General features: G+C 39.3%; 1 pseudogene; it reads left to right on the forward strand.

The window, feature by feature from the left end:
• The first annotated feature begins 29,388 nt into the window (after window positions 1–29,388).
• On the forward strand, window positions 29,389–98,513 carry LOC118570321 (annotated as a pseudogene).
• Window positions 98,514–120,498: the final 21,985 nt, after the last annotated feature.

Genomic DNA, 120,498 nt, shown 5'->3' on the forward strand with positions numbered 1-120,498 from the left:
GCAGCAGGAAATATTAGAGAGAAGGATTTATATTGTGAAGATAAACATATAGAAAATAAAGGATAGCCTTGAGAGTGCCTGGATCCTTTTCCAACAGGCCTGGACAGTCTCTGCCCCAGGGTATTTATAGAGATGCCAAGGGGTGGAGTAAAAATACCACCTCCCCCAGCACAGCCAAGTGCAGACCATTTCAGACACCTACACTCAGGCCCGTGGCCCTAATCATCCTCTGCTGTGGATATCGCTCTGTGTAAATAAAGTTCTGATTGGCCAGTGGCCAGGCAGGAAGTATAGGCGGGACAAGAGAGAAGAGAATGCTGGGAAGTAGAAGGCTGGGGAGAGACACCACCAGCTGCCACCATGAAAAGCAACATGTAAAGACACTGGTAAGCCACAAGCCATGTGGCAAAGTATAGACTAACAGAAATGGGTTAATTTAAGATAGGAGAAGCAGATAGCAAGAAGCCTGCCACGGCCATACAGTTTCTAAGCTATGTAAATTTCTGTGTGCTTTCTTGGTTGGGTCTGAGAGACTGTGGGACTGGTGGGTGAAAGAGATTTGTCCTGACTAGGCCAGGCAGGAAACTCTAACTACAAATGGCGCCCAACGTGTTGGCAAGAGTTTCCACCTAAAACCTGAGAAAAAAGATTCTAAGATGGAGCTAAAAACAGCTTCCTAGTTGTCTCTCTCAAGTTAGCGGCAGCCTGCCGATTTGAGCTACTATGGCGGGTTCCTGGCGTGTGCGTCTGACCTACAATGCGGCGGGAATGAGGAGTCTACAAGCAGCACTTTACTCTGCTGCGTGGTGGATTTAGTCTTTGCTAGTTAAAAAAAAAAAAAGTTTCTGGGCTATGAGCTGCTTTGATAGAACTGCTTCTGATAGTTGATGGTACACATGGCTCCAGACCCAGAGCTGGCAGTAAACTGTACCACCGCCATGTTGGAAAGCTGAGGTGGGCGGAGCCAGCAGCCACAGGGGTGTTTCAGTCTTACAAAGATGGATGTTACACAGAGAATCTGGTTTGTCTTGTCTTTGGGATTTTTAACTGCAAAAAAAGATTTGATTGTAAAAGCTGTTGAGTTAAATAAATATGTAAATTTTAAAGGTACCTTGACTTCAAAATTTGGATGTAAGGATATGTTGCTTTGGAAAAGAGTCTCTGCTTTTGTTTCCACAGAAAGCCAGAGGCTATGGATTTGTTCCAGATTAAGATACATCAGGTTTGATCAGCCAAGACCACCTGAAAGGTCTCCAATGACACCATGGCCCAGATGATCCAACATCCAGAATGGTTTCAAGGCAACTGGCTCAGAGGTTCACCCTAATGGACTACTCCATAATCCTAAAATTTTCTTTGTGTCCCCATAAGATACAGCGCCCCCCTCCAGCAGGAAGTAGTAAGAAAAACTACGCCCACATTCCCAAAATTATCAAGCTGGCTTTGGAGATGGAATTGGCTCACTCCTTCTCTAAACCCAGACATATTGCTAAAAGAAAAGGTTAAGAGCTTCTTGTGTCCCAAATCAGAAGAGCCCTCTGGTGTGGGACAGAGAAAAACCACTATTTTATTTTAATTGGGTTGATTATAAATGAGATCTCTTTCTAAGGAAGAAAAGGGGATATGATATACATATAATAGGATGAAAGGGTAGATTAAGGAACTTACTTCTAAAGAGCAACTTGTTTAAAATGTTTTACATTGGTGTAGATTTTAGTCTATTGATACAAACTTAAAGTTAATTTTGTTATACTGTGTGTATATTTCTAATCGTGTTTAAGGTATTATGTTTGTATAGCTCATTTTAAATTGAAATGGATAATTAAAAATAGATTAATAGTCATCTATGATATCATACTCATAGTCATGTTAGTTAAGTCTTCTAGATATACATAGACATATTTCAGATAGATAGGTAATCTTCAAATACTTCAAAGACCTTCAGAATATGGCATTTAAAATACTTTTAAAATTTAGACTTTCTGGACAGTGAGACATGTCTGCTCCTGGCAGCACCGATTTACTTCAGAGAGGAGGATGGGCATTGAAGACACTTCATATCTTATCTTCTTCTTGGCAAAAATAGCCATTTTGGCAAGAAACTGTTCTTGCCTGGACTGCTTGATCGACTGTATGTGCAGGACCCATAGAAAGGTGACCACTGAACTTTGCTTGACAAAATGGTCCTTCAGGTTCCTGCTTCGCAGAGGAAACTGCCAGACATTCTACAGGACACTGAGAGAAGTGACCAAGAGACTCTAACCCTTGTGGGCTGAAGACAGATGCCCCAACTTTACAAAGGAACATTAGGTGACTATCCAAGCTGCCAGCTGTCTCTGTCTACCCTGTATGACTCCCGAAAGTTGCTTGCATCCTTCTCCCGGTTCTCAGGTAATATTATATCCTTCTGAGGTCTTTGATGTGGTTGAAGGCTAGATAGTTATAATTTCCTCAGTTATGATAAAAGATACATTAGATATAAAACCTTAGACTCATAAATATAAGATAGATAGGATATCTTCTTTGATATTGTAACTGTAATTCTTGCTTGATAATTGTTTTGTTATATGTAATTTTACTATGTAAAAGTTAAAACCTTCCTTTAAAAAAAAGGGGGGGGGGGAAGTGCTGTGGATATCGCTCTGTGTAAATAAAGTTCTGATTGGCCAGTGGCCAGGCAGGAAGTATAGGCGGGACAAGAGAGAAGAGAATTTTGGGAAGTAGAAGGCTGGGGGGAAACACCGCCAGCCGCCGCCATGAAAAGCAACATGTAAAGACACTGGTAAGCCACAAGCCATGTGGCAAAGTATAGACTAACAGAAATGGGTTAATTTAAGATAGAAGAAGCAGATAGCAAGAAGCCTGCCACGGCCATACAGTTTCTAAACTATGTAAGTTTCTGTGTGCTTTCTTGGTTGGGTCTGAGAGACTGTGGGACTGGTGGGTGAGAGAGATTTGTCCTGACTGGGCCAGGCAGGAAACTCTAACTACAATCCTCTATGCGTACCTGCTGGGTAAAGCCATAAGGAACCTGAAAACTGGCTTCCACAACCCAGCAAAGGAGAAGTGGATGAGATCTACATGAGTGGACTGGGTGTGGGGAGTGGCAGAGGGTGAGGAGTGAGGGATGAAAACATAGGGAAATGGGAGGGTCAAGCTGGAACAGGGACAGAGTGGGAGGGAAGGGAGGGAGATACTATGATAGATGAGGACATCATGGGAATAGGAAGAGGTAGGGTGTTGGGGAGGCTCTCAGCAATCCACAAGGATGACCCCACCTTGGACTGCTGGCAGTGGTCCAGAGGGTGCCTGGACTGGTCTACTCTGATGACCGGTCTAGCAAATAACCTAGCTGTCATCATAGAGCCTTTGTCCAGTTACTGATGGAGGCAGATGCAGAGAGGCCAGGCACCAGTCTGAGCTCTGGGAATCCCGTTGATGAAAGAGAGGAAGGATTCTGCAGGCGGGGACATCAAGATCATAAGGGAAGGACATGCAGAGATGACTGGCCACACTAGTGGAAGCCCATGAACTGTTGACTAGTGGCTGTGGAGCCCCCTTGGGACTGGACTAGACCCTCTGGATATGGAAGATGGTTATTTGGCTTGAACTGTTTGGGGGGCACCCAGGCAGAGGGATCAGGATCTGTCCCTGGTCTATGGGCAGGCTTCTGGAATCCGGTGCCTGTGGTATGACACCTTGCACAGCCTTGGTGCAATGGGAAGAGGCTCAGACCTGCCTAGGCTCAGTGTGCCAGGCTCTGCTGACTCCCCATGGGTGACCTTAATTTGGGGGATGTGGGGATATGAGGTGGCTTGGGAAACAGGGCTGGGGATGGGAGGCGGGAGAAGGGGGGATCTGTGGGTGGTATGTGGAGTGAGTAGAAAATTTCTTAATAAAGAAAAATTTTTAAAAAGAAGCAGAACTTCCTTTCATAAAGAACAAAAGTATTTCAGAAGGGAATTTTAGCATTGCATTACAAATATTATGAGAGTTACCTCCTAAATGAGGGGCTAAACTCCCTCAAAGTGAGTCTAAGATGAACTTACTAATGTTAGTTTCTGAAAAGATATACATTTCAAATACACTTTAAAGAAACTGCTTCTTTTGACCTGTTGCTCACACACACTATGGTTGAACAATAACATCAAAATAACGTATTTAAATTAATTTTATCTTGGTTCATTTAAAAATTGTTAGTGAAAAGCCTCCTGAGATAATTTTCTTCCCAATAATTTCCAAAGCATTTATTTCTATACTCCAAACAGTGTTTTAGGATTCCAAGTGAGCAACTGTGTGTGTGTGTGTGTGTGTGTGTGTGTGTGTGTGTGTGTGTGTGTAGACTGTATATACATATATTTTTAAATCAATTTCATTGTGTTTACTTGTTAATACTCCAGTTCAGTTCTGGACTCTGTGTTTTCCTGAAGCCATGCAGGGGTTTATTGAATAACAGGATTTTTCTTCCCAATGGGCCATCTTTTTTTCAATGCCCTGTCATTACTTCCTAAGGCCTCCAGAAAGGTATTCTGCAATGACTCCTTAAGGAAGAAGGGCATTTTCAATCAAGTCTCAGAGCTGTGATTGATCCCATAAGCATCAGAACACAGCTGTGACATGTGTCAAACAAGACAGGTCATTTTGTCTTGTTACACATGAATATTACTTGGTATTATATTAAAGGAGAACAAAGGTTCTTTCACTTGTTTGAGGATTTTTTTATTACTTATGTTATTTCTTACTAGAAATGTACTATGTGGTTATGTAGCACCTTATGTGGTTTCCACCACTTATTTTATGGATTATTGCTGATATTTATAATCAAGCTATAATAAAAATAGTTCCATTTATTATTTTGCCAAGTTTTGTACAAACAATATTTTTACCCTTTTAAAGTCACAAAATAATCCATCTTCTACCCCAATTTCTAAAATCTTTTAATATAGTCTTAGAAAGCTTAACATAGTATCTTAGGGTTTTACTGCTGTGAAGAGACATTATGACCACAACAACTCTTATAAGGGAATATTTAACTGGACTTGATTTATAGGTTCAGAGGTTTAGTTCATTATCATCATGGCGGGAAACATGGTAGCACACAGGCAGACATGGTGCTGGAGAAAGAGTCACAAGTTATACATGCTGATCGGCAAGTAGCAAGCAGAGACACTGGGCTTGAGCATTTGAAACCTCAAAGCCCGCCCCCAGTGACACACTGCCTCCACCAAGGTTACACCTAATAGTACCACTCCCTGTTGACCAAGCATTCAAACACATTAGTCTATGCGGGCCATTTCTATTCAAACGACCACATAAAGTATGAATGAAGTACACATACAATGAGAAAGCACTGAATAGGAAGAGTAACCAAGTTCAGTAAAGAAAGAGTAATGAATGCAAAAAGTTAAGAGTCTGACAGCTTTACTATGTCAGAGAGAATTGTTGCTTTGCTTGTTATTACATAAAGCTGTGAGTCTAGTGAAAAACATGGGACATAAGAATTTATGTCTGCTGTTTCCTGTGTATCTAAAAGATGCAGACTTGATAATAGCAGAAAAGTTATTTAGGCTTTAGTATTTGGCACCAAGAAAATAATTTCTTCAAAATTTTTCTAAGTTTGAGTCATACTTTTGAAACCATTGCCAACTCTTTGGATATATTTCACAGTGTATATTTCTAGATATTAATTCTGCTTTATAGTTTCCTCCACACAGTCCAGCTAGAGGACATGTTTATCCCCATACAAATATCTCAGTCTTATAGCTTGCAAAACCTCCTCTGCTGACTTCAGGTAATATATATTGGATGATTCAACAATGCCCATGGAAAAACAAACACCACAACTTCCTGAACTAAATATCATATATCATAAGAGGCTTCCAAAAGAACCCACCTCCATCCTAGGAGCAATGAATATGCATCATCTCAAAAAGCCACTCTGGATCCAGAGCTATCAACTCCCAGAGGTCAACTCCCAGGCTGGTCAAAGCCTGGTGGAAAAATTAAAGGGGTGTAATTCATTGTACTGTGAGGGAATGGTTATACTATCACACATATTTAAGATTACATTTTACTGATGGGATATAAAATCTTAGCAAAAGAAATTGGTCAAAAACTATTTTTTCAGGTATTGACATTGAGCCAAGATTTTATCAGGACAGAAGAAAAATGCCTTATAAAATAAAAAGAATGTCATGAATAAAATATTGTATGCACATAAGTAATTCAGAGATGGTACTTTGAGTGGTGATATGCCAAGTAACGAAGAGGTATGAGCCAGTTACTTTGCACTTGAGTGCATATGTTGTTTTCTTACTGTATCAATATAAGTAGCTATAATTTTATTTTATGAACACCTAGAACAAAAAATGTTTTTTAATGTGTTAGGTCTTGTCTGGACTTCTAGAAAAGCATTCTGGTAGTCTAAAAGAAAGACAGATTTGGTATTCAAGAGGCAAGAAGTAGGTGAGATTCATTCTGATGGTTAAAGATGAAAGTGTATTAATGACAATAAGAACATAGATCATTAGTAGGTTTAGAAAAATAACTCAGTTGTGTTATTGATGAAGTCATAAACTAAAACCTTAAAAATGAATTACAACCTTCTTTTACAAATATCAGAAGCTAGTATTAATCAAACTGATTTGATGATGTGGATGTCGACTATGTACTGTATATTTCAGTAACTAAATAAAAACTTGGAGTTTGAGGCCAGGCTGGTCTCCAAAGTGAGTCCCAGGAAAGGCACAAAGCTACACAGAGAAACCCTGTCTCAAAAAACCAAAAACCAAAACAAAACAAAACTTGTTGTCATTATGTGTGTGATTGTGTAAGAGAATACCAACCTTCCTTGTATGTAAAGATGTAGTTTAAATCAAAATAACTTGATTTTTTTTCTCTCAATTGAGAAAGTTGGTGACAATATGTCTAGTCAGAAATAAGGCCTATGAAAAGCTAAGTGTGATAATACACAGGTGGTGTTGCAGCCACACTGTTTCTCCTGTAGCCTTGCATGGCAGTGAAGGAAACTTTACCAAGAGGGTGAAGCACAAAGCATGCACAGAACTTCCTTTGGAGTATCTGTTAATTCTCAGTCACTCACTTATTTGGCTATCATTTATTGAGACCACTTTGTACCAGACAGCATGTGAAGTTCTGGTGACAAAGGGGAAAAGTACTGTTCACCTCAAAGAGCTCATCATGTTGCTGAAAAGAGGGCTCAAAGGTGAAAAGCATGTATCATTCTTTCAGAGGATCCAAGTTAGCTTCCTAGCATCCACATCTGTAATTCCAGATCAAGGAATGTTCAAGGTCTCTGTCCTGTGTGAGCACCACACTCACTTCACAAACCCACATTTGCACATACACAAACAGACACACACACTCACACACACACACACACACACACACATTCACACAAAATGCAAACATGAATCCACATTTAATCGATAATATACACATACACATAAAAAATAGAATCAAAGAGCTCATCATCTAATAAGGATAAGAGTCAAGCAACCAAGGCTATTGACTGCTCTGTTACAACAGAATAAGAGGCATATTGAGTCAGAGGATATAGATATCACAAATATCAAGGAGGGATTGAGCATTGGGAAATATATTTGCAAAAATGGGGCTACCCAAGTAATGATTAAGGAGAAGCAACTCTCAGAGATAGAGAAGGATATTCAGGAAGGGGAGCTATGCCATATGGAAACACAGACAAGCAAGATGGAGACTGGTCCCTCCAGGAAGCTGCAACATTTCAGAAAGGTTGGAGTTAAAGGACAATATTAAAGAAAAGAGAAATAAAGCTATTAAGGGAAGAAGGTAGTTAATATAAGAAATCTGACATATGGCATTAAACAGCATTGTAAATGCTTCAGCACATGCAGTGGAAATGCAAGTCAACAAGGCTCTGCACTAAAGCATTAATATGATCTTAACAGCTTTGCATTTAAAAAGGGACCAACTTTTACACTCCCAAATTTGACTCAACTTCAATAATATATGAATACTGCCACAGTTTACAAAGGAATTCCTTGTATTCCAAAACCTTCATGTTTCTTAAAGAGAAATGAAACCCCTTCCTGAGTGTAGATAAATTCAAACTCTTTGTGCTTATAGTTGGAGCTAACTTCTCTAAGAATGTAATACAGCTATTGTAGCTAAAGATATATACTTTTTTTTCCCAGTGGCATACTGAAATTTTTGTCTTGTTATTATACTAAAATATTTTCTAACTAAACTTGAGTAAAAAATACTCATTATTAAAACATTGCAGGCCACAGTGGTGCACGCCTTTAATCCCAGCACTTAGGAGGCAGAGCCAGGCAGATCTCTGTGAGTTCAAGACCAGCCTGTTCTACAGAGCAAGATGCAAGACAGGAACCAAAACTACATGGTGAAACCCTGTCTTGAAGCATACCTTCAGACAAAGGTGAAGCCACTAATTTTTCTATAGTGTGTTGTGGGTAAAACAAACAAACAAACAAACTTTGCTTTAGCCCAATGCAAGGAAAGGTTGCCATACAGAGGACCACACAGTCTCTTCCCCACTCCCGATCTTTTTAATTTTATCATAGATTATGGTTTTCTGGGGGATTATTCAGGAACAAATATTTATTTAATTAAGAATGTTTCTCTATTCAAAATTGTACTGTTGAAATATTTCCATAATCTATATAGAACAACTTGGCATGTTTAACAGCTAAAGCTAAATTGAAGCTCTAAGTAATTAAATGATCTATATATTCACACATTCAGCCCTTTTAAGAACAAGGAATAAAATCCAATATCCTCAAAGAACAGTCTTTACTGTTTAATTTGCTTTTGTTACTACTACCTTATGATACTATATAATTGCTTGACAAAATCTTGGCACAACTTAATTTTGACAGCATCTTGAGCAAATCTACTATCTATGTTGCCAACATTTTTTTTTAGATTTTGGGTCTGAGTAGTTATGGGTTATAGTATTTCCTCTTACAAATAAGTCCCAGATCTGTTACCTTATTACTACTCTACCCAACTGTGACCTAGATTTAACAGCCTATTTTACCCTGATACCATTTCCCTGGCTCCTTGTCTCTTCCTTTCCTCCTTGAATCTATCTTGCCTACTTCCATTAGAATGAGCCGTTAAAACTTAAGTTCTGGCCAGTGAGATTGTTCAGCAGGTAAAGAAAGGTGCTTGCTGCACAAGCTGGACTCCCTGAGTTGTATCCCACATAGTAGAAGAAGAGATCAGACTCCTGTAATTAGTCCTCTGGTTCTAATAGTACACACATACACATAAATAATTACAATGTTTTAGCCTACTATTCTGATCATTATAGGCCTACAGTAGCAAATCACTGCCTTACAATAAGAATCCAATACTCATGACACTACAGAATCATGTTCTGATCATGTCTCCCATCCCCATGGTCTTGGCACTCAGGGTTCCAGAACTGGACATGCTGTTTCTTGTCTCTTTTTTTAGTTCTCCTTAGAATATCTTTCTCTCCCTTATCACCTAACTAACTGACTCTCACCTCTCCATATGCCCTTGGGTAAGTTTTCTCTGGCACTCCTCCAACACCTGAAGGAATGAGGTGCCTCACTTCTAAGTTTCCAAACCGCCTTGGAAACAAATCACATGGCAGTTTTCCAACTGCAATACAAATGTAAATTTACACTCCTATCTCTGCCACGAATCTTGAACTTTCTAGAAGTAGAAGCCGACTTTCATCTCTGCATCAACAGAGCTGCCAAGCACAGCCACTGAGACTTACAGCTGAATGGGTGAAGAAATGATTTTTAAATGAGTAAATGAAAGGATGAGTACATTAGACAGACTTACTAAATTTGTTCTTTGAGAACTTCATACATGAATATAATGTGTTCTGATTACTGTATCCCTTACATTCTCTGATCTACTTACTACCCCAATTATTTACTCCCTCATCACATGTCCCCTTCCCACATTTGTGTCTATTTTTTCAATAGAGTAGACTTTCTATAAAACTAATACATAAAATTATAATTAGTATATGGCAAGCAACAGAGAAAAGGTTCTGTTACAGATAAAAGGCTTAACAGATAAAAGGAATACATACAACCTTGTGTCTATGCAATTGCTAAAGAAAAGTATGAATGAGCATTGTTTTGTTTTTCACATGTGTGTTGTATGTTGCAGTGAACTTCACCTGCATTTTGACTACTTTGCTCCTTTTGATGGTATTGTAATCCTCAATACAAAAATGTTCAGTTTGTTTTTTTTTAACATGTGGCCATGAGATCTGACTTCCATCCTTGTGATCAAATAGTGAGATTCCTGTTCAAGCCAAACATTATATGAATAGACAATGCAGGAGGTTGTCTTCCAAACGTCTGTTGCTGTGTGCAAGAACTATGACATTCTTGTGTAGAAAATATGAACTAATTCTAAAGATACTATGAGAATATGAATACAGTAGAGAAAAGATTCAACCAAAAGAAAAGGAAATGTCCCTTACCACTTCAATCTGTGGCTAAATGCCACAGAAAGCCTTCCTCTGATCTTTTCAGTGACCTTTTCAAATACTAATTAGTTTTTTTAATGCTCTATGAATACAAATACATTTGTCATTGCCCTTCCTATGATGCATTATAAGGCATTAGCAAAGCAAAATAAATTTGATAGTGAAGGTTTAATTGCACAGCTTGCGCACACACTTCAACAGGCGATGCAAACCCTTCTCAGCAGGTGCACTATGAAATGAAGTGATTTTTCATGAATAATTCATTTTTATTACAAAAAAGCACTTCTGGTAAGATACAATTTGCAATTATGTTTTCCAAGATAGATCAGTGGAAATCTGAAGCTGTCATTGTCAATTTGTTTTAGTTCAGATTCGAAAGGTCACCTACTTGGCACAATGCAAATGAAAAATGCCCTTTTCTGTTTTTCCATGTCAGCATTCCTTATTTTTCCTTTTGAAATTTCTTAAAACCATAACAGTAAAGAATTGTGCATTACCTAGTTAAAAAAATATATGTTACCTCAAATAAAATAGAAATTTATAAAACTTCCCCAATAAGTTATGTTCAATACAGTTTTCTCAGAAAGTAGAAATCCTCCCAGGACCTCCTGTCATAAAGTAACCAGGAGAATGTATATAAAAATGCATCTGAATCTCCCCTGGGGCAGGTAGCTATGATTCAAATCATGGTCCATAGAATGCTGTCTTTAAGAATGCTATGACTTTATGCATACTTGAAATCCCAGCACTCAGAAGGGTGGGGCAGGAGGTTTACAATTTCAATGCCAGCTTAAAACTATACAATAATACCTAGCCTCAAAGGAAAAACAAAAAGCATCGTATGGGGGATTATTTTTTTATTCTGAGAGAAACATAATAAACTTCCATACAAATTTTGCACACAACAGACTTAAGCACCGTGACTACTATTTAGAGAACTCAGAGCAAATAATGTAATTGTGAAGATGAGGACACTGGCAGCATAAAGATTCTGGACAATGCACTTAGAGCTTTACACTGAGAAAGGGCTGAAACCAAGAACTGTGTGTGCAATGCCTCCACCTACTACTGGTGGCTGACTCAGACGTCAGGGTGACTATCCTGTCATGTTTCCTTTCTTACAAAATTTATTTGGATTGCAGGTAATAGATTCCATGCAATGTGCCTAATGCAATAAGATATATGCTCTTTTCAAATTTTGCTTTTAGGGAAAAAATGATATACATATATTTTGAATTTTTTACTCCTAGATAGGAAGCACTGTGCTTCTTATCTCTATTCCTTATTAATACAAAAGCATTGTCTCAGAAAACTTTAAGTACTTCTAATCTCAGCTATGACTTAATAACAACATAAAAGAGTAGATCCTTGATAGTTCTAAGCACAGTAGTATGTATTTAAACTTGAAAAAGGTGAAGAATCCTTTTCAGAATATCAAAACAGGAAAGGAAGTGACCTTTGTTTTCTGCCAATCGATGAGTTAAGAGAGTATCAGATTACAGTATTCGTTTCAGCTTTGCTTAATTGGCCTGACGACAGCAACAGCACATGAAATTCTGATGAATTGGAAACATGAAGTTCTACTTTCCTAAAAGCCAGGAGGCTGTGCTGGTTGCTGATGTTGACTGCTCTAATTAACTTTAACAGAAATACTCAGTTGAGGAATTGCCTGGGTCAGGTTGGCCTGTGGGGAAGTCTATTGGACATTGTTTTGATTGATGATTTATGTGGGAGGGGCAACCTACTGTGGGAAGCACCATTCCTAGGCAGGAAGACCTGTGCTGTTTGAGAATAGCAGCTAAGCTTGGGCCTGGAACCAAGTCAGAGAGCAAATCAGTAAGCAGCCTTTCTCCATAGTTTCTGCTTCAGTTACTGATTAAGGTCCTGATTAAAATGACAGGTTGTAAACTGGATTTGTAAGCTGAAATAAACCTTTTCCTTCCCAAGTTGCCTTAGGTCATTGTATTTATCACAGCAACAGACTGAAATAGGACAATGACTCAGGTGGAAGCAGCTAAGACTGTATTGTTCGTTTGCATACCATACTCTGAATTAGTTTCTTATCAGCTCTATCTCATGGTCAGTAACCATCCATCTCTCCAGAAAGAATTTCATCTTTCCTTTCGAATTCTAGGTCCTTTACATGATTGCCTTGGTTCATGCTCACATTTCTGATGGCTTGTCTAACAGTGGTCACCAGTTTCCCTTTTCCATTTCAAGGGCATCATCTCAAGAACCATAAAAAACTAGTGTTTTGAAGCAGGATCTAGAAATGTGTCCCTTCTTGTTGTTGTTGTTGTTGTTGTTGTTTTTAACTTCTGCTTCTTTGATACATTCTACCATATCCAGTTCATAAGAAACATAGGAGTAAAGAAAACTAACAGATCAATAAAGTATTTTGTATGTCTTCAGTTTTTTCTACAGTCACTTCCCTTTTTACCCTTTATGTGTTCTGGCTTGGAAAATACATTTTTAAATCCTTTTTATTGAAAATGATTTTTTCATACAATATATTATGATCTTTTTTTTCCTCCTACAACATCTCCCAGGTATTCCCCCACCTCTCTCCCCGCCCAACTCCATGCCCTGTCTCTCAAATAAACAAACATGCAAAACAGCAAGCATATAAGAATAAAAATAATAATAACAAAGAGAGAGCACAAGAAATTCACACAGATCACAAAAAAATCAATAAAAATATAAAATCATAAACCACAATATACAAGCAAAAGACTGGTGAGACCAAAAAATCCCCCATAGACTATATGAGACAAAAAGTCTGCAAAAATACAATTGAGCTCATTTTGTGTTGGCCATCTATTGCTAGGCATGGTGCCTGCCCTTAAGCGTAGTTAATATACCCATTGAGGATCCACTGTAGAAAACTTAATTTTTTTCCTTTTTGAGCAGATATCAATTGGAGGTAGTTTCTTGGTGAGAAGTGGTAGCTCCTTCCCTCTCTCTGCCCTGGGACCCAATCTGATTTGAACATGTACAGGTGCTGTGGATGCTGCTACAATCTCTGTGAGTTCATATGTGTGTCACGCCTGTTGTGTCTGAGAGGCCTTGATGTTATTCATCACCTCTGGCTCTTAGAATCTTTCTGCCTTCTCTTCCACATAGGTCCCTGATCCCTGAAGGAAGGAATTTGATAATGGCATCCCGTTTAGTAATGAGCATTCCAAAGTGTCTCTAACTCTGTATATTGTTCAGTTGTAGGTCTCTGTATTAGTTCCCATCTTCAAGAGAAAGCTTCTCTGTGATGCCTGAGACAGATACTGATCTATGTTGCTGTGCTCCTTTGACAAAACAATAGTATTTGGTTTTCCCTTAGGCCCATAACCTATCTAGTTTCATGATTTTGGCCATCTGAGTAGCAACAGTCATGTGTTCTATCTCAGAAAGTGGGCCTCAAATTCAATCAGGTAGTGGTTAGTTATTCCCACAAGCTTTGTGCCACTATTGTACCAGCATATCATGCAGGCAAGATAGTATTGTAGATCACAGGATTTGTAGTTGGTTTGGTGTTTACCACCCACTGGTAGTGTGTAGAGTACCTTCAAATACCATGAACACTAGTCAGTAGGGGCAAAGGCCCTAGTTAGGCACCAGCTCAACTTCTCTGTCTTCAATGAGATATATAAGTGTTGTCTTCAGCAATAGAGCCCTACTATCAGTTTGTGGAAAGCAATCAATAGACTTGACAGAATCCTGAGATGTTTAGGGGCTTCCCTGGGGACCCTTTTGCCAGCATCTCAAATAGACGTAACTCATTCCTGACACTATAGGTTTACTTGGAAGTGAAAAATGTCTATTGAGGCATCATCTCCCCTGTTTTTTGGTGAATCACTTATATTTACTATATATGTTTATAATAAATATATATATATATATATATATATATAAGCTTCTACAGTAGTGTGTTACCATATGATCCCCTCATTACCCTCTTGGCCGCCTCCTCCTCCTCCTCATTTGATCCTCCTGTTCCAATCTCTCCCTTCTCTCCAAAATCATATATTCTATTTCTCCTTCCTTGGTAAGTCCCCTCCTCTCCCTCCTAGTCTCTCACTCATTATATAACCTCTGTGGTTATACAGATTATAGTATGCATATCAAGGGCTTAAAAAATAATATCACATATAAGAAACACATATAATATTTGTGTTTTGAGGTCTAGGTTACCTCATACAGGATAATTTTTCTAGCTTCTGCATTTCACTGCAACTTCATGGTTTCCATTTTTGACAGCTAAATTATATGCTGTTGTGTAAATTCATGACATTTTCATTATCCATTAATCCATGGATGAATAGCTAGGTTCTTTCCAGTGTGTGCTACAATAAACCAAGCAGCAGTGAACATAGTTGATCAAGTATCTCTGTTGTAGGAGGAAGCATTCTTTGGGTATATGCCCAGGAGTGATGTGGTGGTTTGAATAAGAATGGCCCCCATAGCCTCATAGATTTGAATGCTTGGTCACCAGGGAGTAGCACTATTTGAAAGTATTAGAAGGAAGTGTTGGAAGAAGTGTGTCACTGAGGGTGGACCTTGAAGTTTCAAAAGCCCAAGCCAGTCCCCATGTCTCTCTCTTCCTGCTGATCCAGATGTAGAACTCTCAATTACCTCTGCAGAACCATGTCTATATGTATTCTGCCATATATAATATAACAATAATGGACTAACCCTCTGAAATTGTAAGCAAGCCCTCAATTAAATGCTTTCTTTTATAAGAGTTGCTATGGTCATGGTGTCTCTTCATTGCAACAGAACACTAAGACAAGTGGTACAACTGGATATTGAGGTAAGTCTATTCCCAGCTTCCTGAGTAACTTCCACACTGATTTCCACAGTGGCTGTACAAGTTTGCATTCGCACCAACAATATTTGATTGTTCCCAATACTCTATAGCCTTATGATCATGAGCTATCATTTGTTTTATTGAACTTAGACATTCTGATTGGTGTAAGAAGAGATATTTTATTAAATTTTTCAATTATTTTACATACCAACCACAGTTTCCCCTCCTTCCTCTCCTCCCATTCCCTTCCCCCACCTTCCATCTACCCCCATCTACTCCTCCTCCATTCTGAAAGGGGCAGGCCTCCCATGGGAGTCAACAAAGCTTGGCATATCAAATTGAGGCAGGATCAAGCTCCTTCCCCTGCATCATGTGGCATCCCAGCATGGGGAAGGGGTTCCCAAAAGCCAATTCAGATGCCAAGGACAGGTCCTAGTAAGATGAGATCTTAAAATAGCTTTATTTAGCATTTCCATGGTAACTAAGGATATTGAACATTTCTTTAACTGTTTCTCAGTCATTTGTCTTTTATCTTTTGAGAACTCTGCTTATTTCTGTGCCCTGTTTTTAGAGGGTTATTTGTTTTCTTGTTGTTCACTTTTTAAGTACTCTATATATTTTAAATATTAACCCTCTACTGGATGTGTAATTGGTAAAGGTCATTTCCCATTCCATAGCTTGCTTCTTTGAATGATGATATCCTTTGATGTAAAGAAGCTTTGTTAATTATTGTTCTTAGTGCCTGTGTTATCAGCTCGGAAAGACATTTCCTGTGTTGGTGAGTTTAAGACTATTCCATACAATCTCTTCTATCAGAGTCAGGGTATCTGGCCTTATGTTGAGGTCTTTGATCCATTTGGAGTTGAGTGTTTTGAAGGATGATAGGTATGACGCTATTTGCAATCTTCTACGTGCACACATCCAGTTTGGCCAGCACCATTGTTGAAAATTCTGCCTTTTCTCCAGTGTGTATTTCTGGGTTCTTTATCAAAAATCAAGTGTCCATAGGTGTGTGGACTTATGTCTGGGTCTGAAATTTTATTTTATTGATCAATGTGTCTGTTTTTATGCTCTACAATGTTGCTTTTTGGTGTTGTTTTACTATAGTTCTGTAGTACAATTTGAAATCAGGGTTGGTGATACTTTTAGAAGTTCTTTTATTATTTAGAATTGCTTTTTAACTATCCTAAGTTTTCTGAAGCTGAAAATTAGTCTTTCAATTTCTGTGAATAATTGTGTTGTAGTTTTGATGGAGATTGGATCAAATCTGTAGATTGCTTTTGTTAAAATGGCCATTTTCATTATTTTAATCATACTGGCAGATCTATGAGCAAAGGAGATCTTTACACCTTCTGATGTCTTCTGCAGTGTCTTAAACGTTTATTACACATGTCTTTTACTTGTTTAGTGATGGTTATCCCAAGATATTTGGGGGTTTTGTTTTTGTTTTTAGGATATTGTGAAAAATACTGATTCCCTGGTTTCTTTTGCAATCTGTCATGTTTATACAAGAAGCCTACTGATTTTCATGTATTAGTTTTGTATCCTGCTATTCTGATGAAATTGCTTAACAACTATAGAAGTTTCCTGGTGGATTTTTCAGAGTATTTTGTATATAAAATCATACCATCTGCTAATAAAGATACTTTGGCTTTTTCCTTTCCTTTTATATCCCTGATCTCTTTCTTATTGCCCAAGCCAAGACTTCAAGTACTATATTGAATAAGTATGTAGACAGTGAATATCCTTGTCTTGTTTTTGACTTAAGGGGAAATGCTTTGAGTTTCTCTCCTTTTAAGTTGATTATTGCTGTGGTCTTGCTGTAAATTTTCTTTATTAAGTTGAGGTATGCTCCTTGTATCCCTAGTCTCTCAAGGATTTTATCATGAAAAAAGTGTTGATTTTTGTCAAAGACCTTCTCTGCATCTAATGAGGTGATCATGCCTTTTTTGTTTATTTGCTTCTTTTGTTTTGTTTTTCGAGACAGGGTTTCTCTGTATAGTTTTGGTGCCTGTCATGGATCTTGCTCTGTAGACCAGGCTTGCCTCAAATTCTCAGAGATCCACCAGCTCTACCTCCCAAATGCTAGGATTAAAGGCATGCTCTACCACCACCCGCTTGATCATGTCATTTTTATCTTTCAGTCTGCTTATGGGGGTACATTATGTTTATCAATTTATGTATGTTGAAACATCTCTACATCTCTGGGATGAAGCATACTTGATCATGATCATCTTTTTTATGTGTCTTTGGCCTTGGTTTGTGATCCTGCCAGGAGCCACAACAAACATTTCAATAACCTAAAAGTACTTTCTCGTGACCACTTTGGGCTTCTGATACTCTGGTGGTATTGTGTTCCCCAAAATATTGTGCACCCTAATAAACTTATCTGGGGTTAGAGAACAGAAAGACACAATATTAAACATAGAGGTTAGGCAGTGGCACTGACACCTTTAATCCTAGTATTCCAGAGACAAATACCTCTGGATCTCTGTGAGTTCAAGGCCACATTGGAAACAGCCAGGCCTGGTGACACATGCCTTTAATCCCAAGAAGTGAGCCTTTAATCCCAGGGAGTGATGGCAGAAAGAAGAAAGATATATAAGGCGTGAAGACCAGAATCTAGAAGCATTTGGCTAATTAAGCTTTGAGGCTTTGGAGCAGCAATTCAGCTGAGATTCATTCCAGATGAGGATACAGAGGTTTCCAGTTTGAGGAAATAGGATCAGCTGGGGAACTGGCAAGGTGAGGTAGCTGTGGCTTGTTCTATTTCTCTGATCTTTCAGCATAATAACTGGCCTCAGGTTTGATTTTATTGACCAGACTCTTTAAGATTCCTTTAAGATTTATGATACCAACAGGCTAAGAAAGGAATAATGCTCAGGAATGAGGTGATTGATCCAAATTACCAAGGGGAAATTGGATTGCTTCTCCATGATGGAGGAAAGAAAGATTATGTCTGGAGTGGAGGAGATCCTTTAGGATCTCTCTTATTGCTACCATTTCCTTTTATTAAAATCAATGGTAAATTGCAAAAATCTAATCCAAGGAGGATGACAATGAGCACAGATCCTTCAGGAATGAAGTTATGGGTCACTCCTCCAGGAAAGGAGCCAAAACCTGCTGGGGTACTTAGGAAGGGTGAAAGATATGGAGAATGGGTAGTAGAGGAAAGTAGTAACAAATGTCAGCTGAGCCCAAGTGACCAGTTCCAGAAATTAGGATTATAATTAACATGAGTGTTTCATCATATTTTGTTAAGAATGTGTTTGTACACATATTTGTGTTTTCTTTCCTCGATTTCTTTATCATAAAATATAAAATCAATTAAGAGAATATCAATGGTTATCATATTTAAATTTGATATACTAAAAGAATGTTTCTCAATGGACATTACCATATATTCTAAATTTATAATACATTTGCAAATGTAGTTGTTTGTTTGTGGTTTAGTTACACGATGTTATGCATAATTGTTACCTCATGAGGGTTGGGGATTTAGCTCAGTGGTAGAGTGCTTGCCTAGCAAGTGCAAGGCCCTGGGTTTGGTCCTCAGCTCCGGAAAAAAAAAAAAAAGGTTACCTCATTACTGTTTTTATTTGGAAGTTAAGTATGACATAAGAAGACACAATTGTGTGCAAAGTTGAGAAGTGGTGGACTTGTGATGGCTGTTGATAACTTGAATACATCTGTAAATAACTAAAACACAAATGGCTACACACACATGTGAGGGATTTTTTTCTTAATTAAATCATTTGAAGTGGAAAGACCCATTTCTAATCTTGATCTTTGAGATGGGAAGGTCCACCTTTAATCTGAGCCACTCCTTCTGCTAGCAGCCTATGTAAAGGACATGGAAGAAGGAGGCTTGCTCTTTGCCTGTTTGCTCTCGCCCTTGTTAGCAAGTCCACTACTTCACTAGCATTAGAGCCTATTCTTTGGGATTTTGGAATATACTGAAGAGCAGCTGAGACATCCAGCCTTATGGACAGAACAATTATTGAACACTTGGACCTTCCGTTGGCAGACAGCCATTGTTGGACTAGCTGAACCATAGTCTGTAAGCCATTCTAATAAATTTCCTTTCTCTATTAATATATAGTCATTCTATAAGTTCAGTTACTCTAGAAAACCCTGACTAATACAATTGGTAATTATTTTATTAAGAATATATGTTCATAAGAGATACTTATTTGTAGTTTTCTTTTATTGTTGGGTCTTTATATGGCTGAGGTATCAGAGTAACTGTGACCTCACAAAGTTAGGCAACGTTCCTTCAGTTTCTATGTTGAAGAATAATTTGAGGAGTATTGGCTAAAATTCTTCGTTAAAGTCTGGTAGAATTCTGAGCTGAATCTGTCTGGCCCTGAACCTTTTTTGCTTGGGAGACTTTTAATTACTGTTTCTATTTTATTGAGATTATGGATATCTTTAAGTTGCTTATCTGATCTTGATTTAACTTTGATAGAACATCTATATCAAGAAATTTATCAGTTTTTTAGGTTTTCCAGTTTTGTGGAGTACAAATTTCTACAATATTTCCTTATGATTCTCTGTCCCACTTTTCATCTTGAATTTTATTCATATGGAAATTCTTGCTCCATCTTTTTGTTAATTTGGCTAAGGTTTTATCAATCTCGATTTTCTTAAGGAACAAACTCTTCCTTTCATAGATATTTTGTATTATTTATTTGTTTGTATTATATTGAATTTAGCTCTGAGTTTGGTTATTTCTTGCCATCTACTCCTTTTGGATGTCAGATTGAAGTTTTCCTTCTAGAGCCTTCTCAAGAGCTGAATTTGTACATAGATACTACTTAAATTGGATTTTATTATGTAATGTTTTTCTTTCTTTTTCTATTGTGATTGATAGTTTTTCTGAACATAAGTAGTCTGGACTTGTATCTGTGGTCTCAGAGTTTGTAGAACTTCTATCTAGGCCCTTCCAGATTTTAGAGTCTCCACTGAAATACTTGTTCTTTTCTACTTGCAACTTTTTATATTGTTTCTTTGTTCTGTACAGTTAGTGTTTTGATTATCAAGTGCCATGGGAAATTTCTTTTCTGTTCCAGTCTATTTAGTATTCTGTATGCTTCTTGTACCTTGTAGACACCTCCTTGTTTACATTAGGAATATTTACTTCTATTATTTTGTTGAAAATATTTTCTGTGCATTTGTCTTGAGTTTCTTCTCCTTCATCTATTCCTCTTATTTGTAGATTTTTGTCTTTCATAGTGTCCCAGATTTCCTGGATATTTTTATATTGAACATTTTCTTTGTATCCATTTTTTCTCCATTTGTATTTTCTTTCTATTTTAGGTATCCATTTCTTCTCCCTTGTCTTCAATGTCTGAGATTCTCTCTTCCATATCTGGTACTCTTTTGGAGAAGCTTACCTTTGAGATGTTTGTTTGTTTGTTTTCCTTTCTAAATTTTTTCATTTCCAGTTTTACCTGTGTGAGTTTTCCTTAGTAATTCTGTTATACTTTCATGTCTGAACTGCTTTTATCTCTTCATTATACTGTTCGTCTTTTCACAGACCTCATTGAAGGATTTATTCATATCTTCTTTAAGGTCCTTGAACATATTCATTATTGCTATTTTGAAACCCCTGTCTTGTGTATCAGTTATGTGGCATTTTTCAGGGCCTACAATCGTATTATTACTGGGTTCTGGTGGAGACATGTTGTCTTGACTTTTAATATTTGTTTTATTTGGGGAGGCTGGTGTCTAGTCACATGGAGTTAGGATGATTGAAGTGATTCTAGGTATTGATAACTGGTCTTGTCTTTCTTGGGTGGGTGTTCCATTACTTGGTTTCTGTTGATGGTCTCTGGAAGTTAAGAAAATGTAGTTGCTGTGGGTTGCCTGATAGAGAGTGCTTCTGCATGTCAGTGGGTGTCAGAGAGTGTAGATGTATCCAGCTTGTTAAATAAGAAACACAGAACCGATTGCAGAGTTAAAAACCAAGAGGTCAGAGCAAAAGCGGAAAACCTTACCCTTCACTGCTTCTGCCGTTCTTCCTCTCCGCAAGAGACCTACTTCTGTGCGTCCTGTCTATTTAAAGACTTTCTGTTCTGTTTTCTCATTGGTTGTAAACCCAGCCACATGACCTCCTTGTCACTGCCTGTTTGTACAGACCTCCAGGTCTTCTATGGTTGGTATTGAGATTAAAGGCGTGTCTGCCATGCTGGCTGTGTCCTTGAACACACAGAGATCCGCCTAGCTCTGCCTCCCAAGTGCTGGGATTAAAGGCGTGCCCCACTACTGCTCAGCTTCTGCTCTGGCTTGCTCTGACCTCAAGGCAACTTTATTAACATACAAATAAAATCACATTTCAATACAAATAAAATATCACTATAAGAGAGGAATAGAGATGGGCTAATAGGGGTTCTGGAAAGAGCTAGGGAGATCCTGTCCATAACAAGAAGCCATGTCCCCAGGGAGTTGGAGGTATAATGTGAGGAAGACCTCTGCAAGTAGGTTGTAGTAAGACAAAGAATAATCTGGAGAGACAGTTTCGAAAGGGCTAGGATGACTAGGGGCCAATACCAAGTGTTGGGGTCTCCAGTGAATGGAGTTTAGGTGAAAAAAGGAGTACCTATGATCAGGTTGTTACAGGGCTGGTGGTGAGACTGAGGTGATGGTAATGGAGGTCAGGAAGGAGAGTGAAAATCACCTACCTGAGTCCAGATCTGGTGTGGCCACTGGGAGTCACAGGTAGGAAGTGTGTCTAGGTATGGGCAGCTAACACAAAGGTGGTTTGAATGAGATGCCCCCAATAAGTGTTGGGCATTTGAATAATTAGTCCCCAGTTGGTGGCTGTTTGGGAAGAGTTAAGAGGCATGGACTTGCAGAAGGAGGTATGTCACTGTAGGTGGGCTGTGGTTTTTAAAGACTTGTATCTTTCCTGGTATGCTCTCTGCCTCCTGCTTCCAGTTCAAGATGTGAGCTCTCCAGGATCCATATAAACACCCTTGCATAGTGGCATGCGCTTACAATCCTAGTACTGGGAGGCAGAAACATACAGATCTATGGGGATCAATGGCCAATCAGCCTAGCCTAATAGGTAAATGCCAAGTATCAGTAAGAGATTTTGTCTCAAAGAAATAAGGTAGAAAATGTCTAAAGAATGACACCAAAGTTCACCTCTGGCTTCTACATATGTGAATACACATGTTTACATGTAGCTGTGTACATACTCAAACCCGCACACACACAAGCTTGCATACACAGTCACACAATTAATTTGTCCTCTAGCATATATCCATAGAACCTGAGTAAAAAAACAATAGCCTACAGAGGAAAGGACAGTCATGTGGCAGACACTCTGCTGTTGCAGCAGTTCTTCCTAACTTATTATAGCATGTTTTCTTGAGAACCTATGTACAGATTCCAAGTCTTCATCAACTAAGAGCTCCAGGAGATGCTAGTCATGGAAAAGTCATAAATACTACATGGCATTAAGTACATTGATCCTCTCTATACTAAAGTAAATAGACAGGATAACCTTTTATTTAACAAGAAATAAACCCAGAAAATACCCATGGGTAAGCAACAACAGTAAACATCAACAAAATTTCTACACTGATCTTGGCATGGTGGTGCATGCATGTAATCCCAGAACTTGGAAGGCAGAAGAGGAAGTCATGAGTTCAAGGCCAGTCTGAGACACATAACAAGTTGAAAGTCTACATGGGTTAAATAGCAAGGCCATGACTCAAAAAATACAAAAACAAAATCAAATACAAATTTAAGCACAGATTAATGCTGTGTTTTAGGCTTGAATATTCATGTTTCTTGAACTAGCATGAGAGTCAAATGATTTCAATCTCTTATTTCTCAGTCTAATCTAATTTATATAGAATATTTGTGTTATTAGTGACTTTCATATAAGGTTTTATTTTTATTAGCAAGCATTAATTAAACAAAAAATATATTTAATTGTGACTTTATTATATATATATATCTATAATATGCTTTATTTTTATATTATATGTATTAGTTTTTGCCTGAGTATGTCTGCATATCACAGAGAGACCAGAAGAAAGTGTCAGATCTCCTGAATTGGAGTCACAGCTATTGTGACCTGCCATATGCATGCTGAGAATTAAAGATAGCTCCTATTGAAGAGGAGCCAGTGCTCTCAACCACTGAGCCATCTCCCCTATATCTATAATATACTTTGAACATATTCATCCTCCATTACTTTCCCTTGTTACCTCCCCACTGTGGAAGCCCACAGAGGTTTCCTAGTGAGATCTGAGCTTGCTTTACCCAGCAGGGCTGCATAAGTGGATGGACTGACCATATGCATGGTTACCAGATATTTGGAAAGGTCTGCCCTTGGCTGTGCTAGGAGGAGGTCTTTTGCTCCACCCCTTGACATTCCTTTAAAACGCCCTTTAGAAGAGACAGAAAGGGGCTGGTGGATTAGGATCCAAGTCCTCCCGTGTTTCTCTGTGTTTCTCTCTGTCTCTCTCTCCCCTCTATATTTCTATCTAAATCTCATATCCCTCACTCCTCAAGAGTACCCTGGGGGGGAGTAGGTATGGGTTCCCCACATCCCACTCCTGTTATCTCCCTTCTTTTCAAATAGTATTCCTACCTTCAGTATCTTTTTTTTTTTTTTGAGCCTAGACTCTTCATAGATGATACAATACTTCAACAGTGCTGTGATAAATAGGGATATATAAGTATCCCTATCATGATATGCTGACCTTGATATTACATGAAAAGCTTTGACACATTCACACATGTATGTAATATATTCCTATTGTTCTCTCCACTCTCACTGTCTCATATATATCTCTCATCCCTATAAGCTCCACCCTACATCCCAACTAGTCCCTTTCCCAAATGCATGACTTTTAGGGTTTTTTTCTGAGCCATTTAGTTTAACCAGAACCATTTGTATGAGCATTAGATTGAACTATCCTTCAGATCCTGGTGGGAACTAGTTGGTACACAACTAAAAGGAATGACTCCATCCTCCCTAAATCTACAAATAGCAAATATTTGTTCAGTTGGTCCCCTGAGCCCTCACGTGGTCTGTGCCTGACTGTTTACAGACCCATTCTCATTTGTCATCTCATGTGCAGACCTCCACAGCTACAGTGAGTTCAATGGCTTTGTCTTGCCCAGAATACGGCATTTTACAACCCTCCTCCCTACCTTCTGGCTCTTATATTCTTTTCTTGCCTTCTTCTACAATGTACCTTGAGTCTTACAAAGTATAGTATAAATGTCTTGTTTAGGGATAAACACTCATCTGTCACTTATCCTCAGCACCTTATGCAACCATGAGTCTATATTTACTGCTATTCACTTAAAAGAAGCTTCTCTGATAAGGATGAGAGTGGGCACTGCAATACATATTTTTGAAGGAGGCAAGCGTAATACAGACTATGATATATCAATGTTTAATGAATTTAAATATATTTTTATTAACTATTGAGCTTCTACTTTGGTGTACCTTTTAGATACTGTGGTACTAATTATAAGAAGAACTAATGAATCCAAGAACTAGGTGGTAAAATCCTGGTCTCCACCATTTGTTAGCTTTTTAGCCTTGGAGAAAGTAAATTCCCCAAGGCTGATATTTATCCATTTATAAAATGAGTAATAGCTATGTCATTGTGAAATGTATTTACTAATGATATATGATGATGTACTAATATTATGCCATTTATATTTAGGAATTATTCGATGAGTCTTAGAAGTAATTGTTTTTATTACTATTGCCATTGTATCACAAAAATAAGTATTACTCATTATTCATTTAAATTCTGCTTTAAGATGTTAGAAGTGCAGGGTGACAAAGATATAAAGAGGGAAGATGAGAACAGAAAGTAAATATAAAGAATGAAATTACACTTCTTCATGACATAGAATTCTATTAGTCCATTGATTCTGAAGCTTAACAGCTTCAACTATTGCTAGATTCAAGATCAGGTGAAAAGATGGACAGGAAATCTGAGGAGACTTGAGATACTGTACATGATTACAGAAACAAAAAGGTCAACATGAGCAAGTTGCAAAGAAAACAGAGGGCATACTTGGAGACTAAAGAGTCAGGAGCAGTAGCAATAAGTAAGGAAAAATAGGACTTAAAAGATAAATTGAGGGGTTGGGGGTTCAGCTCACTGGTAGAGCACTTGCCTAGCAAGCACAAGGCCCTGGGTTTGGTCCTCAGCTCCAAAAAAAAAAAAAAAAAAAGATAGATTGAACCATATTTTGAGTGATTGAGAAGGTAATGTTTAGATTTTTGTTAGGGTTTATTCTAGTTAAGTAAGCTAGTGGTTGTGGATTCTCCTCTGGGTTTTTTTTGTTTTTTGTTTTTTGTTTTTTTCTTTTTCTTTTTGGAGACCAGGCTGGCCTCAAACTCATGGAGATCCACCTGGCTCTACCACCGCCCGGCTGGATTCTCCTCTGATATCCATGACTTCACTAACACTGAATAGCTAGGATTCTAGTTCCAGGCATGGTCTCCCTCTTGTTGAGCAGGTCTTACGTCCAATTAGAAAGTTGTTGGTTACCCACAGATAAGTGTAGTCTTCACTATTCATCAAAGAAAGTTCTCTTTGCAACGGAAGAGAGAAGCTACTGCAGAAAACCACAATCAATCAGAATGCAGAGTTGTAGAACCCAGTCCTAATGGATATATCTACAAAACACTCCCACACCTAAGACTCAGGAAATATTGCACAAAAGTGGGCAGGAAGATATTAAGAGCCAGAAGATCAGAGAGTCTGGTGTAAGATTGTGTTTCCTAGTAATGTCAGAAGCTGTTCTATAAAGGTTCACTAACATGACTGCTTACACATGAGTGGAACAAGGACAACAATGATTGATATGACAAACTGGACAAGGGAAGATACTTCAACCCTATACAAGGAATGACAAGCAACTAAGGAATACCAAAAATGGAAGAAGTATTCTTCCCCAGTGAAGACCACATCAGTTGGTTATCCAACACCAAATGGCCAGCCTTGAAAACATACATAAAGTAACATTGTACAGACTAAGCAGGTAATATTTTAGAATAAGAATGTATATACATATATTCACATAATTGCAATAAATGAAGAAAGGGCCATGAATTTGAAAGAGACCAAAAACAGCAGAGTGTAAAAAAGACACCAACATCCTGCAATGGCCTCTAAATGTATATATGCACTCATTATGCATCATAAATATACAGCACATACATACACATAAATAGTAAAATAAAATTTTTATATCCTGGGGGATATGCAGCCATTGAGGACAAATTTTATATGCCTACCATAAATGTAGTGACTTACTAGGTCTATGTCTAGAGAGCAAGCCTACCTGCATGAAGCTTAGGAAGTCTCAGAAATGTCTCATTTGGTATTATAAAGATTAATTCTAAGTTGCACAGCCTAGGCACCATATGTTTACAGAATCAAACTACAAACATATTGTTACACATACCTTTTAAAAATTCCACTTTCAGTGGCATCATCCTGGGAAGTAGAATCAGGCTCTGTTGAGACTCACCTCTAACTCAAAATTAAATAACATAATATATTAGAAGTAATAATAACATAAAGTAGGTTCTATATCAGAATGCGTTTCACAACATCTTTGTGTCCTTCAAGGCTGCTGCTTGTGCCATTTCACAACCTTATTTAATGATATTCCCAAACTTCTAAATGTTCAGACAAAACCCTGCAATTATGGTTCTCCACCTTGTTCATATTATCTCATTGATCAAAATAACTAGTCAACTTTTCATTAAAAATATTTTCAGAATTCATCTGCTTCCCACACTTTTTGACACTGATTCCATGAAACAAGTTGCCACAACCCCTTCTCTTCTCATGACTGCTACTTCCCCCACCCTTATCTAGTCTCAAAGACAACCATACTCCCACTGTTAGGAGTCCCACAAAAACATCAAGCTAACACCCATAGCATTTTTGCAGTGATCTATCACAGACTCATGGAGGCTCCCTGATTGTTGCTTCAGTCTCTGTAAGCTTTCATGAGCCCTGCTTTGCTGGGGATGCTGTAAATGTGTTGCTCTGATTGATTGATAAATAAAACGCTGTTTGGCCAGTAGCCAGACAGGAAGTATAGTGTAGGCAGGATAAGGAGAGAGGAGAATTCTGGGAGGTAGAAGGCTGATGCAGAGAGATGCTGTCAGCTACCATGAGGAGAAGCATGATGTAAAATACTGGTAAGGGATGAGCCACATGGCAAAGTATAGATTTATAGAAATGGGTTAATTTAAGATATAAGAACAAATAGCAAGAAGCCTGCCATGGCCATACAGTTTATAAGTCTCTGTGTATTTACTTGGGGGATGTGAGTGGGAGAGATTTGTCCCGCCTGCCAGCAGGTTGGACACAGAAAAACTTCAGCTACACTACTTAGTTAATAATGTGGGCTATATTCTCCCAGTCTCCTTGACATCTCTGGCTCCTATAATTCTTCCCTCCCCCTTCTGAGGGGTCCAACCCAATAGAGATCTCGAACTTAGGCTCTCCCTCTGCCTAATGTTTGGCTGTGGGTCTCTGCACTAGCTCAGCATCAGCTGCTGTAGGAAGACTCTTTGATGGTGATTGGGCTAGTCACAGATCTGTGAGTATAGCAAAATATTATTAGGACTTATTTTACTGATTTTTTTTCTATCCTAGGTCTCTGGCCTATGCAGCCTCCAGTTCCTGGTCATCTATGCAGTGTCAGTTATGGACTTCCTTTTGTGGGTTGAACATCAAATTAGACCAGTCTTTGGTTGGCCACTCCTACAAGTTCTGTGCCTCCATTGCCCCAGAACATCTTGCAGGCAGGATATTTTATAAGTTTAAGGTTCATGACTGGGTTGGTGTCCCAGACCCACCACTGGGAGTTGCCTGGATACAGAAGATAACAGGTTGAGGCTCTGTATCCTCCATTACTAAGAGTCATCATTAGGGTCACCTTCATAGAATCCTGGAAGTTTCTACTGAAATCATCAGTTTCTAACATTTAAAAATGTTGAGAAAGTGAGTTTGGAAGGCAAAAGAAAAATTAGTGTTTGTTCTTGTCGATATCCATGTGACACCAAGTTGTGAAAATAACACCAATACTTGACCATGTTTGGCCTCTTGATAACTCCTCTGAGGTCTTTTGAGTCTTTCAGATACTTGGAATTATTATGATGACTTTTCTCAAGAAACTAGTTAGAATAATCAAACTAGTTTTAAAAAAAAAAACAAATATGAATGTACTGAGTTCTCACTGGCCAGGAGCTAGCCTGTGAATTCCCTTATTGGTTCACATATGTGACCCAAGATGTAGTATTCAGAGACATAAAAACAACTGGGTAGGATGGTTCACTAGATTATAGCTCAACTCTACAGTAGGCCAGCTTGAAAACTACTTACATATGTGTCATCATGTTTACGTGACACAGAATTTTGCCTTCAGCATAATAGTAATAAAAGAATCAACCTAAATTATTTGGCAATAAAGAATAGGTTATATACCAAGATTAATAGTTAAACAGCCAGTCAGAATCCAATAAGAGAGATCTGTGCTTCTCAATGTGAATCTTAAATAGAATGCCCTGTAAATGTAGTTTTCAGTTGTAAATTACAAAATTATTGAAATGTCCTATAAATCCATAATATGACCATTTGTGGGGCTTCCATTTATTTAAAAAATATGAATTAAACTAGTGCAATCTAGACAGACAAATATCATTTCTCTCGCCTCAATGGTTATGCCCTGGAAGTACCATATAAATGACATGTGAATTGGATCCCATAACTTCCCTCTATACTCAAGGATTTGCTTCTCTGAAGATGGCTCTTTTTATGATGCAACCATTGAACTAATTTATTCCTTACTCATACTTACCTTTCAGACTTCCTCATCCAGTCTTTAGATTCCAAAATTTATATCTGAGGCATAGACTGCATTCATAATCCTAAGCCATATGCCTATACCTTCTTAGCTACCATACTTGGATGTCTAGTAGAGATCTAAACATGTCAAATATAAAACAAAGACTCTGATCTCCCCTTCTTAAACCTAAAACACCATATAATAAAAGAACCCATTGTAAAGCAAGATGGCTGGGGGTGAGGTTGGAGTGACTCTCAGGCAGTCACATATTTCCTGACAGAATCTTGACACACTGAATGTCACCAAGTTGACACATTTTAACATAAAATTATCAGCAGACAAGCTACAATGTAGCATGAATCTTAAAGGTACTTGTTAATAAAATCAAACCTGAGGCCAGTTATTGGAGTGAAAGCTGAATGATCAGAGAGACAGAACAAGCCACAGCTTCCTCACCTCTACAGTTCCTCAGCTGATTCTGTTTCCTCAGACTGGAAGCCTCTGAGTCTTTATCCAGATGAATCTCAGTTGAACTGCTGCTCAAAAGCCTAAAAGCTTAACCAGTCAAATGCTTCTAGTTTCTGGTCTTTATGTCTTATATATCTTTCTCTTTCTACCATCACTCCCTGGGATTAAAAAGGCTCGCTTTCTAGGATTAAAGGTGTGTGTCTCCATGCTGGCTGCATCCTTGAACACACAGAGATGTACCAATCTCTGCCTCCCAAGTGCTGGGATTGAAGGCATGCACCACACTGCCCAGCTTCTGCTATGGCTTGCTCTGACCCATTTTCTAGCTGCCACCATTTTTGGCTCTGTATCTAGTGGCTGTCTGTTCTCTGACCCCAGATAAATTTATTAGAGTGTACAATATTTTGGGGAACACAATATCACCACACTACAATTAATATTAGTACAAATGGTCACGTAGCTCATGGAAAGTCCACTGTGGTAAAGTCTATTCTGGAGTTCACACTGTCAGATTAAAAAACAAACTAGAAAGTAATATCATCATCAAGTTTGAGTATGCTAATGCTAACATTTATAAACTTGATCACCCAAGTTGCCCTAGATCAGAATGTTACAGTTCGTGTGGAAGTAGTACACCAGATGAGTTTCCTACAGACATTCCAGGGACCAAAGGGAACTTAGAATTAGTCAGACATGTTTCCTTTGTTGACTGTCCTGGCCATGGTATTTTGATGGCTATGATGCTGAATTGCACAGCAGTAATGGATGCAGCTCTTCTGTTGATAGCTGATAATGAATCATGTCCTCAGCCTCAGACTTCTGAATACCTGACTGCCATAGAAATCATGAAACTCATTCAAAAATAAAATTGACCTGGTAAAAGAAAGTCAGGCTAAGGAACAATATGAGTAGATTCTTGCATTTGTACAAGGAACAGTAGCAGAAGGATCACCAATTATTCCAATTCATGCTCAGCTAAAATACAATATTGGAGTTGTCTGTGAATACATAGTGAAGAAAATACAAGTGCCCCCAAGAGACTTTACTTCAGAACCCTGTCTTGTTGTTATCAGGTCATTTGATGTCAATAAACATAGCTATGAAGTTGATGACCTTAAGGGAGGTATAGTTGGTGGTAGTATTCTAAAAGGAGTGTTAAAGTTAGGCCAGGAGATAGAAGTGAGACCTGGTATTGTATCCAAAGATAGTGAAGAAAACACATGTGTAAACCAATCTTTTCCAAAATTGTATCACTTTTTGCAGAACATAATGATCTTCAGTATGCTGTTCCAGGTGGTCTCATTGGAGTTGGAACAAAGATTGACCCCACTTTGTGCAGAGCTGACAGAATGGTGGGACAAGTGCTTGGTGCAGTTAGAGCTTCACCTAAAATATTCACAGAACTAGAAATTTCCTATTTCCTGCTTAGATGTCTTCCAGGTGTACAAACTAAAGGAGACAAGAAAGAGCAAAGGTCCAAAAGCTGTCTAAGAATGAATTTCTATGGTCAACATAGGATCCCTGTCAACAGGCAGAAGAGTTAGTGCTTTCAAGGCTGATTTGGGCAAGATTGTTTTGACTAACCCTGTGTGCACAGAAGTAATAGAAAAAATTACCCTTAGCCAAAGAGTTAAGAAACATTGGTATGTAATTGGCTAGGGTCAGATAAGAAGAGGGGTAACCATTAAGAATATTCTCATATTTGGTGATGAAAATTTAACCTCAACTTCTAATATAGGGCCTACAAGTAAATGTCAAAAGTGGTATACTATATACTATATTGGATTAAATCTACATTTGAGCAGAAGTTAAACACTCCAAAATAATGTCTGATTTATCAGTCAGTGAACGTTTGAAGTGAAACTTCGCTACACCCAGCCTTTGCTATAGCACACATATCACGAACCTATCTAAAATGAAAATGGTCTCTTTTTTTCTTGATTCATCTGTGAGTGGCTCCATGGTGAAGGACAATTGTTCCTGTCAAAACCAAGGACCCACACTTTCCTCGACCCATTCCCTTTATTTGGTCTTCTATTATCTGAAATTCAAAGGGGAAGAAAGACCAATGGCTCAAATGAGCAAGGCTCTTAGAAAATGAGTGCTCATTCCATTGCCACAGGTAACCCTTTGCTCTTAGTTTTTTCCTGGATGAGACCAGAGGAATCCAGCACCAGAATGTCTCACCCTCTTCCAGTGCCCTGAGACTATGTCTCTCTTAATTATGGCTAAATTCTCAGTCTTCTTTCACTGGCAAATAGTATTATAATGATGGATGACTAATGAGGGTTGACAAAGTTCTGTCCAGGTTGTGTTTTCTAGGGTCTTTGTTTTAGTAACAGAGTCTCTTGCATGATGAACAAGCACTCGACTGCTGACTACTGCCTCTCGCTATAGTAGTTGGTAGGATTATGGTGTAAATTGTGCTATTAGTAATCTTTGAGCCTTGGAAGAGATACAGACTATTCAAAAGCAGAGTGTGTTGGTTCTAAGTCTATTCATCACATGCCTGCTATTTTCCTGGGCCTTGCTTTCGAATTAATCATAGTTTTGCTTCATCAGATACTCTGTTAGAGAAGTGATTTCCAACTCTAGCTGACCTGAGAATTGCTGGGGAATTTTTTTAAAAGGCCAGGCAATGGTAGTGCATGCCTTTAATCCCAGCACTATGGAGACAGAGGCAGGAGGATCTCTGAGTCCCAGTCCAGCCTTGTCTGCAGAATGAGTTCCAGGATGGACAGGACTATTTTGAGAAATCTGTCTCAAAAAACTGGGGGGGAAAAAGCAACTCCTCAGTGTTCAGAAAGAAGTTTAGGGAGTTGAGAAATACACATACTAAATAATGATGTTGTTGGCTTTTGGTAGTTTGATACTCTTGTTTGCTTTTCTTTTTATTTGAATAAAAATGGGGTTTAATTCCACAATTACTATGTAGTGATCTTTTGGATACTGAACCTGTCTTATAAAGGTTTAGAACTGTGCCTGTGAGTCTTTAAGAGTTTTGAGGAAACTATTGACATTACGTATTTGATTGACTCTGAAGGGTTGTATTGTAGCATGAAGAACACATTTAAATAAAACAAGGTTCTGAATAATAAAAAAAGAACCCTTTGCATCTTTAACTCCTTCCCATCTACCTCTATCCAAATTGTCTAGAATATTCTGTTTTATTTGGATTTAAGATAGATCCAAAATTAAATAATTTCTCACTGCCTCCACTGCTACATCATCCTTATGCACGTCCACATCCCTTTAATTTTATTTATCAGCTTTTAAATTACCATTTTAAATGATTGTGTTTATAGGCTGCTTTGGACTATTGGAAAGTGAGGTCCATGTAGAAGTGATTTTTTTTTTATGATCTTTGTTCATTCATACACCCTGAACAGCGGCCAGCACATAATGGCACTCAATAATTACTCTTTACATGAATGCATTATGTTGTGTCTCCCCTCTCTTAGAATATCTTTACTGGATCATTCCCATATACAAACTCAAGGTCAAAAGGGTTGAATTTTTATTCTAAATGGGATTGTGAATGATTAAAACAAGCAAGGTTGTGACATGGGTAGATCTATTTTTTAAATACATTGTTTAAAAACGTGTTTACAAAGAAGAGATTGGAAAGGAACTGGTCTTGAAATGGGAAGATGAAGCCAGAAGTCCTCATTAAATAAGCCAAAGAGCTCTGAATTTAGAGCCAAAATCATTTGGGGAATATGTTAACAAATGATACAGTACAAAAAAAATGGGATTTTATTGATATTTAATATTCTGTAAACTTTAGCCATTTTAACAAGAATATTAGTACTATATATATTCTTGTATTTGAATACTCCCCAGTTACATATGAGCATATGACCTTGTATATACTCTGTAAACTTTTCACACAAAAGCTAGTGAATCCCAAATATGTGCAACTAAAAATGTACATGTGTTACTTTCAATTACTGATGACAATTTATTTCAAGTATCATCTATTGCATGCTCATGTGCCACTGTCAATCTATGAAAAAATAACTCATCACTTTATAAAATGAACATTTAAATTTTTCTGGCTTCTCAAATGATAAAAATGTTTGGGAAAGGATAAAGCATTGTGTATTTTCTTTCAAAATAATAAATCTCTCTGCTTCCTGAGCAGGGATGAACTGTCATATTATACAGCTAACTATGACTGCCTGAGAAGCAAAGTGGTCAAAACTTAAATTCCTACACAGAGACTGTGTTAAAAACAAAATTCTCTAACATTATCCAAAAGGTTTTCTCTGAAAGAAAAAGCATTTAAAGCTTTTTAAATTAAAACTTAAAGGGCAGAAATAAAAGAGCAAGAAATAACTAATGTATTTTTAGTTTTTTCATTTAATCTTTTGTTCAAATTGCAGGCTAGAACAGGTATTTTAACTTTTTAATTATTCAAGCATAAAATGATCAATATCACTTTTATAATTGCTATTATAAAATTATGATAAGGAATATAATTTATAAAATGAACTTGGATTATTTCCTAATCTAAAGATTTCTGTGAGATGGAAAAGAATCAGAAGGGTCTCACAGGCTTTTGTGTATTTTTCCTCACTCCATTGAGCTGTAAACAAAACCAATGAAAAAGGGAAATAAATATGGAAATGACCCTTGGGATATAAAGAAAACCCCTGTATGATCTTTAGATTGGCAAGTAACTTCCAATCTTCAAGCACAAGAAGAAGAATAAAACACACCCTTGTGCAACTGTATCATTTAGTTGTCAGACACACATGTGCCTAATTCACCGGAACAAAGCAGGCAAAGCACATGAAAGGAATGGTTGATATGAGCTGTATTAGTCAGGGTTCTCTAAAGAAACACAACTAGGGGTGTGTGTGTGTGTGTGTGTGTGTGTGTGTGTGTGTGTGTGTGTGCGTGTGTGTGTGTGTGTTCATCTTATATATAAAGGAAATATATTATAATGGCTTACAGTCTGAGGCCCAACTAGTCCAGCAATACCTGTTTATTAAGAGAAGATCCAAGAATACAGTAATTGTCCAGGCCACAAGGCTGAATGTACAAGAATGCAAATAAATCCATGTCTATCACCCTACACAAAACTCAAGTGGATCAAAGACCTCAACATAAATTCAGATACACTACACCTGATAGAAGAGAAAATGGGAAATAATCTTGAATACATTGGCACAGGAGACCACTTCCAGAACAGAACACCAATTGCACAGGCACTAAGACTGAAAATTAATAAATGGGATCGCTTGAAATTGAAAAGTTTCTGTAAGACAAAGGAAACCATCAATAGGACAAAATGGCAGTCTACAGAATAGGAACGATCTTGACCAACCCCACATCTGACAGAGGACTGATCTCCAAGATATATACTCAATAAACTAGACATCAAGAAATCAAATAATCTAATTTATAACATGGGGTGCAGACCTAAACAGAGAATTCTTGACCTGGACCAGAGGTGAGTGCCTAGGGTCACACCCAGAGATGCTCACACCTAGGTCCTAGCCCTAGGCACCAGCCATTCCGGGGAAGACCTGGCCAACTGAGACCCAGGTTCTAGCCATAGGGCAGGACCCCCCCACCCCCACCATGAAGGTTCCCTCTCTCCAAGACCCTCTGGTGAACCCTACAACCTCCGCGCCCTGCCCCCACACCCATCTGCCAGAGACCCCAGCCACTACCTGAAAATCAGAGACCAGCCCCCAGCTCCCATCTGCCCCAGAACTCCCATCTAGACCAGAGGTGAGTGCTTGGGGTTATAGTCAGAGAGGCACCTGCATCTAGGTGCCACCCCTAGGCACCAACCATCCCAAAAAGCCCTACCCAACTAGGCCCCAGTTTGTGGACATTCGTCACGCCCTGCATGAAGGCTCCCCTTTTGTAAGACTACAGGCAGACCATGCAATCTCCACACCGTGCCCCCACACCCATCTGCCAGAGACCCCAGCCACTTCCTGAGACTCAGACACCAGGCCCCAGCTACCATCCACCCCAGAAATCCCATGGGGACCAAAAAGACCCCAGTCACTTCCAGAGACTTAGGAACCAGCCCCCAGCTACCACCTGCCCGAGAACTCCCATCTGGACAAGAGGAGCTCCCATCTGGACAAGATAAGGAGACCCCAGGGACTTCCTGAGACTCAGAGTCCACCCCCCAGCTCCCATCCGGCCAGCACTCTCATCTGGAACAGAGTTTTGATCCGGCCCAGAACTTCCATCTGGACCAGAGAGAGGCTCCCTAAATCTGTCAGCTCTGTCTGGACCAAGTGCACTGATAAGAACAAGAATGAATACATGAAGAGATGGGCAGACGTCAAGGCAGAAGTACATACAACAAAATAAAGAGCAATACAGCATCACCAGAACCTAGCCCTTCTCCAACAGCTAGACCTGAACATCACAGAATGGAAGAAGAAGAAGAAAACAACCTTATAAGTAACATCATGAAGAGTAAAGAGCCTTATATAGAAGAAATGAAAAATAAAGTGGAGGAACAGACAAACAAAAACTGGGAAGAACGATATAAAAAAACTAGAGGAAAGGACAATTTAAGCAGAAGAAAACAAAAACCCCTAAAAGAAAATCATGAAAAAGCAACAAAACAGATTAGGGAAACAGTCCAAGACCTGAAGAGGGAAATAGAAAAAATGAAGAAGACACTAGCAGAAGGAGTACTGGAAATAGAAAATCTGAGTAAACAAACAGGAACTTCAGATGCAAGTATAAGCAACAAAATGCAAGAGATGGAAGACAGGATCTCTGGTATTGAAGAAATGGTAGAAGAAATAGATTCATCAGTCAAAGAAAACACTAAAACCAACAAAGTCATGACCCAAAATGTCCAAGAAATTTGGGACACCATGAAAAGACCAAACCTACAAATAATAGGGATAGAGGAAGGAGAAGAATACCAACTCAAAGGCACAGAAAATATATTTAACAAGATCATAGAAGAAAACTTTCCCACCTTAAAGGACGAAATGCCTATGAAGATACAAGAAGCCTACAGAACACCAAACAGAATAGACCCCACCAAAAAAGCCCCTTGCTACATAATAATTAAATAACTAAATGTACAGAATAAAGAAAGAATATTAAGGGCAGCAAAGGAAAAAGGCCAAGTGACTTATAAAGGCAAACCCATCAGAATAACACCCGATTTCTCAATAGAGACTTTGAAAGCCAGAAGGACCTGGACAGATATAATGCAGACACTAAGAGACCATGGATGCCAGCCTAGACTAATATACCCAGCAAAACTCTCAATCATCATAGATGGAGTGAACAAGACCTTCCAAGACAAAACCAGATTGAAACAATACTTATCCACAAACCCAGCCCTACAGAAAGCACTAGAAAGAAAATTCCAACCTAAGGAAGGCAGACACACCCTGGAAAGCACAGGGAATAGATAACACCACAGCAGTAAACCCCAAAAAAGAGAAATACACACACACTACCACCAAAAAATAAAAATAATAACAGGAACAAACAATCACTGGTCATTAATATCCCTTATTATCAATTGTAGTTAGAGTTTTCTTGCCTGGCCCACAGTCAGGACAAATCTCTCTAACCCACCAGGCCCATAGATGCTTAGAACCAACCAAGTAAACACACAGAAACTTACATTGTTTACAAACTGTATGGCCGTGGCAGGCTTCTTGTTATCTACTTCTTCTATCTTAAATTAACCCATTTCTATTAATCTATACTTTGCCATGTGGCTCGTGGCTTACCAGTACCTTATGTCTTTTCTGTCATGGAGGTGGCTGGCAATGTCTCCCTCCAGTCTTCCACCTCCCACAATTCTCCTCCTCCTTGTCCCACCTACCCTATCCTTACTGCCTGGCTACTGGCCAATCAGCAGCACTTTATTTATTTTAACCAATCTGAGCAACACATTTGACATACAGAACATAGTTACAACTTAGTATATATACACATATAATATCTTAGATAGAATATATTAAGTATTAGACTCAGGTTCTTTAGGATAGGATACCTTTTGGAATGATCATTGTAACACGCCACCTACCCATGCTCTAGACTTCCCTGGATTTTAGTATGTGTTTTCTACATGATATTGTTTGCATTTATTGTAATTCCAACTTATCTAGGTCATTATCCCTCATTACTCCTGGACAATATTTAATAACCATTTCTTTGTATATAGTCTTGTATTAGGTTAGAAACTTCTTATTTAGACAAAAGGGGGAGATGTAGTGGGTAGCCATCTAAGCATTGCCCTAGAAGTTCCAACCCCATAGAGGCTTTGGTAATGGTCACGACCACAAGGTGGGGCAGAGGGAGGAAGCTGAAGACCCAGGATGGAGAGGAGAGGTCTCTCTTGGTTCTGGGACCCTGGACGCTGGACGTAGACTGAGCAGAGTTCTCCAGAGAACACCGCCAGACTGCACTACACCTTTGCCAGACCCTACAACCTATCCCTTCATTTGTAAGTTACCCCACAAAATAAACCTCCCTTTTAACTACCTGGAGTGGCCTTAATAATTTCACCAATAATCAATAGAATTATTCACCTATAAAAAGACACAGACTAACAGAATGGATGCTAAAACAGGACCAAACTATTTGCTGCATACAAGAAACACACCTCAAATTCAAAGATAGACACCTCCTAAGAATAAAAGGCTGGGAGAAGACTTTCCAATCAAATGGTCTTAAGAAGCAAGCTGGTGTAGCCATCCTAATATCCAGCAAAATAGACTTCAAACTAAAATCAATCAAAAGAGATGATAAAGGGCATTACATACTCATCCCAGGAAAAATCCACCAAGATGAAGTCTCAATTCTGAACATTTATGCCCCAAACACAAGGGCACCCACATATGTAAAAGAAACATTACTAAAGCTTAAATCACATATAAAACCCCACACATTCATAGTGGGAGACTTCAACACCCCACTTTCACCTCTGGACAGATCGGCCAAATTGAAACTTAACAGAGACATAATGGTCTTAACTGATGTTATGACTCAAATGGACTTAATCAATGTCCACAGAACATTCCACCCGAACAAAAAAGAATATACCTTCTTCTCAGCACCCCATGGAACCTTCTCTAAAAGCGACCACATACTTGGCCACAAAGCAAATCTCAACAGATAAAAAACAATTGGAATAACCTCCTGTGTTCTATCAGACCACCATGGTTTAAAGTTAGATTTCAACAACAACAACAACAACAACAACAACAAAAAACTATAGAAATCCTACAATCTCATGGAAACTGAATGATGCTCAACTGAATCACCAATGGGTTAAGGAAGAAAAAAAGAAAGAAATTAAAGACTTCCTAAAGATCAATGAAAATGAATACAACACATACCCAAACTTATGGGACACTATGAAAGCAGTGCTAAGAGGGAAATTCATAGCACTAAATGCCCACATAAAGAAGCTGGAGAAGTCTCATGCTAGTGACTTGACAGCACACCTGAATGCCCTGGAAGAGGAAGAAGCAAAGTCTCCCAGGAGGAACAGATGCAAGGAAATTATCAGATTGAGAGCTGAAATCAATAAAATAGAAATAAAGAGAACAATACAAAGGATTAATGAAACAAAGAGTTGGTTCTTTGAGAAGAACAACAAGATAGACAAGCCCTTATCCAAACTCACCAAAAGACAAAGAGAGAGCATCCAAATTATCAAAATCAGAAATGAAAAGGGGGACATAACAACAGACAATGAGGAAATCCAGAGAATCATCAGGTCATACTTCAAAAACCTCTGCTCCACAAAACTGGAAAATCTAAAAGAAATGGATAATTTTCTGGATAGGTACCACATACCTAAGTTAAATCAAGACCAGATAAACCATTTAAATAGTCCAATAACCCCTAAGGAAATAGAATCAGTCATAAAAAGTCTCCCAACCAAAAAAAGCCCAGGACCAGATGGTTTCACTGCAGAATTCTACCAAATCTTCAAAGAAGACTTAATACCAATACTCTTTAAACTGTTCCACACAAGAGAAGCAGAAGGAATATGACCAAACTCCTCCTATGAGGCTACAATTACCCTCATTCCTAAACCAAACAAAGAAAAAGAACTACAGACCGAGTTCCCTCATGAACATTGATGCAAAAATACTCAGTAGAATACTGGCGAACAGACTCCAAAACACATCAAAACAATTATCCACCATGATCAAGTAGGAATCATCCCAGGGATGCAAGGGAGTTCAACATGCAAAAGTCCATCAATGTAATACACCATATAAACAAACTCAAAGAAAAAAACCACATAATCATCTCACTAGACACAGAAAAGGCATTTGACAAAATCCAACACCCCTTCATGATAAAGGTCTTGGAGCGATCAGGAATACAGGGAACATACCTAAACATAATAAAGGCAATCTACAGCAAGCCAACAGCCAACATCAAATTAAATGGAGAGAAACTCAAAGCAATACCACTAAAATCAAGAACAAGGCAAGGCTGTCCCTTCTCCCCATACTTATTCAATATAGTACTTGAAGTTCTAGCCAGAGCTATAAGACAACATAAGGAGATTAAGGGGATACAAATTGGAAAGGAAGAAGTCAAGCTCTCCCTATTTGCAGATGACTTGTTAGTATACATGAGTGACCCCAAAAATTCAACCAAGGAACTGATACAGCTAATAAAAACCTTCAGCAACATTGCAAGATACAAGATCAACTCAAAAAATTCGGTAGCCCTCCTATATACAATAGACAAACAGGCTGAGAAGGAAATCAGAGATACATCACCCTTTACAATAGACACAAATGATATAAAATACCTTGGGGTTACTCTAACTAAGCATGTAAAGGACCTATATGACAAGAACTTTAAGTCCCAGAAAAAAGAAATTGAAGAAGATGTCAGAAAATGGAAAGATCTCCCATGCTCTTGGATAGGCAGGATTAACATAGTAAAAATGGCAATCTTACCAAAAGCAATCTACAGATTCAATGCAATCCCCATCAAATTACCAACACAATTCTTCACAGATCTAGAAAGAATAATACACAATTTCATATGGAAAAACAAAAAACCCAGGATAGCCAAAAGGATTCTGTAAAATAAAACAACCTCTGGAGGCATCACCATCCCCAACCTCAAGCTCTACTATAGAGCTACTGTAATAAAAACAGCTTGGTACTGGCATAAAAACTGACATGTGGACCAATGAAATCGAATTGAAGACCTGACATCAACCTGCACACCTATGAACATATAATTTTTGACAAAGAAGCCAAAAATATACAATGGAAAAAAGAAAGCATCTTCAACAAATGGTGATGGCATAACTGGAAGTCAATGTGTAGAAGGCTGCAAATAGATCCATATATGTCACCGTGCACAAAACTTAAGTCCAAGTGGATCAAAGACCTCAACATAAATCCAGTTACTCTGAACCTGATAGAAGAAAAAGTAGGAAGTAGTCTTGAATGCATTGGCACTGGAGATCACTTTCTAAATATAACACCAGTAGCACAGACACTGAGACAAACAATCAATCAATGGGACCTGTTGAAACTGAGAAGCTTTTGTAGAGCAAAGGACATGGTCAACAAGACAAAGCGACAGTCTACAGAAAGGGATAAAGTCTTCACCAGCTGCACATCTGACAGAGGGCTGACTCCAGAAATTAGACATCAAAATGCCCACCAGTCCAATTAAGAAATGGGCTATAGAACTAAACAGAATTCTCAACAGAGGAAGTTCAAATGGCTGAAAGACATTTTAGGAATTGCTCAACATCCCTAATTACCCCAGAAATGCAAATCAAAACGACTCTGAGATACCACTTTACACCTGTCAGAATTGCTAAGATCGAAAACATAAAAGACAGCTTATGCTGGAGAGGATGTGGAGCAAGGGGAACTCTCCTCCACTGCTGGTGGGAATGCAAGCTTGTACATCCACTTTGGAAATCAATATGGCACTTCTTTAGAAAATTGGGAAACCATCTCCCCCAGGACACAGCTGTAGCACTCTTGGGCATATACCCAAGGAATGCTCAATCATACCACAGGGACATTTGCTCAGCTATGTTCATATCAACATTGTTTGTAATAGCCAGAACCTGGAAACAACCTAGTTGCCCTTCAACTGAAGAATGGATAAAGAAAATATGGTACATATACACAATGGAGTATAGATGCCCTTCAACTGAAGAATGGATAAAGAAAATATGGTACATATACACAATGGAGTACTACTCAGCAGAGAAAAAGAATGACATCACGAGATTTGCAGGCAAATGGATGGATCTAGAAAAAATCATCCTGAGTGAGGTAACCCAGACTCAGAAGGATCAACACGGTATATACTCACTCATAGTAGGATACTAGATTTAAAACAAAGATGTCTAGACTGCTACACAACTCCAGGGAGGCTACCTAAAAAACAGGACCCTAGGAAAGACACAGGGATCACCCAGTGACAGAGAAGTGCATGAACAACCTGGACGACAGTGGGAGTAATGAAGGGCAAGGTTTGAGGGAAAGAAAGCTTAGGGGAGCAGCAGATCACAGCTGAACCAAGAACAGAAAGGGAGAACAAGGAATAACAGACCATGAAAAATGATGACCACATGAGAACAGGAATAGGCAGAGTGCTGGAGAGGTCCCCAGAAATCCACAATGATATATCCTCTGTAGACAGCTGGCAATGATCAAGAGAAATCCTGATCTGACCTAGTCTGGTGATCAGATGGCCAAACATCCTAACATTCTTTCTGGAACTCTCATCTAATAACTGATGGAAGCGGATGCAGAGATTCTCGGCCAGGCCCCAGGTGGAGCACCAGGAATCCAATTGTCGAGAAAGATGGGGACTGTAAGAGTGTGAATTGTTGAGACCAAGATTGGAAAAGCACGGGGACAAATAGCCAAATGAATGGAAGCACATGAATTATGAACCAAAGGCTGTGGAGCCCCCAGCTGGATCATGCCCTCTGGATAAGTGAGACAATTGAATAGCTTGAACTGTTTGGGAGGCACCCAGTCTGTGGGACCAGGACCGGTCCTTAGTGCATGAGCTGGCTGTTTGGAACCTGGGGCTTACACAGGGACACTTTGCTCATCCTCGAAGGAGGGGACTGGACCTGCCTGTACTGAATCCACCAGGTTTAAATGTATCCCCAGGGGCGTCTTGGCTCTTGAGGAGATGGGATTGAAGGGGAGGGTCTGGGGGGAAGGTGGGGACAGAGGTGGGAGGGGGAGGACAGGGGAACCTATGACTGATGTGTAAAGTTTAAACACAAATATAATAAATTAAAAAAGGAAAAAAAACTGTAAAAATAAGAAAAAAAGAGACTGAGCCATGGACCAACAAGATATTTAACAAGCAAAAACACTAGCTTCCAAGTTTGATTATCTGAATTCAATCCCTAGCCCCCATATGGTAGAAAGGGAGGTCCAGCTCCCCAGGCATTCCTCTACCTCCTTTATGCACTGTAATACATGCTCCTCTTACATACATGCATCCAGGCATGAATAAGTAAAAGCATGCATGCATACATCCATGTGTGCATACTAAAAAGGCCATAAAAGAAGGTGCAATGAATGAGGAATTTTAAATGAAGTAAACAGGAAAACCAATAAGAGATGGAAACATACCCCAAGAGAGTCAAGATTATAAAGTTACTGCTGTCCCTAGGCTGGAAAAACAAAAATAGTTCTTGGTTCCTGATAGAATTCTGGCTCCTGGAGGAGACTGTGTGAGACTACCTGTATCCCTTTATATAGTTTATGGATTTGTATATAGATAGATAAAGTCATACAAATATATGACATGACATAAAATAGAAGTAAAACTGGAGATTGGAAAGTACAGTTGGGAATGGGTGGAGCAAGAAAAGGGAAAGTGGGAAGATAATTGGATATATATCTTAAAGTACAAAAACTTCAGGAGTTCACATTCATGTCTCTGATTTACTAGACATAGATCTCTATAAATAACTTTATTACACATTTACATCATTGGTAAATTTTCTACCAAGTTACCCCAGATGCAAAAATGTATTCCTTTAGAGATTCAATTAACTCAGTTAACATATAAACTGAAATAAAATGGATACAATCATATCAATTAATAAAAATATGCAACTTATAGTTAAATATTACTTGGAAATATTAACAAATAATGAGCAAAAGCCATTTTTTCTGCTTGCAAAATTGTATCAATCCAAACTTTTAGCTCATAACATATCTAATAGTGAGACTTACAGTGCCTTAGGTCCTTTAGACATGTTAATATGCGGGTAAGGAGTTCCTAGTCAGTGAAATACCTATTTTAAGAATTATATGTTGATTAAAATAATTTGAAAGCTGAGCTAAAACTATCTTTTTTATGAGGTTTTCACTTTTTACATGTAAAATCCAACAAAATCAATACACAAAACATTATTGCTATAAGGCAAATTTACCCAGGTCAGTAAGATAATTGTCAGATTACTATAAAGCAGAACTAGTGCATTACAAAATGTAATATCAGCTTATGAATATGGGGAAGGATCCTAGATGCAGCAGCTGTAGTCTTCATACTATGGGCACAGTGGTAAGAGACAAAAGCCTTGCTTTCTTGAAGCGTGCATTCCAATGGGAGGGGCGACAGGGTAAATTATAATGAAAAGAAAATATTTCATCCATTTGAGTAGCAAAAATTGGGGTATCTAGACAGACCTAACAGAATATTTGTGTAATTTTGTTGATGAAAATTATGGAATCAGACCTAACAGAATATTTGTGTAATTTTGTTGATGAAAATTATGGAATGTTATTAAAAACTACAGCATCTAATAAGGAACTGTGCTGATTGATGCTTTATAGCGAAGTCAGTTCATCTTAAATGAAATACAATTCCAACCAATATATGGTAAAAAGGCAACAGTAAAATCAACATGTACAGTTCAAAGGGGCCAATAATAAAAGATTTGAAGAAAGAGTGCACTTTAAGAAATCAAGACTTTATTGATAAAGTAAATCAGATACTGTTGCTTTAGTCAAGGATTAAAAAACATCAATGGAGTATACCACAAAGTCCACACTATATTTGAGCACATTTAACATAAGACTGAGGCCATATAAGAATCCAAGACTGAGACAGAGAGATGTCTCAGCACATACAAAGTGCTGGCCACCAAGCCTGACAACCTGAGTTCAGTCCCCAGAATCAAAACAGAAAGAGAGGACAGCCTCACACAGTTGCCCTCTAACCCCCTAATGTGCCAAGGTATATACAGGCCCAAACATGCACACATGATAATGATAGTAATCAATTTTAAAAATTAAGGGCACAAGATTTCCCATTATACAAATAGATTCCAGTGAAATACTTATTTACATGGCGGGTAAATGACTGGAAGCATCAAATGTTTGTACTCTAAGGATACATTTTATCTATTTGCTTTTTTGTTGCTATGACCAAATACTTAACAAAAAGCAAATTAAGAACAGTTTCTTTTTCCTACAGTTCAAGGGGATGCAGCCTATCATTGTGGAGAAGGCATGGCAGCAAGATTGTGAGGTAGCAGGTAACATAGTAATAGAAGGGAGCAGAGAGACCCAGCCCTATGGTTTAATGGTTTAACCCTCACATTCAAGGTGAATCTTTCCACTTAAGTGGAAAACTTTCTGGAGGCATTCTTATAGACATACTCACAGATGTGTTTCCATGGTGGGTCTGAAACTACTCAAATTGATAATAAAGATTAACCTCATCAGGTTAAGAAAAGACTTCTTACACAAAATATTAAATAAACACAGACAACAAAGGAAATGCTTGATACATTTGACTTCATTAAAATTACAAGCCTATGCATGAAAACAGACATTATAAAAAGGTAAAATGACAAGACCACCTGCCAAGAGAATATTTACAAGATAAAGAAACTTCAGATCATCCCCACACAGGATATATAACCATGCACACAAATCAACATAATAAACAATCCTATGGGGGAAAAGTAAATGAGGTAAACTGGCAATTTTCAAATGAAGAAAAGATATTCATATTCACCATAGTCAGAGGAACTCAAAATAAAACAATCACCCAATAACATAATTTAAATATATCCCAATACAAGTGTAAGTAAAAACAAATCATTAAAAGTACTTGGAGAAAAATTTACTATTGCCCATTAAGCTTAAAAATATTCTGTTTGGGTGGGAGCTCCACCTCAACCCCCGGCACCCTGGCACCCCTATACCCAAAAAGTCTGGAATGTTTGGAAGGAGTCTGGTGGAAGATCCACCTCAGCTCCCTTCCCCATCTCTTTCCCTAAACCTGCCCCTTCAAAGCCTGCCAAACACAGCTCCTCCCCCAGATAGGCTCAGGATGACTCCCACAGGGAATTTATAAGTGGTATCCCTGAAAACAGACTTATGGTTCTTCTGGTCTTGTCCCCTTCTCCTTTCTGCAGGGCTGGGAAATCGCCCAGGAGTGCTTTATCCATTAAATCTGGGCTTTTCCTGATTTGGTTTGTTGTGGCGGTGGAGAGGCCTTCAGGAGGCCTAAGACTTATCATATCCATCACTCATGACACATGGATTTACATTTTATTGTTAGAAAAAACTCAGAGCACATAATTGAAAATACTTTCGTGGAGCACTACAGTTTTTAATATTAATATTTTATAAAAGGTAAAATCAGAAGATTTCCCATGAAATAATAAAATGGGATCTTAAAAACCTTTGAAAATAATAGAGATCAATGAAAGCAACCAATTTAGAGCAAAGCATGAGACTTGCTCCTGTAGTCCCAACATTGGGAGAGTGGGACTGGAGGATGGCTGAGTTCAAGGCCAACATGGGACACATGTTAGGTTAGTTTAGTCTGGTCTACAGAGTCAGATCATATCTCAAAAAATAAATCAAAAGCTATTTGGGCAGTAATAATATAACAACATAAATTCCCTACAAACCTTCCCTGTGTCTTACTTTCTCTCTTACAAGTTTAACCCAGATAATAGATAGATAGACAGATAGATAGATAGATGATAGATAGATACATAGATACATAGATAGGTGATAGGTAGATAGACAGATAGATGATGGATAATAGATGATAGATGATATCTATATTAGATGATATATAGATGATTTATAGAAGATAGATGATAGATTGTTTGATGGTAGATGGTAATAGATGATAGATAGGTGATAGATACATATGTGTGTGTGTGTGTGTGTGTGTGTGTGTGTGTGTGTGTGTGTAGGTGTGTGTGTATAACATGTTCAGTCTATGTAATATTACTTGTACGTATATGTTTTCAGGGCTGATCATCTGGTATGTGTAGTTAGAGTTTTCCTGCCTGGCCCAGAGTCAGGACAAATCTCTCTCACCTGCCAGGCCCATAGACGCTCAGACCCAACCAAGAAGCACACAGAAACTTACATTGTTTAGAAACTGTATGGCTGTGGCAGGCTGCTTGTTATCTACCTTTTCTATCTTAAATTAACCCATTTCTGTTAGTCTATACTTTGCCACATGGCTTGTGGCTTACCAGTGTCTTTACATGTTGCTTTTCATGGTGGCAGCTGGTGGTGTCTCTCCCCAGCCTTCTACTTCCCAGCATTCTCTTCTCTCTTGTCCCGCCTATACTTCCTGCTTGGCCACTGGCCAATCAGAACTTTATTTACACAGAGCGATATCCACAGCAGGTATGGGATAACCAATTGCTGTGAAATAATCCTTCTGTACACCATAAATTATACTGTGATTGGTTTAATAAAGAATCTGAATAACCAATAGCTGGACAGGATAAGGTTAGATAGGAAAATCAGACTAAGGATACTGGGAAGAAGAAGGCCTGAGTCAGAGGAGTCACCAGAAGATGCAGAGGAAACAAGACATGGTGGAGCTCAGGTAAAGACATGAGCCACATGGCAATATGTAGATTAACAGAAATTAGTTAATTTAAATTGTAAGAGCTAGTTAGTAACAAGCCTAAGCTACATCTGTGCATTTATAATTAAATTAAGTCTCCATGTTGGTTATTTGGAAACTGGCAGGCAGGAAAATAAAGTCTGCCTATAACCAATTGGTTCATTCTTCCCTGGGGAAAACTATTTCTCCTGCTCACAGCATTCCTTAGTGACTTTTAGTTCTTTGTGTAGAGTTGAGGCCTTCTGGGCTTTCCCTTTCCACATTAGTGTGTCTATTGGTACTGTCTTTGTTCAGGTTATGTTTAGGTTGAGATGTTAATGAGACCTCATGTATGTAGATTCTCTGACATTTCTAGGAGATACAATCTCACAACAAACTTCCAGTTCCTGTGCTTTCTACAGTCTTCCCATGCCCTCTTCCACAATGTTCTCTGAGCTTTAGTTATAGGAGCTGTAGATGTTTCAGTTGGAACTGTGCTTCACAATTCTGCAATTTTATCTGTTGTGGTTTTCTATAATGGCCTCCATCTGTTGCAAAGAAGGGTTTTCTTGATGAGGAGTAAGTACTAAATTTATCTGTAGGTATAAGATAAATATTTATAGTATAGTTGGGACTTATTCTGATTCTGTAAAGTGGTAGCTGTAGGTTCTCCTTCAATATATATGACTTCACTAGCCCTGAGTAGATGGCTAGGCTTCCAATAGTAGGTGTGATTTCTCTTTTGTTGAGTGAGCCTCAAGTCCAACCATATAAACTGTACCTATAGGTTTATTGTGCTGTGGTGGTTGTTGTGGTCATAGGCATCATAGATTGGTAAGACTATTGGTTGTTACCCTCCTTTGGAAGCTTGCATGGTGCCTTCTAGACTATGAAAGCTAGTTCTCAGATTATACATAATTTTCTTCTTGTTTGTGTACACCCAGCTTTCCTAGCACTATTTCTCTTCAGTGTATGCTTTTGGCATCTTTTTTAAATACCAGATGGCTGAAACTGTGTACTCATGTTTTGTCTCAGCCAGCACAGCCGTGGGCATCACAGGAACCTGGAAAGGAGGACAGTACTAGACAGAGACATAAGACTCTGGATTTAATTGAAGAATGAACATTTTTTTTTTATTTTCCCACTACTCTTTATATATTGTTTTTCTGGCTCCTAGAGATTGCATTTCAAGCAAAACTCCAGCAAACAGTTATCTTTAACCCCTTTATTAAGAGTTCCTACTTCTGCACTTCTCTGCCTTTGTGTCCTTGTTTTGTCCCTAGAAATATTTCTCTGAGTCTGTATTTTGTGCCTGGGTCCATGTTTGTCCCTGAAAAAGAACCACAGATCATCCGGATCCACAACAATGTTTGATATTAAATTTTGTTTCAATGTTTCATTGGTCTACATGTCCTACATGTCTGTTTTTGTGTCAGTTCCATATTGTTTTCCTTACTACAACTCTGTAATATATCTTGAGATCTGGAATGATAATACCTCCAGAATTGTTTTGTTTTGTTTTGTTGTTATTATTGCTGTTGTTTTGTTTGTTTTGCTCAGGATTAGATATCTAAAGTCCCCCAGGTTTCCATAAAAAATTTAGGATAGTTATTTCTATTTCTGTGAGGAATAAGATGGGGATTATCATTGGGATTGCATTGAATCTGTAAAAGGCTTTTGGTAGAATTGCTCAAATTCTGTGCATCTCAGATATATGGATAGTGATATAAAACCAAACTGTCTGAGGCCAGCCATCCATGTGTTTGAATTTTTGTTATGCTCTTGTTCACCTCAAACAAGTTACTGAACTTCCCAGACCTTAGTTTCCCCTTCAGTAAAATGAAGACAATAATAATCATGCTTAAATGCAGCCAGTGGTGTTTTTGCCCATAATATCCAACCAGGAAATATGAACTATCTATCAATCCTCATTCCCAACAGTAAGCACTAGAAGATCTAAGTTACATGCATATTTACATTGTCTCAAATACACAGAACAGAATGAATCATGGCTGCCCTCTGTCTCCTACTGGTGATTAATTACAGAAGTGATTCAGGTTGGTTACTGTCTTATCTTTAGTCTTCAACTACAAAGTAAGTAAATAAGCCAGGATAAACTAGAAACACACTGTAACACTCACCACTTTTACTGTTGTTATGTTTGTCTTCATATTTTAAGTGTATGGTGTGTGTGTGTGTGTGTGTGTGTGTGTGTGTGTGTGTGTGTGTGCAGGTTTGTGCATATGAATGAAGTGGCCAGAAAGGGGCATTGGATCCTTAAAGCTTCAGTTACAAGTGGCTGAGAGCTGTCTGGTGTGGTGCTAGTAGCCAAACCCCAATCCTTTGTAAGAAAAGCAAACACACAACTGCTAAGCCATCTCTCTAGAATTATAATTTGACTCTTAAAAAATCAAAGACTTACTGAAGGTATCTATGAGTAGTATTTTTTTTCTTTGCAGTGCTGGAAATCAAACTCAGGGCCTCATCCATACTAGACAAGTACTTGACCACTGAGCTAAAAACTCAAACCCTTGTTAATTTTTTAGTTCATTTGTGTTTTGTCTTTTGAGGTGGGCTTTTACTCTGCATCCCACATGGACTTGGAATTCACCATCTGTGCACCGGCTTCACTGGAACTCATAGGATCTTTCAACCTCCCTAGTACCTACAACACAGGCCTGACCACTAACGGTATTATACGGAAACAGTTAAAGCACACGTTTGAAACATGAGTGGCAGATGAGACACCTGAAAGAACCAGAGGTCTCAACATGGTGTCTCTATTTACCAATGAGAAACAGAAGGTCAAGTGGGAAAGCCATACCTGTGTCTGTCTCATCCTGGTTGATGGCCTGTCAGGTTTCCACAGGGCATAGGCTTTGTGCCCAACTTGATGCCAGATGGTGAGAAGTGAAACACTGCTCACTTTCAAGGAAACTGTAGTCTGGTTCTTGGGAAACACAGGAGCCCACACAAGCCATGAATTCTAGTTGTGCATTATAAGAGCTAGGTAACTTGCTACAGTGGTTCCTAAGGAAGCATAAGTGATAAGCCTTTGGCATTGTTCATTGAAATGACTCCCCAAATAAGTTTGGATCTAAATGTAGAGATAGAATTCACAAAGGTGAAATAATCTAACTTCTGAAATAGGTATACCAACCTTTGTTCTAAAGCACATGAAATAGCTGAATTATATATAGCTCATGTATGAATTACTGAAATTTTAAATTACAGCTCTCACTCTGTTGAGTCCTTATTAATATATTCTTACCCTTTTTAAATTGGTAGCAAAACTTGGGTAAAATCATTACATTTTCCAGCTCACTTTTAGAAATAAATTTCAACCACATAAAACTTTACTTCCATCTCTTATTCTGAGTTTTCTGGAAAGCCAGATAGATCTCTGATATTATTGTCTTAATTTTTTATTGTTAATAACACATTTCTGATAAAAGTAGAAATGGTTATTGAGTATAAATCCTGTCTTTATATTCTTCAGTTCATTTTTTTCAAAAAGAAAGGCAGCAACATAAAAATAAACTTTAAAAACAGTACGTGGCCCTACCATAGCTGGGGTCTGTGTTGATGTCCTTGGCCTGTGTTACCACCAAGGGGCATTCAGATGCCTTTTGGTCTGGGCTGCCACCTGAAGCCATGTTGATGTCTGAGGGCCATGCTGTTGCCAGGGCATACTAAGCTGAGTGGCCTGCCATGTCTGAGTTCATGGTCCTACTGCAGCTGGGGTCTGTGTTGATGTCCCTGTCCTGTGTTACCACCAGGGGCCATGGAAAAGCTGGCCCAAGTGTCCTGGGCACCTCAGAACTCATTCCTCCCACCCCACTGGTGCCTCTGTGGGAGAGCTGTCACTCCCTATCCAGGGAGAACTAGTCCAATGGCATGGGCAAGGGAGAGCTGGCCCAACCTTTCATGGCCCTGGGAGAACTGCCCCCCACCCCTCACTCCACTCATGCTCCTCTCCCCATTCTTCCTCCCCATTCCACCCCACCCCATCCATGCTCACCAGCTGCCACAAAGGAATAGTGGGGGCCCCACCCCCCATGCATGGAAGAGTTAGTTCCTCTTCCCCCATGGCTTGGGCCCAGGAGAGCTAACCTTGACCCTTGACTGAGGGGGTAGTCCTGGTGGAGGCCTGGACTGACCGATTCTGCTACCACCTAGGTCCACATTCAGGACTATTGAGTTGGCCCACCCCAATACCTACTCCATCTATGGCCTGCTGGAGCCTGAAGGGACTGATCCTGCAGAACCATAGCCACAGGATTTCCATAACTCAGGGCCACAGCAGGATATTGGAGAAAAATTTTGGTGAGAGTCCAGTTTTGACAGTATACCAGAAGCCAGAGGTCTTCAACCAGATGAACATTCATTGCAATTAACATTTGCAAGTAAAGCTGTTTGGACAAAAGAGTATAGTGCATGATACACCCCAGCTCCTAAGACCACTATGACAAATGAATATGTGAGAGGCAGGAAAATGGAGAAGCAAAATGTTTTTCTTTTCTTTCTTTTTTTTGGGGGGGAGGAGGCTATAAGGGTGGAAGGTAGACATGGAAGGACTGGAAAACTAGTGGGATTAGAGTATATGGTGTGAAATTCCTAAGAAATCAATGAAAAGAATAATGTTAATTTTAAAAGAGAGAAATAATCACTACATATAATAAAACCCAGCATAATCCTTCAGAGAATGAGATCTAAAACAGGAGTGCCAGGATAAAATCAATGGCCATCTTTCTGGGTGGAGAGAGATGTTCCTTATTAGCAAGGTCCTGGAATCATGCTGGTGGCATGTTGGTGACATCCTGGAGTTTCCTGAAAGGGCATGAAAACAGCTGGGCTGGACAGTCTCCAAGGGCCACCACTGCTGAAGCCCTGACTCTGGAAGAGGCACGCAAGCTGGCACAAGTGTCTCAGGGTCCTATGGATCCTGCTCAGACAAAGACACAGTGTAGTTTCAGTCTGATACTCTTGAAACATGTGTTCAGCATTTTTTAGGGATGGAGAGAAGTGTGTTTGCTATTAATAAAAGCCAAATACTGTTTTCTTAAAAAAAATATGTGATTATAGAAAATATACCAGAAATCTGGGCACAGTGGCACATGCCTGTCATCCCAACACTGGGGAGGCTGAAGCAGGGATCTAAAGTTCAAGGTCAGCCTGGACTACATGGCAAGACCTTGGCTTGAAAACAAAACAACAAAAACAAAGAAAGGAGAGGAGAGGGATCAAGAGTGAGAGCAAAAGGTGAAGAGAAAATACACCACGAAAACAGAAGAAGTGTCATATACTGATAATGATTTGTAGAACTTGTGTGGTCTTTAATACATTGTTGTCATATGCTCAAAGGTGAATTTAGTCATAGTAAAACTGTATGTAATGAAATGTAGCAGACACTGAGACAAGCGGCACCAACCATAGAGGCGGCTAGGGTGGGCAGCTTTCATAAAGAGTTCCTAAACTTAAGACAAAGAAAATACATCATTATTTAAAATGGAAACGCAACTTTTTTTGTCCTGATTTGAGGCTAGTTGGTTGTTTCTGAGTAAGACAGCTTTTCAGATCCACATTCCTAGAATTTAAGTTCAAATCCTGCTCTGAATTGGTTTCAGCTTCCTTAGGAATGGCTCAGGGTATTAGAACCCCTCAGTCTAATGCCCTCTAATTAATTTTAGTAAGAGCTAGACTGAGAAAACTGTGGGGTTTATATTTGATTAATATGATGCTTTCCCTTCAAAATGTATTTCCATAAAAACTATTTTTGAGTCCCATAACAGACTTACTAAAAGTGGGCAATCAAAATAGACACAAAGTGCTTAGGGTCCTCAATATTTTCATACATTTTCTAAGTTAAACCAGTGGGTGGAGGATTTTTGTATTGCTCAAAATCCTTTGTTTATAATAATTAAAAAATTAAGTTTGATTTAGATATTTTCAGAAATTTAAATCATTCCAACTGTCAAGCTACATATAAAAAAATTGTTACTCTATTTTAAAAGTCAAAATTAATGAAGTCACTAAAATATCTCCCCAAAATATAAAATAATCTACTTTAAGTCACCACTCATAATATGCTTAAAACATCATTGCAAAAAATAGAAAATTTTAATATGCTTCTAATAATAAAATCTTACCTTAAAATGAATTTTCTCAAAATAAAATTGACTAGAATTCTAATCATGGTAGCCACCAAGTGGACAAAGCCTGGTATTGCATCTCAATCTGTTCATACAAGCCTTGTCTACCTTGGATGTCATGAAAAGATGTATCTAAGAGCTTAGTAATTAAATAATACACATTATGAAATTAACACATATACTGTCACTGAAGAATAGAGAAAACAGCTATCAATTTGGAACCCATCAAAGTTCACGTCCTATATGAATTAATTAAATAACATTATAAAATAAGTACTCTTTAAATCAGTTCTCAACCTGTGGGTTGCAGCCCCTTTGGCAAACCTCTCTTCAAAAAATATTTACAATACCTTCTTCTCCCACTTTGTTCCCATTCCAGCTTGAACCTCCCACTCCCCTAAGCTCTCATTCCCCTGTCCCTTGCCCTCCATTACCCACCTCATCCCCAGTTTGCTCATGTAGATCTCATCCATTTCTCCATTGCTGGGCAATCCATGCATCCTTCCTAGGGTCTTCTTTACTGGCTAGCCTCCCTGGAGCTGTGGGTTGCAGTCTGGTTATTCTTTGCTTTACATCTAGTATCCACTTATGAATGTGTGTATACCATGTTTGTCCTTCTGAGTCTGGGTTACCTCACTCAGGATGATATTTTCTAGTTCCATCCATTTGCCTGCAAACCTCATGATGTCATTGTTTTTCTCTGCTGAGTAGTACTCCATTGTGTATATGTACCATATTTTCTTTATCCATTCTTCAGATGAGGGGCATCTAGATTATTTCCAGGTTCTGGCTATTACAAATAATGCTGCTATGAACATAGTTGAGCATGTGTCCTTGTGGTAAGATTGAGCATTCCTTGGGTATATACCCAAGAGTGTTATAGCTGGGTCTTGAGAAAGATTGATTCCCAATTTTCTGAGAAACTTCCATATTGATTTCCAAAGTGGCTGTACAAGCTTGCATTCCCACCAACAGTGTAGAAGTGTTCCCCTTGCTCCACATCCTCTCCAACGTAAGCTGTCTTCAATGTTTTTTATCTTAGCCATTCTGACAGATGTAATGTGGTATCTCAGAGTCATTTTGATTTGTATTTCCCTGATGACTAAGTATGTTGATCAGTTCCTTAAATGTCTTTTGGCCATTTGAGATTCTTCTGTTGAGAATTCTCTGTTTAGCTCTGGAGTCCAATTGATGAGAGGAGGTATTCTATGAGCAAGAGATATTGAGACCATGAATGGCAAAAGTACAGAGACAACTAGCCAAATTAGTGGAAACACATGAACTGTGGACCAATAGCTGAGGAGGCCTCATAGTACTGGACTAGGCCCTCTGGATAAGTGAGACAGTTGTTTAGCTTGAACTGTTTAGGGGGACCCCAGGCAGTGGGATCAGGACTGGTCCCTAGTGCATGAGCTGGCTTTTTCGAACCTAGTGCCTATGGCAAGATACTTTGTTCAGCCTTGGTGCAGGGAGGAGGGGCTTGGACCTGCCTCAACTGAATGTACCAGACTCTGCTGACTCCCCATTGGAGACTTTGCCTTGGAGGAGGTGGGAATGGGGGTGGGTTTGGGAGGGAAGGCAGGGGGAGTGGGAGGAGGAAGGCCAGGGGAATCTGTGGTTGGTATGTAAAATGAATAGAAAGTCTCAATAAATAAAGGGAAAAAACTTTTAAATAAAAAAGAAAGAAGCCTAAAAATTTACATTATAATGCATAATAGTAGCAAAATTTCAGTTATGAAGTAGCATCAAAAATAATTTTATGGTTTGGAATCACCACAGCATGAGAAATTGTATTAAAGGGTTGCAGAATCAGGAAGGTTGAGAATTGCTGCTTTAAATCAATTGAATAAATATTAAATCAATTTAAAGACAAACAGGTAAATGTCAATACTTAATCCTATGATAATTTCCAATATTCATAATTATTAAATTATTTAAAAGAAACAATAAAACACAAGGTCACAAACTCTATAGACATTGAAATATCCTACATTAAAGAGAATGCCTGTGCTTCCTTTGCACACACAGCAATAAACATGGTATAAAATACATACAACACAAAATAGGGTGACAAGTACATCCCAACTGTTTCCATCCAGATAGGCCTCAAGGGAGTAAGTCCTGTCTGGCCCAGGAAGTAGATCTCCATGTCCATAAAAATAATCACACTGACAACAACATCCAATATCTAATAGTGTTTCTAAGCATTTTATACAAATTAATTTATTAGTCTTCATAATAAGCAACTGTGGTGGACTTAATAATGTCCAACAAGTGATATCAAATCCTCAATCCTAGACCTTGTAAATGTTATGTTATGAGGATAAAGAGTCTTTGCAAATATGATTGAGGCACCTGATATGGTGAAGTTATCCCACATGGATCTACATGTAATCAAAGCTGTCTCTACAGGAGAAAGGCAAGAGGAGATTAGATATACAGAGAAGAAAATAACCACAGAAAGGAAGGTGACAGATGGCAAAGGCAGAGGCTTGTCCTTTGCTTCCAGTCATATTCCAACTTATTTTGTTCTGAAAAGTGGAGTTCTAATCAGTACTGGACAGAATAAAATAATAATGTTGTTCATAGAGTGTTCCCTTTTATTGCCAATAACTTCATATTGTTTTATGTAACTTATTTACACAATAGCCAAATTCTTTCTTTGATACTAGACAAATTTTCCATTGGTTTCTTTAATAAAATGTAGTTGTTATGAAATCATCAGATAAAAACTAATTTGCTTCACACTGCTATAATTTCTCCTCATTAAGGATGTATTTATATGCGTGGAAAAAAGTTTGTTCTAAAACATTTATAGTTTTCTCCCACCTTGGATCTTTCCTGGATTTAACTAGGACTATTAAAATGGCAAATTCAAGAGAAGAGTTATACAGTTTATTCTTTATTTCAATTTTTCCTGCTTCTGAAAGTTAACTACAACTCAGCCACTCTGAACTCCTTCTCTCTATGTCAATAGACCACTGAGAGAGTCAGGATGTTGGCTGGGGCAAGTGACCAAACTACCAAGGGAAAACTAGACTACTCCATAACTGGATCCTATCACTCTACAAATCTTACGTTTGCTTGCTTGTTCACTTGCTTGTTGGCCTAGTATAGGGTCAAGATCTTGCCAGAAAACTCAATCTAACGCACTATGTACCCCATCAGACCTCAATCCTGCTGCCTCAGGTTGCCAAGGATTAGAATTTAAATTGTGTACCACCATAACTGATATTCTACTACTTTTCTAAGGAAAGGTACCTCTGAAATGCAGGAGACTACTTATGTTACCATGTGCTGAAATAGGGGCAATGAAAAACTGACCATCCAGGACTGATAAAGCCACATTTTGCCCAAACTCTTCAGTAATAAAGGGTTTCATCATGCCACTAGATAAATAATCAAAATCATCTTGGGTGCTTGTTAAAGACAAAGGGAACAAAGGGTGGGAAATATAAGGTAGTTAGGAATATCAGCTATGACCACATGACCATTCACAGAATAAGAACTATAATTGTCATAATTTTGCTATGAATGTGTGCATACATACATATATTAAGCAAGTGTCTTTGTTTTCCTGTATTTTTATCATATAACAAAGGGTATGGGTGTTATACTTGTACTTAATTTCTACTAACTTTTCATTATAATGCCTAAGTTGCAGACTATTGAGAGAAGAGCCAACATGATTAGAAGATTTCTCTAATCACTTTCTCTACTAGGGAAGTGTAGCTGGAATTTTCTCCAGTCCCGCCCAGGCCCGTAGCCATTCAGACCCAACACTTAGAAGGCTGGGGAAAGAGAATCAAGAGCTCAAGGCCAACCTAGGCTACTTAGTGAGTTCTAGGCTTATATGAAATATATGATACCCTGTATCAAAAACAAACAAAAATACACTTGCATTTGAATTGTTAGACTGAGTAAATAAGATCTGCCCTCATCAGTGTGGGAAACATCATCCTAATCATTGAAAGATGCCAGAGAAAACAAAAAGATAGAGGAAATCCCTCTCTTTTTGACCTGAGACGTCCATGTTCACCTGGCCATATACATTAGTACTCCCACTTCTCTGACTGTCACAGTCTGCCCACAGCTTTTGCCATGAGCTCCCTCAGTTTGGACTGAAATCATGTCATGGATTCTCTGCCTTATTCTCTGTTATGGCAGACATAACATTTCTTAGCCAATATAGTACTGTGAATCAGTCCAGCATAAAACATTTATTTCTGTTTATCATCTTTCTGTTGTATATTTGTCTGTCTACCTTTCCATTTATCTTTTTTGTCTGTATGTCTCTCTACCACCTTCCTTTTTATCTATTTGTTTATCTTTCTTTCTATCCACCCATCTATCTTCTATTGCTTCTGTGTTCCTAGGAAGCCTTGACAACATATTTACAAATATAAAAAATAAAGCAAACTTATTTTTTATTTTTATTGTTGCATATTTTCATTACACCTGAATAATTAAAATAGACTATAGAAATGCTTACAATGTTATCTTCTCATATTGTCCCAGTTAATCTTTTCTTTTTCTTAAAATTTAATATAAATGTTCTTCTAAGCACTATAACATGTTAAAGGGATATAATGCACTAGAATTTCCAATTCAAATTTCTAGGTAAAACTTTCCTTAAATTTCTATGAAATAGGGAAGGAAGGAAGGGAGGGAGGGAGGGAGGGAGGGAGGGAGGGAGGGAGGGAGGGAGGGAGAAAGGAAGGGAGGAAGGAAAAGAAAAGAGCAAAAGAAAATAGGAAGTAAGCAAATTTAGCGGACTAATTTTTAGATAACCAACTATGTAAAAACTGACATTCTGCAATTAAATAAAGAAAAATTTTAATGTAAAGTAATATTTTCAGTGGAGTGATTTTTTAGCTCTATAATACCTAACTTCTCTCTCAGATAATTTAACTTTGAGCTAAGTATAACTCTCAGTCAGCCATATATTTGCAGTAGATTTTGCAACTAAGCCAACAAAAGATAGTCAAAGACAATATCCATAATTGGAGTGGTGAGCACAGAGTGTAGCAAACAGCCTAAGAATATGACCAACTTAGCTAAATAGATTGGTTAAGTGCCAAAGTAGAACAGAACCCAAAGCTGGACTCACAGGTCAGAAGAGCCATATTGGATATGAAGGAAACAAATTGGAAGCTTATGGTAACTTGAGCAGCCCTGGATATCCCTCCTCTCTATTTAAGAAGGAATGGTCTCCCCAATCCACAGATGAATCCAGGTTAGACAGCAGGCATGTGTCATTTAGCAATTATAGCATAGTCAACCTCCTTTAGAAAGAGTGGTATGTTTGTAGTATATTAATTTCAAAACTATCAAAATACTTCAGTAATTCTAAAAAGTCATATAAGAGTGAAAGTTAAACCATTTACTCGTTAGTAATATCCTCACATCTGTCTGCTATGTACTTCCCATCAAAATGATTTATGATTTAAAGATATTCTTTTCCCCTAGTACAATGGCTTAATGATGCCACATAAATCTCACACTAATTTCATCTACATATCTTTGCAGAATGTAAAGGCAAGCTCCAGTTCATGTGGAATAAAAACCAATATTGAATTAAGAGTTTAACTTAAAGAAGTGTCATATATTATTTTCATATCAAAAACTATATTTTCAAACATGACCTCTTGCAGCAATACTGTTTAGTGTTGAGAGATATTTGACCCCACTGTGCAACCTGAGAGTGTGTTAATAAAATCAGGCTTGAATCAGGGTGGAGCCAGCAACTAGTCGATAGGAACTAGCCATAGAGAGTACAGAGAAGCCAGGAAGATGGACAGAGAGATGCACAGGAAGGAGTAGGGAAGGACTTGGAGTCTCACAGTCCTTTTGGTTTGGGACCACTGAAGATGCTCTCTTGTTGGGTATCTGGCCAGAAAGGAATATCAACTGGTTGCTTCTTAGCATCTCTGAGCTAGCAGGTTTTCACCCAAACATGCGACTCCCAAGTCTTTTTTTTTTTTTTTTTTTTTGTAAATGGAAAAATGGAGACTGATCTAAAAACTACTTTTGGCAGCAGCAGCAGAGCTGCTGCCAGCAGGACCAGAAATCCTGCCAGACCATGGCCTGAGCAGCAATGCACGGACTGCAGGGACTCAGGGCCACAGACAGTAGTTAAAATATCAGTAGATTCATGTGTAGTCACTAAGCCAATGGAAAAACAACATCTGGCACCCAACATGGGGCACCAAATGTAGTCAGCCTTTCTTTGGACTGTCAGCTCCCAAATAATGACAGAGAGACTTATTAAGTATGGAAGCATAGCCTTAGCTCAGGCTTGCTCCCAACTAGCTCTTAAAACTTAAATTAACCTGTTTATACTAATCTATGTTCTGCCACGTGGTTTCTCACCTCTCCTCCATACAGCACATCTGACTTCCTCCACATCTCCCTGTTGAACCCCCACTCTCTGATTCTTTCTCTGAGTTTTTCTCACTCTCCTGAAGTCCAGCCTATCCTTTCCTGCCTAGCTATTGGCCATTTACTCTCTAGTAAACCAATCAGAAGGCACCTTAAGCAGGTGAGGTAAAGTAGAGAAATCTTTACACAGTGTGATCAAACATCCTGTTGTTTAAGCTAGCCTGGGATACTTATGTTTCCATATGAAATTGATATTATATTTTTAATTTCTGTGAAGAATTGTTTTTTGATTTAGATGAGGATTGAGTTGAATCTGTAAATTACTTTTGGTTGAATGGCCATTTTCACTACATTAATCCTACCAATCTATGAGCATGAGAGGTTTTTCTATTTTCTGTATCTTCAATGTCTTAAAGTTTTTATTATACAAGTGTTTCACTGGCTTGGTTAGAGCCATCCTAATATATATTTTTGAAGTTATTGTGAAAACTATTTTTCCCTGATCTTTTTCTCAGTCTGTTTGTCATTTTTATATAGGATAGCTACTGATTATATTATGTACATTAATTTTGCATTCTACTACATGGTGAAAGTGTTTATCAGCTGTAGAAGTTTCTGAGTGGAGTTGTAATACCCTAGAACTCTTGAGACTAAGATGAGAAGATTATGAGTCCGAGGCCAGGATGAGCTACAGAGTAAGGCCTTGCAAAATAAATAAATGTTAATTATGTTGCACTTTAAAATCAGGCTTCCATCCTGCCCCAGAACTCCCATCTGGACCCGAGTTGAGTGCCTGGGGTTATAGTCAGAGAGGCAACTGCCCCTGGGTCTCACCCCTGGATACCAGCCATCCCTGTAGGACCTTCCCAACTTGGCCCCAGCTTCTGGCCATTCCACAGGCCCTGCGGGAAGGCTCCCCTTTTCCAAGATGGCAGGCAGACCCTGCAGTCTCCACACCCAGTCCCCAACCACTTCCTAACACTCAGAGACCAGCCCCCAGCTTCTATCCTGTCCTGGAACTCCCACCTGGACCAGAGGTGACTGCCTGGGGTCACACCCAGAGAGGCCCACAGCTGGGCACCATCCACTTCAGGGGAAGTCCTGCCCAACTGGGCCCCAGGTTCTGGCCATAGGGCAGGACCCCTCATCCCCACCAGGAAGGTTCCCCCTCTCCAAGACCCTCCAGTGAACCCTAGAACCTCCATGCCCTGTCCCCACATCCATCTGCCAGAGACCCCAGCCACTTCCTGAGACTTAGAAACCAACCCCCAGCTTCCACCCTGCCCCTGAACGCCCACCTGGACCAGAGGTGAGTGCCTGGGGTTATAGTCAGAGAGCCAACCGCCTCTGGGTCCCACACCTGGGCACAAGCCATCCATGGAGGACCTGCCCAACTTGGCCCCAGTTTCTGGCCATTTGGCAGGCGCTATTGGAAGGCTCCCCTTTCCCAAGACTGCAGGCAGACCCTGCAGTCTATACACCCTGACCCCATACCCAATTGCCCGAGACCCCAGCCACTTCCTGAGACTCAAAGACCAGCCACCAGCTCCCATCCACCCCAGAACTCCCATCTAGACCAGAGAGACACTCAGGTAGACACTACAACCTCAATGCATTGCCCCCACACCCATCTGCCAGAGACCCCAGCCACTTCCAGAGACTTACAAACCAGCCTCCAGCATTCCATCCACCCCAGAAACTCCCATCTGCACCAGAGAGCCCCCAGCTACCATTTACTCGGAATGCCCATCTAGACCAGAGCTTCCATCCTGCTCTGGAACTCCCATTTAGAAAAGATAAAGAGACCCAAGGGACTTCCTGAGACTCAGAGTCCAGCCCCCAGCTCCTATCTGGCCAGCACTCTCATCTGGACCAGAGAGCCCATCTGGCCAGAGCTCCCATCCAGCCCAGAGCTTCCATCTGGACCAGAGAGAGGCTCCTTAATCTGTCAGCTCTGTCTGGAACAAATACACAGATAAGACCAAGAACAAATCCACAAGGAGATGGGCAGACGTCAAGGCAGAAGTATATACAACAAAATAAAGAGCAGTACAGCATCACCAGAACCTAGCCCTTCTCCAACAGCTAGACCGAAACATCACAGAATGGAAGAAGCAGAAGAAAACAACCTTATAAGTAACATCATGAAGAGGCTAGAGCCTTATATAGAAGAAATCAAAAATAAAGTGGAGGAACAGACAAACAAAAACTGGGAAGAACGATATAAAAAACTAGAGGAAACGGCAAATAAAGCAGAAGAAAACAATAAGTCCCTAAAAGAAAATCATGAAAAAGCAACAAAACAGACTAGGGAAACAGTCCGAGAATTGAAGAGGGAAATAGAAAAAATGAAGAAGACACTAGCAGAAGGAATGCTGGAAATAGAAAATCTGAGTAAACAAACAGGAGCTTCAGATGCAAGTATAAGCAACAGAATGCAAGAGATGGAAGAGAGGATCTCTGGTGTTGAAGATACGGTAGAAGAAATAGATTCATCAGTCAAAGAAAACACTAAAACCAACAAAGTCATGACCCAAAATGTCCAAGAAATTTGGGACACCATGCAAAGACCAAACCTACAAATAATAGGGATAGAGGAAGGAGAAGAATACCAACTCAAAGGCACAGAAAATATATTTAACAAGATCATAGAAGAAAACTTTCCCACCTTAAAGAACGAAATGTCTATGAAGATACAAGAAGCCTATAGAACACCAAACAGACTAGACCCCCAAAAAAAGTCCCCTCACCACATAATAATTAAACAACTAAACATACAGAATACAGAAAGAATATTAAGGGCAGCAAAGGAAAAAGGCCAAGTGACTAATAAAGGCAAACCCATCAGAATAACACCCGATTTCTCAATGAAGACTTTGAAAGCCAGAAGGACCTGGACAGAGAAAATGCAGACACTAAGAGACCATGGATGCCAGCCTAGACTAATATACCCAGCAAAACTCTCAATCATCATAGATGGAGTGAACAAGGCCTTCCAAGACAAAACCAGATTGAAACAATACTTATCCACAAACCCAGCCCTACAGAAAGCACTAGAAGGAAAATTCCAACCTAAGGAAGGCAGATACACCCATGAAAACACAGGCAATAGATAACACCACAGCAGAAAACCCCAAAGAAGAGAAGTACATACACACTGCCACCAAATAATAAAAATAATAACAGGAACAAACAATCACTAGTCATTAATATCCCTTAATATCAATGGACTTACTTCACCTATAAAAAGACACAGGCTAACAGAATGGATACGAAAACAGGACCCATCTTTCTGCTGCATACAAGAAGCACACCTCAAATTCAAAGACAGACACTTCCTAAGAATAAAAGCCTGGGAAAAGACATTCCAATCAAATGGTCTTAAGAAGCAAGCTGGTGTAGCCATCCTAATATCCAGCAAAATAGACTTCAAACTAAAATCAATCAAAACAGATGATGAAGGACAGACATTACATACTCATCCCAGGAAAGATCCACCAAGATGAAGTCTCAATTCTGAACATTTATGCGCTAAACACAAGGGCACCCACATATGTAAAAGAAACATTACTAAAGCTTTAATCACATATAAAACCCCACAAATTAATAGTGGGAGACTTCAACACCCCACTTTCAACTCTGGTCAGAATGGAACTTAACAGAGACATAACGGTCTTAAATGATGTTATGACTCAAATGGACTTAATCAATATCCACAGAACATTCCACCCGAACAGAAAAGAATATACCTTCTTCTCAGCACCCCATGGAACCTTCTCTAAAATCCACCACACACTTGGCCACAAAGCAAATCTCAACAGATACAAAACAATTGAAATAACCTCCTGTGTTCTATCAGACCACCATGGTTTAAAGTTAGATTTCAACAACAGAAAAAACTACAGAAATCCTACAATCTCATGGAAAGTGAATAATGCTCAACTGAATCACCAATGGGTTAAGGAAGAAATAAAGAAAGAAATTAAAGACTTCCTAGAGATCAATGAAAATGAATACACCACATACCCAAACTTATGGGACACTATGAAAGCAGTGCTAAGAGGGAAATTCATAGCACTAAATGCCCACACAAAGAAGTTGGAGAAACTCACACTAGTGACTTGACAGCACACCTGAAAGCTCTTAAACAGGAAGAAGCAAAGTCTCCCAGGAGGAACAGACGCCAGGAAATTATCAAATTGAGAGCTGAAATCAATAAAATAGAAATAAAGAGAACAATACAAAGGATTAATGAAACAAAGAGTTGGTTCTTTGAGAAGATCAACAAGATAGACAAGCGCTTATCCAAACTAACCAAAAGACAGAGAGAGAGCATCCAAATTAACAAAATCAGAAATGAAAAGGGGGACATAACAACAGACAATGAGGAAATCCAGAGAATCATCAGGTCATACTTCAAAAACCTCTGCTCCACAAAACTGGAAAATCTAAAAGAAATGGATAATTTTCTGGATAGGTACCACATACCTAAGTTAAATCAAGACCAGATAAACCATTTAAATAGTCCAATAACCCCTAAGGAAATAGAATCAGTCATTAAAAGTCTCCCAACCAAAAAAAGCCCAGGACCAGATGGTTTCACTGCAGAATTCTACCAAATCTTCAAAGAAGACTTAATACCAATACTCTTTAAACTGTTCCACACAAGAGAAGCAGAAGGAATATGACCAAACTCCTCCTATGAGGCTACAATTACCCTCATTCCTAAACCAAACAAAGATGCAACAAAGAAAGAGAACTACAGACCAATCTCCCTCATGAACATTGATGCAAAAATACTCAATAAAATACTGGCGAACAGACTCCAAGAACACATCAAAACAATTATCCACCATGATCAAGTAGGCTTCATCCCAGGGATGCAAGGGAGTTCAACATGCAAAAGTCCATCAATGTAATACACCATATAAACAAACTCAAAGAAAAAAACCACATGATCATCTCACTAGACACAGAAAAGGCATTTGACAAAATCCAACACCCCTTCATGATAAAGGGATTGGAGCAATCAGGAATACAGGGAACATGCCTAAACATAATAAAGGCAATCTACAGCAAGCCAACAGCCAACATCAAATTAAATGGAGAGAAACTCAAAGCAATACTACTAAAATCAGGAACAAGGCAAGGCTGTCCCCTCTCCCCATACTTATTCAATATAGTACCTGAAGTTCTAGCCAGAGCTATAAGACAAGATAAGGAGACTAAGGGGATACAAATTGGAAAGGAAGAAGTCAAGCTTTCCCTATTTACAGATGACATGATAGTATACATGAGTAACCCCAAAAATTCAACCAAGGAACTGATACAGCTAATAAAAACCTTCAGCAAATCTGGACCAGAGGTGAGTGCCTGGATAGTCAGAGAGGCAAACAAGAATGAATAGGCAGAGTGCTGGAGAGGTCCCCAAAAATCCACAATGATACATCCTCTATAGACTGCTGGCAATGGTCGAGAGAAAGCCTGATGTGACCTAGTCCAGTGATCAGATGGCTAAACACCCTAATGGTCGTGCTGGAACTCTCGTCCAATAACTGAAGGAAGTGGATGCAGAGATCCTCACCAGACCCCAGGTGGAACTCCAGGTGTCCAACTGTCGAGAAAGAGGAGGGTCTGCAAGAGCGTGAATTGTTGAGACCAAGATTGCAAAAAGCACAGGGACAAATAGCCAAACGAATGGAAGCACATGAATTATGAACCAAAGGCTGTGGAGCCCCCAGCTGGGTAAGTGAGACAATTGAATAGCTTGATCTGCTTGGGAGGAACCCAGTCTGTGGGACCAGGACCTGTCCTTAGTGCATGAGCTGGCTGTTTGAAACCTTGGGCTTACACAGGCACACTTTGCTCAGTCTGGATGGAGGTGACAGGACCTGCCTGTACTGAATCCACCAGGTTTAAATGAATCCCCAGGGGTGCCTTGATCTTGGAGGACATGGGAATGGAGGGGAGGGGCTGGAGGGAAGGTGGGGGTGGGGCGGGAGTGGGGAGGACAGGGGAACCCATGGCTGATGTATAAAATTTAAAACACATAATAATTAAGAAAAAAAAAAACCTTCAGCAACATAGCAGGATACAAGATCAACTAAAAAAAAATCAGTAGCCCTCCTATATACAATAGACAAACAGGCTGAGAAGGAAATCAGAGATACATCACCCTTTACAATAGCCACAAATGATATAAAATACCTTGGGGTTACTCTAACTAAGCATGTGAAGGACCTATATGACAAGAATTATAAGTCCCTGGAAAAAGAAATTGAAGAAGATGTCAGAAAATGGAAAGATCTCCCATGCTCATGGATAGGCAGGATGGCCAAACACCCTGACAGTCGTGCTGGAACTCTCATCCTATAACTGATGGAAGTGTATGCAGAGATCCTCAGCCAGACCCCAGGTGGAGCTCCAGGAGTCCAATTGTCGAGAAAGAGGAGGGACTGTAAGAGTGTGAATTGTTGAGACCAAGATTGAAAAAGCACAGGGACAAATAGCAGAATGAATGGAAGCACATGAATTATGAACCAAAGGCTGTGGAGCCCCCAGCTGGAGCAGGCACTCTGGATAAGTGAGACAACTGAATAGCTTGAACTGTTTGGGAGGCACCCAGGCTATGGGACTGGGACCTGTCCTTAGTGCATGAGCTGGCTGTTTGGAACCTTGGGCTAACACAGGGACACTTTGCTCATCCTGGAAGGAGGGGACTGGACCTGCCTGTACTGAATCCACCAGGTTTAAATGAATCCGCAGGGGAGTCTTGGCCCTGGAGGAGATGGGAATGGAGGGGAGGGGCTGGGAGAAAGGTGGGGGCAGGGACGGGAGGGGGGAGGTCAGGGGAACCCATGGCTGATGTGTAAATTTCAAACACAAATATAATAAATAACAAAAAATATCAAACACAGTTGTTGGAGAAATGGTTCAGTGTTTAAGAGTACATACCGACATTGTGGAAGACCCAAGTACTATTCCTAATATATACCCCACAGCTCAAAAATACATAACTCCATCTCCAGGGAAATCTGATGCACTCACTTGAACACACACACACACACACACACACACACACACACACACACACAGAGAGAGAGAGAGAGAGAGAGAGAGAGAGAGAGAGATGAAATAAAAATAAATCTTTAAAGTTTGACACACAATTTTTGAATTGTGACTCTAACAATATGAATTTAGGTAAATTTCCTAGTTTCTAAGTCATAAGTCTTTTAACTATCAAATTAGAATAATAAAAAAATTCCTCATGGTTTATTGTGAAGATTAATGACTCATTTAAGGGCTTAATGCAATTTCTAGCACAGAGTTGATTCCTCCTCTAGTTTACAACATGGAGTTCACAAGGGGACCCCAAAAAACCTCTCCAGGTACCTCATTTATTGTGGTGTCTTTGAGATAGAACCTACATCATATGTAAGAGTGTTTCAGGGAAGATAGCATGTATCCTAGACTTTTACATACACATGCACACACAGAAAGATACACACACACACACACACACACACACACACACACACATACACTCATACACATACACACTCAGCTCTAAAAATCTAAGCAGATTTCAAATTGTTTAAATGGCTTTCCTGGCCAAGAGTCACATAAGTTGCCAACTGGCAATGAAATGATTTTCCACTCAAATCTGGCAGCAAAAGGATTTAAAAAGAAAGCTAGGAAAAGGGCAGAGGAAGTAATATGCTTCCTTCCTCAAGGGCAGTTTTTAGACTCTTTGACACCAAGGAGAAAAAAAATGTAAAGAGGTAAATTCTGTATGAACTTCAATATTTATTTTTATCAAAAGTAAGAATTAGTTGCTAGTTATTATCAGCGGGAAAGCATGTCCTTTCTTCCACCTCTTTCACGTGCTGTGAAGTCCCTTTTTGAAGCTATCAGGGCTTCTCCATTTGGGGGCTCTTCTGGCTTGGGGCAGAGGGAAGGGCACTGACTTCAATGAAACCATTAGAAGTTCTCTCTTTAACATACAAAATAGAAATCATTAAAAACCCTCACTTGATACTATTCTCACTTTTGTGAGTCAAAGAACTGATTCTTCTTAATCTCCCTGCAGAATCACAACTGAAAGTATTCTGATAATTTTTAACTAAACCAAGAAACTTGCAGGGATGAAGATAGCATATGTCTCATCAGAAAACAATACTTAAAAGTACTAACAGGAAATGTTTTCTTATTTATGTGAACAAGGCTTAATTCCCAAACCCATTTTTTAAGTCATAAAATACTCTAAAATGGGTCCCTTTGTGTCAGCCAGCAATATGTGGCAAAACTCTCAACCTGGAAAACTGCTGGTCACAGTGGCCTGGGAACCAGGATGGTGATTTATACTCTTTCCTCCACTGAAAATTCCTTATTCTCTTCTCCAGCTCTGTAGCAGACCTCCTGAAGCTGGGTTGTCCTCCTTTGACCTCACAGTTAACAAAGTTGTCCCCCTCCCCATGGACCCTATGCTCATCCCCTTCCAAACCACTTCCACTCTTTTCTGTCAAACACCAACGCCTAGAAACACTCTGTACCTAGGATTTCCAGTGGACACATCACATCTGGACTCAGATAGGTGATTTCCACTCTCCTTCTTGTCCTCCAGTATAATTATTCAGTCTCATCCCAGCTCTTTAGGAGACCACACACAGAGGCTTGTCCTCCCTGCCTACCTCCAATCCCTGGTGACTCTGCAAAACCTTCTGGCTGACCAAGATTTTCTTCATCCTGAGGATATTCTCAGTTGCCCCTTCTGGTCCATCCCCATTCCTTTGTGTTAGTCCCAAATATATAAAAACACATTCTACCCCAGACACCAAGTGGCCACAAATGGGAGGAACTCAGAAGCACTCCCTCCCAGACCACCCAAGTCACTACACATTCTTAAGATTCAGAGATGGCAACAGAAAGCAAGAAATGGAACACCCACCAAACAAAGACAAAGAGAAGACCAGATATTAACACATACAATGACAATCATCCCAAACCCAGATTCCTAGACACCAGAAAAACAAAAACCACTATCTTTAACACCCAAGAAAATATGTCTCCACCCAAACCCAACAACCCTACAGCAAGCCCTGAGAAATGCAATATAGCTGACACACAAGACAAGGATCTCAAAAAGAAAAAAAAAAAAACTATCATGAATATGTTCAGGGACCTTAAAGAGGATAAGATAGTGAAGTCTGTGAAAACACACACACACACACACACACACACACACACACACACACACACACACAAATAGTGGAATGAAATGAGTGCTGGGATTAAAGGCATGCACCACCACTGCCCAGCTTTTGTTGTTGTTGTTGTTGTTGTTGTTGTTGTTTAAACTTGTATTTGTGTGTGCATCTTTTTTCTTTATTTGCTTATTTATTATGATTACAGAAGAGGCTGCCAGATCTCATTACAGATGGTTGAGAGCCACCATGTGGTTGCTGGGAATTGAACTCAGGACCTCTGGAAGAATAATTGGTGCTCTTAACATCTGAGCCATCTCTCCAGCCCCAATTATATGCTTTCTTATAGTCCCTTCCTAGTCTACTTTCTGTTGCTTTGATACAACACTAACTAAAGCCAACTTGGAAAGGAAAGGGTTTCTCTGGCTTACAGGTCATAGTCCCTCACTAGGGAAACCAAGGAGGAGCCTAGAGCCAGGAACTGAAGAGTGACCACTGAGAAACACTGTTTGCTGGCTTTTTCCCAGGCTTGTTCAACTACCTCAGACAACCCAAGACCTCCTGCCCAGAGGTGGCACCACCCAGAGTGCCCAGATCCCTCCATAAATTAACAATCAGGAACACCCACAGACATGCTGACAGGCCAGTCTGAGAGGGCAATTCTTTAACTGAGGTTTCCCTCTTCCCAGGTGTCTCTAGTTGTGTAAAGTTAACAGAAACTAACCAGCACAGCCTCTCAATATAAAAGTTAGCTAGCTACCATCTATCAGTAATCAGACTAAATATGCATCAATTTTATTTTGTTTAAAAGCACACTTAGTTTCACTTAGTATCATCATTTAAAAGCATTTCCATTTGATAGAAAGTTGAACAGAAACACAATAAAAACAGCCCTGGAAACTCAAATAATATACTGCAACCTGAATATTTTAAAATAAAATTACCTATACAAAAGACTTTTTTTTAATAGCTCGAAAGGCAAGTGTATTTGTGAAAAGGAAACTTCAGGAAATTAAATAAAAGGAATGAACTCTATTACAATTGCAAATTATTTTTTCCAAGAGTATTGTGGTCATGGTGCTGAAATAGTGATTAGATGGTTTCAATAAAAATACTGTAATTGTTAATTTAATAGAATTATGTTTCTTATAACCAGCTTTGCTTTAATGTCAGATCTTATATTGCATTAGTTATCTTAGTATACAAAAAGGAAGTGCTGCCACTGATTATGGAAGCTGTTAAAAGATAATATCATGTAATTTAAGCATCATTTTCAGAAGAATCTATTAGCAACCAACACAGTTACTTCTCACTATGTAATTGGCATTGTACTAAAGATGAAAAATGTACTCCTACTCCTGATACCTTGAGTACTGAGGAGCTAAATAATGCTGCTGAATTTGAATTTTTTTAAATGTGTTCACTTGAAGAAAATTATCCATGCTTTAAATTTTAGGCCAACAAAACTATATTAATTCCAAAATTACTCAATGGAAGAAACTGGGCATTAGGCATAATTTCCTCAAAACTAAAGTTTTTGAAGAAAATGAATCATATCTTCAAACCTTTCTGTAAATAAATTAAAACATAAGGATACATTCCATGAACTTTCCTTGGGTAGGTTCCTTCACCTCTCAGCTGTTCTCTTGGAGGGAAGTCTCGGTGCCATCAAACCTTTCTTGAATAATATCCTTTTGGAATGTTTTAAATTGAAAATGTATCATATATGCAAAGAATAACTTTGCTTCATTTCTATTTAGACACTTGCCATGCTGATTCCCCCAACTAATTAGACATTCCCACTTGTCTTAGTTAGGATTTCTATCATTGTGATGTAACACAATGACCAAAAAGCAAGTTGGAGAGGAAGGAATTTATTTGGCTTACACTTCCATATTGCTTGTTGCTCATCACTGAAGGAAGTCAGGACAAGAACTCAAACAGGGCATGATCCTGGAGGGAGGAGCTGATGCCGAGGCCATGGAGGGGAGCTGCTTACTGGCTTGCTTTCCATGGCTTGCTCAGCCTGCTTTCTTATAGAAACCAGGACCAGCAGTCCAGGGATGGCACCACCCGCCATGTCCTTTGCCAACCCCCATTGATCACTAAATGAGAAAATGCCTTACAGCTGGATCTCATGGAGGCATTTCTTCAAGTATGGCTCCTTCCTCTCTGATGACTCTAGCTTGGGTCAAGTTGACACACAAATCTAGCCAGTACACCACTACAAAATATTTAAGGTTTCAGTTCAATTTTTGCACGGCTTTTGTAATCCATCTTCAGGTGTTTTCCAGACACTGAAACAATTAAAACTCATTCTTAAACTAATTACCCTGAAATTACCCATTTTACACTGAAAGATGGAGAAACCCCACCTGCTTACAAAATGAGAATTATCTTCATTAACAAAGCTTTTTAAACAAATTAAACTTAATTGTATTGTTCTAGTAATTCTAAAACTGAGTGCTTACATTTCTGTGCTTTGTAATATAAATATTAGTGTGAGTTCATCAAACTACCCCAGCCTCCTTTTCATGGGGTTAGGTTTCTTCTCTCCTGTACATGAGCTTCTCGTCCCTTCCCAAAGGCCTTGAGATCCTCCAGCTTGGATTACTGTGTCACAATCTGGCACCACCATGCCTACAGAACATCACTGTAATAGCACTGTAATGTCTGCCGGCTTATTTGTGCTTCCCAAATGTCAGTCCCTGAAAGACAGGAACCTTATTTGTCTCTTAATGCGTTTAGTAAGCAGATTTGGGAGAAAAGGGAGAGAAAGTCAGCAGCAGCTCTCTCTTTTGGTTTTCTTCTACCTCCTGCTTTGAACAATTCAGGCCCTTATTTGTGACGTGGTAAGAGAGATAGATATCTAGGTACAACATCAGGAACATGAGGATGTGTCCAGGTAGGAAAGATATTCAGCATGCTTTGTAAGTACTTGAGGGGAGAGAGTAGAGAGTTATGTGAGAACCAACCTGGCGAAGAAAGTCAAATGAGAGTGATTCAGAGGACACACCCCAGAGCCAGAGCAGGGAGAAGGAGAGAGCCAGAGTCAGAATAAAGAGAGCATCCAGACATGGAGGTGACTCTGCTAATGATTCCAGAGCCCTAATTAGCTGTGAAGAGGATCCAAGTGTGGAAAGGGCCTAGAATAGGAAGCTAGAATCCACAATCTGAGGCAATTGTCCATATGGGAAGACACCCTATCATGAGGCATATGAGCCCAATCAGAATGTGATAACATCCCCACAAAGGATCTGAGGGTCTGTGCCTCAGTCTAGGCATCCAAGCAAGATAGATAGCCCCTTATGAGATAAGGATGGTAAGATGGGCCACTAGGAACAGCAAGACTGATGGATATTAGGTACAGGGAGTTTGAGCATAAGCAAAGGGAGAAATGACTTCCACACAGCAGAGAGCCTGATACAAGGTACTGACCGAATTCAGTGAGAAGGGCTTTTGCAGGGAGACAAAGGGGACACTGGCCAATAAGCTCCATCCTCAAATATTGACACATTGCCAGCAAGGCACCCTCATAGACAACTGTAACACTGATTATAGGCAGGGATATAGAACAAACAACTAACTTAAGCAAAGATAGAAAACTCCGAAAGAATCATTCAGAAAGGGGGCAATCTCACCTTCAGAGGTTGGTTCTGCCTCCTTTTAACTCCCTTTCAACTAGCCCACTCCTAATAAAAACAAAATTTATTAAAAGGGCTTACAGGCTGTAGTCTGACTATTCCAAGATTTTAAGGGGTCTCTTCCCACTTCAAAAGATACAGATTTAAAGTGGATCTTCCTACTTCAAATGACCCCATCAAGAAAAGTACCTCACTGGTGTACCCAGCAGCTTGGATTTTGGTTAATGACAGTTGTAGTCGAGTTAACCAAGAACAGACAACACAATCTATCAGGTGCATCCTTAATGTGTCTCCAACTATAGAGCTCCCCTCACCCAGAGGACCACCTCTAATATAGAACACACAGGAGAGAGACAGCATTACCAGTCACCATGTCCACTGCTCACAGGAAGTTCAGGCATTCCTACCTCACCAAACCACTAGAATGTAAACTGACCTCTGAGGTCTCCTGCCTCATTCTCACTTGTATTTAAATTGACATGGAGCAGACGAAAATTCCATTGCATTAAGCAGATTCCAACCTACTCTTGCAGTGATTCCCACTTCCTATGAAGTAATTTATTTTACTCACTACAAATAATTCACCTAGAAACCAATATATACTTTCCTATCCCTGATCTCTCTTTTCTCCCTCCCTCCTTATCTCCTTCCTATATCTTTATGGGAGTCTGTGTGTGTGTGTGTGTGTGTGTGTGTGTGTGTGTGTATCTACATCTCTCTCTCTCTCTCTCTCTTCTCTCTCTCTCTCTCTCTCTCCATGTCTGTGTGTCTCTCTCAGTATCTGTCTGTGTGTCTGTCTCTCTGTGTCTCTCTCTGTGTGTCTGTGTGTCTTTCTCTGTCTCTGTATGTCTCTCTCTGTCTCTCTGTCTTTCTGTCTCTGTCCCTCTCCCTGTCTCTCCCTGAGTGTTTCTTTCTCTGTCTCTGTCTCTGTGTCTATCTCTGTCTCTGTGTCTCTGTCTTTCTGTCTCTCTGTGTGTATTATGTACATATATATGTATCTGTGTATGTTTGTGTGTGAGTCCAGGAACGTATGCCACATCATGTACATAAAAGTCCAAGAACAAGCTCCTGTGTCATCCCTCATCTCCTACTTTGAGGGGCAGGATGTCTCATAATTTGCTGCTGCATACATCAGAGAGGCTGGTCCAAGAGCTTCCACAGATGCTCTTGTTTCTAGCTCCTATCTCCTGTGTAAGTATGAGGATTTCAGACATGGGCTACCCTGTCTGGTTTTTACTTGGGTTCTGGGATTCAAGCTCAGATCTTTACAATGTTAGTCATTGCTGTAGTCCTGTGATGTAACCATCTTGATTGTCAGTTTGACTGGATTGAAAAGTTATTAAAGCACATCTCTAAACATATCAGGCTGTTTCCAGAGAAGATTAACTAATAGGCATCATCATCCATTGTCTAGAATCTCTGAAAGAAATAAGAATGGAAAGAAGCTCTGAGTTCTCACTCTCTCCTTCCCCCCCCCATCCTTCTATGCCCTCTCTACCATGAATTATGCAAAATTCTGAAACTGTAAGGGAAAACCACTTTTCCGTTCAAGTTCAAAATATCCCAGTATTTTGTCACAATGAAGAAATGTTTAACTAGCCCAAACCAACACACACACACACACACACACACACACACACACACACACACACCTCCCTAGAACTCTTTTATGTGTACATTGGAGGAGCCTATAGTTACCTATAGCCAGTGTGTGGTGAAGAATTGCAGATCTTGATTTCTTCCCTCTAGGTATATGAATGCAGAGAAAAAAGTTGAAAGCATACAAAACCTTTGACCATGCTCAGTATCGGGGTGGGGGCTTCCATGGGAATTGGAAAGAAAGGAACATACAATGATGTACTGAATCTTTCTTCTCATTATGTATATTTGTGTGATATAAAGTAAATGAAAATAAAATTTTAAAAGGAACGAAAATTTTTAACCAAATTTCTAATAGCTAAAAAGAACATAATGCTGTATGTAAATCACATAACAAATGAACCACATAGGTAGATAATTATTTATTCAGATTCACATAAATGGACATTTATAAATAACATCTAGGGAAAAATATAAGCAAAAAAAGGGGGGGATGAAGCACTCAGAGCCACACAACTGTCACCCGCATTTAGAGGGCCTAGTTCGGTCCCATGCAGGTTCCCCAGCTGTCAGTCCAGAGTCCATGAGCCCCCACTAGCTTGGGTCAGCTGTCTCAAATCTTAAGGAAAAAGAAAGTCCTTCTCATCACTAGCCTTTCTCCTCCAAGAAAATCATATACATGTTTGTAGACCAAAGTTATGTCTTAATGTTGGTAAAATTTATGGATACAATTATATAAACTCAGGGATATGGAGAGATGACTCAATAGTTAAGAGGAACAACAGCTCAGTTCCCAGCATCCATTTCAAGCAGCTCACAACTGCCTATAATTCCAGTTCTAAGGAATGGGGTACCCTATTCTGGCCTCCGTGGGCATTAACACACATGTAAAGACACAAATCGGACATACATCCATACACATAAATAACTAAAACAACAACAACTTAGGTGTGATAGCCTAGGAATATAGTCCCAGCATTTGAAGGACTAAAGCAAGAAGATCCCAAGTCACCGATAAGCCTGGACCATATAGTTAGATTCTGAAAAAAGAAACAAACAAATGAACGAACGAATGAAGGAAAGAAAGAAAATTAAAAGTAAATATAAAAACTCAGGCCTTATTAAGAAAACAGCTTTAGTAATCTGATAGTTTATCTTTTGTTTCTTTTTCAAAAAAGACCACTTAATAAATAAAATTTTCCAGAAATATCAAAATAAATTTTAAAATGTTTGTGCTAATAAGTATGTAATTACTTTACTTCATGTAATTTAATAGCAATCTCTCTCTCTCTCTCTCTCTCTCTCTCTCTCTCTCTCTCTGTGTGTGTGTGTGTGTGTGTGTGTGTGTGTGTGTGTGTGTGTGCACGTGCGCATGTGGGGTGGGGAATGCATGTGTGCTTTCAGAGGAAGCACACTAAAAATCTTAATGAAAAATAAAATTTCTTTCTTCTGGAATTCATTAATTCTGATATCTAACATAACTCTTTTCTAATTTTGAGACATTATCTACTTTATTTACGTTCAATCAATTTGTATTTCTGAACACAGGCCACTAAAACCAAAGATATCATAAAGTTCACAACTAAAATGTCAATTAACATGATGCTATCTCAGTATATTCATTATGGTCCTGAAATGTAAAATTTCTTATGCAATATACACCCCTCAAGAATATGAGAACTTTACATTTGTTTAAAGCTTATACAACACTTTTAAAGAGAAAAAAATGCAGCTAACTTGTAGAACTAGCCTAAGTCTAAAATTAACCTGTGAATCCCAGTCAAATACATGAATATAGTCTATAGATGATAGCTAGATGATGGATGGATAGATAGACAGATGATAGATTAGAGAGATGATAGATAGATAGATAGATATAGATGGATGAAAAATGGATGGTAGATTATAGATAGATAGATAGATAGATAGATAGATAGATGATAGATAGAGATGATAATGAATATATGGTAGATAGATCGATAGATATAGAGAGATAGATGATAGATAGATAGATAGATAGATAGATAGATAGATACAGATATGTAGATCCATGATAAATCCTCCATTAATGAAACAAGCCCCTTGGGTCATCCCTGCCATTGCCTTGCTCTAAACGAAGAAAACAAGGAGGCGACAATCAAACTGAAAGAAGGGAAGGGCTCTGTGGATATGATGGGTGAATCCTAAATTACTCCCAAAAGATTCCTTTGAAAGTTCAAGAATACAAGATCTGTCAGTTGATTAACCTTTCTATCCTTATAGCCATGTGGAACCTGACAACCAGAAAAGAAACTGCAAATACTATCCCTTAAGCAAAGAAGAAAAACTCACATGATGTGATGTAGTTTAATAGCTTAAGCCAACCTTGGGTTAACCTCATAAAGTAAACCAAAAGAAAATGGAATTATTTTCTTATAATATTTTCTTTCACAAAAGTGAAGTTAAATTAGTTGGCATGTTTTTTATTAAAATTGTTCTTGGACATTTTTAAAGAGTTTGAAATTTTACTAATTTTTTATTATGTTTGTTACATTATGCTAGCATGGGTTAGTAGCAAGTGAAATACTTAAAAAAAACTGCTAAGTGTCTTTCATCCATTCCTACTTAAAGCCTATGAATTATGAACTGTCTGTGAAGCAAGCTAAAAGTTCACCACATAGAAACAGTAGACAGTACCTTACATATATATATATGAGATTTTCTAGTCGTTTTATATATCAGCAATGGATTCCCCTGTCCTCCCTCCTCCCACAACCCAGCCTTCCCCACAATCCACGCCCCCATTCCCACCTCCTCCAAGGCAAGGTCTCCTCTGGGGAGTCAGCCCAGCCTGGTACATTCAGTTGAGGCAGCCTTGCACAGTTAACACTAGTAAGCAGCATGTCTCACATCACAGCAGGAAGGTTCTTGGACATGACACTTTCAGTGACAAAGCAAAGCCTCTAATTAGCAAAGGTTTCTGGTCTGAAAGTAAAGAACTTAACCTTCCTCAGGAAATAGTGAGCCAGACAATGTGTAAACGCTTCATGGATGGTTTCATCTGCAAACTGACAGACAGGTGACTGAACAATGAACTGTAAACTTGGTAAAGAATAAAAAGACATTTGATATACGATAGTATTCTCAAAAGTAACATTCATATTTTGGCCCTGAATTAAGACAAAGCAAATTCATAGAGTTGCTTTAATTAAAAAAAAATCTGTTTTTTTTTTCTTAAAATATTCTTACATATTAGTTTTTGTGTTAAGACAACATCTGGGAACTTAAGTAAACATAGGAGACAAAGCTTACATTAAAGGCTAAAGTTTAGTAGAATTCAATGGTGAGAATTGTCTAAAATTACATATAAAGCAAGAATCTAAAAATGAAATAAATGAGAACCTAGCCTTTTTGTCTTCTGATGTAAAAGGGTTACTAGTGCTCCCAAGTTGTTTGTTTGCATACATAAATTTTCCTTCTTCCTTCTTTTCTTTCAACTTTGTAATATCATGAGTAAGAAGGGAAATGGATTTTTTATTAAATTGAATTGAATTTGGAAAAGTACTTATTTTTGATTGTTTATCAAAATAATACACATTCTTTAACAAATAAAGTAGATAAATAATAAATCAACTGTTCATTTTTCCTACTTCACACATTCAATGTGTTTGTTAAACCACAATAGCTAATTTCCAGGATATTTATAAATAAACTGACATATATACTATTTCTGAAAATACTGACCCTTTTTTTTTTTTTTTTTTTGGTTTTTCAGACAGGGTTTCTCTGTGTAGCTTTGCACCTTTCCTGGAACTCTCTTGGTAGACCAGGCTGGCCTCGAACTCACAGAGATCCACCTGGCTCTGCCTCCCAAGTGCTGGGTTTAAAGGCGTGCACCACCACCTCCCAGCTTGAAAATACTGACCCTTTTAAACATTCTAGTGATGCTGACCTGCGATCCAATATTTGTTTAGGAGCAATAAAGATTTTTGGCTCAGCAATAAAATAGTAGTTGTGTTTATTGAACTATCCACATTGAAAATTATAAACCTCAAGTAAAACAAGTTAGTAGGTCACCAATAACAGTCTTCAAGTGCAAGAGTTGGGGTTCAAATTTCAAATGAAGATTACTGTAAAACAAACATCTGATTTGAGTACATCAAGCATCACCCATACAAATACTAAAAAGTCCTGAATTATGAAATATGTCTGTCCTCCAGGATTTTATCTTAATGGAAATAAGAGACTGTGAAGTTGTATATTCATCTTAACAATCAGGATGCCAAGAATCAGGCTTGTTATTCTTTTTAATATAAATATTTGAAGCATAATGTGCACTGCAAAAATATACTATTTCCTTTCCTTCCCTTGTAACAGGCAACATTCTCCTCTTGTGGTAGAATAAAAGCAAAGTCACTTTATCTGCCACATCCCTTACAAGGTGATGGGTAAATTACACACCAATGCATATTCAGCAGTACCCTGAGACTTCCAGCAGGAAAACATGTTCAACATGGAACAAGGGTTCTGAATAACCAAAGTGTTGGGTAAATAACCTGATAATTTAAAAAAATATATCTAATGGGTGTAAGCTACATTACTCAGGAAGAAATTACTGAATTTGAAAACCAATTGCTTATAGATACTAAATATAAGCATTGCATAGCATCAAGTTTCAGTTGTGATTGCACAAATAGTTGCTATATCTTATTTCATGTCTGTTATTTGCTAACATAGTCCTCTAAAACAAGTTATATATCTGAAAGATGACAAATGTACCCGATTCTGATCAAAGAATGGTGCTAGTCTTTATTACATTATTTCTTACCTTAGTGTGTGCATATGTTACTGTGGTGTGTGCATATGAGGGAGATGCATGTGTGAAGGCCAGGGGCCACTTCAGGTGTCATCCTCAAGAACACTGTCCACCTCCTTTGAGACAGACTCTCTCATTGGCCAGAGACAGACATCCCTGGATCTTCCCTCATCCAACCTCAACCCTCAACCCTCATTCACCAATTATGGGTAGTAATTCCATACTCATCTGATACTTTTCCTTTACATCAACCTCACAATAAAATTTATACTGCCAGATATTCAAAGAAAAACCATGGGCTAACTATCAAAGCTCAGAGAAAGGCATTTGAATAGAAGTGGGTTGAGACCAAGGATTTCTATTATTCTCTCTGCTTACCCAAGCATCGGATTCTGGAGTAAGCACCAAGGAGCACAGATACAGTTCTTGTATAATTGTGATTTGATCTTTAAATATTATTTAAAATATGAGCTAAAGCTTACTGAAATCTAAGGATGTCCAAAATATTTACTAAATCATACATCTGAGTGAGTATTACACTTAAGGTGCTCATTACTTTTCTGATGGATAATACCAGACTTTTTCTTCCTAATTATATCCCTTCATTTAAAAACCCATTGGCTATGACTCCCATCATTCTCTCACACAGCACAAGGAAGTGATAATGTTTTCCTATTGTGTCTTTTTGTTACCACAAAGCTTTTTAAACGTATCTCTCTTATAATCGAAAATACCCATTGTAATGAAACATATTATTGTTCTATCTAGTCATTTCTCTGTTCATAGCAACCTTAGTAAGCTAGGTTTGTAGAAAACTTAAAGAAAATATACATTATGGACTGAGGTGCATCTTTAAAACTTAAATGTTGAAGTCCTAACCCTAATACCTTGGAATCTTGTTAAAAGTAAAGCATGGTCAGTATGATACACCTTAACCAATATGAATTTTAAGAAGAAATTAGAACACAGTAATATACAGATGGAAAAAAACATATTTTTAAGCCAAAGTGGAAAACAACATTGGAAATCCCTTGCTCTCGTTCTTTATTATGGATTTCTAGCTCCTAGAACAAAATTATTTTGCTTTTTAGGCAATATAGTGTGTGGTTTTGTATTATATCAGCCATAAAAAATTACAATTAATGTGGACATCAACACCATTATTTGATCCACTAGGTTAACTAATGATCTTGACCTCTGGGCACAGTAAATATCATTTTCTGTAAGCAGAGGTTTCTCTGTCCCACCCTGTCCCATGGATGCTTCCAAACAATCATTCAGAGGCTTATATTAATTGTAAATGCTCAGCTAGTAGCTCAGGCTTATTACTAGCCAGCTCTTATGTTAGCATTTATGTACCTGTACTGGCCTGCCCTTAGGGTCTTGACAGGACTCAGCTGCAGCCACTAAAAGCACCTCCTGTGAGCATTCACATTCACTGTGTTACCCTATAAAAGGTGGGCTTTGTACACTTCTCTCCCTCTCCCTCTCCCTCTCCCTCTCCCTCTCCCTCTCCCTCTCCCTCTTTTTCTCTCTCCTCACACCTTTCTTTTCAGTAGGCCTACCCACCTCCACTCGTTCCCTTCCCTAATAAAAACTCTTATAGTGGCTTCCATTGTACCTTGTGTTTTCTCACGCCCGGTAAATAATGTCACCAAATAAATAACATAGGTTCCATGAGCAAACAGGCCCTCCTGGCACCCTGCGCAGGGATCCTGAACCAAGGTTGGTTCATCTGCCCACTTTCCATCTGCCCAGCCGCCGTGTTGCTTTGCTCAAATGGGCTACTTTGTGTTTTCTCTTAAACAGTCAGTGCAAACAGTTCCCTGGACCCATGGGAATAACTGTCATCATTCAGCATCCCTCTGGTGTCCTTGGAACTGAGGGTATCCCCACCCATGGTCTTCAGCAGCTACAGTCGGATCCCATCACTATCACCCCTGACCATTCCCCCATGACTGCAGTCTGAGGTTTTGTTTTCATTCATTTCTTGTCTCTCAGACCCTCGTCCTCAGACTACCGCCCTGGCCCTCACTCTTGCTTGACAGAACACTGAGCAACTTGTGCCATTATCTATCCTCGCTTAATCTCTAGGGTGCCCAAGATATTATAGCCATTGGATTTCGTTCATTATTTTATTTTATTTTTATTTTTTCTCTCTGACACAGCTATGGGAAATAAGACCTCCAATCCCATAATCTCCACATCTCTTCTAAGATGCCTTTAAGAAACTCTCAAACCTTTCAGCTTAATGCCCTACTTACAGACTTCTAAGCTTATCTGCCTCTGCACTAAAAAGTGGCCTAAATATTCCTTAGACAACGATAAAAAATGGCCACCTAATGGCTCATTGGACCCTGATATTTTATGGGAGTTATCTAACTTCTGTCAGTGAATGGGCAAATGGAGAGTTACCTATTGGTTAAACTATTAAGGCCACTCCACATAGTTAAAAGGGAGGTTTATTTTGTGGGGTAACTTACAAATGAAGGGACAGGTTGTAGGGTCTGGCAAAGGTATGGCGCAGTCCGGCGGTGTTCTCTGGAGAACTCTGCTTGGTCTACCTCCAGCGTCCAGCGTCCTGGAACCAAGAGAGAGACCTTTCCTCTCCATCCTGGGTCTTCTGCTTCCTCTCTCAGCCCCGCCTTATGGGCGTGACCATTACCAAAGCCTCAATGGGGGTTGGAACTTCCAGGCCAAGGCTGGGATGGCTACCCACTACAGTTACCTCATATCCAAGCTTTTTTCTATCTTAGCTCCAAACTCTTGCTCCTTGATTTCTACTCACCTGCCCATGTGTTCCTAGCAATGCAACCTGAAGCAGAGAAACCTCTCACTACTACACTAGACCCTGCTAATGAACCCCTGCCTTTCCAACTTCCCACTCCTTCCTCTCCTCCAGCAACTGTTCCTTTGGCTCCTCTAGCCCCTTCCTCCTCTCTGCTACTGGGCCACTCTAACCACCCAACTCCCAACTCTGGCTCCCAACTTTACTGCTCCTGTCACAAGTTCTCAAGCAGCTAAGGAACCCCAATTCAGTCAAACCAACCTGGCGGCCATCCTACCTTTGCGAGAGGTAACAGGTGGATGGACTGATTAAAGTACATGTCCCTTTCTCACTGGCAGAACTCTCTCAGATAGAAAAGTAACTGGGTTCTTATACGTCTAACTCTACCTCTTTTATTAAGCAATTCCAATATATCACCCAATCCTATAGTCTCACCTTTCATGATATATACATGATCCTAACTAACAACCTACTTTCTAAGGAGCACAGAAAGGTCTGGGAACAGGCTAGGATACATGCAGATGAGGTCCACCAGACTAATACGTACATCCTCCCAGAGTTGAGATGGTCCCCAACTGGGATCCATGGTAGGATTATAACACCCCAGGTGGCTCCCTAGCTAGGGATCAGTTTACAACCTGCCTCCTAACAACTCTTCATAAGGCTGCTCCCAAACTAGTAAAGTATGAAAAACTTCAAGACATTTCTTTTTGCAGGACTTTCCCGACGTTAGGACCAAACTTTAACATCTGGAGAGATGGCCCCTGACCCCACAGGCAGAAGTTTTAGTGCTGGTTTTTACGGTGTACCATGGGAGAGATAAGAAAGCCCATAAACAGGAATACCAAATGCTGGCCAAGGCCATCCAGCCAGCTGCCTGAGATCCCCCAGGTCCTTGTTTTAAATGTGGCTGAGAAAGTCATTGGGCTTGTACTTGACCTGCCCCACATGGGCCACTGGGGCCATGTCCAAAGTGCCACCAAGAGGGACATTGGTCAGTTGACTGTCCCCATGCACCTCGTGGCATGGGGGACATCAAATGCAGACCACCCTTCAGCCAACCTTCTAGACTTGGCAATGAATGATTGAAGGCTCTTGTCCAAAACTGTCATCTCCCACAGGGAGCCTTGGGTAGCCATTACAGTATCAAGGTGATCCATGTCCTTCCTAGTGGACACTGGGGCCACTTACTCAATCCTGAGGGAGTTTGGGGAATCCATCTCTCCTTCTTGTCTCCCTATTGTTGGGGAGGGGGACAACCTTACCTACCTCATCAGACCCCGCCACTTAATTATATTTTCAGGGGGATCCCTCTAACACATTTTTGGTCATACCAACTTGTCCTATGCCCCTAATGGGAAGAGATATTTTTAGTCAAGGTAGGAGCTTCTATTTCATTTGCTCCCCCCATTGCCTGACCCCAGAATTGCCAGCAGCTCCTCTCCTCCTACTACTAGCCTTTTACCCCACCCCCAACCCAGGGGAATTCCTCCTCATATACGGTGACACAAACAGAGCTCTGCTCTCTTAAATTCCAGAGGACACTGAGATCAATTGCCTTGTTTCCAATTCCAGAAGAATGAAGTTTCATCCCACAACCATACTCAATCCCACTGGATTGGGAACCCCATATGTTTTTCTTCCTGATTTCCCCTCTGTGTTCTCCTGACTATATCAAACACATTCTACTTCATCAGTTTCCCTCTGTATCTCTAATAACATATTCAAATTTCTAATTAACTACTCAGCTCTGTTACAGGAACACCGTCAGCCACAGAGCCAGAGGTGCAAGGACCATCAAATATACTCAGGCAGCAAGAAACACTCCAGAAATATTCACACCCCTAGACTCAAAAGAGTTTGGACTGTGTAAAACAGACTTTAATGTAATAGTTCATTTTTGTTGAATGCCCTCAGCAATCACTCACCTGTGTCTTCTTGATACTGAAGTGATACTCCAATAACAAAAGGAAACAGGTAACTTAATGTTTGTCTCAGGTAAAGATAGGAAGCCTTTATCAATAGAAAAAAATAAAGCATGTTCCAGATTTCTCTCTTTCTCTTCCTTCACTCTTGTCCTAGGGACTGGTCCCTGCCCCTTCTCTCTCTCCCCTTCCCCTCAATAAACCTTCTCCATGGGCCCTGTTGTATGGTGTAACTCCTTCCTTCTGTTTTTCAAATACAACATCTTATACTTAAATTAACCCTTAATTCTTATCTGTTTTTAGCCACATGGCTTGGTACCTTTTCTCAGTATGGCATTCTCATCTTGCTTCCTCTGCCTCTGGCTTATGACTCCCAAGTCTGCCCTTCTCCTTCCCGGCATCCTTAGTTTGGTTGCCATGCCTATACTTCCTGCCTGGCTACTGGCCAATCAGTGTTTTATTAAACCAATTTGAATTACAAATCTTTAGAGTGTACAAGAGGATTATTCCACAACAGTTTTCATTTTGGGATTTGTATTAGTTTTCCTGTTGCTATGACCAAACACCTTATAAGAAGCAACTCAAGGAAAGACAGGTTTGTTCAGGCTTATAGTTTGAAGCAATACAGCCTGTCATGGTAGCATGCGCTTGAGGCAGCTGGTCACATTGCATCTACACTCAGGAATGTTGGACACAATTATGAAATCTTAAGACCTTCCCTTAGTGACCCACTTCTTCCAGTTAGGTTCTAACTCCCAAAGGTTATGCAACTTTCTAAAACACTTTAAGCAACTTCTCAATCATGATTCTGTATGAAATTAGAAACATAACTTCTAAGATACAATGCCATAAAATGAACATTCCTATTTAAAACATGAGCAACAAGATGCAGCAAATAAAGGTTGAGCCATAGAAAGAGTGATAGCTCAGAGCTTGCTACACTTCCAGAGGTTTGGAGTTCAATTCCCAGTGCCCACATTAGGTGATTTTTAAACACCTGCATCTCCAACTCTAAAGAATCCAACACTCTTCTGGGTTCTGCAGGTCCTTCACATGTATGACATTCACTAACAAAGGCATACATGCACACACATAACTAAAATAAAATATTTTTAAAGAAAGATTGGGCTAAAGTAAAATAGAAATCTAGCAGAGCAAGTATCAAACCTACCATGTTGTTTCCAGCATCTGGAGCTTGGGTAGTTTCAGATCTTCATCTCTGCTATCTGTAAAATATGGGACTTCTCAATGATCTTTGGAAGTTCTTTGTCTCAATGTTGTGTTAGGGCTTTTTTTAACCTTACAGGTTCGTTCTCTCTCTCTCTCTCTCTCTCTCTCTGTATTGTGCCTTCCAGTTCTTCCAGTTTTGTGTTTTTATGGTCTCTACATCTATGTGTTTCTTCTGCTTTTTCTTTGACTCTTTTTCTTCTGTTTGTTTTGTCCTATTCTGATTTTTTTGTTTTTGTTTTATCTTATTTTACTTTATTATTTATTAAATGCCTGTATATTTTCTAATTAAAGATAAGAAATGGCTCTCTAAACAAGTTCTCAATGGGGTCCTTGTTCCTCTCTGAAACCTTATAAGCCAGGGCTAATGTCTACATTTCTGTCAGCATTCTAGTCTTATAAAAGTGATGTTAACAACATCAAATTGGTCTTCTTATCCATTCTTTAAATTTTCCACTTAAAAACAAGTTCAAAAGTTTATGGACCACATTGTCAGATTTATAAAAGAAAACACCCCACTCCTGGTACCTATTTTCTGATTAATTAAATTTCTTATTACTATGACCAAATAACTGACAAGAAGCAACTTGATGTAAAAGGAGGTTTTTTTTATTTCTTTTGTTGTTGTTGTTGTTTTGTCCACAACAAATTGAGGAAGGCAGTAGAGGTTGTTCATCACACTGAGCCTGATATCAAAGAGAGGATCTATCTTCTAAGGATTCTCCTTTCAAAATAGTTTCACAAGCTTGAGAACAAGTATTCAAGCACAAAAGCCTATGCAAACTGTTTCATATTCAAACCAAAAGACAATTTTAATCCTTATACACAATTTCCTGAACTGAAAGGCACACATTAGGTGTCATTTCTTCTCTGCCTCTTCCTACCCTTTACATGGCTTTAGTGACACCAATTAGCTCAAGATATTTTGCACATATTCCCCTTCAATCATGCCACTTAAATCAATAGATTTTATCTTTAAGTTAAAACATTCTTGCAATTAAAAAAATTGTTTCCTTTTACTTTGTACCTTAAAAATCCTTTTAAATCAACTTGTATTCTACTTCCTTTTATAGGAACATAAACTTCATTTTGAAAGTTATATACAGAAAACATGTTATTATGCTGAGCATTCTCTCTATAAGCTTTTCTTCAGAAATCTCAACATATATTAGCATGTCATAATGAAGCCCATTATTTTATACAGTTAGTATATGCAAATAAAAAATAAATCTCAAGAAAACTCTAAATCATCCATATTCATCCCCTACCTCTAAATATTTATAGAATGGAAGTATTTTTCTGTGCATTAATTTCATGTAAACTCTAACATTCTAAGATAATAATATTTAAGATAATCTTAGCACAGAGTTATCCCAGGTAGAACAAACATAAGACCAGTTGGGTCTACTATCATGACAACATTTTGGAGGAAAATATGTATATAGGTAATAGAAAAGTTCTTTAAGGTAAAATAAGCAAACAAAAACTTTTAATACAAACACTCACATGTGTACTTCAAACACATTTTAAAGATATTTTAGAATATTTAAAAAGCTTTCTAGAGTTGGAGAAATAGACTCAGTGGTTATCAATTGCTCTTCTAGAAAACCTGAGTTTGGTTCATAGCACCCATGTCAAGCAGCTTACAACCAATGTAACTCCACTTCCCCAGAAATCAGACACTTCTAGCCCCTGCAGGCACCTGCACTCAAGTGCAATTACCCACACACAGGCACACCCACACATACAGACATAATTAAAAATAATAAAAATAAATCTTTTAAAAGGCTTTTATTGTAGACTATTCATCTCTACTGATAAGATTATTATTATAAACAAACACCTGAACAAAAATTTAACAATACAAATTGTTTTCGTCTTTACACAAGACAAATCTTATTTTTTTTACACATTACTAACTCCAGCATGCTTCTATTGACAGAATTATAGACAATTACATTGTCAATTACTGAAAATTGGATAGTTTGCTTTCACTATCTTGAAACAAAACCTTTAAAAAATTGTATACACTCTACTGACAGAATTTCTAGTACATAAATAGTAATTTCAAAGCCATTTCAGCAGACATAGGGACTATTAGAAGGAAGAAGATAAACCAACAAGATAAGGGCAAAAGGCCCAAGAAAAAGCAGTGAGTTAGGGGCAAATAAAAACAAATTATGCCAGTATATACATACAAAACTATAACTAACCCCATAACTTTGCATACAACTTTTAAAAGTTAATTGCAAAACAGAAAAAAAAGTTAAATAAGATCAATAATATATGTCCTTCAAATATATTTCATCATGAAAACCATAATTCATATTTTCATGGATTGTTCCATCATGTTGTAATAATAATAAATATTATAACATTAATTACAATTATTTTACCAATTTCTATATCTAGAGTTAAAAGACTAGGCAAAAACTAAAGGAAATATATAAATAACAAGAGTCACTTGCCGGGAAAATATTTTCTTAAAATGAAGAAAGGTATTATGAAAGTCAAGGAGATCATGGCTTGTCTATAAGTTTATTTATTCTTTAGTTGTAAGAAATAAATTCAGTGCACGAATCAATCAAATGTTTTCAAAGTAAGAGGAAGATATATTGTCAAGAATAATTTAACTGGCCGGGCAGTGGTGCTGCACGCCTTTAATCCCAGCACTCAGGAGGCAGAGGCGGGCCGATCTCTGTGAGTTCAAGGCCAGCCTGGTCTACAGAGAGAGATCCAGGAAAAGCATAAAGCTACACAGAGAAAGTTTCTCTGAGAAACTTCAGAATTGACTTCAAATCTTTAAGACCATGAACCTCAATATTCACATCAACGGACTCAAAAGAAAGGGAAAGTGTATACCCCAACAGTCCAGCCCAAATGACCCAAAGTTTATTCAGTTTAGAAGAGCTTTGGTCACATCTTCTTGGAGCAATATGCTCTAAATGGTGTGAGATCACTGAGTCTTACCTGTGAAGTGAGGCATCAGGTTAACCCAATAGCAAATATTGTAGGAAAAGGAGCTTCACATTGACAAACCACAATTCGTGGGCATTGTTGCCAATTATGTGACAGCTTACGCTTTTCCAGAAACCTCTTACACATGATATTAAAGAACTTTACTTACTTTCTACTGGGTTTCTACCACTGCATAACAACCACCTTAGATTCTTAAAACAGTACCTAGTTATTATAGCTAGTCATTATACCTAGTTATTATCTTACAGTTGTTATAAGTCCAAAGTCTAATGTTTGTTCAGTGTGTCACAGAACTGAAATAAAAGTGCTATCAGAGATTTTATTCTCATCTGGAGCATGGGTCTGTTTCCATGATTACTGGTTTTGGCAGAACTCAGTTTCTTGTGTTTGTGGAACTGGGCACTGGTTTTCTTGTCTACTAGGGACTGCTCTCAGCCACTGGAGGCCACTGTAATGTCATTGCCTCAGTGGCTCCCCTCCAGTACAAAACCATCAATAAAGACCCTCTCTTGAACAGAAAACCTGTCACTTTTTCAATATCTTTACCAAACTTCTGGCTCTGATCACAAGACATAGATTTTAAAAGGTTTTTATGACTAAGTGAGTTCCTCTAGAAAAATAATCTGTAAAGATCCCTTCACAGCAAACATAAAGGCCCAGAATACTTTAGGATGATCATAGATTTCTGCCTGTTGCACTAATTAATTCTATATTTGCTTTTAAAAAGAATGAAGTGGGCAGGCCAGATTAAAGAGACTGCTATTTTTATAAGAAGTGTATTTGTTTTGTGGAAATTTTTACAAGAAGAGGTGAAAGATGAGGAAGGAGGAAGACACCAGGTGGAACAGAAAGAAGGGGAGGGAAGAAGATGACTATGGCACAAGAAGAATCATTTGAAATGTAATAATAATAAATATTGTAACATTTATTACAATTACTTCACCAGTTTCTATATCTAGATTTAAAATACTAATCAAAAACCAAAGGAAACTATAAATAACAAGAGTTGTAGGAAGAAAATAGAAAAATGGAACCAGAAAACACACAGAATTCTCTGGGATTTTATTTTAGTTGGATTTTTAAATTTTTTGTTTCACAAGCATGTCTAGTGACAAATATTGAACCTTAAGAGAAATAGATTTTCGGGGTATTTTAATCAGTTATAAACTAAATGTGGAGTATAGGTTAAGCACCTTCTACACATTCTTAGAAAGGACAGAAGAAAAGCCAAAGAAATTGGCCTTAAAATTCCAAATCAAATATTAGCTTATGGGAACTGTAATCATCTTGAATATTTTCTGTTTGGGGGCGATGAGCCACAGGAACCACATCCAGCCTTTCAGGAAGGCTGCCCTACTTCCAAGGTTTAGGATACAGAGGTAGAGCACTGCCCTCTAGAGGGACAAGCACTTCCTAAAGCAGGTAGCTATGTCATAGCAACCAATGCAGCTTTCTTCACACCACATCCAGATTTCATAAAATATTTTCTCTGGAGAATTGAAAAGAAATATAAAATACATTATATGTAAATAATGGGAATTGTTTTAATACTTTTAGTAGGACTTTAAACAAAGTATGTGCAGTAAAAACCTTTACATTGGAGGGCAATCTATAGGATAAGGAAGATTTCTTCACATGCCATGAAAATTACTTCTTCAACTCATACTCACCAGCTACCTCATGCTGACTTACATAATTAAGCAGGGTCCTCCTTACTTTAGGTACCTCTCAAAGTGCTATGCAAACCTACACACATTTCAAAATACAAGAGTGGCGATATTTAATAATCTATTAAGGGAAATTACCAACAAAACGTTCTGGTTTGCTGTGTTGTTTTTCCACATGCAGAAAAAACTTAAATTAGTCTTTCATGAAAGAGTGATCTGCAAAGCCCCAGCTCTTCCACATCTTGGTAAGTCATTACAGTACAAAATATCAGTCACTTGTTTTAAATAAAAGATAGACTAAGGCAGGATTTTAGGACACAAACTTCTAGGTTTCCTTAGTGGTGGGATCTGAATTGTGAGGCTTACTTCATAACCCTGCCTTGTCCTTCAATGAGAAAATTACCACAGTTAGCTGCCCTCCAACAGACAGAATCAAATTGTTCCTGGCTTAGTTGCAGGAATCTCCATTTTCTCCTGATATGCACATTTGCTTACTGTTCTAAACTTCTGATGGGCAAGTAATTCTGAAGGCCCTCTATTTCCTCAGCCCTCCAGCTAAGCCCAATCCAACCATCACTGCACTTCTTCAGCTTCTAGCCTCCTGACAGGCCAGTATTAATCTCTCCCCCAACCAGACACAATGTCTATGTCTTCTTCAAAATAATTTCTTCCCCTACAATCAGGTATAAAAACAACTCTCCCACCAAATAAAATATATGATATAACCAAGTAGAAGTACACTCAGAATAAGCATAGAATAATATTGTAGTCTGTGAGAATATTGGAGTCTAAACGTTTAAATGGGGATGTGGATTGGGAAATGGAGATGGAGAAGGTAGGAAAGAGGAAGGAGATGAGTTAATCAAACTAAGGTTGTATTAAAAAGCACTATGAAACCCCACTAGTTTGTAACTAAAATTATAACAAAAAAGTAGTGTGAACTGAAGTACCTCACATTAGTGAAGAATGATACTCCCAGAAGACAGAGGTTATTAAATGAAATCTTGGTGCTGGATATGTTACCTCTTTACCAAGTTTACTTGTCAGGAAAGCCTCAGAGAACCCAAAACAATACAAGATACAGTTCTCAGTTGCCTACCCTGAGTAACTGGTAAGCTTCAATTGCCAAAGACATTGCACACTTTGGTTGTAGGACACAGACACACATACACACACACACACACACACACACACACACACACACACACACAATTTTAAAACAAAATTAGTTCCAGGACAGCCAGGGAAGTTAAACAGAGAAACCCTATCTCAAAAAAACAAAAACAAATAAACAAACAAATAAATAAGTCAAAAGCAGAAGCCCAAAACTAGATATGGTCTACCTCTTTTCAAGCTGCTGGTCAGTGGTATCCCATAGAGCCCCTCACCAAACATCACAGACATCCGCATTGCTCTTGGTCAACTCCCAGAACTAAACACTAAGACCCTATTGACAAAGCCACCACATACTTGAATTACAGAACATGGAAAAATCAAACTGGTTACCAACCTGGAAACACCATCCCTACTGGTTAGCTTTTATGTGCTGGAAGACTCTATACAGGATACTGGGGTAGGAAAGTCATCACAATCTTACCCATATATGAATTCTGCAAACTACAATAACAACTAACCTTATCTCTATATACACAGATTAGAGCATTTTTCAACTCTCATCAGAGAAGCTTTTTTCTGAAGTAGATGGCAATTAATGTTTCCTTACAAGTGGTCATGTGCTGAGAATAAGAGGCAGTACTCAGCTCCAAATGGTATATCCATACCACACTCCCTCCAACCAAATCTCATCCTGGAAGAGAAGATAGAAAAATTATAAGACCCAGAAGTAATGGGTATCTGAAGTCATATAGTATTTGCTTGACATGAGAGGACCATGGTACCCATGAACTAACAGCAGCTATGACTATATGCACAAGCTCAAGCAAAACAAAATCCCAGCACATGAAATCCTAGCTGAGGAGCTATTAATGACTGCTTGGGGAGGGACAGTCAGTTCTGATACAGCCTCTTGGGGGCTATTTATGCTCTAGTAAATGGTTCCATACATATCCACACATCCTGGCATATACTAGAATCACTAAATGGAGTCAGTGTTTTTTTCCAGCCCATGAACATCAACATGGCTTCTTATGGCAGCCCAGACATCCATGCAGCCTTCTGTGGGAAGCAGACCACTGACATCCATGTGGACTTCATTGCAGCATGGACATCTGTTGCTCAAATCTTAGAAGGTCTTTTAATTAAGAAAAAAAGAGCCAGATATCAGAGTGAAAGCTGAAAGATCAGAGAAGCAGAACAACCAACCACTAGTTCTGACCTCTATGAAATCCTCAGCCTAAAGAGAGTGAGTTCCTGTTTCCTTTGAACCTTATATACATTTCTCTGCCCAGACATCACTTCCTGAGATTAAAGGCATGTGTGTTTCCCAATACTGGGATTAAAGGTGTGTGCCACCACTGCCTGGCTCTGTGTCTAATCTAGTGGCTGGCTCTGTCCTCTGATCCTCAAGCAAGTTTATTAGGGTACACAATATATCACCACAGACCATGGACCTCAACCTGGTCTCTGACTGCAGCTCAGACCACAGACATCAATACGGCCCTTGGCTACAGCACAGACCACAGTCACCTTCATGGCACTGAGTGGCAGCACAGGCCACAGAACTCCATCTGGCCTTCAGTGGTAACATGGTCCATGGACATCAACACAGCACCTGCTTCCAAGAAGTCTAGCAAGGAATACTATTCCAGAGATTCTTAAAATACAGCAGAGAAGACCGTCCATCAAGCTGAATTTCTTTGAATAAAGTAAATTTTCTTCAGAATAAAGTAAATATTGTCTTCAAATAAGTCAGGAGAGGTTACAGATAAAGTACTATGCTTAGAAATTTTTTTGACTAACAAAACATGAAGAGGAATATTTGAGCCAACCACAATGGCACACTCTGGCAATCTTAGCACTCAAGTGGCTGAAACAGAGAGAATGCTGAGTTCAAGGCCAGTCTGGAATACACAGAAGACTTTTCTCAAAACTTAGGCCAAACAAAAAGTATCATTTGAAACCATTCAAAGACCAAGTATTATCAATGAATAGTCTCCACTTAATTATTAATTCTTAGCATCCTCCATTCCAAATAGAAAATGAAGTCCTATACTTAGAACTCCATAAAGAACTGTGCCTTTCAGTTTTGTCCGTTCCTTGTTTGTTAGAGCTGGTGACTGAATGTAGGGAGTCACATATGTCAATATATGTTCTGCTGCTGATCCACCACCTTGTCCTCAGAATTCTGTGTTTGTGAAGTGTCTAGTTCCTCCACATTTTGTGAAATCTTCTATGTTCCTAAGTTGCTTCATTCTAAAAATTTCTTTAAGGGATTACTCTGCAGTTAAGAGTCCTTTCCGTTTTCACAGAGGACCTGGGCTTGATTCCTAACACCCATAACAGCTAACAACTGCTTTCAACTCCAGTTCAAGGGACTCTAATGCCCAATTCAAGCTTCTGAGGATATCTGCAAATAGATATGTACATACACATAAGCAGGTACATACCCATACACATATATAAAATATTCTTAATTTAAATAAATAAAATAAAATAAAATAAAATAAAATAAAATATAAACATCTGAAAAACTAAAAATCACAGGAAGGTAAAGAAGCTTGGGGTAAAAACATAGCAAATATATTTAATAAAAGGAAAAAAAAAGAATAAAAGGCAGGGCATGGTGGCACATGCCTTTAATCCCAGCACTCAGGAGGTAGAAGCAGTCATATATCTGTGAGTTCGAGGCCAACCTGGTCTTCATAGTGAGTTCCACGACAACCATGGCTAGATAGAGAAGCACTGTCTCAATAAAATAAGCATCTGTGTGTTTTGAAACTGGAGAGTTTTCTTTCCGAGTTCCGCCAAACCCCGGCAGTCCAACAGCCCACTTATAAACTAAACACACAGACGCTTATATTATTTAAACTGTTTGACCTAATGCCTCTGGCTTCTTGTTAACTGTTTTTATATCTTAAATTAATCCATTTCTATTAATCTATAAGTAGCCATGTGGCTCATGGCTTACCAGTATCTTAACATCTTCTCATGGTGGTGATTGGCAATGTCTCCCTCAGCCTTCCACTTTCCAGTATTCTCCTCTCTCCTTGTCCCACCTATACTTCCTGTCTGGCTTCTGGCCAATCAGTGTTTTATTTATTATCCAATCAGAGTAACACATTTAACATACAGAACATCCCACAGCAGTGTTTATTTGAGTCTGAGTGGCTGCTGGCCAGGGAGTGACTGGCGGGTGAGAGAGATTTGTCCTGACCCTGGGCCAGGCAGGACCAGGAAAACTTCAGCTACACTACTGGTCAAAAAATTACCAAGAAAATGATTCCTAATGACATTCTACTATACCCATAGATCAGCCCTTTATTCAGTCATCATCAGAGAAACTTCCTTCTACAGCAGACAGGAACAGATGCTGAGACTCACAGCCAGACATTACATAAAGAGAATCCTTGAAAGATGCAGCTCTAAATGGGATGTTCCCATTAAATCCCTTCACTCAGAGCTCAGGGAACCCTGCAGAAGAGGAAGAAGAGAGAATGTAAGAGCCAGAGGGGATGGAGGACACCACGAGAAGAAGGCCCTCTGAATCAACTGAGCAAGGCTCCCATGAACTCACAGAGACTGAAGCAGAAAGGTCAGGGCTGACAGGAGTCTGTAATAGTTCATCTACATACACATAGCTTTCAGCTTAATACTTTATGGGACTCCTGAGTGGGTCTCTGGTTCTAGTGCTTACTCTTGGGGCTCTTTTCCTTCTGTTGGGTTGCCTTGTGCAGCCTTAATGTGATGGGTTTTGTTTGATATTATATTTTATTTTGTCATGTTTGGTTGTTATCTCTTAAAAACTGGAAAATACCACAAACATCACAAAAATCTAAATAAATATATTGTATATCTCTGACACTGTGATGTATTTTTCTTTTTCTTTTTTCAAATTCATCTTCTGACCACTTTTTTAAGTGTCAATTATTTGAATTCATTTTCTGTAATAACAAGAAAGCTAACTTACTATTTTTTCAAATAAGGGACTCTAAAACTTGTTTTTATCCAAAATAATTTTGTTCATACAATATATTCCGATCCCAGGTTCCCCTCCCTCACCTCCTTTCAGATCCTCCCCAACTCCACACCCATACAACTTGACACTACTTTCTCTCTCTCTCTCTCTCTCTCTCTTTAGAAAACAGGCAAATAAAAAAAATTAAGAGAAGTACTAGAAACACACACATACACACAAAGCCCATATAAAACAAAATCAAAAGCAATATAAAAACAAAAGACCGCTAGGTGGCAGTGGTGCATGCCTTTAATCCCAGCACTCGGGAGGCAGAGCCAGGCAGATCTCTGTGAGTTCGAGGCCAGCCAGGTCTACAGAGTGAACGCCAGGACAGGCACCAAAACTACACAGAGAAACCCTGTCTCAAAAACAAACAAACAAGGTTCCCCTTTTCCAAGACTGCAAGCAGACACTGCAGTCTCCACACTCTGCCCCCACACCCATTTGCCCGAGACCCCAGCCACTTCCTAAGAATCAGAGACCAGCCCTCAGCTTCCATCCTGCCCTGGAACTCCCACCTGGAGCAGAGGTGAGTGCCTGGGGTCACACCCAGAGAGGCCCACACCTGGGTCCCAGCCCAAGGCACAAGCCACTCCAGGCAAGACCTGCCCGACTGGGCCCCAGGTTCTGGCCATAGGGCAGGACCCCCCATCCCCACCAGGAAGGTTCCCCCTCTCCAAGACCCTCTGGTGAACCCTACAACCTCCACACCCTGCCCCCACACCCATCTGCCAGAATCCCCAGCCACTTCCTGAGACTGAGAAACCACCCCCAGCTTCTATCCTGCCCCGGAACTCCCATCTTGACCAGAGGTGAGTGCCTGGGGTTGTAATCAGAGAGGCAACCACCTCTGGGTCCCACCCCTGGACACCAGCCACGCCAGGAAGACCTGCCCAACTTGGCCCCAGTTTCCAGCCATTCTTCAGGCCCTGCAGGAAGGCTCCCCTTTTCCAAGACTGCAGGCAGACCCTGCAGTCTCTACACCCTGCCCCCACACCCATTTGCCCCAGACCCCAGCCACTTCCTGAGACTCAGAGACTAGCCACCAGCTCCCATCTGCCCCAGAACTCCCACCTGGACCAGAGAGCCCCCAGCTACCATCTGCCCTAGAATTCCCATCTGGACCAGAACTTCCATCCTGTCCCAGAACTCCCATCTGGACAAGAGCTTCCATCCTGTCCCAGAACTCCCATCTGGACAAGAGGAGCTCCCATCTGGACAAGATAAGGAGACTCCAGGGACTTCCCGAGACTCAGAGTCCAGCCCCCCAGCTCCTATCCGGCCAGCACTCTCATCTGGACCAGAGCTCCCAGCCAGCCCAGAGCTTCCACCTGGACCAGAGAGAGGCTCCCTAAATCTGTCAGCTCTGTCTGTACCAAGTACACTGATAAGACCAAGAACGAACCCAGGAGGAGATGGGCAGACGTCAAAGCAGAAGTACATACAACAAAATAAAGAGAAATACAGCATCACCAGAACCTAGCCCTTCTCTAACAGCTAGACCTGAACATCATGGAATGGAAGTAGAAGAAAACAATCTTATAAGTAACATCATGAAGAGGCTAGAGCCTTATATAGAAGAAATCAAAAATAGCAGAGGAACAGACAAACAAAAAATGGGAAGAATGCTATAGAAAACTAGAGGAAAGGACAATTAAAGCAGAAGAAAACAATAAGTCCCTGAAAGAAAATCATGAAAAAGCAAGGGAAACAGTCCAGGACCTGAAGAGGGAAATAAAAAAAATGAAGAAGACACTAGCAGAAGAAATGCTGGAAACAGAAAATCTGAGTAAACAAACAGGAACTTCAGATGCAAGTATAAGCAACAGAATGCAAGAGGTGGAAGAGAGGATCTCTGATGTTGAAGAAATGTTAGAAGAAATAGATTCATCAAAGAAAACACTAAAACCAACAAAGCCATGACCCAAAATGTCCAAGAAATTTGGAACACCATGAAAAGACCAAATCTACATGAATTATGAACCAAAGGCTGTGGAGCCCCCAGCTGGATCAGGCCCTCTGGATAAGTGAGACAATTGAATAGCTTGAACTGTTTGGGAGGCATCCAGGCTGTGGGACCAGGACCTGTCCTTAGTGCATGAACTGGCTGTTTGGAACCTGGGGCTTACACAGGGACACTTTGCTCAGCCTGGAAGGAGGGGACTGGACCTGCCTGTACTGAATCCACCAGGTTTAAATGAATCCCCAGGGGAGTCTTGGCCCTGGAGGAGATGGGAATGGAGGGGAGGGCATTCGAGGAAAGTGGGGGGGGGGGCAGGAGGGGGGAGGACAGGGGAACCAATGGCTGATGTGTAAAATTAAAACACAAATATAATAATAATAATAAAAAAAAGAAAAGGTGGTACATATACACAATGGAGTACTACTCAGCAGGAAAAACAATGACGTCATGAAATTTGCAGGCAAATGGATGGAACTAGAAAATATCATCTTGAGTGAAGTAACCCAGACTCAGAAGGTCAAACATGATATGTACTCACTCATAAGTGGATACTAGATACAAAGCAAAGGACAATCAGACTGCAACCCATAGATCAGGGAGGCTATGTAGCAGGGGAGACCCTAGGATGACTGAGGCTAATAATAAGCTTTGGTTTTGCCCAATCACTAGGCAAGGTTTAATGAAACAATTCACTATTAGGATAAGAATTTGTACTATTTCAAGCTGATCAAAAATATGCTGACTGTACTTTCAGGAGAGGAGGCTAAAATCTTTTTAGATTGTGGATTAGCCTAAAGAAAAATGTCTACTGTAATCAAACTGTGAAGGGGAAGATGAATAGGAATCTCACTTATACAACTTAAGTAAAACATAGCTCTCTGAACAGATGAAGATATGTATAATTCAGCTATTATTTGACTTAAAAGGGCTCATTGAGAAATATTATCATTTTTACTATTTTTCTATAGAGAAAATATTTTCCAATTTCAAATAAAAAAAAGATTTGCCTGAGGACAAGTCTGTAGTGCATTTTCTTCTTTCTTTTTTTTTTGACACATTTTATTTATATTTTGTGTGTGACTGTTCTGTCTACATGTATGCCTTCACAACAGAAAAGGGCACCAATTCTCATTATACATAGTTGTGGGCCACCATTGGGTTGCTGGGAATTGAACTCAGGAACTCTGGAAGTGCTCTTAACCACTGAACCATCTCTCCAGTTCTGTAGTGCATTTTCTTAATTACTTACTGATGTGGGAAAGTCCAGGCCATTGTGGTGGTGGCCCTCCCCCTACATTGATGGTCCTAGATGCTGTAAGAGAGCAGGCTGAGCAAGCCAGGAGAGAGAAAGGCAGGAAGCAGTGCTCCTCCATGACCTTCACTTTGGTTCCTGCCTCCAGGTCCTGTTGACTTCATGATGGGCTGTGATGTGGAAATAGTACAAAGTCAAGTCCAGACTGAAACCCAAGTTTCTCAGGAGCAGGAAGACTCTGAAGGTTCCAGTCTCATATGGAGAAAAGGCCACCAAAGCTGTGGAGGCTGCGACTGTCGGAAATGAGGAACATTAGGAGGCATGGCTCCCTCCTGGGTCTCATTGCTGCTACTCAACCCACTGTACTAGACCATCATTTACCTAATCATCCCTTTCCCCATGGCAACTGCCAAGTTCTTCTTTACTTGATTTCCCTCACAGAAGAATGGATGACGGCTGTTCACTTCATTCTGTTTGTGAGTGTATCTTCCCCATTGTTACCTTCACAATTCCTTGTTACCCTCTTAAACAGACTCACACTCATTTTTCATAATAAAACTCTGTACTTTTTTCTGTCAAAAAAAAAAGTAAGATTTTTTTAATGCCCAAGCAAAGCAATATGAGGAAAAAATATTTCAAAATACCATTGAGTTCATCTACTACCGGGTATGGGGCCTGTCCTTAAGTGTGGTTTGTATACCCAGTAAGAATTCACTGGGGGAAACTAATTTTTCCTTTGCAACTGGTTGTCATTTTTCGATAGCTTCTGGGTTAGGGATGGGAGCTAGTGTCCACTTTCCCTGTCAGTTCTGGGACCTGTGCATGCATGTGTGTGCTGCCAGTCTGTGAGTTCATATGTGCATCAGTCCTGTGGTGTCTGAAAGGCACTATTTCTTTAGTATCCTCCATCCCTACTGGCTCTTATCTGCATAATTTCCTGATCTCTGAGGGGAGGGATTTGATGAAGACATCCCATTTAGAACTACAAATTTAAGAGAAAAGAACCATTATTACATTCATATATGCCATTATTACAGCCATATAAGGCAAACTAGGGGGCAAATTGAATATATTACAACTAAATGTACAAGGCACATCAAAATTTAATCAAATTTCTGGTCATGAAAATCACAAAAGTCTAAACTGAAAAACACACTGGAAAGAATTAACAGTGGGTCAGAGAGTACCAGGAAAAAAATTCTAATGAGCCTGAAGACATACTGATAGAAACCATTCCAAATAAATGAAAAGAGGAAAAATAAGACACTAAAAAGTGAGTCTAATAACAGTGAGCTGTGGGGCAATTTCACTTTTATACATGTGCATAAAACTAAAGTTCTTAAAGAAAAAAACAAAGTAAAAAAAAAAAACAGACTTTGAAATAAATCCTGAAATATTTTTAAAATTATAAACTACAAATTTGGAGATCCATGAGTCTTTTAATACCAAAGCAAAGGAGACTTGAAGAAACTACTTTTAAGTGTATCAAAGAGTGTAAACCAAACAATAAAGAGTCCTCCCTTGCTATGGGATAAAACTTTTGTACACCACTGGTTTAATAAAACGCTGATTGGCCAGTAGCCAGCCAGGAAGTATAGGCTGAGTGAGCAGACTAAATGAATTCTGGAAAGAGCCAAGAGTCACCAGCTAGACACAGAGGAAATAAGATGTGAAGGCAGAACTGAGAAAAGGTACCATGCCACATGGCTTAATGTAAGTAAGAATTATGGGTTAATTTAAATGTAAGAGCTAGTTGGTAATAAGCCTGACCTAATGGCCAAGCAGTTTTAATTAATATAAGCTTCTGTGTGTTTACTTGGGTCTGAGCAGCTACAGGACAACAGGACCCAGGCAGGACCAGGAAAACTTCAGTTACACTCCCTGAACATAAACATTTAATAAAATTTTTTGTCATGGTCCTAGTTCCTTAGAATAGTTTTATTGTTGTCATATTAATTCTGAATTGGCACAAATATAAAACTTATGTCATGGAGGTGGGGACACATGTATGTGAATGTTCACAGAATCCAGAAGAGGGCGATAGATCTCTTAGAACTGGAGTTATAGCTATAGGTGGTTGTGAATGCCTGACACCAGTGATAGGAACTGAACTCTGGTCTTCTGGAAGGTCAGTAAGCTCTCTTAACCACTTAGACATTTCTCCAACCCAGAAGCTATGCTTTTAAAAGAACATTTAAAGCTTATGTAATTGATCAACAATAAATTTGAGGGGAGGGAGTCATGTATTCTCACTTCTATGTGCTTAGGCTGGCCTCACTTTCAAAATTCTCTTTCCTCAGCCCCCTTAAATACTAAGATAGCACATGAACACCACCATACTAACTAATTCAACACTTTTAAAATTCAGACACTGTTGAATCTCATAAGGATACAACCTAATACATATACAGGATCCTTCCTTCAAAGTACTCATGTCTAGCAAAGAAACTTAATGATAAAACACTTTCCATTAAAAATGGTATGTTTTAAACAACAGAAACCAGATATTGTGAAGACACTTTAAAAAAGGTCAAACATTGAAGACTAGAGAAGAATTATGGGGAAAATCCAGGAAGAACACTCACACTATGGTGGTAGATAAAAATTCACAAACGGGCAGTGGTAATGCACACCTTTAATCCTAGCACTTGGGAGACAGAGGCAATTGGACCTCTGAGTCCAAGGCCAGCCTGGTCTACAGAGTGGGTTCTATGACAGCCAGGGCTATACAGAAAAACCCTGTCTCAAAAAATCAAAATAAATAAATATAAATTCATGACTACATACCAAATAGAGGAGAAGATTTCAGTAACTAACAGCCATGAATGGCATTCTACACCATACCAGTGTCTGAGAAGCAGTGGCTGGAATAACGGCACACAGAACTATAGTCCAAGTACACCACCACTCAACTCAGCTAACAGCTGCTCTGAAGGCAAGTGGGTTTACTGTGGTCAGATAGTGCCATTGTCCAGAAATTGAAACATGACTTTATCTGTATAAAAATTCTCTGGTAAGTACTTGCCATTAATCCCACTTTTCAGAACCACCCATACAGACCAAATAAAATACAACCTGGGCAAGATTCAATTAACAAATTGCTATCTAAAATTTCTATCCTTTATTTCTCTTTGACCCATGCATAAATTTAGGAATTCAGAGTCCAAATACTCAGATTAATACAGCTCTCCAAATATCTGAAATACTTGACTTTATTTCTTTGAACTGTGACTTTCACAAGAGAAATAATCATGATGCATAGGCAAAGAAACCCCTCATTTCATCCCATAGTTCTCCTTTTCTGTCATGTGGTTTTAAGAAACACTAGATGACAAATACTTCTAACCTTAAACTCCATTGAAATGGAAAAGATATACTCTATTAGAAACTAAGTCTTCTAGCAATAGTGGAGAGGTTGGTTGAACTGGCTTTCTCCTGTAATCAGATTGGTGACTACCCTAATTGTCATCATAGAGCCTTCATCCAGTAACTGATGGAAACAGATGCAGAGATCCACAGCTAAGCACTGGGCCGAGCTTCTGGTGTCCAGTTGAAAGGATTATATGAGCAAGGGGGGTCAAGATCATGATGTGGAAACCCACAGAGACAGCTAACCCCAGTTAGTGGGAGCTCATGGACTCTGGACTGACAGCTGGGGAGCCTGCATGGGACTGAACTAGGCACTCTGAATGTGGATGATAGTTGTGTGGCTTGGTCTGTTTTTGGGGGCCCCTGGCAGTGGAACTGGGATTTATCCCTAGTACATAAAATGGCTTTTTGGAGCCCATTCCCTATGGTGGGATACCTTGTTCAACCTTGATGCAGGGGAGAGGGGCTTGATCCTGCCTCAACTTGATATGTCAGGCTTTGTTGACTCCCCATAAGAGGTCTTACCCTCTTGGAGGAGTGGGTCGGGGGTAGGGTAGTGGGAAGGTAGGAGAGGCGCAGGAGGAGAGGATTGATGGAGAACTGTGGATGGTATATAAAATGAAAAAAGTTAAAATTTAAAAAAGAGGTTGCCTAAAAAAAAAAGAAAAGAAACACACTATTAAAGATGAATACCATGTTTATGTCAAAATACCATGTGAATGCTCAAAATAGCTGTTGTAAGGTCTATACCTTTTATGAGATAGTTTTGAAGAGCTTTTAGAAACTATAGTTCCTAAAAATAAATGAAATTTGAAAGGGTTATAATTTATGGAAACACAAGGAGAAAAGAAAAATGGGGAAAATCTCAGTTATTTAAGAGCTGATAATGAATGCTTTAGTTTTCCATCCTGTTAATTATTTTTCATTCATCACAAAATAAGTAGATACAGATTTATGAAAAAGAAGTATCAGTCTATTCTAAAATAATGTTATAATTTAGTACACATTGGGATATAGCATTGCAATAATAATCAAAAATCTCTATTAAACATTACTCATAGCCATAAAGATCATAGACTCGAGACAAAAACCTACTACTTCTATTTTCAAAAACCAATATAATTCTAACTGTACTTTCAATGCCTACCCTAATACCACGGGTAAGTGCATCTCTCACCCTCATCAAAGAACCTTCTCTTTTCAATAGAGACTGGTCAAAAGGCAGAGAGTAAGGGACTCTGGGATGCCAAACACCAACTGTTACATTTGTAACACAACTCCTACACCTAAAGCTCAGAGAAAATCTTGGAAGAGGGTGGAGGGGAAATAGTTTAAGAGCCAAAGGCTCTGGACACCTGTTACTAGATACTTTCCCCTATGTATTTCCCTATTATGTCGGAAAATGTACCTATGAAATCTTAACAACATGTTGTCTGAACAAGTATAATGACAATAATAGGTATTGTGTCAACATGGAAAAGGGAAATTTCATGTGTTTCCACCTCTAGATAAAGAGCTACCAATGGTCAGTGGCTGCTGAGAAAGAATCTGTTTTCTCCAGGGATGAATTCATAGTTGGAAGGGGAAGGCAACCAATGATGAACACAAGTGTAATATGTGTATGTCATCAAATCACAACTATCAAAAAGAAAGGATGTACTAGGGAAGATGGGGAGGCCAGTGTGGGTGGGGAAGTGCAAGTATCCTTGCAAATTCAGCAGAGGTCTCCTGAGAAGAGATCACTTAGGGACACAATTAAAGAGGAGGAAAAAACTTGGCCATGTGGGTATCATTCTGTAAACAAACCTGTAATCGAGACTGTCAATTTGTTAATTAGTTATCTAATTATTTTGATTAATTCTTCATAATCATTTATCCTATTTCCATTCATATCAAATTTTTCTTACTTGAAAAATTGGGTAATTCATGAGAAACAATAATCAAAAGAAAGATGAAGCTGAGAAAGGGTAGTGCCAGTGTCTTGGGAGGCTGATAACAGAGTATGGCCTGAGCTCAGGAATTTAAGTCTAGTCTGAGCAACATAATGAAAACCTATCTAAATAAAAATAAATAAATAAAAATTTGCAATTGTCACTTTGTGAGCACTCAATTAATATTTTAAATAAATACCTTTAATGAGGCACATTAAATTAGCATGCTTGAATTTCAGAGACCACCCTTCACCAGCTTCAATGTCTTAACAGAATTCATATAACAATGTTATTTTTCTAACGTCAGTTTAATATGTCATCAGTATTTTTACCATGACATAAAATATGACTACAACTCTAAATAGGCAGACTAGCATACTTGTGGTTCTTATGAAGCAAGGCACATATACTGTACAGTTTCTATAGAAAAGTGTAATAGAAAGAGATGACAAATAAAATGATCAGGAACATTACATGGATTGTTTTTAGTACTTAGATCCTGGTATGTGTTCCAAAAAGAAGAAATTATACAACTAGACTAATAAAATAATAATTTTAAAAATTTCAAGAGAAATAGAGAAACAATAAAAATGATTTAAGACTAGAAATGTTCAAAAGAAAAAAATGAATCATGTAAGAGAGCACTGAACTGTCCACTAGTTGTGAAAAATGTTCATGTTAGATTATAAAATAAACATCCAAATATATATTTTAATATCCTCCCTAGTACATTTTAGTATTTCCCTGAACCAATTTTATTCATGTGTAATTTATGTTTCTATGTCAAACACCTGCATGTTATAAATATATTAGTACAAAAACCTATTTTAAGGTTTTTATTAAATCAGAAGTACGTATGTGTGCACTTTCAGTTGAAGAAGTTAATGCAAGAGTTCCTGGCTAGTTATGGTACAAAACTGAGCCAAGAAAAACATTCACTTATTTATATACTGCAGCACCTGAAAATGTCTCATTTACACTGTGCCCAGAACCACAAAATTTATGAAATATATTTCCATACTCCCCAATCTAAGCAAAAGCTACATTTCCAAAAACACTGAAATTCACATTACCCTAAAAATAAAATAATAGCACTATGCAGTTGTATCCATATACAGGGAAAAGAAGAGGTCATATTCTATAAATTATGAAAATAATAACTAGCAGAAGAATTTTTATTAAAAAAGTACCTCAGATTAAAAAATGGGACAGTAATAAAACTTATGAACATTTTATGCAAAAAGAAGCTTAAAAATGAGGAGTTCAGGTATTAAACCAATTGTTGTTGTAAAAAAAATGCTGAAAACAACATCATCTGCTTAAATTAGTTATTTATAATACCAATAGCCAGTCTTTTATATTATCATGGAAAACGTATGATATCTTGACTGCTTTTATCAACTGTATTAGGATGCAAAAATAAAGTCCAGATGAAAGGTCATGTAGTGATAATTCAGTACACTTCAGAACTATACGTACCTTTGCCCTCTTCCCTGGGAGATATTTATCAATGTCTACAGACACTGGGTTGCCATAACGGGGTGGAGAGAGGGGAGGTGGCAGCGTCATACAAGTACCTAGTCTCTTGTTGACAGAGAACAGAACTATTGCTGAACATGCTACAGTGAACAGGGCAGTCCTCTAAAAAGGCCAATGGCACCAATAATTATCCAGCCCCAGATATTAACAGCACCAAATTTTAAATATTCTATGGCTTACTTTTCTGTTACCATAATAAATTACCTTGACAAATGCAATTCAAAGGAGAAGGGGTTTATTTGGACCCATAGTTCAAGGTTACAGTTCATCATGATGGAGAAGAAATGAAAGCATACAGGGACAGCATCATGACAGGAGCAAGAGACTGGTTCACAGTCAGAAAAGGGAACAGGAAGTGATGGTGGGTTATAAAGCATCAAGCTCCGTCTCCAGTGATCCACTAACGCCAGCAAGTCTCCCTCTGGTATAGGTCTTATTCCCTTCCCAAATAACTCCACCAGCTGGGGGACAAATGTTCATAGCATGTCTACAGGGGTGCATTTCACATTCAAACCACAAGGCTTTGGTTACATAATGTCTTTGTTTAAAACCCAACCCCTTGCCTAGGACAATCAACTATGACAAGAATTTCAAGATCAAATGAAAGAAAGCATAATCTTCATAAAGAAGTTCTAGGCAAAGAACAATATATAGAAAATGTACTGGACTGTATATGACAAGAAGACAGAGTGTGCTACTTTTAGCTACTATCTACACTTCCTATTTGGCTAAAAGTTAGTATGTTCTACTCTTGTTTGGGAGTTTCTTTTTCACTTTTGGTTTTTTTTTTAAGTATTATATCTCTTTAATTTATTGAATTTTTTTGGTTTCTTTATTTTTATTATATTGGTGTTTTAATTTTACACATCAGCCATGGGTTCCCCTATCCTCCCCCATCCCAGCTCCGACCCCACCTTCACCCCAGCCCCTGCTCTCCATTCCCATCTCCTCCAGGGTCAAGACTCCCCTGGGGATTCATTTAAACCTGGTGGATTCAGTACAGGATGGTCCAGTCCCCTCTTTCCAGGCTGAGCAAAGTGTCCCTGTGTAAGCCCAAGGTTCCAAACAGCCAGCTCATGCACTAAGGACAGGTCCTGGTCCCACAGCCTGGATGCCTCCCAAACAGTTCAAGCTATTCAATTGTCTCACTTATCCAGAGGGCATGATCCAGCTGGGGGCACCACAGCCTTTGGTTCATAATTCATGTGCTTCCATTCATTTGGCTATTTGTCCCCGTGCTTTTCCAACCTTGGTCTCAACAATTCACACTCTTACTCGACAACTGGACTCCTGGAGCTCCATCTGGGGCCTGGCCGAGGATATCTGCATCTACTTCCATCAGTTATTGGATAAGAGTTCCAGCACGACCATTACGGTATTTGGCCATCTGATCACCAGACTAGGTCAGATCAGGCTTTCTCTCAACCATTGCCAGCAGTCTACAGAGGATGTATCATTGTGGATTTCTGGGGACCTCTCCAGCACTCCGCCTATTCCTGTTCTCGTGCGGTCATCATTTATCATGGTCTGTTATTCCTTGTTCTCCCATTCTGTTCTTGGTCCAGCTGGGATCTCCTGCTCCCCTAAGTTTTATTTCCCTCAAATCTTGCCCTTCATTACTCCCACTCTCAACCAGGTTGTTCATGTAGATCTTATCCATTTCTCTGTCAATGGGCAATCCCTGTGTCTTTCCTAGGGTCCCGTTTTTTGGGTGGCCTCCCTGGAGTGTGTAGCAGTCTAGTCATCTTTGTTTTACATCTAGTATCCTCCTATGAGTGAGTACATCCCATGTTTGTCCTTCTGAGTCTGGGTTACCTCACTCAGGATGATTTTTTCTAGATCCATCCATTTGCCTGCAAACCTCATGATGTCATTGTTTTTCTCTGCTGAGTAGTACTCCATTGTGTATATGTACCATATTTTCTTTATCCATTCTTCAGTTGAAGGGCATATAGGTTGTTTCCAGGTTCTGGCTATTACAAACAATGCTGACATGAACATAGCTGAGCAAATGCCCTTGTGGTATGATTGAGCATACCTTGGGTATATGCCCAAGAGTGCTATAGCTACGTCTTGGGGGAGATGGATTCCCAATTTACTAAGGAAGCGCCATATTGATTACCAAAGTGGATGTAGAAGCTTGTATTCCCACCAGCAGTGGAGGAGAGTTCCCCTGGCTCCACATCCTCTCCAGCATAAGCTGTCTTCTGTGTTTTTGATCTTAGCCATTCTGCCAGGTGTAAGGTGGTATCTCAGAGTCGTTTTGATTTGCATTTCCCAGATAATTAGGGATGTTGAGCAATTCCTTAAATGTCTTTCAGCCATTTGAACTTCCTCTGTTGAGAATTCTGTTTAGTTCTATAGCCCATTTCTTAATTGGACTGTTGGGCATTTTGATGTCTAATTTCATGAGTTCTTTATATATTCTGGATATCAGCACTCTGTCAGATATGGGGTTGGTGAAGACCTTTTCCCATTCTGTAGGCTGTCGCTTTGTCTTGTTGATCTCGTCCTTTGCTCTACAAAAGCTTCTCAGTTTCAACAGGTCCCATTGATTGATTGTTTCTCTCAGTGTCTGTGCTACTGGCGTTATATTTAGAAAGTGATCTCCGGTGCCAATGTGTTCAAGACTACTTCCTGCTTTCTCTTCTATCACGATCAGAGTAACTGGATTTATGTTGAGGTCTTTGATCCACTTGGACTTTTGTGCACGGTGACATATATGGATCTATTTGCAGCCTTCTACACAGTGACATCAGTTATGCCAGCACCATTTGTTGAAGATGCTTTCTTTTTTCCATTGTATATTTTTGGCTTCTTTGTCAAAAATTATGTGTTCATAGGTGTGCGGGTTAATGTCAGGGTCTTCAATTCCATTCCATTTGTCCAGATGTCGGTTTGTATGCCAGTACCAAACTGTTTTTATTACAGTAGCTCTGTAGTAGAGCTTGAAGGTGGGGATCGTGATGCCTCCAGAAGTTGTTTTTTTGGTACAGGATTCTTTTGGCTACCCTGGGTTTTTTGTTTTTCCATATGAAGTTGAGTATTATTCTTTCCAGGTCTGTGAAGAATTGTGTTGGCAATTTGATGGGAATTGCGTTGAATCTGTAGATTGCTTTTGGTAAGATCGCCATTTTTACTATGTTAATCTTGCCTATCCATGAGCATGGGAGATCTTTCCATTTTCTGACATCTTCTTCAATTTCTTTTTTCAGGGACTTAAAGTTCTTGTCATATAGGTCCTTCACATGCTTAGTTAGAGTAACCCCAAAGTATTTTATATCATTTGTGGCTATTGTAAGGGGTGATGTATCTCTGATTTCCTTCTCAGCCTGTTTGTCTATTGTATATAGGAGGGCTACTGATTTTTTTTTTTTTAGTTGATCTTGTATCCGGCTATGTTGCTGAAGGTTTTATTAGGTGTATCAGTTCCTTGGTTGAATTTTAGGGGTTACTCATGTATACTATCATGTCATCTGCAAATAGGGAAAGCTTGACTTCTTCCTTTCCAATATGTATCCCCTTAATCTCCTTATGTTTTCTTATAGCTCTGGCTAGAACTTCAAGTACTAAATAAAATAAGTAGGGGGAGAGGGGACAGCCTTGCCTTGTTCCTGATTTTAGTGGTTTTGCTTTGAGTTTCTCTTCATTTAATTTGATGTTGGCTGTTGGCTTGCTGTAGATTGCCTTTATTATGTTTAGGTATGTTCCCTGTATTCCTGATCGCTCCAAGACCTTTATCATGAAGGGGTGTTGGATTTTGTCAAATGCCTTTTCTGTGTCTAGTGAGACGATCATGTGGTTTTTTTCCTTTGAGTTTGTTTATATGGTGTATTACATTGATGAACTTTCTTATGTTGAACCACCCTTTTATCCCTGGGATGAAGCCTACTTCATCATGGTGGATAATTGTTTTGATGTGTTCTTTGAGTCTATTCGCCAGTATTTTATTGAGCATTTTTGCATCAATGTTCGTCAGGGAGATCAGTCTGTAGTTCTCTTTCTTTGTTGCATCTTTGTTAGGTTTAGGAATCAGGGTAATTGTAGCCTCACAGAATGAGTTTGATAGTATACTTTCTGCTTCTATTGTGTGGAACAATTTAAAGAGTATTGGTATTAAGTCTTCTTTGAAGATCTGGTAGAATTCTGCAATGAAACCATCTGATCCAGGGCTTTTTTTGGTTGGGAGACTTTTAATGACTGATTCTATTTCCTTAGGGGTTATTGGACTATTAAATGGTTTATCTGGTCTTGATTTAACTTAGGTATGTGGTACCTATCCAGAAAATTATCCATTTCTTTTAGATTTTCCACTTTTGTGGAGTGGAGGTTTTTGAAGTATGACCTGATGATTCTCTGGATTTCCTCATTGTCTGTTGTTATGTCCCCCTTTTCATTTCTGATTTTGTTAATTTGGATGCTCTGTGTCTTTTCGTTAGTTTGGATAAGGGCTTTTCTATTTTGTTGATCTTCTCAAAGAACCAACTCTTTGTTTCATTAATCCTTTGTATTGTTCTCTTTATTTCTATTTTGTTGATTTCAGCTCTCAATTTGATAATTTCCTGGCGTCTGTTCCTCCTGGGAGACTTTGCTTCTTCCTGTTCAAGGGCTTTCAGGTGTGCTGTCAAGTCACTAGTGTGAGATTTCTCCAGCTTCTTTATGTGGGCATTCAGCGCTATGAATTTCCCTCTTAGCACTGCTTTCATAGTGTCCCATAAGTTTGGGTATGTGTTGTATTCATTTTCATTGATCTCTAGGAAGTCTTTAATTTCCTTCTTTATTTCTTCCTTAACCCATTGATGATTCAGTTGAGCATCATTCAGTTTCCATGAGATTGTAGGATTTCTATAGTTTTTTGTTGTTGTTGTTGTTGTTGTTGAAATCTAACTTTAAACCATGGTGGTCTGATAGAACACAGGAGGTTATTCCAATTGTTTTGTATCTGTTGAGATTTGCTTTGTGGCCAAGTATGTGTTTGCTTTAGGAGAAGGATCCATGGGGTGCTGAGAAGAAGGTATATTCTTTTTTGTTCGGTTAGAATGTTCTGTGGACATTGATTAAGTCCATTTGAGTCATAACATCAGTTAAGACCATTATGTCTCTATTAAGTTTCAATTTGGCCGATCTGTCCAGAGGTGAAAGTGGGGTGTTGAAGTCTCCCACTATTAATGTGTGGGGTTTTATATGTGATTAAAGCTTTAGTAATGTTTCTTTTACATATGTGGGTGCCCTTGTGTTTGGGGCATAAATGTTCAGAATTGAGACTTCATCTTGGTGGATTTTTCCTGGGATGAGTATGTAATGTCCTTCATCATATCTTCTGGTTGATTTTAGTTTGAAGTCTATTTTGCTGGATATTAGGATGGCTACACCAGCTTGCTTTTTAACACCATTTGATTGGAAAGTCATTTCCCAGCCTTTTATTCTTCGGAGGTGTCTGTCTTTGAATTTGAGGTGTGTTTCTTGTATGCAGCAGAAAGATGGGTCCTGTTTTCATATCCATTCTGTTAGTCTGTGTCTTTTTATATTTTTTGGTGGTAGTGTGTGTGTACTTCTCTTCTTTGGTGTTTACTGGTGTGGTGTTATCTATTGCCTGTGTTTTCATGTGTGTATCTGCCTTCCTTAGGTTGGAATTTTCCTTCTAGTGCTTTCTGTTGGGCTGGGTTTGTGGATAAGTATTGTTTAAATCTGGTTTTGTCTTGGAAGGTCTTGTTCACTCCATCTATGATGATTGAAAATTTTGCTGGGTATATTAGTCTAGGCTGCCATCCATGGTCTCTTAATGTCTGCATTATATCTATCCAGGTCCTTCTGGCTTTCAAAGTCTCCATCGAGATATCAGGTGTTATTCCGATGGGTTTGCCTTTATAAGTCACTTGGCCTTTTCCTTTGCTGCCCTTAATATTCTTTCTTTATTCTGTACGTTTAGTTGTTTAATTATTATGTGGCGAGGGGACTGTTTTGGGGGGTCTAGTCTGTTTGGTGTTCTATAGGCTTCTTGTATCTTCATAGGCATTTCCTTCTTTAAGTTGGGAAAGTTTTCTTCTATTATCTTGTTAAATATATTTTCTGTAGTATTCTTCTCCTTCCTCTATCCCTATTATTTGTAGATTTGGTCTTTGCATGGTGTCCCAAATTTCTTGGACATTTTGGGTCATGACTTTGTTGGTTTTAGTGATTTCTTTGTCTGATACATCTATTTCTTCTACCGTATCTTCAACACCAGAGATCCTCTCTTCCATCTCTTGCATTCTGTTGCTTATACTTGCATCTGAAGTTCCTGTTTGTTTACTCAGATTTTCTATTTCCAGCATTCCTTCTGCTAGTGTCTTCTTCATTTTTTCTATTTCCCTCTTCAGGGGTTGGACTGTTTCACTTGCTTTTTCATGATTTTCTTTCAGGGACTTATTGTTTTCTTCTGCTTTAATTGTCCTTTCCTCTAGTTTTCTATAGCATTCTTCCCATTTTTTGTTTGTCTGTTCCTCTACTTTATTTTTGATTTGTTTTATATAAGGCTCTAGCCTCTTCATGATGTTACTTATAAGGTTGTTTTCTTCTGCTTCTTCCATTCTGTGATGTTCAGGTCTAGCTGTTGAAGAAGGGCTAGGTTCTGGTGATGCTGTATTTCTCTTTATTTTGTTGTATGTACTTCTGCTTTGACGTCTGCCCATCTCCTCGTGGATTTGTTCTCGGTCTTATCTGTGTACTTGGTCCAGACAGAGCTGACAGATTTAGGGAGCCTCTCTCTGGTCCAGATGGAAGCTCTGGGCCTGATGGGAGCTCTGGTCCAGATGAGAGTGCTGGCCGGATAGGAGCTGAGGGGCTGGACTCTGAGTCTCAGGAAGTCCCTGGAGTCTTCTTATCTTTTCCAGATGGGAGCTCCGGGACAGGATGGAAGCTCTGGTCCAGATGGGAGATCTGGGGTGGATGGTAGCTGGGGGCTATCTGGTCCAGATGGGAGTTCCGGGGCAGGATGGCATGCTGGTCGCTGGTCTCTAAGTCTCTGGAACTGGCTGGGGTCTCCAGCAGATGGGTGTGGGTACAAGGCACTGATGTTGTAGTGTCCACCGGAGGGTCTCTCTGGTCCAGATGGGAATTCCAGGGCAGGATGGGAGCTGGGGGCTGGTCTCTGAGTCTCAGGAAGTGGCTGGGTCTCTGGCAAATGGGTGTGGGGGCAGGGTGTGGAGACTGCAAGGGCTGCAGTCTTGGAAAAGTGGAGCCTTCCCGCAGGGCCCACTGATTGGCCGGAAACTGGGGCCAAGTTGGGCAGTTCCTCCCAGGATGTCTGGTGCACAGGGGTGGGACCCAGAGGTGGTTGCCTATCTGACTACAACCCCAGGCACTCACCTCTGGTCCAGATGGGAGTTCAGGGGCAGGATGGAAGCTGGAGGCTGGTTTCTAAGTCTCAGGAAGTGGCTGGGATCTCTGGCAGATGGGTGTGGGGGCAGGGCGTGGAGGTTGTAGGGTTCAGCAGAGGGTCTTGGAGAGAGGGAACCTTCCCCGTGGGGATGGGGGGGGTCCTGTACTATGGCCAGAACCTGGGGCCTAGTTGGGCAGGTCTTCCTGGAGTGGCTGGTTGCCAGGGCTGGGACCCAGGTATGGGCCTCTCTGGGTGTGACCCTAGGCACTCACCTCTGGTCCAGGTGGGAGTTCTAGGTTAGGATGGAAGCTGGGGGCTGGTCTCTGATTCTCAGGAAGTAGCTGGGGTCTGGCGCAAATGGGTGTGGGGGCAGGGTGTGGAAACTGCAGGGTCTGCCTGCAGTCTTGGAAAAGGGGAGCCTTCCAGCAGGGCCCGCCAAATGGCCGCACTCCAAAACTTTTTATCATGACAATTCCTGTGTATCTTCAAAATAAAATGATATATTCACCATCCAGCTCTAACCAATATCAACACTATGTCATTTGTTTAAACTCTACGTTTCTGTCATTTGGGGTTAGTTGATTCTTCTTGGATATCTAAAAGCAAATGCCTGAGGATATATTCTTATATCAGCTGATATTTAATTATTTTTTTCAGTATTTACCCTTGAAGGAAGTCGATCAATATGAGCCAGATACAGTGAGCCTATGAAGAAGTAAAAAAGGATTAATTAGATGACATGAGGAAGAGATGGCAGAAACCAGAGCAGCCATCCCAGATCCAAACTAATGGTAGGGCAAGACCTCCAAGAATTTACAACAAAAGCAGAGGGCTGGACAGAAAGCTGTAGAGGCACTGGTAGCTGTTGAAGTCAGACATAAAGGCAATCTGTAAGTATTTCTGGCCAGAGAGGTAGAAGTGAAAGGATGCCACAGAGACACACACAATAAAAGTTCTGGATCAGGAATGTTTGCTGTGGATATCGCTCTGTGTAAATAAAGTTCTGATTGGCCAGTGGCCAGGCAGGAAGTATAGGCGGGACAAGAGAGAAGAGAATTCTGGGAAGTAGAAGGCTGGAGAGAGAGACCGCCAGCCGCCGCCGTGAAAAGCAACATGTAAAAAACACTGGTAAGCCACAAGCCATGTGGCAAAGTATAGACTAACAAAAATGGGTTAATTTAGGATAGAAGAAGTAGATAACAAGAAGCCTGCCACAGCCATACTGTTTGTAAGCAATATAAGTTTCTGTGTGTTTACTTGGTTGGGTCTGAGCGACTGTGAGACTGGCGGGTAAGAGAGATTTGTCCTGACTGGGCCAGGCAGGAAACTCTAACTACAAATGTTAATAAGTCCTAATGTCTTCCCAGCATTAACAATTTAACAGCTATGTGGAGTAAGATGATAAGACTGATACTCAAAGGAAGGAGAAAAATACAGGTGAATGAAGAATAAGGAAATGGTCACACCTAAACCACAAGAAACCAGTTGGGGTTTCTTGTTTAGGATCTGAGACAGTGAAACTTGGTATAGGAAATCTATAGTACTCCCCTACTATGCTCAGAGAACATTGCAGAAGGGGCAGAAGGAATGTACGCGCCAGAGGGAGGGACTGGTATGGAATAATGACCTATGGGAATGACATGACTGTTTCACTCTCGAATTCATGACAGCTTTGAACATCTTCCCAAGACTGGGCTGCTCACATTCTGGCATGGAAGTGTGTGGGAAAAGAGGTTGCTTACAGGGTCCCTTCCTCCCTGATGAAATAAATGCAATTAATGGTTGCTAGGGAGAGACATTTCTTCAGTGGTATAGTTATTGGTGAAGTTTCCATGCTCCCATAAACAGCCTTAATGGAACTTATTGACGTGTGTACATAAACACACCACACACACACACACACACACACACACACACACACACACACACACACAAAGAAAAAGTAAGGCTACCAACATTCATAGGGGAATAAATGGCAGGTGAGGAGATCAGCTTTAATGAAGTTTTTCATTACAATACATGTGCCTTCAACTTCCTTTATCTGGCTTCCAGGATTCTCAGGTAATGTTTGCCTTTTACATAAATTCCCTCCTGTGGAGAGAGTTTTAAAGTCACTGAGAAAGTGAGTAGTTACCCCCACATCAGGAAAATAAATGAAATTTTTAAAAATCTATTATATGTATACGATGTGTGCATATGTGGGTAGCATGGTCATGTGCATGAATGTTGGTACATGCATGCCACAGCATACGTGCAGGAGTCAGAAAACAGTCTCAGATTTGCATGGTGGTATTGTGTTCCCCAAAATATTGTGCACCCTAATAAACTTATCTGGGGTCAGAGACCGAACAGCCACAATATTAAACATGAGGATAGGCAGTGGTAGCAAATGCCTTTAATCCTAGCATTCCAGAGGCAGAAATCCATCTGTTCAAGAATACAGCCAGGCATAGTGACTCACACCTTTAATCCCAGAAAGCCAGCCTTTAATCCCAGGGTGTGATGGTAGAAAGCAGAAAGATATATAAGGGATGAGGGCCAGAAACTAGAAGCTTTTGGCTGGTTAAGCTTTTAGGCTTTTGAGCAGTTCAGCTGAGATCCATTCTGATGAGGACAGAGGCTTCCAGTCTGAGGAAACATGATCAGCTGAAGAACTGGCAAAGTGAGGTCACTGTGGCTTGTTCTGCTTCTCTGATCTTCCAGCATTTACCCCCAATAACTGGCTCAGGTTTCATCTTATTAGTAAGACCTGTTAAGATTCCTGCTAAAGATGTGTGTCCTTTCCTTTTGTCATTTGAGACAAACTCTCTTTTTTGTTCACTGTTTTAATATATTATGCTAGTTTATCTGTGAGGAACTATGTGTAACTCAAACATTAAATGGTCTTTAAATAAAAAACCCAGAGCCAGATATTGGGGTAAATGCTGAAAGATCAGAGCCAAAAGAACAAGCCACTTCTTCCCTCTAGGACTCCTCAGCCTGAAAAACCCTCTAGCCAAAACACCTCTAGCCAAATGAGCTTTCTCAGCTAAAAAGGCTTTAGTTCTTGTCTCCTCACATCTTATATACCTTTCTCTGTCCTGCCATATTACATCCTGGGATCTCCCATATCCTCTTAGGAATGCTGGGATTACAGGCACATATTGCCTAACTTTTATATGGGTTCTAGGTATTCCAACTCAGGTTCTCATGCTGGCAGGACAAGTGTTTTACACAATGAGCCATCTCACCTGCCCCAAACCATTCATTCTTAATTTCTGTGACCAAAAGAAAAAAAAAAAAATCTACCTTTATACTTCAAAAAGGAACATGGGACTTTATGGGTATATGTTCTGACATTCCTAGGAGATACAATCCCTGATCCTCTGGCTCTGACAATTTTTCTGTTCCTTCCTCTACAATGTTCCCTGAGTCTTATCTACAGGAGTCATGTTGTATATGTATCCTTTAAATTCCACAACTCTGCATTTTGATTATTTTGGGTTTTCTGTAATGGTCTCTGCTGTTGCAAAGTAAAGTTTCTTTGCTGAAGAGTGAGGACAATGCATGTCTGTGGAAATAAGGGCAAATATTCATAACGTAGTTAGGGATTATGCTGGTTTAATAAAGTGGTGGTTGTAGATTCTCCTCCAAGATCCATGACTTCACTTGCCCTGAGTAGCTGGCTAGGTTTCCCATACCAGGCATGATTTCTCTTCTGTTAAGCAGGTCTTAAGTCCAATTAGAGAGCTGTCAGTTAGGACCTATACCCATAAGTTTCACCAACATGACTGCTAAAAATGAGGTGAACAAGAACAACAGTAGATGTGCTAAAGTAGATGGGAGAAACCTCATGAGGCCTCAACCATACACAAAGGACTACAGGCAATTAATGAATGCTGAGAGCAGGAGAAAATAAGTCTTACCCAGGGAAAAGCCCAGAGTACACCAATTAGTTATCCAATACCAAATGGCTAGCCCTGAAAACATACATACAAGTAACGTTATAAGGACTGGACAAGTTACATTTAGGAACATATATATGTATATATGTATATACATGTACAGATATGTATGTAACATTAATCAATGAAAAAAGAGCCCATGGATTTGAAAGAAAGCAAGGAAGGGTATATAGGAGCATTTAGAAGGAAGAAAAGGAAGAGGTAAATGATGTAATTATATTGTATGCCCCCCCCCCAAAAAATAAAAGAAATAGTAAAAAAAAGAAAGTACAAGCTAAATATTGTTTTAAAAACACAAATCTGATAATGTCACACCTTTCTTAAAACTGGCAGCGCATACCTTTAATCCCAGCATTAGGGAGGCAGAGCCAGGTGGATCTCTGTGAGTTCAAGGCCAGCCTGGTCTACAGAGTGAGATCCAGGACAGGCACCAAAGCTACACAGAGGAACTTTGTCTCAAAAACTGAAAACAAAACAAAACAAACAAACAAACAAAAAACAACCTCACATTGATTTCTACTATAGCCCAAAATAAAGCCAGATATTCTAACACATGAAGTTCTGGCTGTTATCTACTTTCCTTTCCTTAATAGTATAGGGTTCTGCCTCATTCTAAATCTGTGTTGGACTGTTCTTCCTTTCTCAGATGAAAAGTTGTAAGTATCCATAATGCTCAAGACATTGTTTTAAATACTTTACATGTACATCCCATTTAATTCCCTCAAAATCTCACAGAAGAGGTGCAATCGTTATCTCCACTGGTTCACATACAGTGCACACAAAAGTCTTCACCATCTGCACTTTAGTTTTCTACTTATGTGACAGCATTTCTGAAGATACACCTCAGCTTTTCATACACACACACACACCTTCATCAGTACACACACAAGCACACAAGCACCCACAAAAAATTTATCACTTGGAGCACAAGACCTTCATCTAATTTGTACAGATGTTAACAGCCCAAATAATCTATAATATGTGGTAATTAAAATGTGAGCATTGGGTTTTAATGTGTTTGGATTATTTAATGGATCAAGAACTCTTTGGTAGTTTGAATGAGCATGGCCACCAGAGGCTCACAGATTTGAATACTTGGTCACCAGGAAATGGCACTATTTGAAATAATTAGAAGATGTGCATTTTTGGAAGAAGGGTGCCACTAAGGATAGGCTTTGAGGATTCAAAAAGCCCATTCCAAGCCCAGAGTCTCTTTTCTTCCTACAGCCTGCAGATCTAGATATAGATAGAACTCTCAGCTACTTCTCCACCACCATGTCTGCTGCATGTTACCATGATCCCTGCCATTATGATAATATAATAATAATAAACCTTTGAAAAAGACAAACTCTAATATTGAAATTTCTCAACCAATCAATATGATCCTTTGCAATCACAGAAACGAGAATTCTGTCCTAGGTTTCAACACATGTAGATAGAATTGGTGGATGTAAAAACTGTTCATCTAAAAAAGAAAAAAGAAATGAATATCCACATCTTAGTTAGAGTTTCCATTGTTGCAGCAAAACACCATGACCAAAAAGCAAGCTGCGGAGGAAAGGTTTTATTTGGCTTATACTTCTAGATCATAGCTCATCATTGGAGGGAGTCAGAACAAGAACTCAAGCAGGCCTGGAACCTGGAGGCAGGCACTGAAGTAGAGGCCATGAAGGGTAGCTGCTTACTTGATGGGTGATGTCACTCTGTATGCTGTGAGTATGTGTTGTTAAATTGGTTGATAAATAAAATGCTGATTGGCCAGTAGCCAGGCAAGTAATATAGGTGGGATAAGCAGACAAGGAGAATTCTGGGAAGAGGAAGGCTGAATCAAGAGTAGCCAGCCAGACACAGAGGAAACAAGATGTGAAAGCAGAACTGAGAAAAGGTACCAAGCCACATGGCTAAACATAAATTTTATTTATTAAAATCATAGATAATTTTAAAAGTCCCATAGTCTTTATAAATTCAAACACATCAAAAATTTCAAATAAGAATTATGGGTTAATTTAAGTGAAAGAGGTAGTCAGTAATAAGCTTGAGCTAATGGCCATATAGTTAGTAAATAATATAAGCCTCTGTGTAGTTTTCCTGCCTGGCCCACAGTCAGGTCAAATCTCTCTCAACCACCAGGCCCATAGATGCTCAGACCCAACCAAGTAAACATACAGAAACTTACATTGTTTATAAGCTGTATGGCCATGGCAGGCTTCTTGTTATTTACTTCTTCTATCTTAAATTAACCCATTTCTGTTCATCTATACTTTGCCATGTGGCTCGTGGCTTACCATTACCTTACATCTTGTCATGGCGGTGGCTGGCAGTGTCTCTCTCCAGCCTTCCCTTTCTCCAATCCTCCTCCTCCTTGTCCCGCCTACCCTATCCTTCCTGCCTGGCTACTGGCCAATCCGCACTTTATTTATTTTAACCAATCAGAGCAACACATTTAACATACAGAACATCCCACAGCATCTGTGTGTTTCCCTGGGTCCGAGTGGCTGTGGGACTGACAGATAAGAGAGATTTGTCCTGATCTTGGGCCAGGCAGGGCACAGGAAAACTTCAGCTACACTTACTGGCTTTCATCCCCTGGCTTGCTTAGCCTGCTTTTTTATAGAACCCAGGACCACCAGCCCAGGGATGGCATCACCCACCATGGGCTGGGCCCTCTCCCATTGATCACTAAATGAGAAAATGCCTTACAGTTGGATCTCATGAAGGCATTTCCTCAACTGAGGTTCACTCCTCTCTAATGACTTTAGCTTGTGTCAAGTTGACACACAGAACCAGCCAGAATAACTGACCCCTTGTCAATTTGACACACAAATATAACACTATTAAGGCACAACCCTTCTTTTCTTATTCATCCTCAAGATATCACATTAAAATCATAAGTAATTTTAAAAGTCCCATAGTCTTTATGAATTCAAACACATCAAAATTTCAGTCTCTTTAAAATACCCAATCTATCTAAAACTCCAAATCCCTTTTTAAAGTTCAATACTTTCATCTGTGGGCTCCTTTAAAAATCAAAATTAGATTAAATATTTTCTTCAAGAGGGAAGAACTCATGCACCATCACAATCTGAAACAAGCAAAACCAAACTCAAACAGTATAAATAACTCCATGTCCAATTATCTGGGATTCACTCACAGTCTTACAAATTCCTTCAAAGGGCTTGGGTCTCTTCTTCAGCTCTGCCCTCCGTACATACACACAGCTTATCTTCTAGGCTCTGGCTCGCTCCATTCCATGGCTGCTGCTGTTCTTGGTGGTCTTTCCAGGGTACTGGCATCTCCAAAATGTAGGGTCCCTTGCTGCAACTGGGCTGAACGTTCATCAATAGCCTCTCATAGGCTCTCTTCATGGTGCCAAGCCTCAACTTCTTTGCATGACCCCTTCAGTCCTGGGCCTTCAACTGCCACTGAGGCTGCATCTTCACCCATAGCCTCTCCTGGCCTTTCACAATGCCAAGACTCAGCTGCTCTCCATGATCCCTTCATGCCTTCAAAACCAGTACCACCAGGGTGACACACATTACCAATTCCAGCTACCAACATGAGGTACAACCATGGCTGCCTTTAAAATACAGCTTCTCTGTGCTCTCAAACATTTCCCAGAAGATTTCACCTCAACAATGCTGGTTTCTTCTTCTTTTTTTTTTACTTCAGACAACTTCCAATCAGTAACTAAGACGATGTATTTTCTTTACAATCACACTGCTGCAAATTAAAATCTCTTTTCAATGGAAAACTGGAGTAGAAGGAACAAAAATCAATAAAAGGGGCTGGTCTCTTCTTCACTGCTAACTTCTTAGCTCCACCTAACCAGCATCAATTGTTCCAGTAACATAAAGGTTTCACTTTAGTAGTTCTGGCATCTTGTTAATTACAGCATATTATTCAGGCCCAGCTAACCAGAACCACCAGATTGCTTTAGTAGTTCTGGCATCTTGTTAATCACAGCTGATTCTTCAGTCCCAGCTAAATAGAACCACAGAATCTTAATCCAAAATAACAAATGGCCCTGATAGAGTCTTTAAATTTCCTTCTGAAACTTCACAAGCCAGGCCTCCATCCTTTGCACTGCTCTCAATGTTTTTACCTTCCAAGCTCCCACAGAACATCCCACAGAGCTCTTAACACTCAAT

The sequence above is a fragment of the Onychomys torridus genome, chromosome 19, assembly GCF_903995425.1.
Source record: "Onychomys torridus chromosome 19, mOncTor1.1, whole genome shotgun sequence".
NCBI classification, from domain to species: domain Eukaryota; kingdom Metazoa; phylum Chordata; class Mammalia; order Rodentia; family Cricetidae; genus Onychomys; species Onychomys torridus.